General features: G+C 38.1%; 8 protein-coding genes and 1 pseudogene across 23 annotated transcripts; 3 read left to right on the top strand and 6 right to left on the bottom strand.

The window, feature by feature from the left end:
* Positions 1 to 31,909: 31,909 nt before the first annotated feature.
* LOC104440994 (protein yippee-like At5g53940) lies at positions 31,910 to 35,825 on the bottom strand. 2 transcript variants are annotated; one of them, XM_039311127.1, is made up of 5 exons: positions 34,617 to 35,825; positions 34,272 to 34,306; positions 32,992 to 33,097; positions 32,480 to 32,535; positions 31,910 to 32,399 (listed from the first exon to the last, which is right to left on the bottom strand). In XM_039311127.1, the coding sequence occupies exons 1-5, from the start codon at positions 34,659 to 34,661 to the stop codon at positions 32,207 to 32,209; spliced, it is 435 nt and encodes a 144-aa protein (XP_039167061.1). In that variant the 5' UTR covers positions 34,662 to 35,825; the 3' UTR covers positions 31,910 to 32,206. The 2 variants fall into 2 exon arrangements, with proteins under 2 accessions (XP_039167061.1, XP_010052286.2); XM_010053984.3 differs by having other exon boundaries at positions 35,525 to 35,821.
* A 1,971-nt stretch (positions 35,826 to 37,796) lies between these two features.
* On the bottom strand, positions 37,797 to 54,883 carry LOC104440992 (protein NUCLEAR FUSION DEFECTIVE 6, mitochondrial). 8 transcript variants are annotated; one of them, XR_005550613.1, is made up of 5 exons: positions 54,626 to 54,883; positions 54,365 to 54,486; positions 53,408 to 53,449; positions 52,858 to 52,908; positions 51,737 to 52,150 (listed from the first exon to the last, which is right to left on the bottom strand). XR_005550613.1 is itself a non-coding variant. In XM_010053979.3 (4 exons), exons 1-3 carry the CDS (start codon positions 54,793 to 54,795, stop codon positions 53,430 to 53,432), a joined length of 312 nt encoding a protein of 103 aa, XP_010052281.2. In that variant the 5' UTR covers positions 54,796 to 54,883; the 3' UTR covers positions 51,737 to 52,150; positions 53,408 to 53,429. The 8 variants fall into 8 exon arrangements, 6 of the variants coding, with proteins under 6 accessions (XP_039167592.1, XP_010052281.2, XP_010052280.2 ...); XR_724830.3 differs by lacking the exon at positions 53,408 to 53,449 and having other exon boundaries at positions 52,808 to 52,908; XM_010053979.3 differs by lacking the exon at positions 52,858 to 52,908.
* On the bottom strand, positions 38,826 to 42,167 carry LOC104440993 (protein yippee-like At5g53940). The gene is made up of 5 exons (XM_039311659.1): positions 41,779 to 42,167; positions 40,443 to 40,551; positions 39,929 to 39,984; positions 39,714 to 39,847; positions 38,826 to 39,221 (listed from the first exon to the last, which is right to left on the bottom strand). The coding sequence occupies exons 2-5, from the start codon at positions 40,500 to 40,502 to the stop codon at positions 39,202 to 39,204; spliced, it is 270 nt and encodes an 89-aa protein (XP_039167593.1). The 5' UTR covers positions 40,503 to 40,551; positions 41,779 to 42,167; the 3' UTR covers positions 38,826 to 39,201.
* On the bottom strand, positions 46,197 to 49,398 carry LOC108958334 (annotated as a pseudogene).
* Positions 54,884 to 75,476: 20,593 nt separating the features above from the next.
* LOC104440991 lies at positions 75,477 to 76,294 on the bottom strand. The gene has a single exon (XM_010053973.3). It carries the CDS (start codon positions 76,215 to 76,217, stop codon positions 75,747 to 75,749), a length of 471 nt encoding a protein of 156 aa, XP_010052275.2. The 5' UTR covers positions 76,218 to 76,294; the 3' UTR covers positions 75,477 to 75,746.
* Positions 76,295 to 77,684: 1,390 nt separating this feature from the next.
* Positions 77,685 to 80,119, top strand: LOC104440990 (dnaJ homolog subfamily B member 1). The gene is made up of 3 exons (XM_010053972.3): positions 77,685 to 78,126; positions 78,475 to 78,896; positions 79,489 to 80,119. Exons 1-3 carry the CDS (start codon positions 77,962 to 77,964, stop codon positions 79,925 to 79,927), a joined length of 1,026 nt encoding a protein of 341 aa, XP_010052274.2. The 5' UTR covers positions 77,685 to 77,961; the 3' UTR covers positions 79,928 to 80,119.
* A 1,582-nt stretch (positions 80,120 to 81,701) lies between these two features.
* LOC104440989 (homeobox-DDT domain protein RLT1) lies at positions 81,702 to 95,607 on the bottom strand. 8 transcript variants are annotated; one of them, XM_039311683.1, is made up of 19 exons: positions 94,834 to 95,604; positions 94,277 to 94,732; positions 93,394 to 93,473; positions 91,953 to 92,360; positions 91,783 to 91,872; positions 91,535 to 91,699; positions 91,189 to 91,411; positions 89,608 to 89,708; positions 88,994 to 89,080; positions 88,746 to 88,898; positions 88,528 to 88,683; positions 87,237 to 87,446; positions 86,936 to 87,160; positions 86,474 to 86,596; positions 85,831 to 86,388; positions 84,617 to 85,240; positions 84,316 to 84,426; positions 83,053 to 83,307; positions 81,702 to 82,719 (listed from the first exon to the last, which is right to left on the bottom strand). In XM_039311683.1, the coding sequence occupies exons 1-19, from the start codon at positions 94,970 to 94,972 to the stop codon at positions 82,000 to 82,002; spliced, it is 4,884 nt and encodes a 1,627-aa protein (XP_039167617.1). In that variant the 5' UTR covers positions 94,973 to 95,604; the 3' UTR covers positions 81,702 to 81,999. The 8 variants fall into 8 exon arrangements, with proteins under 8 accessions (XP_039167617.1, XP_010052270.2, XP_039167616.1 ...); XM_010053968.3 differs by having other exon boundaries at positions 81,702 to 82,716; positions 86,474 to 87,160; positions 94,834 to 95,607; XM_039311682.1 differs by having other exon boundaries at positions 86,095 to 86,388; positions 86,474 to 87,160; positions 94,834 to 95,605.
* A 32,004-nt stretch (positions 95,608 to 127,611) lies between these two features.
* Positions 127,612 to 131,267, top strand: LOC104440988 (NAC domain-containing protein 73). The gene is made up of 3 exons (XM_010053965.3): positions 127,612 to 127,847; positions 128,166 to 128,358; positions 130,678 to 131,267. The coding sequence occupies exons 1-3, from the start codon at positions 127,707 to 127,709 to the stop codon at positions 131,244 to 131,246; spliced, it is 903 nt and encodes a 300-aa protein (XP_010052267.2). The 5' UTR covers positions 127,612 to 127,706; the 3' UTR covers positions 131,247 to 131,267.
* An 8,801-nt stretch (positions 131,268 to 140,068) lies between these two features.
* Positions 140,069 to 143,108, top strand: LOC104442637 (NAC domain-containing protein 73). Its single transcript, XM_010056042.3, has 3 exons — positions 140,069 to 140,328; positions 140,460 to 140,652; positions 142,223 to 143,108. Exons 1-3 carry the CDS (start codon positions 140,200 to 140,202, stop codon positions 142,696 to 142,698), a joined length of 798 nt encoding a protein of 265 aa, XP_010054344.2. The 5' UTR covers positions 140,069 to 140,199; the 3' UTR covers positions 142,699 to 143,108.
* The last annotated feature ends 1,071 nt before the right edge of the window (positions 143,109 to 144,179 follow it).

The following is a 144,179-nucleotide window of genomic DNA, read 5'->3' as shown; positions in this document are numbered from 1 at the left end:
TGCTTCAGATGTGGCCAGCAAGGCCACATAATAAGAAATTGCCCACAACAATAGCAAATGATGCCGTTACAGCAGTTGCAAGTAGTGCCATCGAATGGAACCTTGTAGTGCAAAAACTTCCAACATCTACCGGCCAAAGGAAGAATCTACGTGATCACTTTGGAGGAGGCTGAAAATTCCAAGACGGTGATGTCAAGTATCATCTCTGTATGCAACCATAATGCTTTGCATTGTTTTACACATGCGCCACACATTCATTTATGTGTGCGTAGTTCATAATATTAGTTGGATTAGAACCTAGTCTACTCAAGACATTGCTTAGTGTCTTTACCTCATTGAAGGATGAAATACTAACCACTTTAGTATGCAAGGGGGTGTAGAATCACTCTATGAGGGCAAGAGCAAGCTATGGACTTGATTGTGTTGGCTATGTATGAATGTGACGACCCAGACCCTAAGGGTGGGTAGCGTGGCTGGGATGGTAGGGGAGGTTGTGTTCGTGGGCCATTGTGAACCAAAAGTAGGTGAGGCTAATCACTTGTCTTCTATCCACATTGCCAAGGGAGGGAGTCCCGAGCTAGTTGATAATGCTGAGGTTCTTTACTCTATATAACGCATTTGAAAGCCATGAGGGTTAAAGGCCTAAAGCGGACAATATTACATAGTGACAACCCACGGGTCCATATTGGTGGTATCAAAGTTGACTTTGGACAATATATGGAGCCACAATGGGGGTGCTGTACCGTAAGGGGTGGAGAATGTGACGACTTAGACCTTGGGGTTAGGTAGTGTGGTCGGGATGTCAAGTGAGGCTACGTTGGTGGGCGACTGTAACCCAAAAGTGAGCGAGGTTAAGCGCATGTCTTCTGTCCAACATCGCCAAAGGAGGGAGTTTTGGGCTAGTTGATAAGGCAGGTCATCTCTTCGGTGTAATGCGTTTCAAAGCCATGAGGGTTAGGAGCCTAAAGCGAACAATATTATATAGTGATAATCCCCAGATCCTTATAACTTCGATGTTATCATTGGAATTGATTGGCTTCATAAGTAGCAAGCTAACATGGATTTCTATTAGAAAGTAATTCAACTCAACCCACTTGACCACCCTAGTTATGAATTTTTAGGGAATGGGGGAGATCCCTCAATACTCATGATTTTTGTACTTGAAGCACATCAGCTTGTTAGTGATGGTTGTTAAGGATATTTAGCGATGGTAGAAGATAAGTCAAAAGAAGAATTGATGTTAGAAGATGTCCCTGTAGTGTAGGAATTTTTGGATGTCTTTCCAAAAGAGCTACTAGGGTTACCTCCGAAGAAGGAAATAAAATTTGTCTTTGAACTAGCTCCTAGAACAGAGCCTATCTCTAAAGGCCCCCATAGGATGGCTCTGACGGAGCTTAAAGAATTAAAAGTGTAACCATAAGAGTTACTTGACAAAGGCTTCATCTAACCCAGCGCATCACCATGAGGTGTGCCAATCCTATTTGTGAAGAAGAAGGATGGATCGTTATGTCTTTGTATTGACTATAAGCAGTTGAATCGGGTCACCATTAAAAACAAGTACTTATTGCCTAGGATTGGTGATTTGTTCGATCAACTTCATGGAGCATTGGTATTTTCTAAGATAGACTTGAGATCGAGATATCACCAATTGAGGATCAAGAAGCAGGATGTTCCCAAAATGGCTTTCAGAACTCGGTACAATCATTACAAGTTCATGGTGATACCGTTTGGCCTGACCAATGCACCGGCAACCTTTATGAATGTGATGAATATGGCGTTTAAGCCGTTCGTAGACCATTTCGTGATTGTATTCATTGATGATGTCCTAGTATACTTGAAGAAACCAAAAGAGCATGAACAATGCTTGAGACTGGTGCTATAGACACTTCGAGACCACAAGTTGTATGCCAAATTTAGCACGTGTGAATTTTGGTTGAGCAGCGTGGTGTTTCTAGGTCACATAGTGACCAGCAAAGGAATATCTTAGACCTAGCCAAAGTAGAAGTAGTAATAAATTGGCCATGATCGATGACGGTAACCAAAGTCCGAAGTTTCTTGGGTTTAGCCTGATATCATAGAAGGTTCGTAGAGTGATTCGCAAGCATAGCTGCTCCCTTAACCCATATGATAAAGAAGGATGTAAAGTTTGAATGAACGAACAAATGCGAACGGAATTTCTAAGAACTTAAATAGAGATTGACGACAACCCCCATGTCGCGACCAAACCTCGGGTGCATCACCTAGGGTTTGGCTAATGGATTACTAATCCTAAACTTAGCTTGAGCTTTCCCAAGCTCATACTAATTGTCGACTTAGGTTCAAGTATTTAGCATGCAAAAGATTATTAGTTAGGAGTCACCACTAATCTAATTTTGATGGGTCAATTAGAAACTTAAGTAAAGTAACGGGATATTTACTTTACTTGTGAGTTCGGGGACTTGATTACGTTAGATTTCTCTAACACCTTTCGGTATCTTTCTCTTTTTATTTTGAAAAAATATTTTGCAAACAGCTCGAATTAATTTTAATTCACTTCCCTAATATGTGAGGTGATCATGCGGGTGCGCAAATCATTAATTTAACACCTAAGAAAGCAATGAATAAATTGCAAAACTTATCTCATAGCAATGAAAGTATCTACAATGTTAAATCAAAATTCACATCAACAGTCTTAGATATGATTTGTAATTAACACGCAATTTTTTTTTTCACTTATTCAATGAGAATCATGCTTTATGCAATGCATGCTACTAATCTAACATGAAATGATATGACATGGCAATATGACCTAAACTATATGACATAAATAAGCATGTAGCCTATCCTGAAGCAGGAAATTGATTTATTCTAATTTTTTTTGTATTTTCCATGAAATTCGAAATTAAAATTATCCAATGATTGAATGTGTAATCTAAATTAACCAAATAACTTAATTCTAATGACGAGTAATTTCTAACTAAATGAACCTAGCAACAATCACTAGATGACGGGCATTTCATGAACCTAATCCTACATGATATGCGCATGATTTTTTTTTATTTATTTATGAAAATTCTTAATTAAAATCACTAAAAATAAAAATCTAACTAAAGTGGGATATTATCTATTCAAGATACCTTCTAAACATGCATTTTTTTTTTTTTAAATCTGGCTAACATATCATGCAATCAATTCAAAAGAATAAAAATAAAAAATAAAAGATCTAACTAACCTATCATGCAATCAATTCTAATCTGCATGGAATGCAAATGCAATTTTTTTTTTTTGAATTTTCAGGATAAATAAAATAATTAAAAGATAAACACCAAATCATCCATGGTCATCAAAAATGTTATCCATCATTCGAATTTAAATTCAAACTTGATTAGTTCGCTGTTAAAATTGATAAATTGATCTTAAGCCTTAAAGATTAAGATATCAATTTTATTCCCGCATGAATAATTATTCCATCTAAAGCCTTATAGATGGAATAAAAATTCGTGTGTTGTTGCAAATCAGGCAATACATCAGGAATTTCAACCATGCATTGAGAAATATTTCAAACAAAGAGACAAAATATCAAAAACTAAACTAAGATAAGATAAAATAAATCTACCTAATAAAATAAAATCTCTACCTAAATTTGAATTTTTTCCAAAATCCGCACGGCTCAAGTGAACCACGATGGAGGCTCGGCGCGGCACGGCTCAAGGACGGTGGCTGTGGTGGTGACTTGGCGTGGCTTGACAAGGCTGCAATAAGTTCAATGGGTTGTCGTACGAGACTCCGGGAAGGCTGCAAAACTATCGAAAGCTTATGGTATGTTTGGTAACGTTTACTGTTCAAAAATTGTTCCAGAAAACAGAAATAGAAAAACTATTTATATTATGGGGAACAATTTTTGAACAAAGAACGCGTTTGATAAATTTATTCCTGGAATAGAAAAAAAACAGAAACACGTTTGGTAAACTTGTATTATTTTTTTTTTTCTTTTAAATTTTTAATATTTTTATTTTATTTTTACTTTTACTTTTTTCTTCCTTTTGGCTGGTCACGACCTTGGCCATGGTCTGGCGATTGGCCGACGAGGGCCGGTGGCCTCGCCGGTGGTTAGGCGAGTTCAGCCTTGCCGGTGGTTGGGCGAGCTCGGCCTTGCCGGATCTGGGTGAGCTTGAGCTCGCCTAGCCAAGGCGAGGTCGAGCCTTGCTAGGGGCCGGTGACGCTTCAGCAAAGTCGCCGGCCCTCGACGGTCGGTCGCCGGCCATGGCTGAGGCCGGCGACTGGCCAAAGAAAAAAGAAGAAGAAAAAATAGGGGAGAGAAAAATTATTTCTCGAAAGTGTTCCAAAACAATAAACAAGTTTTTCTTGTTTCTTGTTTTTGTTCTAAATTTGTTCCCGAGAACAAAAAAATAGACTTGAAACAAAAATACAAACAAACACATTTATGTTCTTTTTTTATTCCCTGGAACAAAAAAAGAGAAATTGTATTCTTGACTAGAAAATAAGAACACAAACAAACAGGGCCTTGTAATTCTTCGGGAGGCTTGCTAGTGTCATCGAGTGATCGTTGGTACCGAGAACTAGTCATGATATTGAGGCTAGAATGGTGAGGCTGGGAAGGAGGAAGCAATTCGCGGCGTCGGGTTGAACATAGAGCAAAAACGTTGACGCAGCAAGACTAGTGAGCTTCACTAGTGTTGGGTTGGGCTAAGCTGGGCACAATTCAGGGCTGAGAACCTGCAGTCGCGTTTGCACACTGCTCAGGCCATCTTGAGGCACACCGGGATTGCTGGCGGAAGCAGGGTTGTAGTAAGACGACAGCGAAGCACCTGGCGTGGCAGAGCAACTTGAACAACAGACTAGTTGGTGTTGGGCGCCCTTCACATATATGACACCAGCATTAGAAAAGAGTTGTAGGCACGAGTGGAGATCACTGACATCAATGGAGCCCCATTGATCTACCGAAGGTAAAAGGGCAGAGCTTTGTTCGTTATCAATTTTCTTCACGATCCGCCTTTTCTCTCGATTCTCACGTGTGTTTTCTCAATTTTTTCGTATACTCAATTGTGTGGCGACCCTCCGAAACCTTACGCGAATCACTTATTTATAGGCCACGGATTGGGGTTTTAATTTTTTCCAAATCAACATTCACGAAGATTTCTTTTCCAAACGCAATATTTGTTTTTGATACGATTCAAGATTGTAAAAGAATTTTTCTAAAATTTGAAATCTCACAAGGATGAATCCGTAAAATCTCTTCGAGGATATGGGCTTGGGCCAATTTGCTCTTTTTGTGGGCTTAGTCCGGCCTATCAATTTAAAGCTCAGAACCACCGATTCGAATTCATTTGTCACCAGTCTAATAAATAAATGCAAAAAATGCGAATAAAATGCACCTAAAGTTATATACCATGCAATTAATTAATTAATTAATTAATTTTTGTAGGGGTTAAAATTAATTCTTGATTTTTTAATGCGATAAATGACTAAACGGGTCGCCAAAATTTAAGTGTCAACAGCTGCCCCTCTTTGAAGGTGAGCTCGTAGAGGTTGCCTTCAAAAACAAATTGAGATCTAAATTTTGACCATGTACATGCATTGAATAATAATTTTTTTGTCGGAAAATGAATCCCATTTTAAAATGCAATTTATATGATGCATGGAAATGCTAATGCAAATGCATAATGCGAAAGGAAAGAACATACCTGTAGTTACTTACCAATCAGTGTGGTAGAGCATCTTGAGGTACATGATAAATCCTAATTTACTCCATAAGTACCTAGTTTTTACTTAGGTTCCTTAAAGAGTCTAATGTTTATTGTAATACCCAGATTCGAACTAAGGTATAACGAAAAAAGATAGAAAAACATTCACATCTAGAGTGAAATGTTTAGATGAAAAGAATTAAGACATCCAGATCTAGACTGAGATGTCAAGATTTTGGAACTCGAAATACCTAGATTTAGACGAAGGTATAACGAGAAAGATCGAAAAACATTCACATCCAGAGTGAAATGTTTAGATGAAAAGAGTTAAGACATCCAGATCCAGATTGAGATGTCAAGATTTTTGAACTCGAAATACCTAGATCCAGACTAAGGTATAATGAGAAAGATCGAAAAACATTCACATCCAGAGTGAAATGTTCAACGAAAAGAATTAAGACATCTAGATCCAGATTGAGATGTCAAGATTTTTGTACTCGAAATACCTAGATCTAGACTAAGGTATAACAGAAAGATCGAAGAACATTCACATCCAGAGTGAAATGTTCAACGAAAAGAATTAAGACATCCAGATCTAGATTGAGATGTCAAGATTTTTGTACTCAAAATACCTAGATCCAGACTAATGTATAACAAGAAAGATCGAAAAACATTCACATCTAGAGTGAAATGTTTGACGAAAGAATTAAGACATCCAGATCCAGATTGAGATGTTAAGATTTTGGTACTCGAAATACCTAGATCCAGATTAAGGTATAATGAGAAAGATCTAAAACATTCAAATCCAGAGTGGAATGTTTAGATGAAAATAATTAAGACATTCAGATCCGGACCGAAATGTCAAAATTTTGGAACTTGAAATACTTAGATCTAGATTAAGGTATAATGAGAAAGATTGAAAAACATTCACATCCAAAGTGAAATGTTTAATTGAAAATAATTTTATGACATTCAGATCCAAACTGAGAAGTCAACAACATATTGAAAGATTTTGGTGAAATTCACAGATTCTCAATTTTTGCAAATTGGAGGAAATACTAAGATTTTTCCTTAAGCACTTTGATTAGAAGATGAGCTACCTGAACTTTACCTCAAGTACTTTGACAAATTTGATACTTACCTAGGGTACCCTCCCTCAAGGCTTGATTGGGTTACCGGATGTTTTGGACAAATCCTAATGCTCCAAGGTCAATTGCTGCTTGACTTTCATGAGAACTTCACTTGAATATTATCTAAGACCCCTATCATTCTACGGTTGCCTAGCATTACAGCATGGATCATCTGACCAAGACCCGAACCTTTCTTCGATTGCCTTAGTCAGACTAAATCTTGGAGAAAAATCTTTGGGGGACAGCTTGACTGAATCGAGTGTTGGTGTACTTGAAGAGGAATATCTGTGTAATGACAAGTATTTAAGATATGGATAGAGATATACTTACCTGGTAACATTTTTGATCCTCGGGATATGTCTCCTGCAAAACATGGTCATAGGAGAGACAACATGTATTTGTAATCATAAACATGCATTAATTCAAAGGAGGTTTATGTGTGATGATTTCTATCAATCTGGCATCATCTAATTTCTATTGGGAAAGATTTCAAAAAATAATTCCAATTTGAACACATGAGTGTCATGGATGTGTCAAATGAGGGATCTTTTAGCCTGAAAGGACTTTTCATTCATTCTCATTAAAAGAGCTATTTCATCCTGACATTTGATGCAGGATTTTGACAATCACTCTATCTCACCATTGTAATGCCAAACAAGGATTTGAGCAATCTCACAAGTGGTATGACCTTACCAATTTGGGAGGTCTTTAACAAGGACTGTGATGTGGGCTTGGTTAACGGCTTAACAAGGGAGACTCTTTGAGTCGAGGCTATTGAAAAATGACATTTCGCAATTGTCTTGGGGTTTATAAGCCAAGAAATTATCTTACTCACACTTCTTCGAGTGCCATAATTTGAAGAGACTTTGCAAGGGACGTAATGCAGGCTTGGTTCATGGGTTGAGAAACGAAATGATCATTAGGCTCAAAAAGTTCTTAAGAGGTCAAAGTTGGAAATCATCTTGACATTTCCACCAATTTTCTTCTCCACCATCGAAGATTTTCTTCAAATCACAACCCCATTGATTACAACATCATTTGAGTTTTTTTTTAGTACCGCATTGTTGGGGATACGATTCACTACATCAAGTGTTTGATTTTTCTCTTTTTTTGGGCACTGGCTTTACTTTTACTAGGCACACTACTTTTTCATGCCCTTCTTTTGCACTTATTTTCTTTGGATTCACATAGACTCCATCTTTTATCATTCTAGACCATGTTACTTGATTTTTTTTTGCCTTGCCCTAGTGTGGGGGATGATCACCAATTGAGTTTAATGTGAAACAAATTTATAGGTTAAAGTGGGCTATGGAATGGATAAAAGTGTATAGGATAAAGAAAGAACGCACTTCAAATTATTGTACAAGTTACATTGCGAAAGCAATTCTCAAAGATTGATGCAAGTGTGAGTTCCATTCATTTTAAATTTTGTCCCAGTATGGGATAATCCTTGACAGGAATAATTTAAAAAGCTCTTCATGTGTGTGGGCTCAAAGGGCTAAATGATGGGTATACCTGTAGTGTTTCGGGTAGAGGAAGAAATTACCTCTCATCACCTTGGTTGACGTATTCTTTGCGAGATCATCCTTGTGAGCATCGAATTTTTCCACACAACTCACTGGGGATTAGTGTATGAAATAGTGTATGGAATAAGGCTTGCTTTTCGTTATTCCAAAGTATCCCATTTGATACATTCAATTTATCTCATGCAATTCATCAATGAAGAAAAATGCAAGATTAGCAACAAATTTGAACAATTCAATTCACTGAGGCAATTTATTTATCATAGAAATGCTTGCAAATCAAAACATGACATGGCAAATTCTATTATGGGTAATACTTTTTGACAGCATCGGAATTGATTAGAATGGAAAACTCATGACCATCCATTTTTGCCATGATCAAGGCACTTCTAGGAAGTACATTCTTCACCACATATGGGCTGCTGTAATTTGGAGCAAACTTGTTCCCAGGATCTTCCACTGAAGAATGATAGTCCTCTTTTACTTGCCCCAAATCTGTTTTTTCATTGCAAGTGTGCTTTAAGCTTGTTGATCATGAGTCAAGTTTATGATCATTGAATCTTGATACGCCACTTTCAGATGTCCCTTCTCATAACAAGTTATAGAATTATACTATGAGACAAAAAGAAAATGAGTCAGACAAACAAACGGGTTTAATCTCGCTACAAGTTTTGGAATTTTTTTTTTTTTACAATGAAATGCTTTTTGTTTTCGAAAAAGTTTTTGGGATGAAGCATGAGAAAGTCCAGCCCTCAAGATTTCTCCGTGGATGATTTTTCATTGTTGGATATCGTCATTGGATTGTTTTGGTGTACCCCATCATGCCCTCAAAATTGGAAATAAAATTTTAATTTCATTGAATGGAATCAAATGAATTACATTATTGCCATGGAAAATGCAAACAAACAAACCCTAGAATCGAAAGCAATAATTGAAATCTCAGAAAGCAGGAAACCCTAGAAAAAACTTGAAATCCTAGAGAGCATAAAAAAAGAATCATTCGTAGAGGAGTGTGAAGATAAGAACTTATTCACTCAGTGACAGCATTTGCGCCTCCATCATGGTTGGGCAGAAGATTTTTCTGATTACTACTGAAAGAGAATGCCTTTGTATCCAAGAGGTTTTGGATCCGGTCCTTGAGGGCGAAACATTTATAAGTTGAATGTCTCAATTCACCACTGTGGTAATCACACTTCTTTGCCAAGTCATAACCACGAATGTGTTTGCGATTAGGCCGCTTCAGCTCGCTAGTAAGCGAGCCTTTCTTTCGAAGGATTTCCAACACTTAGGATGGAGATCCAGGGAAAGGAGTGAACCGCCTTCTATTATTTGCTTGAGCAAACAATTGACAGCCAGTAGTTTATTGTTGCCTTGCATTCATCTGGATAGCCAGATTACGATTGGCATTTTCTTGGCTATAGGCCACTTTCACATCTACAACAAACTCTTTCTCATTCCTGATAGAGAACTTTTTGTTGGATGGCTTAGTAAACCATCTTTCCCTTATCCCCATCTCGATTTGTTCTCCCACAGGAATAAGTTGATAGAAGTTCTCGACGTACGTGCTGGCCATTCGATTGTGGAACTCAAACGGGAGAGTCTTGATGAACAACTTCATCAACTTCTTATTAGTAGGCTCAGGAGTGATTTGAGCTACCGATTTCCCCATCTCACGGTATACTTTTTGAACGACTTGCTCCTCTTTTTCTCCATCCTCTTAAGATCTTCGTAGGAAGGTGCAATGTCCATATTGAACTTATATTGCTTGAGGAACACGTCAGCCACTTCATTCCAAGTGTTGAGAAGGTTCACATTATTCATCACATACCGGCTTAGTGCGGGCCCGGTCAAACTTACATGAAATGATTGGATCATGAGGGGCTCATTCTTGACGTATTGGGCCATGCGTATGTGGTACATCTACAAATGTGCTTTTGGGTAGGAAGTACCATCGTATTTCTTGAACTTTGGCATTTAAACTTCTTTGGCATTTTGACATTCTCATACATGGACAAGTTGAACGGGAAAATGAACTCTGCGACTCTTGCAATTGCTTCACTTTCTTCTCGAGTTTTGCAAAGCGTTTATCTTGCTTTGTCTTAGGGACATTGTTAGATTTTGTCTTTTTGGCAGTGACCAACAATGGGTCATATTTGAGCTCAGGCATGTTGTCATCACCCATTTGAGCCTTACTATCTTGGGAAGAGCGGGTGCATGAGTCGGATTCGCTCGGAGGGATTAGATTTGAGTTGTTAGAAGCTGCATAGAGGTGACTAACTGTTGGAGTTGGTCTTCCATAATGGAGATACGATTACGCATTTCAACTTGATCGGCCATTCTAGCTCTTGATCGTGTAATAATGGGCTAACGTGGAGGATCCGTTATCACTAATTCAAATGAATGAAAATATGTAAGCATGAGGTGTAAATAGAGAGCCAATCCATGACAACAATATATATATATATATATTTTTTATAGTCATTTTTTTAGTCATGAAAAGGTCCACACATGAAGGGAATTTCCTAAAAATGGATTAGGAAAATAAAGACCTGGGACGCCCTAGCAAGGACGGAGTTTCCTAAACATGAACTAGGAAATGGCAAAATTTGAATTTCCTTAATAATAACAATAAAGACATAAGTTGAAAACAAATTGTCCAAAGTTTTTCTTTCCAAATAATTCATTGCATGGCAATTTCCTCATTCCAAAACTAATTGACAAATGATTTAAATCAATGATTGACCTAGATTGTTATCGATGGACCAGAAGTACAACAAAATAAATTGCATGGTATAGGGATAGAAGACTTACTTCACCAAGGAAAATCAATGGCAATCACATAGACATGCACATAAAATGTGGGATTCGATTTCTACTCTAGATAGGCTTAACAAAGTGAAGTTAGCAGGGTGGGATGACTAGTTGCAGTCTCGCATACTAAGTCAAGTCCTCCTAACTCCAGCTTAGTCAAGAATGATACCCCAATATGACGTAGTCTCGCGGGTAGAGGTAAGCATTCTTGACATCAAGACAGAAGCTTTCGGGATTGAGTTGGGTAACCTCTACTATGCGGCCTTGCGGTTGAAGTCGTATCAAACTCAATACCATCCTAAATATTCTAGTGCGGCCTAGGTCCGACGGCAGATTGTGTGTGCGAAAATGTAGTTGTAAATGCAAGGCATGCACAATAGTTTATGTCAAGCAACACTCTATACACGGAAATAAACTATACATTTCCACACCTCCCTACAAAACAAAGGTCAGCAAACATTTTCCCTTAAACCTCCCATCCCGCAAGAACATTTAACACCTTAAATGTTAGGGACATACCTGAAATTCTCGCTGCCAAACAAAAATGTTTTTGCAAAATAGAAGAGAAAATTGGCGTAAGTCCACTAAGAGCTTTAACTCAAGTCCCCAGTGGAGTCACCAAACTGTCGCAACCAAACCTCGGGTGCATCACCTAGGATTTAGCTAATGGATTACTAAGCCGAAACTAAGCTTGAGCTCTTTCAAGCTCATACTAATTCACGACTTAGGTTCAAGTATTTAGCATGCCAAAGATTATTAGCTAGGAGTCGCCACTATCTATTTTTGGTGGGTCGATTAGAAACCCAAGTAAAGTAACGAGAGATTTACTTTACTTCCGCGAACTAGAAATTGTGAGTTCGGAGACTTGATTACGTTAGATTTCTCTAATGCCATTTCGGTATATTTCTCTTTTTATTTCGAAAAAATGTTTTGCAGGCAACTTGAATTAATTTTAATTCACTTCCCTAAACATGTGAGGTGATCATGCGGGTGCGCAAACCACCTATTTAACATCCAAGAAAGCAATGAATAAAATACAAAATTTACCTCATAGTAACGAAAGCATCTATAATGTTAAATTAGAATTCACATCGACGGTCCTAGATATGATTTCTAATTAACACTCAATTTTTTTTTTTCACTTATTCAATGAGAATCATGCTTTATGCAATGCATGCTACTAATTTGACATAAAATGATATGACAAGGCAATATGACCTAAACTATATGATATAAATAAGCATGCAACCTATCTTGAAGCATGAAATTGATTTTTTTTTTTATTTTCCATGAAATTCGAAATTAAAATTATCCAATGATTGAATGTGCAATCTAAATTAACCAAATGACCTAATTCTAATGATGAACAATTTCTAACTAAAGGAACCTAGCAACAATCACTAGATGACAGGCATTTCATGAACTTAATCCTACATGACATGCGCATGATTTTATTTATTTATTTATTTAATGAAAATTCGTAATTAAAATCGCTAGAAATAAAAATCTAACTAAAGTGAGATATTATTTATTCTAGATACCTTCTAAACATGCATTTAAAAAAAAAAATCTAGCTAACATATCATGCAATCAATTAAAAAAAAATCTAACTAACCTATCATGCAATCAATTCTAATATGCATGAAATGCAAATGCATTTTTTTTTTTGTATTTTTGGGATAAAAAAACAATTAAAAGATAAACACCAAATCATCCATGGTCATAAAAAATGTTATCCATCATTCGAATTTAAATTCAAACTTGATTAGTTCGCTGTTAAAATCGATAAATTGATCTTAAGCCTTAAAGATCAATATATCAATTTTATTCCTGCATGAATAATTATTTTATCTAAAGCCTTATAGATAGAATAAAAATTCGTGTGTGGTTATGAATCGAGGAGATATTGGGAATTTCAACCATGTATCGAAAAATATTTCAAACAAAGAGACAATATCAAAAACTAAAATAAGATAAGATAAAATAAATCTACCTAATAAAATAAAATCTCAACCTAACTTTGAATTTTTTTCAAAGTCCGCATGGCTCAAGTGAACCATGATGGAGGCTTAGCACAGCACGGCTCAAGGACAGTGGCTATGGTGGTGACTTGGCGTGGCTCGACAAGGCCGTGATAAGTTCGATGGGTTGTCGTATGGGACACATAAAACAGCTTCTACATCACTAGTGCTCCCCTTGGCAATGTTTGCCACACTGCTTGTGGCATTCTGACTATCACCTTTATTCCTCCGCTTCGGACAATCTTTTCTAATGTGCCCCTCCTCGTGACACTTAAAGCACTTCACGTGTCTCTTGGACTTTTTATGACGTGATTTCGATTTTCTTTTACCTTTACTACCATTAGGCCTACAATATTGTTCTCTATCTCGAATTGTCGATGCTTACACTACTCCTTGCACTAGACTGTCATCTCGCAACTTTCTCTGCTACTCCTTGGAGAACAAGGCAGGCTTTACCTCTTTTGAGGTAATTGTAGTATGCCCCAATGAATTAGTAAAGTGCTTCCATGACTTTGGTAAAGAAGCTAATAACACCATGCTCCATTCTTCATCATTAAGTATTTTACTGACATTCTTCAAATCTATCATGAGTTTATTGAATTCATTCAGGTGAGTTCTGATAGATGTACCTTAAGTATATCTAAATTGAAACATCCTCTTCAACATGTACACGTGATTGTTCAAACATTTCTTTACATGGAGTACTTGAAGTTTTACATATAATGCCGAGGCATCCTTCTTCTCGACCACCTCTATTAAAACCTCATTCGACAAGTTCAATAGAATTGTGCTATTTACTCTTTTTATTAGCTATATCCTCTCAAGGGCTTTCATTATAAGTGGCAACTCATCTTCACCATTTAGTGCCTTGTCCAAACTCTGGGTTGTCAATAATACCCGCATCCTGATGCTCCATAACCCAAAGTTGTTCCTCCCGTTAAACTTTTCAATTTCAGATTTTGCCTTAAACATAATTGTAATGACAGAATAAATAATAATCAGACAAGCAAAAGCCCCAAATCACAATCAAGAAAATTGATCCTAAGCTTTGATATCAATTGTTGAAATATAATACGTGGAAACAACATGATTTTGTAATTTACGTCAATGCGAAATTACCAGAGAAATAAATGAGAAATAATAAGGACGCTAGAGATTTATGTGATTCGATTTGAGTATTGGTGCCTACGTTCACGGGGAGAGCCAGTAGTAAATAATTCATTATAATCGGAGGATTAGAGTTTACAATCTCTCACGGGTTCAAGTGTTTTCCATATCTAGATTTAATCCCAAACTCAAAGTGTTTATAAATAAACAATTCACTTGGATGTAAACTCATGGCATAAAATTACCGTGCATTCAAGCTCAAAGTAAAACGCTCTATGTACGCCAAAACAAGAAATTGGGCGTCCATCTTTTCTCCACGTACGTATAGCTTCGCATTCTCCTTTCAAGGCTTATGCGACGTCTTTTGGATGTGAGGCTTCTTTGCTTTTTCTGGGCGGCGCTCTCTTATGCTTTTGTAGCTCCACTCCTAAAAGGAAACCCCAAAGTTCCGCCTTTATATGTGTGTGGCCAGAGTCAACAATTTGACTTGGGCCCACTTGTGCTCTTCGAAAAGAATTTGGCTTCATATGCACGAAAAGTGAAACCCTTACTTTATCTTGTATATTATTTCCTCTTTTGTCTTGTCGTGGCATATTAACTTCTTTCTTTTGTACGTCCAAAACAAAGTCTAATAAGAGAAAAAAAAAATTCTTCATCCGATTTGTAATCCGCTTATGAAAATCTTTCTCAACAAATTTGGCTAACAAATTATTATTTGAATTTAAACTCGAGATATTAATTTAACAATCTAGATGTTCATTTCTACCTCGTACTGAAACTTTGGAAAATTGTAAGTCTCGTAATCCAAGGTTCAAGTAAATGCATGGAGGGAGAATTGGAAAAGAGGAATGTTCCCACTGAACCTGATTCTAATCACAAATCACTCTTAGATAAGAATCGGACAAGCTGGAGTAAGTTGATCTCACCATAAAAGCTAGCAATGCTAGACGTTGGGAGTGGGATGATGGGAGTTAAATCATTTAAAGTAGGAATCAGCATATCTTTTCCATCTCACTAGAGCACCCAAACAAGTTTATTGCCCATCCATTGAGATAACTGCTTTCTAGAGTGCCACTTTTCACTGCAAGTTCAAGAAGTGCCAATCGCTTCAGCAACGTTCTCTACCGGCGTATCTTCAATTCCTTTTAGTGCAACTCGATATTCTTTCCAAAGACCAAAACCTCCACATGTAAGAGCAGTCGTGCACTGGTGATGGCGAAGCCAAAAGAACAACTAAGAGCAAGAAGAAAAGTACAGTGCGTGAATGGACCAATAATCAAATTCTCTCTGCAAGTTGAAAAGTAAAATCCTGGCACAATCCATGAACAAGACCGAGATTCCTCAAGCAGGTCTAACAACGTTTATTGAGTAGATGGGGGTGAGCATTTCTTCAACCAACAACAAACAATCATTCATCTACAAACCAAAAACCACAAGTGCTTAACTGATGGCACTCTAAAATTTCAGCTATTCATAATAAAGGAACTAGAGAAATTCCAAAGGCAAGACATCAGAAAAGCTTGCAGAACAATCATCACCGGAACAAATAAAAAAAGCAAAAGAAAAATCGCAGGACATGAACATATTTCAATAGACAAAAGAGCCTAATGAGAAAGATGGGCAACATGTCGAGCAGCTTAGGTTGGGCTGCGAATGAAAAGTGCAGTGGATCACTTCACAGCCCAAAAGGGTGGATACAGTATTGACCATGGTAAGAACTGAACTTAACACTAGTAGTTTAAGTGCATTACTTTCTGAACTCTCTCATAAGTTATAAACCAAACGATGGCTCACTCAACAGAATCCAGCAAATGTGGCCAGAACAAAAACCTATATCCAATAATAGGCATCCCCAGAAAAAAAAAATGAAATTGAAGGATAGAGCACTGACATGTCCACTTTAAGCAGAATATTACCTTAGATGATTCCAATCATTAAGATGCCACTATTTGGAAAAGAAAGCACCCTGTGCCATCACCAGATAAGGGAAACCAATCGATGACGAAAAGCTCGAGGCATCAATCACAAACTCTTAGAAATGCACTCTTATGTTGGAAGTTATGATTTTGTAATTTGTATTTATAGGAATATAAATGTATTTTAGGATAGAAAAAGATAGGCAAATATTCTTTTTCCTTTATTATTTTCTTCCTCGTAATTAAATACACGAGAGATGTACAGAATTACAATCAATGAAGAAGAAAACAATTTGCTTCTTCGTTCTTCTTTAGCCTTCGTCATCTTCATCCTCCTTTTTTGACATGGTATCAGAGCCAATCCGGTTCTGATTTTTGCTTCCGCTTCGATTACCTCATAAACCTACTTTGAAATCCCAGAAGAGTGTTGCCAAAGGAATCAAAATTCTTGATTGCCTGAAGGAACCTTATCTGCAAAGGAGGTTAATAGAGGAATCAAACTTCTTATTTACAATGTCAACACCACAAGATCTTACCTCTCCTCCAGTTGATCAATCCGTGACAGAAGCTTCGATACAAGCCTTGGGAGATCAAGATTCGTCCGTCGTAGTCCCTGCACCAGAACAGCACAGACAAATCCAGGGCCAACATCCGCACGTGCAGTGGCAACAACAGGCTCAGGGAATTGCAGGGCAACCATTCACAGGTCACCCCTACCAATGGATGCCGTATCCATGGTATCCTGGACCTATCCCCAACTCATCATCGCCTGGCTACCACAGCAGCGCGAGGGTCGAAGAGGGTCCACCAACCAGTGATGGGGCAAACCCTAGCATCGACCTGGAGCAGACGGGCGGATCAAATATATCGGGTCAGAGAACCACCCCATTCAGGGTTTCAAAATGCGGATTACGGATTCGGCTTTGGCGGTTCGGGTCAGGGAACGAATCCTTACCCGACTCTTGCACCAGGTTTCTTCCCATATCAGATTCTCGCTAACAGTGGGCGGCCGGAACCCGGGGACCCGTTGTATACAACAAATAGCGACGGACCAGAATTGAAAATCATAAGTCAGCAATTGACAGGTGCATACAATTATTCAAGCTGGTCACGCGAATTTCGGCGGGCCCTTATAACGAAAGATAAAGAGGTTTTCATCGACGGATCTTTCCCGATTCCGTCCGACGAGAGAAGGGCACGGCTCTGGAGGAGATGCAGCCAACTGGTGAGAACCTGGATTGAAATCGCATCGCGCCCGAGGTCGCGCCGGACTTCCCGACGGAGGATCCGAAGAAGATGTGGGAAAACATAAGAGAGATGTACGGAAAACTCGACCAAGTTAAAATTTTTTATCTCACACAACAAATTTCCGATCCAAACAGGGAACATGAGCATCGCGACAATATACAACAAGCTTTCCGGTCTATGGAATGAGTTGGAGGCAGCCAAGAAAAATTCGACCGGCTCCGATAATATCCAACAGCAATACAAGCAAATGCGAGAGAGGGAAAAGGCGACAAGATTCCTCCTCATTCTCAACGAGGCATACCTGTCGTTCCGATCTCACATACTCACCATGGAGCCCCTGCCGAGTCTCGGCCGTATCTATCAACTCGCCGTCCAGGAGGAGAGCCAACAAAGATCGGCGGACCACGGCAAGGGAGGAGATGGCATCGCTCTCGCAGCCAAGACCCATTTTCGCTCATCACAGAGAAGCTCGGGGAGGAGAGAGGCGGATCTAGGGTTGTTCTTTGACAACGAAAACCCTAAATCCCTTTTAAGGAGAAGCATGGATGGTGGAGATTACTCCCACCCTCAATCGGACGGTTCGCGGCCACTCCAGGGGACGATAGGATCGGACGGCTCCCGTACTATTTCCTTCAATCCATCCGACGGCTCACGAGGAAGCTACTTGATCGGATCGGACGGCCCGCGATCAATCAACGCGAGTGGGCTGGAAGGCTCGCGAGGCCCATTTCCAGGAGGGTTCGACGGCTCATATGGGCCGATTTCGGCACAGGCTTTCAGGCCTAATTCAAATACAAAAATTAATGGGCCACGAGGAAAAGGTAAATTATACTGTGATTATTGTAAACGCCCACATCATACTATTGAGAATTGCTGGAAACTGCATGGAAAGCCAGGAGAAAAAGAAAAAGGGAAATTTTCCTCAGTTTTTCAGGTCTCGGGTCAGCAAATGGGAAAATCAATTACCCATGAACAATATCACGAGCTGATGGACACTTTGAAGAAATTGGATCCTTCTGATAAAGGAGGCAGCTTCACAGGTACATCTTATTGTTTGATGAACTCAATTTCCAAGGATGCATGGATTATTGATTCTGGTGCAAGTGATCACATAGTCTCGTGATAGGAATTTACTTTCAGACATTACAAAATTATCTTTTCCTATATCGCACAACTTCCAAATGGAAATAACACCAAAGTTATAATGACTGGACCGTAAAGCTTAGTTCTCTTGTTACTCTTAAAGACGTGCTCTACGTACCCAACTTCCATTTCAATTTAATCTCAGTTGCTCGAGTCTGTGAAGAAAATTCATGTCACATCCTTTTCCATTCTGATAAATGTTTCTTTCAGGCCCTTTCGACTGGGAAACTGATGGGCTTGGGTAGAGTCAACCAGGGTCTATATTTTTGGTTGGATTCTCCGCATCTATCTAAATTATCTCCTGTTGCATTCAATAAGTCTCTTTGTAATGCTACTATCAATGACATCAATTTTCTTAATCATAAACGATTGGGCCACAGTGCATCTTTTCCTTGCCCTAAATGCCCTATTTGTCCCATGGCTAAACAAACTCGTGCTCCTTTCCAGAATAGCACTTCCCGAGCAGATGATATATTTTCTCTTATTCATGCTGATGTTTGGGGGCCCTATCATACTTTAAATCATGATGGGTCTAGGTTCTTTCTTACAATTGTGGATGACTACTCTCGTGCCACATGGATTTTTCTGCTGCAGACCAAAAGTCAGGTCTTTTCTCATTTAAAGACATTCATTTCCTTGTCTAAGACTCAATTTCAGAAATCCATTCGTAGGATACGTACTGATAATGGAAAAGAATTTTTTAAATGCTGAATGTGCTTCCTTGTTCACTGTAAATGGGATATTGCATGAGAGTTCTTGTACCTATACACCTCAGCAAAATGGCATCGTTGAAAGAAAACATCGCCATCTTTTAGAAGTGGCTCGTGCGCTTAAATTCCAAGCTTCTGTCCCTGAAAAATTTTGGGGAGATTGTGTGATTACTGCAGCATATTTGATCAACCGCATGCCATCACGCATTTTAAAGGGAAAGGCGCCTTTTGAGTTATTGTATGGAAAAAAACCGAATTTGAGCCATCTCGAGTCTTTGGATGTATGTGCTATGTCACTACAGTGGGCCATAGAGATAAGATGGCGCCACGAGCTTCTCAATGCATTTTTATGGGGTATCCAACTTTGCAAAAAGGATATCGGCTTTATGCACCGTCTACAGGAAATTTCTTTATCAGTAGGGATGTTGTGTTTCATGAAGATGTTTTTCCTTTTTCCTTAACGACTTTATCTGAAGAAGGAAAGACAAATCGGCAATTCTTGTTGGAAGAAGATTCATCATGTGGAGAAGCACTCATTATTCCTACTCTTCCACAAACAATTGATATCTTACCTCCAACACCTCTTATAAATACGGCTGAAGATTCTATTGCGCATCCTCATGAAGATCGATCGTTGCATGACGAACCAGCACAGTTGTCGGATACTTCAGAAGCCACTACTACTGAAGAATTATCCACCACACCACAAGTGCCACAGCGGCGTTCTCATTGAATCTCTCGACCACCAACTTGGACGAAAGATTATATATGTGGCTCTTCAAGATCATCAGGTACTCGTTACCCTATCTCCTCTTATGTGTCATTTGATAGATTGACACCAAACATCTATGTTGCATAAGTCGTATTTCCAAGATCAAGAACCTGCTAGTTATAATGAAGCCAAAGATGATCCTCGTTGGCGAAAGGCCATGGAATCAGAATTACATGCATTGATAGACAATCATACCTGGGATGTTGTTTCAATGCCTGATCATTGCAAACCCATTGGATGTAAGTGGGTATATAAGATAAAATATAAGGCAGATGGTTCTGTGGAAAGATACAAAGCTCGGTTGGTGGCAAAAGGCTTCACCCAGCGAGAAGGTTTCGACTATCATGAAACCTTTTCTCCTGTAGCAAAAGATGTCACGGTTCGTACTTTTCTGTCTATTGTTGCTTTTCGTGACTAGCCATTACATCAAATGGATGTCCATAATGCCTTCTTGCATGGCGATCTGGATGAAGAAATATATATGGAGCTTCCACCCGGATTACGGAGACAGGGGGAGTCGAAGGTATGTCGTCTACGCAAATCTCTTTATGGATTGAAACAAGCTTCCAGACAATGGTATGCTAAGTTCACCAGCGCACTCTTGGCTGCTGGATTCAATCAATCCAAGTATGACTATGCCTTATTCACTTGGACAAAAGGTATGTCATTTATTTGCTTGATGATCTATGTTGATGACATTCTCATCATGGGAAATGATGATTCTGTAAAGAAACTTAAAGAGCATCCGCATTTGACTTTTCATATTAAAGACTTAGGGTCACCTAAGTATTTTCTTGGAATTGAAATAGCTCGCTCAGATCAAGGCATATCATTGAGCCAACGGAAATTTGTGATGGAAATAATATCGGAAGCAGGATTATCAGGCTGTAGACCGTCAGTCATCCCTATTGAGCAAAATGCTAAATTGACTTCTGTTGGCTATGACACTGGTATATCCTCCTCTTCGGATGATCCGTTGTTGCAAGATCCCTCAGGATACCAGAGACTCGTGGGTAAACTGATATATCTCACCATGACTAGGCCGACATTTGCTATGCTCTTCGACTCTTAGTCGGTTTATGCACAAATTAAAGCAGTCTCACATGAACGCAGCCTTGAAGATTGTGAGATACTTAAAGACTTGTCCAGGTTTGGGAATACTCCTTTCTCGAAAGTGTAACATGGAGATGACGGCCCTCTCGCGATGCAGATTATGCCACATGCCCTATGAGTAGGAGGTCTATTACTGGTTTCTGCATCAAATTTGGGGAATCACTTCTTTCATGGAAGACAAAGAAACAAATCTACCGTATCTTTATCATCGGCTGAAGCTGAATATCGATCTATGGCTAAGACTGTTTGTGAAATAGTCTGGTTAAAGGGCTTACTTCTGGATCTCGGAGCTCCGGTTAAAGGACCAACTTTACTCTTCTGTGACAATGATTCGGCACTCAAGCTTGCAGCAAATCCAGTGCTACATGAGAGGACAAAGCATATAGAAGTTGATTGTCACTTTACTCGAGAAAAGATTCAAGAAGGAATTGTTGAGACGAGAGGAATCAAGACTTCGGAACAGCCTGCTGATATATTTACTAAACCTCTTTGTCAAAGACAACATACATATCTTCTAAACAAGCTAGGCGTCTTGGACATATACAGACCACCAGCTTGAGGGGGAGTGTTGGAAGATATGATTTTGTAATTTGTATTTATAGGAATATAAATGTATTTTAGGATAGAAAAAGATAGGCAAATATTATTTTTCCTTTATTATTTTCTTCCTTGTAATTAAATACACGAGAGATGTACAGAATTACAATCAATGAAGAAGAAAACAATTTGCTTCTTCGTTCTTCTTTAGCCTTCGTCATCTTCATCCTCCTTTTCTGACATCTTACAATTCATTGTTAATGTCATACAAACAGTAAGGAAATTGTCTGTAGCTCTAGATCAAACTCCAGTTCTCCACCTGAACCATGCACGAACTCTCCCAATAGTCATCACAAATCATCATTGCAATCTGAGTCAATGACGAGTACTTTTTATAATATATTCGCAAAAACAATCGGAGGAAGTGAAAAAAGAGGTTTACGAGAAACAATATAAAGATAGCATTGCATAATTTATATGTCAGCTCAAAGGTGACGCAGAGCAGACGTAACTCTGATCCAAGAGAGGCACTATGGTCAATATGAAGACAAAACTATATTAACTGTGTGGAATTTGATTAAAACGGCCCTCTCAAATGACAATATAAAGCGAGAGTTGGTTCTAACCACTAACCATTACATCTGAAATTGGTGTGCACTAAGCAATCAGAAGCAATACAAGTGTAATGGCTTAAGTATGCATAGTAAGTTCCCCAAATTAAAAGTTGCGTCACTGTCGTCAGAGAGAGAGAGAGAGAGAGAGAGAGAGAGAGAGAGAGGATCCATGAAAACATTGACATTAACCCCTAGTGACTTCTCCAAAATCATGGATAGTTATTTAACTTTTGAAGCTCCAAAATAACCTTTTAGATGCTTTGCTCGGAAAGAACACCTGGAGTGCCAAAATTTGGCACGGAAGACACTTAAGTGTCAAAAGTTTGGAAATGTACATTTAAGCGCCAAAATCGGAGTAAAATGAATCACTTAAATGCCACTTTGGCTAAAATCCGACCAAATTGCTAAGATGGCAATTTTTCGGCGAGGTGAGTGCAAAACGGTGTTGTTTTGCACACTAATGTGGCGAGAAAATGTAAAACCGACGTCGTTTTGTCTTTGAATTGGTAAATAATTAATAGAAATTAATTAAATTAAATTTAAAACTAAAATTATTTAAAATATTCTAAAAAAAAAAAAAAATTAAAATTTAAAAATTTAAAAGGGGGGCTGAAGGAAACCGGGGGAGTGTCGACGAGGGCCCACGAGCCTCGCCTAGATCTGGGGCGAGGGTCGTGGCCCTTGTCCGTCGGTTGGCCGGGGGCCGCGACCCCACTGACCCTCCCCCGTCGCCGGCCCTTTTTGGCAGCGGCGGCGAAGGCTCACCGTCGCCACCTCCCTTTGCCCCCCTTTTTAAATTTTAATTTTTTTATTTTTAGAATATTTTAAATAAATTTAGTTTTTAATTTAATTTAATTAATTTTTATATTAATTATTTATCACGTCAGAGACAAAACATCGTTTTTGCATTTTTTCACCACGTCAACGTGCAAAATGACGCCATTTTGCACTCACCTCGTCGGAAAATTGCCACGTTAGCAATTTGGCCGGAGTGGCATTTAAGTGATATATTTTGCTCCGATTTTGGCACTTAAGTGTATCTTTCCAAACTTTTGGCACTTAAGTGTCTTTCTGTGCCAAGTTTTGGCACTTGGGGTGTATTTCTGTCTGCTTTGATCACAGTATTTTATCTCTTAAAAAGCATATCGAAGGATATTAGTTGTTGGAATGTGTCACTATTAATTTGTGTTAGTTGTCATTACAATTAATTAGTGATAGTTGTCTCTATTAGCTACCAACTACCTATTAAATAGGTTTCATTTCCAACTGAGTTCCTGATGTATATAAATAGAGACTTATTGTATCTATAGTGAACAACTAATATACACGTTAGTATTTTCAACTTGGTATTAGAGCCCGAAGGTCCTTCACGTCCAGTGATTTTTTTGATTTTTTCCTTTGATTGTTTGGTCACTATGTCTGAAGAATCATCAACCACCCAGTCTAACCCCTATCACTTCTCACAAAGTCCATCGAACCTCATCCTATTCAGATCACTTCCATAAAGCTGAATGGGGATAACTTTCTTTGGTGGTCTCAATCCGTTCGAATGTATATATGGAGCAGTAGGGGTGTGCAACCGGACCGGGTTTACCTAGTTCCCAGTCCGGCCCACCCGGAAAACAGGGTCGGGAACTGGTTTCGGTTGAAACTGGTCCAGGAACCGGTTCCCAAAATTCAAACCCTGTTTGAACCAGTCCGAGAATCGGTTCCAAGGGATTACCCACTCGGGAACCGGATCGACTAAACTGGTTCGGGAACCGATTTTTAAGGCAGCCCGAAAGTCCAAAAGGACCAAAACCCTAATTTGTTCTTAGCGTTTTCCTTTGACGAGCTCCCCCCGACTATTTCTTTCTTTACCCCACACCCACAGACTTCACAGTTCACAACGTTTTCTTTTGTCGCACCATCGCTAGATCTAGCTCCCCGTCACACTACTTCCTAATCTGCGTTCATCTGCTTCCTCGTCGTGCCATCACCAGCTCCCCGTTGCTCTATTTCATCCATTGCTGGCTTCCTCATCCTCTCTCCCACCTCTGCCTGATCTCAATTCGTGGTCTAAGGGTCATGGGTGCGGCGGGGTCCAAGCTCGAGAAGGCCCTTGGCGACTAGTTCCCCGAGGGCAGCACTACTTTAGCCTCGAGAACTTTGGCAACACCTGCTATTATAACAACATCTTGCAAGTCTGGATGTTGTTTTCCCTCCCTCTCTGTCTTTGTTCTCCCTCAATCTGATGATGGCCGTTGCCACCGTCACCTCGGCAGATGATGATGATGATGATGATGATGATGTCGGAATCAAGTTGTTTCAGGTCGATTATGAAATGGGTTTTGTTTGGTTTTTGTTGATTTGGGTTTGGTTTGACTTTTTTGTTTGCAAAGTCGATTGCTTGTGGGGAGGTTCTTTTTACGTTGCAGAGATGTGAAGGGTGGTCATAGAGTTGATTGCTGACGCGCGGACCCTTGGAGTGTATTAACTTTGGCTAAAGGGACACTTAAGTGCTATAACTTACGAAATGTATACTTAAGTGTCAAAATCGGAGTAAAATGGATCACTTGAGTGCCAATCAAGCCAAAATCCGGCCAAAATATCGACGTGGCACTTCTCCGGCAACCGAGCCCAAAACGACACCATTTTGCACGCCGACGTGGCCAAAACGGTGTCGTTTTGGGCCGACGTGGCAAAAAAATAAAATAAAATAATTAAATAATTAAATTTATTTAAAATATTTAAAAATAATAATTTTAAAATTAAATTTAGTTAAAATATTTAAATTAATAATTTTAAAATTAAATTCAATTAAATATTAAAAAATTAATAATTAATTATTTTTTTAAAAAAAAAAAGGAAATGGGGAGGCGGGCGAGGGATTAGCCCTCGGTCCGCCCTCGCCGCCGGGAAGGGCTCGCCCTAGATCGGCGCGAGGGTCGGCGACCCTCGCCAGGGAAGGGCTCGCGAGCCCTCGCCATTGGTCGGCCGGGGTGCTGTGCCCCGACGACCGAGGGCCGGCGACCTTGGTCGACCCTCCCCTCGCCGTCGCTTGCCCCTTCCGGCGGCGGCGGGCGCCTCCCCTCTTTCCTTTTTTTTTTAAATTTTTTTTTAAATTTTTAAATTTTTAATTATTAAATTTTTAATATTTTAACTAAATTTAATTTTAAAATTATTAATTTTAAATATTTTAACTAAATTTAATTTTTAAATTTAATTTAAATTTTTAATTTTTAATTTTTTTTTTTACCATGTCACCCAAAACGACGTTGTTTTGGCCACGTCGAGTGCAAAACGACGTCGTTTTGGGCACGCCGCCAAAAACGCCACGTTGGCGTTTTGGCCGAACTTTGGCTGGAGTGGCACTCAAGTGATCCATTTTTCTTCGAATGCGGCACTTAAGTGTACCTTTCATAAGTTATGGCACTTAAGTGTTCATTTGGCCAAAGTTATGGCACTTGAAGCGTTCTTTTGCCATTGATTGCTAGTTATGATAGATTTTGAAAGCTGTGCTTGTGGTGGTATTACATAATCCAGCTAATCATTTGGCTCTTTTGATGGTTGGATGATCACCCTATTAGAAATTTTTCAGGAGACAGCTGCGTGTTGTTCTATTTGGTCATTTGATGTGCATTCTACAAGTTATCTATTGTGGGGAAGTAGATTTTTAGGGGGGGGGGGGATGTTCAGTAGATTACGACAGACTTTTGTTGTGGAGTTTGATCATTAGATTTTCTAAATTTTTGTTCACGGTGATTTTGCTTATGTTGTTTGCCGATTCCTGGGCAGGCCCTCTATTTTTGCGTGCCCTTTCGAGACCAACTGCTTGATTACTATGCAAATAACAAAAGCGTTGGAGATGAAGATAACCTGTTAGTGTGCCTTGTAGACCTATTTACGCAGGTGTGAAATTCTCCTAGCTTTATTTTCTTACCTGCTACGTTGCTATAGTTTTATTAGGGCAATTGTCTGTTATGCTATTGGGGTACATTTGAAACTTCTATGTTGCTATTGGTGCTCAAACAGTCATCGATTGTGTATGTGCTATGCTAATCACTTATGGATATAGTTTTACTTTGTGGCATGTGTTTTTATGCAAAACAGGTTCCACTATAAACAGGGTTAACCTAGTTCCCGGACCAGAAAAACATGGTGGGTCGGGTACAGGGTCCAATGCAAACAAGGTCGAGTACATGGTCCAAAAAAATGGAACTGGTTATAACAGGGTCGGATATAGGGTCCAGGTTTGGACCCTACCCACCCTGGACCCGATCACCCTATAGAGCAGAGGAAAAATTGGCTATCTCATTGGAGATATTGCAGAACCAACAACAAAAGACCCCACTTGGGTTGTCTGGGATGTAGAGAATTCGATGATTATGATGTGGCTGACCAACTCCATGGAAGAAGATAATGGTGCAAACTATCTAGGGGTATCATTCTGCCAAGGAACTCTAGGATGTTGTGTGTGAGATGTATTCATATTTGGGTAATCAATCTCAAATCTACAGGTTAACCTTGAAACTGGGGAAGATGCGGCAATGAGAGGAAACTGTCACAAAATACTTTCACTCTTTGAAACATTTGTGGTAGAAGCTGGATTTATTCAATGATCATGAGTGGATGTGCATTGAAGATGGTAATCTATATAGGAAGATTGTAGAAGTAGAACGTATCTATGCTTTCCTAGTAGGGCTTTGAGATGAGTTTGATGAGGTTCGTGGCAGAATACTTCGGAAGCAGCCTCTTCCACCTATTGGAGAGGTCTTTTCAAAGGTTCGGAGAGAAGAAAGCAGATGGGGAATAATGTTGGGCAAGGTAGCTACTGGTGGAAAGGATGGACCACTGGAAGGTTCAATATTGGGTACCTTCGGAGACAAGAAGAGCTGTGTTCCTGCAACAACAGTTTCTGAGGCAAATGTAAGCAAAATCCCCTCTAACTTGCGAAGATTAGATGAGACCCTGTGTTTGGTGTGATGTTTGCAACAAACCCCATCATACATAGGAGACCTGTTGGAGGATTCATGGTTGACTAGCTTTGTTCAGCAGTGATAGTAAGTCATCTCAATGTGTCTCTTATAGCTAATGAGGCAATTGCATTCCCTTTCAACAAAGAGCAACTAGACCATCTTCTACAACTATTTTCTCGGGTAATCCTACTGCTTCGATTGCTCACCAAGGTAGAAATCTAAAAGCCTTCTCCTGTTGTTCACAACTTGTACCTTGGATCATTGATTCGAGGGCATTGGACCATATGACTAATATTCCATATTTGTTCACATCCTATGTTCCTTTGGCAACCGAAAAATTTGGACTGTTGATGGGAGTTTTTCATCTATTGCAGGCAAAGGATCATTTCTACTTTCTAATTCCATTACACTTTATAATGTAGTACATGTTCCTAAGTTAGCTTGTAACTTATTGTATGTTAGTAAACTTTCTAAAGAGTCTAACCATCGTGTTATCTTTTTTGCTTCCCATTGTGAGTTCTCGAGGAAGACAATTAGCAGTGCTAGGATGAGGGATGGTCTCTACTACTTTGAAGAGTTTGTCCTTGATAAAAAAAAGCTCAGGCATATGGAACTTTTAGTCCTTCCCCTTTTCAAGAAAAAATAATGATTTGGCACCATTTGTTAGGTCATCCTAGTTTTGGATACTTGAAACATTTTTTTCCTCAGTTGTTCGAAGGTGTGGATGTTTCTTCACTTCATTGGGACAATTGTCTTTTCTCTAAAAGTCATCGTACTCATTATAGTTCAAATTAGTATCGTGCATCATCACCATTTTATTTAATTCATAGCGATGTTTGGGGTCCTTACCTTTGCCAACAAAAATCGGGAAACGATGGTTTGTCACCCTTATAGATGATCATACCCGTTCATGTTGGACATACTTGACGAGTGCCAAGTCTGAAGTTGAGTCATTGTTCAAATTTTTTTATCAAATGGTCGTGACCCAGTTCCGCACTACTATTAATATTCTTTGTATTGATAATGATACTGAGTATTATAACTAGTATATAGGGAGTTTTTTGCGAGAAAAAGGCATCCTTCACTAATCAACTTGCAGAATGATACCCTAATAGAATGGCATTGCCAAGGCATCTCCTTGAAGGTTCCCGTGCCCTCGGTTTTTCAATGCATGTACCTAATACTTATGGGGGGAAGCTGTATTAACAACATCTTATTTAATTAATAGGTTGCATACTCGGGTGTTAAACTACACTACTTCCTTAGATTGTTTCAAACAAGTGCACCCCATAGCTCATATTTTTTCTAATGTTCCTCTGAGGATGTTTGGTTGCATTGCATTTATCCACTTTCCAAGTCAATGTTGATCCAAATTAGATCCTCAGGCTAAAAAGTGTGTTTTTATGGGGTATGCACTGAACCAAAGATGTTACAAGTCTTATAATCCACATATTGGCAAAACTCATATCACTATGGATGTCTCCTTCATAGAGTCTTACCTGTTTTTTTTTTTTTTTCCAACAAATCTCTTCAGGGGGAGAATGACGAAGTTAGCGAAGAGATTTTGTGGCACTCAAACTCTCTTGTCCTTCCCACTCTTTTGTTTGAGTCCTGGGAAACACCTTTGCCGAATCTTGATATGTCAAAAATAGAAGGAGAACAAGTTCAAGATCACTATGTGATCAACAAGGCCGAGTTTTAGGTTTATACTAGAAGAAAGACTCTTCAAAAGGTTGCAAATTAGAACCTTATCTTAGAGCCTCATTTGTCTGCAGCCTCGGGAGATGATTCCTTGCCTTCATCATCAAGTGATCTGAGTAGTACCTTTTCCCCCATTCTAGTCTCAAATTATGATTCCGATACTTCTAATCTTGATATGCCTATATCTTTTAGAAAAATGGGTTAGATCATGTACTCAGCATCCTATATCAAAACATGTGTCATATCAAAAGCTGTCTCATCATCACAAAGCATTTGCGTCAAACTTGTCTCACATATCTATTCCTACAAATATCCAAGAAGCTTTGAAAGATCTAAAGTGGAAGATGGCAGCTGAGGATGAAATGAGAGCACTTATGGAGAATGTCACCTGGGAATTGGTTGATGGGGCTGTTTGGTTGGGCATTCTCAAGGGGCTTTGGGGGCCCAAAGCCCCTTAGGGAAAAATTTTAGTGTTTGGCAAATTTTTTGGAAGCTCCTTTGCCCAAATATGAGCATTTGGAATGCTCAATGCTCAAAGCTGGGAGGGGCAGCATTGGGCATTCGGCATTTGGGAAATGCCATGGTTACTATTCATCATTTTTCTTCCCCATTGTCTTCTTCTTCTTCTTCTTGGCCACCGGGCTTCTCCGATAGCCACCGCCTGAGGGTCGCGCGTCGCCGGACCACCGCAGCGGCACGGACCTCGTGACGCGCGACCCGGTTCGGCCGGACCTTCGGCGGTGTCGACCGACGCCGCCAGGTCCGCGCGACCCGGCGACGCCACCCGAGGTCCGCATCGCTTGAGGTCGCCCGAGGTCGCGCGGACCCGGGCGGCGTCGCCTGGTTCCGCGCGAACCAGGCGATGCCGCCTAAGGTCCGCGCGACCTCAGCCACAAGATCTGGCCTCTACGACCTCGGGCGCCCGAGGTCACGCCGCCTGGGTCCGCGCGACCTCAGGTCGCTAGATTTGGCGGTCCAGAGCTGGCCTCTGCGCCTCCAGGCGCCTGAGGTCGCGGTGACGTCGTCGCCCGTGGTCGCGACCTCGGGGCCGGATGGCCGATCTGGCCGTCCGGCACCGCCGGCCGCCGGATTCGATTTTCATATTTAAAAAAAAAAATTAAAAGCAAAAAGCCCATTTGGAATAAGTTTTGCCAAATGGTATTTTTGCACAAGTAACTTTCTAATGCGTAATTTGCCAAACGGCCGAGCATTCTCGAAAATCCCTTTATCCTAAAAATATTTGCATTTGGCCAAAGACATTTCCCCAAAATCGAACCAAACGGGCCCGATGTACCAAAAGGAAAAAAAGATTGTTGACTGTAAATGGGTATTTACTATAAAATGTAAACCCAATGGGAGTGTTGAACAGTATAAAGCAAGATTAGTGGTAAAATGGTTCACTCAGACTTATGAAATTGACTATCAAGAGACTTTTGCCCTAGTTGCCAAGATAAATTTTGTTTGGATTTTACTATCTTTGGCTACTATTCTTAATTGGCCCTTACTCCAATTAGACGTGAAGAATGCATTCTTGAATGGTGACTTGGAGGAGGAAGTGTTTATGAATTTGCCATTAGGTTTTGCAGAAAATGAAGGCAAAGTCTACAGATTAAAAAAGTTGTTGTACGGACTTAAACAATCTCCAAGAGCGTGGTTTGAATAGTTTGAGAAGGTGGTTTAAAGGTTCGGCTATCATCAAAGTCAAGGGGATCTCGCACTATTCTATAAACACTCAAAGGAAGGTAAGTGTGCCATTTTAATTGTCTATGTTGATGATATAATACTAATTGGTGATGAGTTGAGTTGGAAAACTTGCGAAAGAAGTTGGCTGAGGAGTTTGGGGTTAAAGATTTGGGTGTCTTGAAATATTTCCTTAGAATAGAATGTGTGAGATTCAAGAAGGGCATATTTGTAAACCAACGCAAATATGTGCTTAATTTGCTTAAAGAAACAAGTTTATTAGGATGTAAAGCGGCAGAGACACCCGTGAAGCCAAATCTGAAACTTGAACTAGTTAAGGCTGAAGAAGTGATAGACTGAGAAATGTATCAAAGGCTTGTTGGTTGACTTATTTACTTATCTCACACTCGACCTAACATAGCTTTTGCTATAAGTATGGTGAGCCAGTTCATGCACTCATTAGGGCTAAGGCATTTTGAAGCAGTATATAAGATTCTACGCTACTTGAAGGGACATTTTGGTAAGGGTCTAATGTTTGAGAAATGTGGATGCCTGGAAATTGAGGTGTTCATCGATGCAGATTGGGCTGGAAGCATTATGGATAGGAGATTTATTTCAGGCTATTGCATATTTGTTAGTGGAAATTTATTTATTTGGAAGAGTAAAAAGTAGAATGTGACGGCAAGAAGCAGTGTTGAAGCAGAGTTTCGATCACTTGCACATGGTGTCTGCGAAGTTATGTGGATTAAAAGTATCTTGGATGAATTACAGATCTAGAGTTCCACACCAATGAAAGTGTATTACGATAATAAGGCTGCAATTGCAATTGCTCATAATCCCATGTTACATGAACAGACTTGATCGCGGACTGATTTGTATACTGTATATTCCAGTGACGAATGGGCAATTGACATTTTGACCAAGGGATTGCATATAAGGCAATTTGACCGTCTAGTGAGCAAGTTGTTTATGGAAGATATTCTCAAGCCACCTTAAGGGGGAGTGTTGGAATGTGTCGCTATTAATTTGTGTTAACTGTCATTGCAGTTAATTAGTGATAGTTGTATTTATTAGCTACCAACTATCTAAATAGGTTCTATTTCCAACTGAATTCCTGATGTATATAAATAGAGACATGCTGTATCTACAATGAACAACTAATACACACGTCAGTATTTTCAACTTTAGTTCCTATAGAAGATTTTATAACTTTTCTAACGAAGGGCATTCACATTATCTTGCACCAAATCACACACTATAATCTATAATTTAGAAACCACGACAGGCATATGTCAAATTCCAAATAACTTCTCCTAGAAACGTAATTTACCCCGTTCATATCGCCAATTCTAATTTGATCTGCGCCATAAGAAAACCATATTTACTCGCGAAAGGCGCTCACGCTACGATGACTACATATTTGCACTCTTGGAAAATATCCGTCTCTAACCCAAATATACCATAGGCTTCAAGTTGCTCTTGAGCAATTTTCTGGGCAGCATTCAACTACCTAATGAATGCGAAAATGCGATGACTTGCTATGCGTTCTCTCCGTCACTTGAACTGGGGTGGACTTCCAAACTGATATCATCCGTCAACTCCTCGTTCTCTCCGTTGCTCGAACTGGGGCGGAGCTCCGAACTGATATCATCCTCCTCGTTCTCTCTGTCGCTCAAACTGGGGTGGACTTCCAAACTGATATCATCTGCGACCCCCACCATGATCTTGCATCTGTGGATAGAGGCCTTGAGTGCAAATTAAAGATTTCACCGTTAATATGTGAACCTGCGAAAATCTGAACTGGAAGATACCTCTCGAGCATGAATTTCCCTTCCTTATACTCTTCTTTCTTGTCAAGTGCAGTAACCTGCAAAACATCACAAAAAGCCCTTCAACAATGATAGCGCAATATGAAATCACAGATGAATATGTTCCTAGCATAATGAGTCAGCTGATGTAGCTCATTCAGAATATTAAGCATGATAAGCAAACAACCTTTATACTATCGACCAATGACCGAACCGCTACATTCACACTTAGCTCTATCTGAAGAACTATGAGCAACAAATGGACAGAGATAAGGAACAACTATAAGATTGATAATAACCAGATTACACAGTGCTAACAAAAGGAGGGCAAAGATGCAATGAGAAAGCTTTTCCTCTAGAGACGCCTATTGGCAAGGATGCCAAATGTACGCACAGATGCGCCTGCAATAATATTAGCCAATAGCTATTGGGAATATTGACAGAGATCGATCAAGTCGTCTTATTTGATATGATTCTCCCGATGGGATGATCAAAGAGAAAGAAATGGTACTTACATACTTCCAACCGAGGCATTGCCCACACCAGTGACAGAAAATATCTTTAACAATGATCCCTTCACGAGCCATCAATCTTTCCTCACCTCCAACTGTTATATTCACCCTGAATTTCCATGGGACACAGATAAGTAAACTTGAGATGTCATACAGAAACTAGCCAAAGAACCAATGGACAATTATACCCAACACAGATAGCAGTAAGCTCTCAAGTCAACTGGGCACAATAATTTTCACAAAACAGCAAGAGAAATCTCCATCTAACATTTTTGTGAAAACTCACGATGCTCAACCAGAGATATTTCTAGACACCACTGATGCATGAGAGCGCACATGCGCACGCATGCACACGCACACATGCAAACATGTATATATGCAGTTAATCTTATCTGTGGTGTTCTTATTAATGTGATTCTGGGTGATCATTGTAATTCAGTATTCACGCTACCTGCGGGAGTGCCCAAAGACATCTTGTCCAGAAAATTCAGACATGCATACATGCCCACATGCACATAGCACATATCCACAACTCCATACGTCATCTCTTATAAAAGAAGAAAAACAACCACCCATAAACTTTAAAGGGTTTCGAAATTTTGGCAGTCTTCCTTTTCATCTAACACATAAAGCGCTGACATTGTCCACAGGTCGGACAGCAGTCTTTCTAAAGCAGCCTTTTTATTTCATGAGTTAAAAAGGCTGTCATGGAATGTGGCCCTAACAGTTGGAAGTAACAACTTTCAGTTCGTCCAATGGTCAAGAGTCTAATTAGAAAAAGAGAGGGCGAGAAAAGATAACCTTCACTGTCCAAGAATGACTTATCAACAGCTCCACTTTCTTTGTTTGTCCCTTTGTTTGCATGTTCTCAATACATGCTTTAGATTCTCTATCCTCACATGGATATAGGTACCGTTTCTTCATTCCCCAAGGTGAGACATGTGAGATGTTAAGGTCTTAGAGACTCTTTCTAAGTGGGGCCTCTTGTTAATCTACATCACTTCAGTGCCTTTAAATCAGCACTCCACATCTACTTAAGAGTTTGACCTTTCAATTACAAAATCATCACTGTGAATTAGCTTTATCATAAAGTTAAAGCCTCTCCTGCCATAAACATGACATACAAAAAGAACCGAAAATTTGAAAAATTCTCAGTAGAACTTTTGGTTGGTAAACCAATACGTGGGGTTATATGAACAGAGCACAAGACACTGCTTATGGACGAAGGAGTAACAAAATCACGGACACAATGAAGTCAATGCAGAATATTGCAATGAACTTACACATTAATGAAAAGGAATGGCCTTCCCTGGTGGCACTGTAGATACCAATGGAGCAAAGTTAGGGACAAAATACTGAAGAGAATCACAGATAAGGTACACCAAAGCTAAATTATATAACAGAATATAAAAAATGGGATTTCTCTTAGTTGTGGAAGTCAACCAAAAATATAATCTCATGTATCTTAGGTTTCAAGAGAATCAAGCATGCATTTTTTCAGGGCAGGATCTTCTTTATACCGATGGCAAGAATGGACTACGAACTGAAAGAAAATCATAAAAGCATGTTGTGCCATTTTAATTTTTGTAAATATCTTTCTGCAAAAAGATTGTTTTAGATGCACAAACATGGATCTTGAGGGGTAACTGCTTGAAGTAGGCATGTCCTTCCATTCAGCAATACCCATACAGGATTGGCATCCCCCTTAAAACTTCTGCATCAACCAAATACAAGTGCCAGATATTTGTCCACATGACCATGCCATTTTCCTATCGACCCTGTGTTAATTTGAAGATTACTACTGTTGTTCTCTCACTTTAAAGGCCTTCACCAAAAAGTGACGTGAAAAACTCGCCCAAGTGTTTTTTGCATGAATAATAACTTCATGCACTTAGACATCTCCTCACTGTTTAACAGTGAACATTGTTATCATTATATTCTATCTTCATATATATGCTTCATTGTCCAGATCACACAGCCCAATTTTTCGACTTCATAGGCTGCAAATCAAATCCTAGTTTCATCCTCAACAAAGGGTTTAACCAAGGATCCTTCACTACAAGTGAGAAGTTGACTGGTGATAAATTAGAGAGAGAACACAAATAGTATATAAAGTTAAGAAGCATCTTCACTCTCGACCCGCCATGTCTACTACAGCATTGGCCGGCTAACCACCATGCCACTAGCTTCCGGATTAAAATAGAACCAATTGGCAAAGAAACTGGACCTAAAGTACCCCAGTTCGCCTGCCAGCCCACCACTCGAGCACAACCGACCGATCCAACAGACCAAAGAAACCAACAATCCACGACAAACCATCAGGCATTTCCCCCAAATTCCATCTATTTGGGTACCTTTAGCAACCCCTCCTCTTCATTTAGTTCAAGAACTTCCACAAATGGTGAGTACCCATTGCGTTTGAAGCAAACTCACGCCGAACCCTCCATCGGAACCAATCAGATCATGACCAAGCTACCTTAAAAGCTCCCCCTTTTTCTTCACCCTATCCGACTGGAGAATCAAAGAAATCATGCACCTCGGCGACCCAATCGTCAGCAAGAACAAGAGGCCTGTTGCAGGAACTGCATCCGTAGGCTCTGCCTTTCAATTTGACTAGAAACGGTCTCCCCATTGCACTCTGCCTCCGCCCGCTGCTGCCGCTTCTCCTTCTTCTGGCCTTTCGTGCTTGGACAGGAACCCCGCGATGGCAGGCATAATCCCGCCGCCGCCTCAACGCCTACATTCTTGGGGGAAGAAACGGTGGTCGTGTGGAGCGCCGGTTTTTGTCAAGCAGTTGTCCTGAAATCGCCAGCCTGTGGCAGCCGGATCTTAGTAATTTTGGGAATTTTTTTTTTTTGGGACCAAATTTTGTGAAAGTTAAGGAACGGAAAATTTGTTATAAATATATCACTTTAAGAATTTTTCTGATGTTAAAATTAATTTGAGATAAATATCTCATTAATGTATTAATTTGAATTTTTTGGAAATTTGAAAATTAATTTGGATATATACATTATGAGTGTATGGAGTTTTTGATGGTGTTATCACTAAAGAAAAAAAAAAAATCCAATTTGGCTTTTGATGTGATAACATGAAATTAGTCCTCACGGTTTTCTTTTCATGTTTGCACGATTTCTCATGATTTTCTTTTCATGTTTGCACAATTCGAAATGATGGAGTTGGGTCAATTGAAAGTGGAGAATAAACATAACCAACTGATGAAAAATTAGTGTCATCATTTGATCATAAAATCAATATCTAATTTTGTTAATGTGAAAAGGGCAGTTTTCTTTTGATACTTCTGTAATAACTCCAAGAATCTAAATTCCACTTATACTGACGTCATTGTATTTGCCAAATCAAAATTAAGATAATCATGAAAGTAAATGTTTTCCTTGCTTATTATATAATTATACCCTCATGCATCTCCAATTCTAAAGTGACTTGTTCATTTTATTCCGTAATAAGCAGAAGATAAGATTCATCATTCATAAATGCTATGTAATCGGAAAGCGCTTTTTATTGGACATAATTGAGAAATAAAAGGTCTTATAGGAAAAAAAAACAAATGAAAAAAAATGGTATCGTAACATCTTTTCATGAAATGCACTTCTGTAAAATGGCCTTCTCTCTCCTCTTTCTCTTCCATGTATCGTAACATCTTTTCATTTATTTTATCTTATGAAATGGCCAGCAATGCTAAACGTTGGGAGTGGGATGATGAAAGATAAACCATTTAGAGTAGGAATCAGCATATATTTTCTATCTCACTTGAGCACCCAAACAAGTGTATTGCCCATCCATTGAGATGACTGCCATCTAGAGAGCCACTTTTTACTGCAAGTTCAAAAAGTACCAATCGCTTCCGCAACGTTCTCTACCGTCGTATCTTCAATTCCTTTTAGTGCAACTCAACTTTCTTTCAACAAAAACCAAAACCTCCATAGATAACGACAGTCATGCACCGGTGATGGTGAAGCCAAAAGAACAACTAAGAGCAAGTAGAAAAGGTACAGTCCATGGATGGACCAATAATCGAATTCTATCTGCAAGTTGAAAAGGAAAATCTGGTACAATCTAGGGGTGTGCATGGTCTGGGCGGGCGGTTCCCGACCTAGAACCTAAATCGCCCGCTAAGGACCGGTTAGAAAAATTGGAACCGAGATCCACCGTTTGTGTGGGATCCACCCGGAACCGGACTGCCGGTCCGGTCCGGTTCCGAGGTGGATCCATGGAACCGATCTTGACGTGAAATTTTTTAGTTTTCAACGTAAAACGGTCGCGAAACAATTTTGGTTTCCCGGACCACCGGTCCAGTCCGGTTCCCAAGTTTTGAGCTCTAAAATTCCAAGTTCCAATCTCCAAAAACTAAAACAATAATTAATAGATGAATGCTCAACATTAAATAACAGTCAACTACACGTGAATGAGGAAGAGGAGGAGGAGCGGTGGCGGCATGGATGCTCGGCGAGGAATCGAAGACGAAGAGAAGAGATTGAGAAAGAAACAGAGAGAGAATTGAAGATTGAGGAAGAAACCGGAAGAGATGAGACACGAATTAGGGCTTTGTAACTTTCATTTAGTATTTTTTTTATTATTATAAATAGGTACCGGTCCGGTCCGGGTGGGCGGGCGTGATTCCGCCCACGGAACCGGGAACCGGACCGGTTCCCTCAAGAACCGCCGGTTCCGGGCGGTTCCGGTCCGGTTCCGGGCGGTCCGGGCAGTTCCTGGGTATTTTGCACACCCCTAGTACAATCCATGAACAAGGCCAACATGCCTCAAGCAGGTCTAACAACGTCCATTGAATAGGTGGTGGCGAGCATTTCTTGGACCAACAACAAACAATCATCCATCTACAAGCCAAAAACCACAGGTGCTTAATTGATGGCACTCTGGAATTTCAGCTATTCATAATAAAACGAACTTGAGAAAATGCGAAAGCAAGGCATTAGAACAACTTGCAGAATAAGCATCCCGGGAAAAAAGCAAAAGAAAAATTGCAGGACATCAACATATTGCAATAGACAGAAGAGCCTAATGAGAAAGACAGGCAACATCTCGAGCTGCTTAAGTTGGGCTGCAAATGAAAAGTGCAGAGACTCACTTCACAGCCCAAAAGGGTAGACACGGTATTGACCACGGTAAGAACTGAACTTAGACGGGCAACATCTCGAGCTGCTTAGGTTGGGCTGGAAATGAAAAGTGCAGAGGCTCACTTCGCAGCCCAAAAGGGTAGACACGGTATTGACCACGGTAAGAACTGAACTTAAACACCAGTACTTTAAGTGCATTACTTTCTGAACTTTCTCAAAAGTTATAAACCAAACAATGGCTCACTCAAAGGAATCCAGCAAATGTGGCCAGAACAAAACCTGAATCCAATAATAGGCATTCCCAGAAAAAATAAAAAAAAATTAAAGGATACAGCGCTGACATGTCCACCGTAAGCAGAAAATGTTACTTTAGATAATTCCAAACATTAAGATGCCACTATTTGGAAAAGAAAGCACCCAATGCCATCGCCAGATATAAGAAACCAATCAATGACAAAAAGCTTGAGCCATCAATCACAAACTCTTAGAAATGTACTCTCGCAATTCATTGTTAATGGACTCTTCATGTCTTACAAACAGTGAGAAAATTGTCTAAAGCTCTAGGTCAAACTCCAGTTCTCCACCTAACCCACGCACAAACCCTCCCATAGTCAAAGATGAGCACTTTTTATCATATATTCGCAAAAACAATCTAAGGAAGTGAAATAAGAGCTTTACGAGAAACAATATAAAGATAGCATTGCATAATTTGTATATCAGCTTAAAAGGTAATGCAGAACAGACGTAACTCCGATCCAATAGAAGCGTTCTGGTCAATATGAAGACAAAACTCACATTAACTGTAGAAAATGATTAAAACAGCCCTCTCAGATGATGATATAGAGTGAGAGTTGGTTCTAAACATTACATCTGAAACAGGTGTGCTCTAGGTAATGAAAAGCAATACAAGTGTGACGGCTCCAAGGATGCATATTAAGTTTCCCAAATTAAAAGTTGTGCCACTTTCATCAATGGTCAACATCTGACGGCTTTCTACATGGATCTTGGCAATCCAATTCTATCCAGTAGACAAAGTAACACAGAACTTAAAATACTAACATCAAATGAATGCTCTTAAAGAACGGTCCAAATTACTTGAAAATTGTTCGCCCCATCTTCATCTAGTCTTCTCTTGCCCTACAAAAGGAGAAAATAGAATGCATTCCCTTACTCAGAGAGAGAGAGAGAGTGGATCCATGAAAACATTGACATTAACCCCTAGTGACTTCTCCAAAATCAAGGATAGTTATTTAACTTTTGAAGCTTCAAAATAACCTTTCAGATGCTTGGCTCACAGTATTTTATCTCTGAAAAAGCATATCAAAGGACATTAGCTCCTATAGAAGATTTTATAACTTTTCTAAGGGCATTCACATTATCTTGCACCATATCCCACACTATAGTCTACATCTTAGAGACACGATAAGGATATGTCAAATTCCAATTAAAACTAATTTCCCATTCATACTGCCAATTCTAATTCGAAACGTTATTTAATTTACCCTACATATCTGCACTCTTGGAAAATATCCGTCTCTAACCCGATATGGCATAAGCTTCAAACTGCTCTCGAACAAATTTCTGGGCAGCATTCAACTACTTAATGAATGAGAAAATGAGACAACTTGCCATGCATTCTCTCCATCGTTTGAACTGAGGTGGACTTCCAAACTGCTATTATCTGCAACCTCCTCGCTCTCTCCATTGCTTGAAATGGCGTGGGCTTCCAAAAATCCTGTTCGCCCTCCTCCATGATTTTTGATCTGCAGATAGAGGCAGTGAGCGCAAATTAGAAAATTTCATGGTTAGCATGTGAAACTCCAATAATCTGAACCACAAGATACCTTATGAGAATGAATTTCCCTTCCTTGTACTTTTGGTTTTTGTTATGTGCAGCAACCTGCAACAGGTCACAAACAGCCCTTCAACAATGATAGTGCAATATGCAATCACGGATGAATACTCCCTTAGGACAATGAGTCAGCTTGTATGGTTCATTCAGAATATTAAGCACAACAAGCAAACAACCTTTATACTATTGACCAACCACTGAAGCGCTACATTTGCACTTAGCTCTATCTGAAGAACTATGAGCAACAAATGGACAGCTATAAGGAACAACTATGAAATTGATAAAAACCAGATTACACATTGCTAACAAAATGAGGGCAAAGATGCAATGAGACAGCTTTTCCTCTACAAGACGCCCTTTTGGCAAGAAAGCCAAATATACGCCCAGATGCGCCTGCAATAATATTATCCGATAGCTATTGGGTATATTGACAGGGATCGATCAAGTCGCCTTATATGATATGATTCTCCTGATGGGATGATCAAAGAGAAAGAAATGGTACTTACATACTTCCAACCAAGGCTTTGCACACAGCAGGAACAGCAAATATCTTGAACAGTGTGCATACCAGTAGTCAACAGTCTTTCCTCTTCAGCTTCAAATGTTATATTCACCCTGAATTTCCATGGGACACAGATAAGTAAACTTGAGATGTCATACAGAAACTAGCCAAAGAACCAATGGACAATTATGCCCAACACAGATAGCAATAAGCTCTCAAGTCAACTGAGCACAATAATTTTCACAAAACAGCAAGAAAAATCTCGGTCTAACATTTTCGTAAAAGCTCACAGTGATCAACTGGAGATATTTCTGGACACCACAGATGCATGAGAGCGTGCACAAGCATGCGCGCATGCGCACACATGCAAACATGCATATATGCAGTTAATCTTGTCCGTGGCATTATTATTAATGTGATTCTGGGTGATCATTGTAATTACAGCTGTAGACCAAGAAAGCTGAAAGTTTTCACTTTACCTGTGGAAGTGCCCACAGTCATCTTGTCTGGAAAATTCAGACATGCATACATGCCCACATAGCACATATCCACAGCTCCATACATGATCACTTAAAGATGAAAAAAAAAACAACCAACCGTAAACTTTAAAGGGTTTTGAAATTTTGGCAGTCTTCCCTTTCATCTAATACATGGAGCGCTGACACTCTCCACAGGTTGGACAGCAGTCTTTCTAAAACAGCCTTTTTATTTCATGAGTCAAATTCACATGCAATCCCACACTCCTGTAGACAAGAGGAGCTGTCATGGAATATGGTTCTTGACAGTTGGAAGTAACAACTTCAAGTTTGTCCAATAGTCAAGAGTCTAATAAGAAAAAGACAGGGTGAGAAAAGATAACCCTCACTGTGCAAGAACACCTTATCAACAGCTCCACTTTCTTTTTCGTCCCTCTATTTGCATGTTCTCAATACATGTTTTAGATTCTCGATCCGCACATGAATATAGGTACCGTTTCTTCATTCCCCAAGGTGAGACATGTGAGATGTTAAGGTCTTAGAGACTCTTTCTAAGTGGGGCCTCTTGTTAATCTATGTCACTTTAGTGCCTTTAAATCAGCACTCTACATCTACTTAAGAGTATGACCTTTCAATTACAAAATCATCACTGTAAATTAGCTTTATCATAGAGTCAAAGCCTCTCCCGCCATAAACATGATATACATTGCAAGGAAAAAAGAACCAAAAATATGAAAAATTCTCAGTAGAACTTTGGGATGGTGAAAAGTATGTGGGGTTATATGAACAGAGCACATTAAGGACGAAGGAGTAACAAAATCATCGACACAATGAAGTCAAAGTTGAATATTGCAATGAACTTACACATTTCTGAAAAAGAATGCCTTTCCCTCATGGCAAAGCAAAGGACTATAGATACCAATGGAGCAAAGTTAGGGACAAATATTGAAGAGAATCACAGATAAGGTACATCAAAGCTAAATTATATAACAGAAAATGAAAAACGGGATTTCTCTCAGTCGTAGTAGAAGACATCCAAAAATATAATCCCATGTATCTTAGGTTTGAAGAGAATCATGCATGCATATTTTCAGTGCAGACTGATGGCAAGAATGGACTATGAACTGAAAGAAAATCTTAAAAACATGTTGTGCCATTTTCATTTTTGTAAATATCTTTCTGCAAACAGATTGTTTTAGATGCACAAATATGGATCTTGAGTGGTAACTATTTGAGGCAGGCATGTCTTTCTATTCAGCAATACCCATACAGGATTGGCATTCCTGCTAGAACTTCTGCATCAACCAATACAAGCACCTATAGCATATGAACAGATATTTGTCCAGATGATCATGCCATTTTCCTGTCAACCCAATGTTAATTTGAAATTTACTACTGTTGTTCTCTTAGTTTAAAGGCCTTCACCAAAAAGTGACATGAGAAACTTGCCAGAGCGTTTTTTGCGTGAATAATAATTTCATGCGCTTAGACATCTATTCATTGTTTAACAGTGAACATTGTTATCATTATGTTCTATCTTCATATATATGCGTCATTGTCCAGATCACACAGCCCAATTTTTTCGACTTCCTAGGCTGCAAATCAAATCCTAGTTTCATCCTCAACCAAGGTTTTAAACCAAGGATCCTTCACTACAAGTGAGATGTTGAACACTGATAAATAAGAGAAGGAACAGAAATAGTATATAAAGTTAAGAAGCATCTTCATTCTCGACCTGCCATGTCTAGTACAGCATTGGCTGGCTAAGATCCATACCACTGGCTTCCGGATTAAAACAGAATCAATTGGCATGGAAACTGGACCTAAAGTATCCTGGTTTGGCCTGCCAGCCACCACAGTGGAATTTTACATTGGAGATGACTCTACCTCCGGCACTCCCATCATAATTAGAATATCCGGAGCACAACCCACCAATCCAACAGCCCAAAGAAACCAACAATCCACAACAAACCATCAGGCCTTTCCCCTAAATTCCATCTATTTGGGTAACTTTAGCGACCCCTCCTCTCCATTCAGTTCAAGAACTTCCACAAAATCGCAAGAACCCATTGCGTTTGAAGCAAACTTACACCGAACCCTCCATCGGAATCGATCAGATCATGACCAGACTACCTCAAAGACTCCCCCTTTTCCTCACCCACTTCGACTAGAGAATCAAAGAAATCACGCACCTTATAGAGCAGATCGTCAGTAAGAGCAACAGGGTTTTGCAGAACCCGCATAGGTAAGCTTTGCCTGCCAATTCAACCACGAACAATCTCCCCATTGCGCTCTGGCCTCCGCCCGCCGCCGCCGCTTCTTCTACGTCTTCTTCCGGCCTTGCGTGCTTCGACCGGAAGCCCTCGACGACAGGGCTAATTCCGCCGCCGCGTAACCATTCGTCTGGGAAGAAACGTGATCGTGTGGCGCTGGTTTTACCGTTTTAGTAAGCAATTGTAATTTATAATTATGGATTATATTTTGTTAATTCATTAAAAATAGCAAATTAATAGGACCAAAGGAATAATATCATTAAATATGCCAAACTGATACATGCATAATATATCTATTCCACCGGCCCAAAATATGAAAAATACATTTATTCTGAACCAATTATGACATTATAAAAAATTTCAAATTATATCCCATGACATATTTACAGTAGAATTAATATCACAAAAGATCTAAAATCGATATCACTCTTTCACAAATCTATCATCTTCATTAAATTATTGATGTAGATAAATACGTGACAAGCAACTTGATGTGAAAATACAGCATAAATGGAACAATGTCATTGTGATCCAAATAAAATGAGCTGATGTCGATGAAATTAGGGTGAAATTGAATATGCTTCTCTCCACCGAATCACTGAAATCTTATGGCAAAATGGGGACGAATTAGGGATTTTAGCAAGTTTCGGAAATGTTAGGAAGCTCTTCTCTGGAAGGGTGCAGGAGATGGAAGGAATGGAGAGGAGCTGTTTTCTGTGGGCATCAAGAGGGTGCTCGACGGAGAGAACGTGGGGGATAATCTGCGAGGCTTCATAGGTTCTTTGCGAATGAACAAGTGTCTTTTAGAACTCGGCATTTTCCATGGTAGACTTTCTGAAGAGATGTGTTGCCAACCATCTGAATGTTCGCCCAGACATGGTTAAGTTCATCAATCTTTCCAAAAATATCTTTTTATTGTAGGATTGAGATGCATCAAACAAGCTTGAATTTGTAAAATGAAGGCATTTCTAAGAGCCATTTATGTTGAACTTTTAAGTCGAATCCATGTCAGATGAGTCACTTGTTGTGTGTATTCATGCTAGCAATTTGACCGAATGTTGGATAAAAGCTACTGGAAAGTTACCCAAAAATCCTAAATTTATAGTAGTTTTGTTAATTTATTCTTATTTTTTTAATTTGATTAATTTAGTCTGAATAAACCTTTTGTCAATTTACCAATTGAGTCATTCAAACTAATTTTAATTGAAAATCACTAATTTGGATACCAGTAGTCTTAAGCAGTATAATTGGCACTAACATTGATAATTTTTGTATTTCTATAATTTTTTTTTTTTCAATTGTATTGATGAGGGTCATTAGAGACCCTTATTGGCTGCAAAGGCCTTGCTCATGGTTGGTGAGGGCCACAAGGCCCTCGTCAAGTCTAGGGCCCTCACTCGCGGTCAACAAAGTCACAATGACCTTGCCCAAGGTCACCAACAACCCTTATTGGCTACAAAGAAAATAAAAACTGAAAATTAAGAAATTAAAAAAAAAAATTGTTCACATTAGCACCGCCAGTGTTACATGGGACGATTAACATCTACATTAGTGGCTAGAAAAGACTTAATTGATAGATTGTCAAAATGTATATGATTAAATTTGCTAAAATAAAAAGATTTATGATTGAACTGATATAAATGCAATATATCTAAGACTTTTTCAATAATTTTCTCCAAAGCTAATGAATGGTAAATTTGTCATGTTCGTATCACTTTAGGAATTTTTTTTGACATAAAAATTAGTTCGAGATAGATGTTTCTAATGTACCAATTTAGAAATTTTTTATAACATGAAAATTAGTTTGGGCAAATGCATCATGAGTTTATGAGATTTTTGGTGGTGTCACAAAAAAGAAAATATATATATATACCCAACTCGGCCTTTGATTTAGTAGCATGAAATCAGTTCTCATGATTTTCTTTTCATGTTAGCATGATTCGCAGTGATGGAGCTGGGTCAAGTGAAAGTAGAAAATAAACATAACCAAGTAATAAAAAATTAGTGTCGTAATATGATCATAAAATCAACATCACATTTGTAAATGTAAAAAGGGGCAGTTTTCTTTTGATATTTTTCCTGTAGTAACTCCAAGAATCCAAATTCCACTTAGATGAATACTGACGTAATTGTGTTTGCTAAACCAAAATTAAGACAAATCATGGAAGTAAATGCTTTTCCTTGCTTATTAATATGATTATAACCTCATGCATCTCCAATTCTAAAGTCAGTAACTTGTTCATTTCATTCCGTAAGCACGAGATATTCATCATTCATAATTGCTATGTAATCAAGATGTGCTTTTTATGGGATAGAATTGAGAAATAAAAGGTCTATCGAAAAACAAAAACATGGACGGCAGGAAATTTCCTTCTGTATCGTAATACTTTTTTCATGAAATGCATTCATCTAAGGGCGTGCATGTTTTATTTACTGTTCCCTAACAGAAAATAAAAAAAAAAATGTTTATGTTCCTAAATAATTTTTAATAAAAAACGCGTTTGCAAACTTGTTTGTTTCGGAAATAAAAAATGAACAGAAACACGTTTGGTAAGTGCGCATGGAAAAACACTTCTTTTTTGTTCACTGGAACGAAACAAAAAAAAGTGTTTACATTAAACAGGTTTCGAACAAAAGAACGCGTTTGGTAAGTGTAAAAAAACTGTTCTTGGAATAAAAAAACAGAAACATGTTTGGTAATCGAAAAATCAATTTCTGTTCCTAAAATAGAAAAAAACAGAAACACGTTTGGTAAAACGACAAAAAATTTCTGTTTTATTTTTTATTTTTTATTTTTAAAATTTTTTAATAAAGTTTAAAATTGATATTGAATTCTAATTCTTATGAAATGCTCATTAATTTTATTTTGTTCATGGTTAGTGAAGACAAACATTTTTAGCATGATCATATAGCATATTTCGTAGAATACGGATGAACTGTGCTCTAAGACTGCAAACTCAATGAAGTTCACTGCTTGCAATCAAAATAATCGAACCTTTACAATTTTTATTTTCATAACATGCTTGTTTTCTACATAATTATTTCAACCTTAAAGGGAATACAGAACAGAAAGCAGTCCAGTACATGAAAAATTCAACTGCCTGCTCTTTCAACACTAAGAGAGGAAACACTACAGAACCTATTTACAGCAATTCAAAAGGTAAATTTTGCCTAAAGACTTTTCACAGCCAAAACTTTCCCCACCCTCCTTTTTACAGTTTTGAGATATTCCTACAGCGTCAAGAAGTTAATACTTCTTCAGCGTGTTCCTCAGCCGAATGAAGCACCAAGTTTTAGCCAGGGTCCTGTACTTCCTCCAGCCGCCAAAGTATCTTCCTATCACTTTTTTGTAGGAAGGCCTTTGCTGAACCAAACTCCAGTATTTGGCCATGTTTGGCCTGCTGTTTATATACTCGTCTTCCAAATTCAAGAGTGCCAAACGAGCTAGCACCGGAATGAACATTACGTCTGCCATGCTGAACTCTTCCCCTGCAATGTAAGCCGTCTTGCTCAACCTGTCTGCCATGCTGAACTCTTCCCCTGCAATATAAGTCTTGCTCAAACTGTCCTCAATTTCATCGAGAAGTCTGATTAGATGTTCCTTGCTCCGCCTTACAACCTCTGGGTCTCTCAGCTTCTCTTCGGTGTGATATGCCTCTTTTAGCTTGCGGTGGTAGGAACTTGCCAGGTCAGGTGACTCGGCCATCCGAGCAATCAAGACTCTCCTAAAAAACTTGGACACTGCTTGCCGATACTTCTCAGGGACGTGGGATAATGTGAAAACTTTGGATTCCACTCCTGTATTTTATGCATCCATTGAATGACCTCATCACTGCTGAAGGCGATGCTATCATTATTAACAGAGACAACTGCAATTCTCTCTATATACCTGTAAATTTCTAAAGCATTATAAACTTCCACAAAAGAAGAGAATGAAGACAGACAGACAGAATAAATCTGCAAAGAATATGGTACATAATAGAGCACAATACCCCATCCTGTCAACAGATACATTCAGTTACTCAGAAATCCAGAAATACTTTTATTTGGCATACTTAGCTAGAGAAGCTGATATTTCTCATTATCACATGCCAAAACAGTTGAAAATTAGATCAAACAAACATCCGTCATAACCATATCAAAAGAAGAACAAGTATGCTGTAAGAATAGGATGAGACTTACCGAATGATTTCAATAGTATTAAAGATGACATGCGAACCATTCTGGAAAACGGGGAGTTTTGCAGTCGGGTTCATTTTGAAGAAGGAAGGCCTCAAATTTTTTCCTGTTATCGGATTCATATGGAAGGATGTGTAATCAATGCCCTTCTCTTCCAAAGCCAGCCTTACCTTTTGGCTGTCCAATGAATATGGGTGATGATACAGTTGCATGATTCTAATTGCTTTCCTTTATTGACTTCAATTATGAAGCACAAGCTTCACACAAAATCAAGAGGCCTGCTGCAAGTCAAATTGAAACAATTACATAGCCAAAGAGGAGGTTTAATTAGCAGTTAGCATGATTCAAAAGTACAACTTTTCTACCAATATTAACACACGTCACTCGTTTGAGATTGCAAGTTTGACAACCATCACCCTCTCGAGATAAGACTAAGGTTTTGCTAATCTAAAAGGTCCACTCTATACTGTGATGAAACATAGTCAAAATCAAAAGAGAAACTAGAGGCTTCAAAAAACTTCTTGGCATCCCCAACGAATTAATACACAAGCATTGAAGAACATTTATTGACATACCCATTTTGAGTAAAAGAAGAATCTCTAGCATATCTTAGTCTGTGGCCATCAGCAATTACCTCCCCAAGGAAACAAACCAGACAGCAGTTCAGACAAACGTCAACAGTGAAACCCATTCAACAATCCTCCTTTCAGCACCCAATCTCCAATATAGTCACTTAGTCAGGTTAGGCCTCACACGATGTACGGTTCCACAAAAACCCAAAAAAAGCGCTGAACTGAGACGCCATCTTATGTAAAAGCTCCAAAACCAAAGGTTCATTTTCCAGCAGGAAAGCATTTAAATTTTGCAGACAGTAAGATTAGAATAAAGGAAGTATTCCCGATTCAGTTAACAAATACACACAACGAACTCACACCACCTCCTGTCGTGCTTAGAACAGTATTGACGGTTCAAGAAAGGGGCAAAACGGGTCCTGCCACTTCTAATTCGGCCATCAATACAGCAAGGAATTCCAACGAAGAACTTCACGAGGCGATCAAGAACGATCTAGACCACACGGTCGAAAGAGGTTCGACTGACCGGATGACATGCAGAACCAGAACCGCCACGCCCCCCACTCCAACACTCCAACCCCAACTCAAGACCCGCTGAAGTCAACGCGCGCAAGCACGATCAAGTTCACAACAAGAGCCCGCAGTGCAGCGACCAAATTGACCAGGGAATCAAACTAAAACGGAAACAGCACGCAGCAACGACGAGAGAACCAAACGAAGAAGGACGGCCAAGTGTCGAGCGCGATCGAGACAGATGGGGTGGTCGGACGGAACCTTACCCAGAAAGCGTCGACACTTCTAGAGATAACTTCGACTTTTGCTTCCCACAACAGACAACAGAAAACTACAAGAACCAAGACGAATACTAGTAAACTCCAGGAGTTGTTATAAGGACAACACTTTTAAGCCTTCGTTACCGTTCAAAGTCACCTGTTACGGCACAACCCACCTAAATTTTTCAATGGACAATCTTCTGCAGGCACGCGAGGTTTTGCTACACGAACCAAGATGAAGAATTCCATCACTTACCGAGAGGGTATCCACCCAGAGCTGAGAGACGAACCCCAAGCCAAGAGCAGATTCGATGCTGATCACTTGCTTCGCCACCATGCTCGATCGCCTCATCACCTGTCGCCCACCCCTCGCCCTCAATTTACTCTCCGATTCCTCTTCGCTCCTCAACGCGACGCCGGCATCGCCGCCGTCGCCGCTTAGGAGCACCTCCTCCTCTTCCACACCGGACCGCGCCGGCTTTTCGGCGCCCAAGTTTCCGCCTTCCGCCGCATCACTCCCGCCGCTCCCACTTCCCTCCCTCGATCCCGCGCCGCCGCCTCGGTCCGTCTCCGAGCTGCGCCGCCGCATCACTGGAGCTGCTGCTCGAGCGAAGGGGGTGCTCGAGCAGCTGCAAATCGAGCTGCAGCTCGAGCTCGCTCTCGAGCGAGCGTTGCTCCCCCTTCGGCGCGGCAGATCTGGGCGAGCAACGCTCGCTCGAGGCTCGAGCGAGCCGTCCCAGATCTGTCGCGCCGAAGGGGGAGCAACGCTGACCGGAGAAGGAGCGCCGAAGGGGGAGCAACGCTGACCGGAGGAGGAGCGCCGAAGGGGGAGCAACGCTTACCGGAGAAGGAGGAGCACCGGAAACGTACCTGGAGTCGCCGGAGTGAGGAGTCGCCGGAGAGTCAGCCGAGTGGGAGCCGCCGGAGAGATGGGAGAGACGCCGGAAAAGGAAGAACGAAGCTTCAGCCGACGAGAGGAGCGACGAGCACGCACGAAGGAGAAGAGTTCGTCGCCTTTGTTCCGATTTTGTTCTTTTGTTTCTTTGGTTTTTGTTCTTTTGTTCCGTCGAAGAAGTGTTTCTTTTCAAAAGAAACAACTTTTTTGTTTCTTTTTTCTGTTTCTATTTCGTTCCAGAAACAAAAAATAAAAAAGAAAAAAACGCAACCAAACGCGTTTCTGTTCCTTTTTTGTTAAGGGAACACTTTCCGTACAGAAGTGTGCCGGAAACACTTCTTTGGAGTGTTTCCATGCACGCCCTAAATTTTATTCTTTTTTTTTTTGTTTCTTTTAATTTTTAATAATTTTATTTTATTTTTAATTTTTCCTTTCTTTTTATTTTTTTTAGCGGCCTCGCCCGACCACGGCGACGCTCACCGCCCCCGGCGAGCTCGGGCTCGCCCGGTCGGCGAGGTCGAGTGTCGCCGGCCCGGCGAGGCCGGGCCTCACCCACGCACAGGCCGAGCCTCGCCATGGTGAAGCGAGCTCGGGCTCGCCCGTTCGACGAGGTCGAGTGTCGCGGCCCCGGCGAGGCTTGGCCTCACCCACGCACAGCGAGGCCGAGCCTCGCCTTGGCATGGGCCGGGCGAGCTCGCCCGGCCAAGGCGAGGCTCGGCCTCGCCGGGGGCGGCGAGGTCACCGGCCCTCGGCAATGGTCGCCCAGGCCATGGCCGAGGCCGGCGATCGGCGAAAGAAAAAAAGAAAAAAAAAGAAGAAAAAAGAAGAAGAGAGAAAAAAAGAAACGTTTCTTCAAAATTGTTTAACACAAGAAGTAAGTTTTTTTTTTTCTTTTATTTGTTCTTTTTGTGTTCCGGAATAAAAGAACAAAAAAACAAAAAGTGTTCCCAGAAACACTTTTAGGAACGTTTCCGTATAGCCCCTAATTCTCTCTCTGTTTTTTTTTTTTTTTTTTTCGATACTTCTTGTATAGACTTACTCCCTCTCCTTTGTCTTCCATGGCTGGCTGGCTGGCTCCCTCACTCTCTAATTTTTATTTTATTTTAGGGTTAATACCTTGAAAAACCTCAAACTGGTACAACTGTGACAAATTTACCCAAAACTATTTTTTTAACCACCCAAAACCCCAAACTGATATACATTTGACAAATTTACCCTAAACTGGTACACTTGTGACAAATTTATCCTCTGTCGCTTTTAGTTAAATTTTCTTGTTAAATTATAAAGTTAAATAACACGTGACAATTGACCGATATATCAATTTGGGATTTTACACTCTGTTTGTCATAGTTTATAATTTTTGTGATTTTTGTAGTATTAATATAATTTTTCTGAGGGTATATTAGTCACAAATTTACCGGTTTGGGGTTTTTTTGGTCGAATAAATTAGTTTGAGATAAATTTGTCATAAATGTATCAATTTAGGGTTTTTTATAATTAGTCGGGGTAAATTTGTCATATGTATACCAGTTTGGGGTTTTTCATGATCAAAAAAATAATTTGGGGTAAATTTATCACAAGTGTACCAGTTTGGGGTTTTTTAAAGTATTAACCCTTTATTTTATTTGATGGCCTAATACCCTAAAAGACACCACTATTGACCATAATTTTGTTTTATCTTCTGGAAAAACACCTATTTTCGGTCAGTACTAACATGCGGAAAATTCAATGATGCCCTTAAAGTTACGACATGTCATTTTGCATGTACACCACTCTCTTTCTCTGTCGATAGAAAATATATTCCAAAAACACTCCTAAAGAGGTTGCCCTATATGTTCATTTCTATCTCGTACACGATCGAAACTCTGGAAAATTGTTAGTCTCGTGGTCCGATGTTCAAGTAAGTGCATGGAGACCGACCAAAAAAAAAAAGTATATGCATGGAGGGAGAACTCGAAAGAGGAATGTTCCCACGGAACCTGATTCTTATCGCAAATCCTCTTAGATAAGAATTGGACAAGCTGCAGTAAGTTGATCTCACTATAAAAGCTAGCAATGCTAAACCTAGGGAGTGGGATGACGAGAGATAAACTATTTAAAGTAGGAATCAGCATATCTTTTCCTTCTCACTAGATCACCCAAAGAAGTTTTACTGCCCATCCATCGAGATGAATGCTATTTAGAGGGCCAACACTTTTCACTGCAAGGTCAAGAAGTACCAGCCGCTTCAGCAACGTTATCTATCGTTGGCATCTTAGATTCCCTTTAATGCAACTCAACATTCTTACAAAAAAAAAAAAAAAAAAGCCTTCATAGATGCCAGCGGTCGTGCACTGGTGATGGTGAAGCCAAAAGAACAACTAAGAGCCAGTAAAAAAGGTACAGTCCATGGATGGACCAATAATCGAATTCTATCTGCAAGTTGAAAAGGAAAATCCTGGCACAATCCATGAACAAGACCGAGATGCCTCAAGCAGGTCTAACAATGTCCATTGAGTAGATGGGGGCAAGCATTTCTTCGACCAACAAGAAACAATCATCCATCTACAAGCCAAAAACCAAAAGTGCTTAATTGATGGCACTCTGAAATTTCAGCTATTCAAAAAGAAAGGAACTAGAGAATTTCCAAAGGCAAGACATCCAAAAAGCTTGCAGAACAGTCATCCCTGGGAAAATGCAAAAGAAAAACCATAGGACATCGACACATTCACTAGACAAAAGGGCCTAAGGAGAAAGATGGGCAACTTCCTAGTCGCATAAGTTGGGCTGCAAATGAAAAGTGCGGAGGCTCACCTTCACAGCCCAGAAGGGTAAATACAGTATCGACCGTCACAAGTACTGAACTGAACACCAGTACTTTAAGTGCATTACTTTCTGAACGCTCTCAAAAGTTTTAAACAAACAATGGCTCAGTCAACAAAATCCAGGAGATCTGGCCAGAACAAAATCCTGAATCCAATATTAGGCATTCCCAAAGGGGAAAAAAAAACAAAATTAAGGGCAAAGCACTGACATGTCCACTATAAACAGAAAATGTTGCTTTAGATGATTCCAATTATTAAAACGCCACCATTTGGAAAAAGAAAGCACCCCATGCCATCACCAGAAATATCAAACCAATCGATGACGAAAAGCATGAGCCATTAATCACAAAGAATTGTACTCAAACAAATCATTGTTAATGGACTCTTCATGTCTTACAAACAGTGAGAAAATTGTCTATAGCTCTAGATCAATCTCCAGTTCTCCACCTGAACCACGCACGAACCCTCCCAATAGTCATCACAAATCATCATTGCAATCTGAGTCAAAGATGAGTACTTTTTATCATTACTTTCACAAAAACAATCTAAGGAAGTGAAAAAAAAGGTTCATGAGAAACAATATAAAGATAGCGTTGCATAATTTGTATATCAGCTTAAAAAGTGATGCAGAGCAGACATTACTCAGATCCAGTAGGGACACTAGGGTCAATATGAAGGTAAAACTCAGATTAACTGTGTGGAAAATGACTAAAACGGCCCTCTTAAATGATAATATAGAGAGCGAGTTGGTTCTAACCATTACATCTAAACAGGTGTGTACTAAGCAAACAAAAGCAATACAAGTGTAATGGCTTCAACGATGCATGGTAAGTTCCCCAAATTAAAAGATGCGCCCATTGTCATCAATGGTTAACATCTAACAGCTTTCTACATGGACATTGGCAAAGTTAGCCAATTCTATCCAGTAGACAAACTAACACAGAACTTAAAAAATACTAACATCAAATGAATGCTCTTAAAGAATGGTCCAAATTACTTGATAATAGTTCACCCCATCTTCATCTAGTCTTCTCTTGCCCTACAAAAGGAGAAAACATGAATGCAATTCCCTTACTCAGAGAGAAAGAGAGAGAGGATCCATGAAAACATTGACATTAACCCCTAGTGACTTGTCCAAAATCACGAATAGTTATTTAACTTTTGAAGCTCCAAACTAACCTTTCAGATGCTTTGCTCACGGTATTTTATCTCTTAAAAAGCATATTGAAGGACATCAGTTCCTATAGAAGATTTTATATCTTTCTAATGAAGGGCATTCACATTATCTTGCACCAAATCATACACTATACCTTAGAGACCATGATAAGCAAGTGTCAAATTCCAGATACCTTTTCCTGCCACAACTGCTTCCTTGTGCAAATTAGACACAAGAGATTGTGGCAAATATTAACCCCAATGGTTACTGACCATTTCGCATCAATTCTTATAAACCCATTTTGCGTGAATTCTTTGTAATTTGCTATAATTACTCATATTTAGGTTTTGCAAACTTCATTGCTCAAGACTCAAGTAAACTATGGCAGCATTATCTCCAGCTCCCTCATCTGAATCAACATTAGATTTTTATTTGTGGGAAAGAAAAATAAGAGAAACACAAAACCAGCACTTAGCCACAACATCTTCTACTTTATTGCAATCAACAAGCTAATAGGCATTCAAATCAATGGATGTTTGCGGTGCTTCCAAGAAGACGGGTCGTCTCCCAGAAAGCCAGAGTTCTAATGTAGCATTCAGTAACCCTCAAAGGCAGAACCTAGTTGGATCTAAAACTTGAAAATTTGAAAAGCTCATTTTCAACGACAGCCCATTTATATATTTAAGATATACAAACCTACCAAGCAACTAAACTTACATCTTGCGCGGTGAACAACGAATTTATGCACACAAGAAATTCCAGAACAGACGAACAAGAAGCAACTATTGTAGCAATTACCTTCAGGAGTCCAGCCGGATGCGTGGCGCGAGACGGAGAGCATGGAAGTGAGCAACGCGGAAGCAGTGGCGGTGTGATAAGGGAGCACCGATTCCAAGCAGCTGCTCATCTCCACCGGGGACCTTCACATAGGACGAGCTCATCGACAGTCAGTCAACACAAGGAAAAAGAAAAAAAAGCAAGAATCGCGAACAAGAGTGCATAAGTAATCGAAGGGATCAGTAAGACACGCGTTCGTTAACTGCTTCTCCCATTTTCGACCTGAAGATGCGATGCGACATGGGCTTCTGCGCCGGGATGCGGAACGGCGACCGCGCCGGCCTGGGTTTTAGGCCGGCGGCGGCAGACCTCGCGGCGGAGGCGGAGGCGGAGGTCCGGAGGGACGGGGAACGGAGGACGGACCGCGCGGCGGCGGCGGCGGCGGCGGACATGGCTATCGAGCGGTGGCGGAAGGAGAAGGGAGGGGGTTTTTGGAGCCTTCGCTCTTCCGGGGTTTTAGGTGTTGAGCTTGGGGGGATTTCGGCTGAGCTAGTTCTTTTTCTCTTTTTTAATTTTGAAATAATGCCGATGCATTTTTTCCCCAGAAAGTAAAATCCCTTCCTCTAATATTTTTTTTTTTCCTTCAAAATGGTCCGATAATTTTTTAAGGGGATATGTTCACTAGCCTAAGGATGCGTTCGTAACAGGAAAAACATTTTTGAAGAAAATATTTTTCTCATTGTTCAAAGCATTTGATTCACTTAGAGTAATGAGTCAACGGAAAATATTTTTCTAATAAATGAAAATATTATCCTACCAAAACTTAAATTAAGAAAAACGATTTTCCCTTTCAAAGAACTAAAATATATTTTGTAAAATGTTTTTCTAACCTTAGGTTATTCTTGGTTAATGAAAAGTTTACTCTTATAACATAATTTTCCTTAAAAAAATTGAATTTCTAAAATTTTTGAATTATTATTATTATTTCTTTTCTTTTCTCCTTCTTCCCCCTTCCTCCATTGATCGTGAGCCTCGGCAACTACTAGCAACTTGACAAATGGCCAAGACACAAGCCAACAAGCTCGAGGCTTGGTCAATCCAGGCAAGCTCGAGCTCACTAACCTGAGCTCTGTCGAGGCCAGCAAGCTTATGACTTAGTCAATGCTAGAGAGCTTGTCAAATCCAAGTGAGCTCAAAGCTTCGCTAAGACTGGCAAGCTTGAGCTCGCGGCTTGCCCAACCTTGATGAGGCAAAGTTTGCCTGTGCCATCGTCGATCGATAGAGGCGAGAGAAGGGAGAAAAGAAAATGAAAGAAAAGGAAAAGAGAGAAAAAGAACATTAAGAAATAATAAAAATTCGATTTTTGAAAATATAATATAAAAATACTTAAAAATTCAAACTTTTTAAGAAATAAAAAATTCGAACTTTTTTTGTTTGAAATAAAGTCATGAAATTGAAATTATTTTCCAATAATATCTAAACATTAGAATACATTTTCGGTTATATATTATCGAACAAAGGAAAACTAACCGAAAAATGTTCTATAAGAAATCATTTTCCTAGATCATTGAGTTTTTCATGAAATAAATGTATCATACACTTGTCACGAAAGTACAATTGAGTCCTAAAACTTGCAAAAATTCAATTGAATACTAAATCTTATTAAATTGGTGCAATTGAACCCTCGTGTTAACTCCATCAAACTTAGCCGGTAGAAAATGCCGACGTGGCCTTTTCAAAAAAAAAAAAATTTCTCTCTCCTACATGGCTAAAATGATGTCATTTTGATATAAATATGATATTTAATACTATATCTATTTAAATTAAATAAAAAATAAGTCATATGCGTGTATGTAACATATGCATGATATTTACAATGCTATGCGACTCGAATTGTGCATGAAGTGGCTCCTCGGCCTTGATTTCATTCATTAAAAAATACTTCTTGACTGCATCAGCGTTTACAGGTTTAGGCAATTCATTGCCATCCATTTTAACCAAAATCATAACACCTCCAGGAAGAATCTTCTTAATGACCTATGGCCCTTTGTAGTTCAGGGTGAATTTGCCACGAGGGTTTGGTATGATCGGAGGCACTTTCCTCAACACTAGGTCGTTGACTTTGAAGTGTCTAGGACGCACTCTTCGATTGAAGGCTTTTGCGACTCATCTTTGATAGCATTGACCATGACACACAGCTTGCAATCTCTTCTCATCAATCATGTTTAGCTGCTCATGCCTCTGTTGCATCCACTTAGTCTCATCGAGCTTAGACTGGGAAAGGACCTTTAAAGAAGGAACTTCAACTTCAACAAATAAGACTGCCTCCATCATGTACACAAGTGAAAAAGGAGTTGCCCCGGTAGAGGTGTGGATAGAAGTTCGGTATGCCATTAGTGCATAAGGAAGCCTCTTGTGCCAATCACGATAATTTTCGGCAGTCTTTGATAGGATTTTCTTTATGTTCTTGTTTACCGCCTCCACCGCTCCATTCATCTGAGGGCAATACGGTGACGAGTTTAAATGCTTAATTCAAAACTCACTAAGAAAGCCATCCACGACTTTATTGTTCAAATTAATGCCGTTGTTAGTAATGATCGCCTCCGGCACCTCGTAACGGGAACAATGTCGCGATGAATGAACCTGGCCACATTCTTAGTGGTGACATTAACATAAGAGTTGGCCTCAATCCACTTGGTAAAATAGTCCATCGCTACTAAGATAAATCGATGCCCATTTGAAGCTTTGGAGTTAATGGGCCTGATCACATCAATTCCCCACATTTAAAAGGGTCAAGACTAGACATTTGGTGAAGCTCATTTGGAGGGGCATTTATCTTGTCTCCATAAATCTGGCATTGGTGACATCGTCGTACGTGCTGAATGCAGTCGGACTCTATGGTCAGTCAATAATAACGGAGTTGTATGATCTTTCTCACCAAGAAGTGTCCATTCATATGGGGGCCGCACTCCCCTTCATGCATCTATTTCATCAAACGGTTGGCTTCTTTAGCGTCGACACACCTTAGTAATGTGAATCGAATGACTTTTTGTAGAGGACATCTCCACTAGCGAAGAATTTTGACACTAACTTTGTCAAATGCTTTACGTATGTTGCTTCGCTTCCTTCAAGGAATTCACCCTTTTGTAGGTACTTCAAGATGTTGTGATACCAAGGCTGTCTATCCGATTCCTCTTCGACCGTCATGCAATTAGCCGGGCGCCTAAGGATCTCAATTCTCAACGGTTCAATGTCCATGCCTCCAACTACTTATAACATTGAAGACAGGGTAGCCAGGGCATCGACGAACTGATTTTAAGATCTTGATAAGTATTCGAATGATATTTATTGGAATTCCTCCATCAACTCCCTCAAGAACTCATGATGCATAATCAATTTAGAATAATTTCGTGTTTGCCATTCGCCTTTGGTCTGTAAGATGATAAGGGCCGAATCACCATAAACTTGCAGCTTTTGGATTTTCATATCGATGGAGTCTGGAGGCCAGAATGCATGCTTCATACTCAACGATATTATTCGTGGAAGGGAATGTCAATTTAGTGGCGATGGGGTAATGTTGTTCATTTGGGGAGATAAGAATTGCCCTAGTACCTGACCCGACTAAGTTAATTGCACCATCAAAGTACATTGTTCATTTGTCGCTTGATACAAGTAAAATTCCCTCATCTACATCACTATCCTCGTTAGATGCTTTGGATCTCTCGGAATTTTCTACCAACATGTCTGCTATGGCGCGACCCTTAACGGACTTTTGTCCCAGGCTCTAAACGTCAAACTCTGAAATTTAGGTTTGCCACTTGCTAACCAATGCCGGTTTCTCTAGGAGATACATGATGGGATCATTTTCGGTCACCAACAAGATTCGGTGATGAAGCGTGTATTGTCGCAGCTTGTACAAGACCCAAATCAAAGTCACGCAGGTTCTCTCAACTTTTGTATAGTTCATCTTAGAAACGGTGAACTTCTTGCTCAAGTAGTATATTGCGTGTTCTCTCCCGTCATTTGGTTTTTTCTAGGCTAACATGGCTCCCAGTGACTCATTATATATGGTCAAGTAAAGAATCAGGGGAATTTTAAGGAGAGGGGGCACTAAGACTGGTGCGTGAGTGAGATAGTGTTTTATCTTCTCGAAGGTGCCTTGGCACTCGGCATCTCACTCAATCTTTGCATTCTTTTTTAGGAGCTTGAATGGCGTTGCTGTTTCAAACAATCGACAAATGAACCTCGCCACATAATTAAGTCGTCCCATTAGGCTGCGAACTTCCTTGGCAGTAGTCGAGGGTCGTAAATCACAAATGGCCTTAACTTTTGATGGATCAATCTCTATGCCCCTGCTATTGACCATGAACCCTAACAGCTTCCCATATCTCGCTCCAAAAACGCGTTGAGACGTAGCTTGAGCTTCCGAACAGTTTTTGTAAGACTTCAACATGGTCCTCACCTCGTCTTGATTTTGCGATCATATCATCCACATGTACTTCGATCTCCTTGTGCATCATGTTGTGAAACAACGTGACCATGGCTATTTGATACGTTGTCCCAGCATTCTTTAGACCGAAAGGCATCATGTTGTAGCAGAAAGTTTCCCAATGAGTTATGAATGATGTTTTGCTCCTATCTTCCTTCTTCATACGGATTTTGTTGTATCTAGAAAAACCGTCCATGAAGGAAAATAACTCAAATCCTGCCGTACTGTCAACTAAGACATCGATATGCGGGAACGGAAAGTCATCCTTGGGACTTGCTCAATTCAGGTTGCAATAGTTAACACGCACCCCGATTCGCCTATCTTTTTTCATTACAGGCACGATATTTGCTACCAAATCAGGATAACGTGTCACTTCGATAAAATTTACTTTCAGTAGTTTCATCACTTCTTCTTCAATCTTCTTAGACAACTCTGGTTTAGTTCTCCTAGGTCTTTGCTTCTTGGGTGGCACATTAGGATCCGTCGGCAAAGCGTGTTCCACAATTTCGAGGTCCAATCCTAGCATGTCGGCATATGTCTAAGCGAACACATCTTGATATTCTTTCAGGAGTTTAGTCATCCTTTCTGTATCTAACTCCGAGACCCTGATCTTTACTTTCCTGACATTCTCTGCATCTCCCAAGTTTATGGTGACTGTTCGTTCTTCTGTCAACGGGTTCGATTCTTCATATCGATTTCATTCACACTCGATTCCCTTATGGTCATCGTCGGTGTCATCGGAACTTGAGAGACTTTCTTCATGCATATCAGGGTCATGTGAGTCCTTATCATAATTATGCATAATGAAATGCCTGAGATGCAATAAGATAAGTTAGAGCATGTCAACAATAAAGATTATGCATGTCGTTTTCAAAGAATTTTTGAAGTATTTTTTGTAAAAAGTTTCAAGAACTCATCCTCATATTCTTGGATTTCCTCGTCTTTGCAAAACAATTAAAACTCGGGAGCATGTGGAGGCCTAGGCCTCAACGATCATCATAGGACTAGTTTGATATGCTTCCATATGTTCTTAATAAAACATGCGTCTATTTTATTGAATGAGGAAATATAATGCCATATTTTAACACACACCGCCCTCGACTAACGGCTCAAGATCGGGGCTGATCATAATTCATGTTACAAACGACATAAACAAGAAAGAAAAAACTAGGAGATCTCACGCAGGGGAGAAGACATAAAACATAAGACTAAGCTAAACGAGAACTGCCCTACTTTGGAGGGACAATGATGATTTTGGGTGACTCAGCTTCCTCGCACACTAGGATGGTGCATATGACGTCCTCCTCGAATAGCTTGGTCAAACCATTGATTGCCCTCTCTTCCTCGGACATCATTTTTGGAGGTCTCGAAAATGTCTCTTCTAACAACAGGGGAAAAGGCTTATGATTGCCTCCATTTTCCTCACTTTAGGCCATGCGTCCGCCTTAGTCTCTATACTCACTTTGGCCTCCTCGGGTACTTCGGCCTCTTTGCTTTCCATGGCTTCCTTGGTTGCCACAGTCACCTCGCCCGTTACGACTTTCTCGCCTCTCGACATATCCTAAGCTTCTTCTCTTCAAGCTTTTATGAACTTCGATGGGTTTTCGCACACCTAGACCATGCGATCTAAGACCCTCTCTAGGGTTATACCCACTCGCAAACATGATTTTTTCCGCCGCCATGGTCGGCTTAGACAATTCAAAGGTTTTTATAAAAGAACCCGCGGGCACATGAATCATGGATACCGGCTCAAAGGTTTGAAAGCTGGATTCCTCGGTACACTCAGGCTCTACATAAAGGATAGTCGTCTCGTGGTAAATCTTGAAATCAGATTCTTCATGCACCGTGATAAACCTGTTGCCAACCATAAATCGCACCTTCTGATGAAGGCTGGACGGAACAACACCCACCATGTGGATCAATGGCCTCCCTAGTAGAAAGTTGAAAGTGTTCGGTATGTTTAACACTTGGAACAAGACTTGGAAAAGTATAGTCTTCGCGGGACCCGCAGAAGACGAACGAGGAAGTCAAAGAAGGATCTACAAAGGATCGGTAATCGCGATTTCAGAAAAATGGAAGCAATGAAAGCTTGATTGCAGCGTGGCAGCGCCGCAGTTGATGAAGCCCAAGAAAACCTGTAGCCGTCGTAGCTGAAAATAGACCGAACTCGGTCCCAAGGAGAAGATCGGCTGTAGGCATACATAGAGGCAAGGAGGCTGGATTGACCGAGAAAAATTAGAGCTGAAGATGGAAAAGAAAGAGAGCTGGCTTCGTGGACTAGCAAAAGGCATTTCGGACAGAGGCAAAGGGAAAGGTACCAACGACGGTTTTAAAAGAAAACAAGAGAAGAACAAAGGGAAGGGGCTGGGAGGAGAAGCAACACAGAAAATACCAGCACAAAACAGAGCGAGGGAGAGAACCGAGAGGTGAGCGGGAGCGAGACTGGAGTTTTTCTTGGAGATACAGAGAAAGACATAAAGAGAGGGAGCTCGAAGGAAAGTCTCGCCGTCGTCAGTCGTTCGCCCAAGAGCTGTGTCCACCGCGATCCTTTCCCATTTAGCCAGGTAGGAGTACCCCTCCCGTTGGAACTCGCTTGACCATTAGAACTTTTTGACCAAAATCTCGACAAGACGAAGCAAGTTTAGGGCAATTAGTGATGTTTTGAGGTTAATGCATCGTGCTTACATTGAGGAGTGTTTCCCGTTTGAACCTAGAACTCGAGTTCATGAACGCATACCAACTGCTCGACTTTTTGCTCGAACGAAGCGTGAAACATGTAAGAACACCGAACTTGAGTATGGAATTTTTAAGTGAATTGTTGTAAAATAAGACAGCTCCAGTATGAAACACATCTATTTAAGCTTGTATGCATCATCCGTGGCTCGAAGGTTGCAATAAATCTCGCTTTGGAACATGTTGGTTAAATCGCATACTAACCGTTTGATAGAATGTCTGAGAGAAGGCTGCAATATCCGTGCATGTCAAAGTGCAAGATCAATTCGCGTTTTATCCTGTATTGGTTGGATTTGGTTTAATATTAGTATTTTATGTGTCTCTATGAACCCTTGCGGCTCAGCCACATTTTGATCCAATCGGAAGTCGAGGCTTGTTCTTTTTGTTAGTCCACACGCATGTCGGGTTTGAGTGAACTAATGTCACTGATTTCGGATGCTTTTTGACGATTTCTTTGAGTCTGGCGATGAGTTCGAGTCTTGAAAATTGTTAATATTATTCCCCCAGTCCATGCTCACCACACGTTTGACAATGTGTCTAATCCAGCCTAGGTGTTTGCATTACTGATTCCCGGTTGTTCTTGAACACGTATAGGCTGGTTTCACGTGTTATAAACCTCTTGTTGTTCGTTGGTCTTCATTTGCATCATTAGACAAAATCTAGGCATTCACCTTTTTCTTTTCTTTTTGTTTCATTTTGTGTTCCTACTATCTGTTTTGCAAATTTTTAACGTGTCTTGGTGGTCCTTGCTAATGAGGAAGTACTCGGAGTCTAAGATATTCTGTTGGGTTGTCTCTCCTGTTCGCACACTGTACATTCACTGTTTTGTGGTCATAAATGGGGGGTGTCAGCTGCCAACGGTGGTTGAGATGGGCGGTTTGCACTCCTTCAGAAAATACGTGATCTGCAATGAGTTTCTTTGACATTCGCTGCGTTATATTCATTTTCCGTTGGACCCTTGGATACTTTGGCCGCAAATAATGAATGGCTTTGGATGGGCGATGGTGAAGGTAAACGACGAGCTCAACCGTTGTTTTGCTCATAGTGCTCGCGTGAGAGAATGGGTTGGGCGTTCGGCGATGGAAGCTTCGGAAGGAACGGTCGGTTTCAAGCGTGGGAGGAAATTATCGAAGAAGAAAAAGATAAAAAATGGCTGTTAAAAGTGAAAAAGACAAAAGGAAGAAGATGACGCCCGAAGAAGAGAACGTGTAGCGGGGTAGACTAAAGGGAGGAGAAAATAAAAGTAAAAGAAAAGAAAAGAAATAAAAAAAAAAAAAAGAGAAAGTGGCTTCGGGAATAGGAGTCGCTGAAAAAGGGGAAGTGCAGCAAGGAAACGACAGAGTAGTGATACGATAATTTTTAAAAATAAAATAAAATAAAATAAAATATTATTAAAAAAAATCAAAAAAATCGAAAAGTAATAAAAATTCAAAAATATTTCCGAAAATTCAAACTCAGGAAGCATTCAAAACATTCGACCTTCTTCTTAATTAAAAAAATTAAAAAATTAAAAATTTAAAACTTCGAAAATTGAAAAAGCATAGGGTTTGGTTAGGAATTGTTGTGTCTTGCCTTGTTAGGGTAATTATGCCATTCTTTTCTTGTACTTTGATTTTATTGCGTGTTTAATTCACATATTTGATTATGTTCGTGGATGTTTAATCGCACGCACTTAATCTTACTGCAATTAGGCTCTTGGTAGTTATGATTGCTACTTAATGATTGTGCACTAGCATGATCACCTCATATGTTAGTGGATAGGCATGAAATTAACTCAAACTGCTTGCCAAAAATCATTTTGCTAAAATGAACAAGATTAGGTACCGAAAGGGCACTAATTGGTCAATTAGTGTAATCAAGTCCCCGACTTTAGATTCTCTGGTTGCGTAGGAAGTGTGGCGCTCTCCCGCACCTCACCTGGTTTCTAGCTGACCCCAATAGGCTAGTGACGACTTTTTTTGTGCAAAAATTCCTAAAGTATATCTCAATGTCACGAGGGGTATGGGTTTGGGAGAGCTCACGCCTAATCATGGGCCTTAGGCTCGTCTTTAGGCAATACCCCTAAACCTGTTCCCTCCCCCTGAGAGTAGGTCGCGACAGCGGTGAAGCGTAGTCAACAGATATATATTGAGTGCAGAATCATTATCGATCAACACTCTATAGACAAGACTGCGCTCATACTTTACTAAGATGAGCAGTGCCTTGGGTATGATTAAGACCATTGGGGGGAAGATCCTCATCAGTGAATGAAATTTGATCTTTCAATAGAATGGCCCCAACAAATTCTTCCAGTTAGACTTCATCGATTGTTTCTGGGACGTGTACCTCATTAAGAACCTTCAACAAGATGTTCCTATGCTTCTTGGAAGATTTGAACAACTTTATGAGAGAGATTTGAGCTGGCAACTTCTGTAGTTGGTCTATCACATTGAACTCACCAAATTTTATCATAGCCAAGAATTGCTTTGCCTCCTCTTCGGTTACGGCTTTCTTTTCGACTCCTTTATCGGGTGCATAATAGCAGCTCGATCATGTGACTGTGTCCACCTCATTCATTCCATAATTCCAAGGTATTGCTTTGAGATTGAATTTGGGAGGGTGCTCCAACACTATCATTCCATCTTTCTTCTAGGGTGGCAATTCAATTGTGACCAGTGTCATGCTCCCTTTCGTGACTTCAATCGCCGACAACTCCTCGACCATGAGATCGATCACCATGGGCTCGGTGATTTCAATCTCAATATCGCCAGCGGGCTCCTCATCAAATAATTCAATCACCATCGAGGTTATCATAGTTATCATCCCTTCCTCGTACAATGCTGGTGTCTTCGAAACATTAGGCACAATCTTCTTCACTCGGAGGATACAAGCAATATCGTAAAAGGACGAACGATATGATGATGACACTATCATGGACACAAACCTCTCTTCCACTTCTTCACGTCGGATTACCCCAATGGCTACCATCTTATAGACATGGTTTAGTTTCTCGTTTGAGGTCACATTTTCTTCACCTCCATAGTATCCTACCAGCACTGGGGACTCATACAATTTGGAAGCATCCACCGCTAGAGGGCGTTAACCTGCCAATGTCTTCTTGAAAATTGAGTTTACTCCCTCTCCATGATTTGGTAAGGGATTCTGCTGCACGTTAGATTGAGCTTTCCTAAAAGTCAAGATGCTCTTATCTAGTAGCTGTTATCCACGTCATGCCTCCTTTCTCCCATGTGGTACTCGTAGGTCTAGGTCACATCGAACCCAACAAACTTCGCGGGATTGTCTCTAGGTACCTTCTTCGCGACCATCCTCTTTTTGAGAAGCATGGGTAATAACTTTGACAATAGGCATGGTAGCGAATAGCGAAGAAAATTCCTTTCAGATTGGCCTCTTGCCCTTGTCATATGCCCTGGATGGGTTCCCCTGAACGACTACATGCTTATGTGCGGGTGTTGAAGGTGGCCTCGAGAGAAGCGGCTCCTACACAAGCGCTACTTCAACCGCGATTTCCTTATCTTTCCTCGCTGGGAATTTCTTAAAGCTTCCAATGGATGTCCTTCCCTCGATAATTGTCCACTCGACTCCTTCACCTACATTTACCAATTGTGAAAACGTCTGGTATCCCGAGTGCACTAATCCTTGGAAGTATTCAGGGAGCAATGTCTTGAGGAATAGTTGCTTCATCTCCCTCTCATTCAAGGTCGGTTTCACCTATGAGGTCATGGTTCTCTACCTTTACTCGAAGGCCTTAAATAATTCATTCCTCTTCTTCTCAACGCCGGTCAACTCTTCTCTTGTGAAGGCGATTTCGGTATTAAACCTACCGGGTAGCCTTTAGAAATTTTCATGCATTTGACCTGTGGTTGATCATCTCAAGCCACAATGTACATCTTTGAAACATTGGCGACTTTCGGTTGTCGGGGTAATCTCAAGATTTCAAATGCGAACACAGGGTACCCAGTCGACAAAAAAGTCGATCCAGTGCCGATCAACCAGAATTGTGCGATCTGGTGGAATCACCCACACTTGATCACATGCCTCTGTCGAGTCGACTTATCTCCAATCTCTAATAGATTTTTAATTGTGCCGTAATGACCCTTGTAGATTACCTCGAAAGATCGCTTCCTGGTCAAATTCTCGAGTCTGATGCATTATAATTTCTTAACGGCTTCACCTGATAGACTAGTTTTCACATGAGTGGCCGACTCAAGGAAAGGAACTATGTTCGTGCGAACGAAATGCCCGTCTCAATTTATTGAAAATAGAATTGGAAAATCGGGATGTCACAAGCCCCGTGCTTTTCCAAGTCTTATTCCAAGTGTTAGACATACCGAGCGCTTTCAACTTTCTATTAGGGAGGCCATGGATCCACACGGCACGTGCTGTTCCTTCCAACCTTCATCAGAAAGTACAATTTGTGATTGGTAACAGGCTTATCATTGTACATGAATAATATAATTTCAAGATTTACCACGAGACGACCATCCCCTATGTGGAGTCTGAGTGTACCGATAAATTCAGCCTTTAAACCTTTGAGCTGGTATTCATGATTCATGTCCCCGTGGATTCTTTTATAAAAACCCTTGAATTGTCTAAGCCAACCAAAGCAATAGGAAAAATCATATTGGCGAGCAAGTATAACCTTGGAGAGGGTCTTGGATCGCATGGTTAAGGTGTGCAAAATCCATCGAAGTTTATAAAAGCTTGAAGAGAAGAGGCTTAGGATACGTCGAGAGGCGAGGAGGCTGTAACGAGCGAGGTGGCCACGGCAACTGAGGAAGTCATGGAAGGTAAAGAGGTCGAAGTACCCGAAGAGGCCAAAGTAAGTATGGAGACCGAGGTGGACGAATTGCTCGAAGCGAGGACGACGAGGGCAATCAAAAGCCTTTTCCCCCGTTGCTGGAAGAGACATTTCCAGGACCTCCAAAGATGTTGTCCGAGGAAAATGGGGCAATCAATGGTGTGACCAAGCTGTTCAAGGAGGACATCATATGCACTATTTTGGTGTGCGAGGAAGCTAAGTCCCCTGAAATTGTAGCTGTCCCTCTAGAGTAGAGTGGTTCTCGTTTAGCTTAGTCTTTTGTTTTATGTCTTCTCCCTTGCGTGAGATCTCGTAGTTTTTTTTTTTTTGGATAAGTGTTTGTAAAGTGCTTTGTTTGTCATTTAAAATGCATTTAGTCTAAAACTTGCAAAAGTGCATTTAAGTCCTAAAAACTTGTCAAATTGTTTTAAACGAGTCCTAAGATCAACGCCGTTAGCCTTTTCCGTTAAAAATGCTGACGCGGCATTTAAATAATTTTTTATTTTCCACGTGAATTTTTTTTATTATTTTTTAATTATTTAAAAAAAATTAGATTTAAAAACTAAAAATCAAATTTATTCATTTTATCTTATTTTCACCAAAAACTTTAAAAAAAGTTAAAATATTTATTAAAAAAATTAATTAAAAATAATTTTTTTAGTTAAAATATTTATAAAAAAACATATTTAAAAAGTTAACATTATTTTTTTAATTTATTTTTAAAAATTTTAAAAATAAAATTTTTAACTTTTCTTTTTAGTTTTTGTTGAAAATAAGATAAGAATAAATTTAATTTTTTAGTTTTTAAATCTAATTTTTTTAAAAATGGATAAAAATTAATTAAAAAAATAAACCTGGAAAATAAAAAATTATTTAAAATGTCACGTCAGCATTTTTAACGGAAAATGCTAATTGCGATGATCTTAGGTTTCGTTTGAAATAATTTGACAAGTTTTAGGACTTAAATGCATTTTTGCAAGTTTTAGACCGAATGCATTTTCGACAAATCGTAGGATTTCTAGAACACTTATCCTTTTTTTTTTCTTGTTTATGTCGTTTGTAACATGAAAAGATGATTAGTTAAGGGACTTTTGAAAGATTGAGCGACATGATCACGATTGGCATGATGATCACCAGCTCTTAAAAACCCTCTTGAAATTTTAAGTCTTTCCAACCTCTCCCGATCCAACATTACAATCATCTTCCAAAGTCTCTTATGATTGGGATGATTCGAGTGGAAATGAGAATGCCACAAAGAAACTACTGCTTGAAGGAGTGGGAGTAATTCTAGTTTGTCTTATCTTCCAAGTTCTTGACTTGTAAACCCGATGAAAATAGTAACAAATTTCATTGATTGACCTCAAAGCAATAATCCCTTTGTGTAAGCTCATGACCAAACCTATATTACGGTCCTTTCAACAAACATTTTTTATCGATCAGATTGTGCTCATTGCGAATGTTTCTGGAAGCCTTCAACATAGGTTATGTGAGATACCCTCAGTAACCAGTTATCTCCTACATGAATGGATGGTCATCAAACAACCATTTTATTGAGAGTATGTAAGAAACCCTTTTTGACTAAGAAGCTCTAGTTTGGCATGCTTAATAAGCATTTTTTCACGAGTAAAAATCGTTTTGATAAGAACTTGACTTCCAGAGAGCAATATGACAATTATGTGCTACATGATGCTAATTGACATGTTTCTCAAGGCAATCGGAATTAGCTTGATTAGTTTGTTCAATTAATACTGCAATATTGCCAATACATCTCTTGATGTTGTCCCTAATGAAATTTGCTCAAGTTGAGTTGGACATGATTCCTCAGTGAAGCCATGTAGTTTTCAAGGGGTTACGGATGTTTTCCTAAAGACTACAAGGTTCATGGTCAGCCTTAAACAATATCATCTACAAGGTTCATGGTCAGCTATAAATCATGTCATTTACAAAGGTTCATGGGTTTTCCTCAAACCATGTATTTTCAACGCAGTGGAAACCCGTTGTTATACGGTGAAACTTCATTTCTTTCTTTCTATGACACAATATGTTTCCGTAACCCTAGGTCTCTCTTTCTTCCTATGACAAGATGTGCTTCCGTAGTCCGGGGTCTTTTATTTTTCTTATGACATGGCGTGCTTCTATAACCCAAAGTCTCTTTCTTCCTATGAAACCGTGTGCTTATGTAGCTTGGGGTCTTTCATTGTTCTTCCGGGATCTCTCTTTCTTCTTATAGCACAGCGTGCTTCTATAACCCAGGGTTTTTCCTTCTTCCTATGACACGGTGTCTTTCTGTAACCCAAGGTCTCTCTTTCTTCTTATGACATAACGTGCTTTTGTAGCCCGGGGTATTTTTTTCTTCCTATGACACGACGTTCTTCTGTAGCTTGAGGTCTATCTTTCATCCTATGACACGGTGTGCTTCTGTAACTTGGGGTCTCTCTTTCCTCTATTCTATGACACGGTGTGCTTCTGTAGCTTGGGAACTCTTTTTCTTCCTATGACATGATGTGCTTCTATAGCTTGGAGTATCTCTTTCTTCTTATGATACGGTGTGCTTCTGTAGCCTGAATTTTTCGTTCTTCCTATGACACGGCGTGCTTCTATAGCCCGTGATCTCTTTGTCTTCCTATGACACGGTGTACTTTTGTAGCCCGGGGTCTCTCTGTCTTCCTATAACATGGCGTGCTTCTATAGCCCAGGGGTCTTTCCTTCTTCCTATAACATGGTGTGCTTCTATAACTCGGGGTCTCTCTTTCTTCCCATGACATAACATGCTCCCCCTAAGGAAGGGAATAGGTTTAAGGGTATTGCTTAAAAGACGGACCTAAAATCTATGATTAGGCACGGATTCTCCCAAGCCCATATCTCGCGCGACATTGGGTTGTTCTTAAGAATTTTGCAATAATGAGTCGCCACTAACCTATTGGGGTCGGCTAGAAACCAAGTGAGGCATGTGAGTGTACCTCGTTTCCTACGCAACTAGAGAATCAAGGGTCCGGGACTTGATTACACTAATTAATCAATTAGTGCCATTTCAGGACCTAATCTTGTTCATTTTAGAAAAAAAAAATTTGTCGAGCAGTTTGGATTAACTTTAAACCAATCCGCTAACATTTGAGGTAATCATGTGGATGTGCAATCATTAAAATAATAATTAGCAACCAAGGAAAGCGTTTAAATGAATTGCATAGGAGTGCAAAAATTTAACATCAAAGAAAAGATAAATACTAATCCTAACTAGACTAAATGGAAGCCAAAATCAACGTACCTAAAATTGCATAATCAAATGTATTCATCTTTAAGGACAACTAAAACCACTTGAGCAGGATTGAAAGAATTTCATATTTTAGGAGAAAATAACCAAGAGATTAATTTTAATCTTTTGAAGATTTTTAAAATTTTTTAGAATTTTTTGGATTTTTCAAAAATTTGAATTTTTGAATTTTCCCAAAAACTGGATTTTGTAATTTTGTAATTTTTTTTTAAAATTTTGAAAACATTTTAAAGAATTCGAATTTTTTAATGCTTCCTGAGTTTTTGAATTTTTTTATTATTTTATCGAAATTTTTTATTTTGATTTTATTTTGAATTTTATTATTTAATACTATATTATATTCAGGGCCCGTTGATCCGATCCGAACTAGGTTCGACTCACGTCGGATAAAAAAAGATTTTTTTAGTTTAGTTTTCTTTAAGAAATATAGATTTTTTTTTTTGTCTTATCCCTGTTTTGTCTTTTTCTACTGCACCATTTTCTCTGCACTTTCTCTTCCTGAAGCAAACTTTTGTTTTTTCCATATTTTGTTTTCGTTTTTACTTTTTCTGTACTTTCCTTTTTCTTTTGTTTTGTCTTTTATTATTATTTATTTAATTATCTTCCCTCTACTTGGTCTTCTCCCTCACCAAAACTCTTCTTCAGGCCAGCTACGTCTTCAGGCGACACCTTCCTTCTCTGCAACTTCATCTTATTCTTTTTTTTTATTATAAAAAAACCCACATAACCAGACACTAAACCATCCTTTACGGACACCGTACAACTCCACCATCGCTCCGGCCAACAGCACCCAACTTCGGCCAACAACACCCAACCTCGGCAACCACAACAGCCAAAGGAAATAACCATGCCAAAACTGACATTTTTTATCCCAGGTTTTCACCAAATAAATAGGGTGCACTAAAATGGGAAGAAGTGCCGACTAGGACGGCCTTAAATCACAGGACTCGCCGGAGAGGGAAGGTGGTTCCGATGGAGGTCCTTCCCGCTATAGCTCAAAAAGATGGAAGACATGCCACGGAATCACAAGAAAATATATCCAAAAAAAAAAAAAGTCACGGCAGACATAGTTCAACAATACAAAGGCAACAATCGTCAAACTGGACTGTTGAACATCAAGGACTTCGGACATTCACTCAGCATTTTATCGAACAACTAAAACTCGATCAAGACTCAAACACATAGCAAAGCATAACCCTAACACACAGTAAAGTCAACGGAGGATCAACGGGACTGAAACTCGTGCGAACTCATCATCGTGAGCTCTAGCCTGACAACTCTCAAAACGGAGCACCCATGGTTCGAAGGACTTACCAGTTCGGATAGCCATGAGCATGTTACGAAATCGTATGTCCATTCTAGAAAATAACATTCGCAAATAATTTACCAAGCAAAATATAATAATAAAATAACGTAATCGATTTAACACGCTGAAAATTTGTTATCAAAGTTAACCCAAACCCGGTTACATCTCCGCAGGCACTCGCGAATTCACTAGATTTCAAAAAAAGTTGGAATACAACGATGATATTTTCTCAAAATTAGAATACAAAGAGTTTAAGAACCCATCAAGAAAAAACTCACTTTTTTTTCTTTTTTCTTTTTCTTGCCTCTCTATTTCTTTTTCTTTTTTTTGGCGTCTTGACGGCTAGAGTCTTACCAACGCTAATATAAAGATACTACTTTTTTAACCTAAAAGAAAATCTAATAAAAAAGACAAAACAAAAGCCCCTAAAAATAAATATTTTGCTTCATCTATATCAGAGCGGTCCTCAAGCGACAGGGACACTCTCTCGATTTCCCTCGCACTTGCTCAGAAACCCTCTCAAGCTCATCCACCCCGTCCAGCTCTCTCTCTCTCACTCCCTCGCCCACGCCCGAGACTCCGCCAAGCCTCACCGACGTCCGCCCATCACCAGACGAGATCACGCAGATGCGTACATCCCCAGATCCCCATCACAAGACACCAGTTATCGGACCGCTGCCCTTCAACAACAATCTCCATCATCATTCGTTTAAAACTCACCCTCATGGCCACGCCACCACTGCAAAGAGCCGGATATGTGGGTATCGGGAAGCAAAGTCGGGACGACAAGGACAGCGGCCGGGGTCATCGAACGGGACTCCGGCGTGGCCAAGCGACCGGAGAACTCCTTCTCCCTTTCAGTCGTTCTCTCAGTTTCTTTCCCCTGGACTCTCTTTTCCCTCTCTGTCCACTCTCCAGACGAGCGCTCTCCCTGCGTCCTCTGCCTCTGCTGCGTTCTCCCCTTTTTCTATTCGTTCCCCCTCCTTTTCTTCTGCTCGGCTGGTACGCGAGCCGGCCTGCCCCCCGACCGAACGTCTCACGCGACGCTCGCCCTGTCCTCTCTCTGACCTGTTCTTTCCCTGCTCGACCTGCTGTCTTCCTTTTTCTTTTTGCAGGTCGCAAGCGGAGGACGGCCGAAGGAGGAAGACTGGCTGGGGAGTGGCCGGGCTGAAGGCGGAGAGGCTTGGGCCGGGCTGCGCGCGAGAGGGAGGAAAAGAGGAGGGGCGGGTTGGGCCAAGGTCAGATTCGGCTCGACCCGACCCCTCTCACTTTTTTATTATTTTTTTAATATGTGTTTGAAAGAAATAAATTACGTGTCAACAAAGTTGATAGCTCATCCTTCAATATTCCTTTAACAAACATCCATCCAACCCTATTGAAGGTCTATAATCTTTGAGAAATCCCTTTTTCACAAAATCAATTATTTTAGTGTTCATTATGGCGATTCTCTTATAAATTTTACATTCACAGTAGCATAGAAATGCCAATGAATAATTTGTTCATAATAATTTCAGAGCCTATTGAACTGATAGGAGTATATCATATTTAATTTTTTGATTACCCTTAGCTTAGTCCTTCTTCACTAACTTATAGTAACATCTAAACCCATATGCTCTCGCATATTCTTTCTTGAATAGCCTCAACTTCATTGAAGTAAGCCACCCTCCACAAGTTTAGATAATGTTTTACCCATTACGAAGATGTAACTCTTCTTACTTGAAAATGTCAAGTGCATGTGTGCTCATCCTTGAAGGTTTTCACTATAAACAAGCCTTTGTTGTCATCTCTAGCCGCATAAATAAGTCGGTCATAATTTTTAGCCTTACATTTTGTCCTTAATCATGCTGCCAATCTTGATAAAATAAATATTAACTCTTTTGATGGCTGCGTATTTGTTAATAACTGCCATAAATTGCTCAAGGCCATCAAATATCATATTTAGTGCAAATTGACGTCTCTCAATGGTTTCATCATACTACATACACGTGTTCTTCCTTCTACCCGCCACTTGTATGGTTCTTTTTCGTCACTTGTGACGAAGCTCCAAATAAGATCACTTGAGTTAAAGTATTATGTCTTAAGCAAGTTCTACATTTTCACCCGAGGTGGTTGTTGTGATCTCCTTCCTCTTCCCCTTTCATTCTACTTCATTAAGAACCTCAACATTTATTTCACTAGATATCTTCACCCACCTAGCAACTGCATGTGCATTGTCTTGCTTAAAAGTTTGAAACTTGCCTGTAGCCACTTGAAGTTCTTCTTCTTCACTATCGGATCATCATCCTCTTCATTTTCTTGATTTTGCCCTTTTTTAAGGATCTCAACGTGCCTCATTTAATTCTATGTTTATCAATCCCTCAATTAACCCATCACCAATATCAACACATAATTTAAGACCCCATTGAACCCATCAATATACTTTGATATGATTCCTCAAGGAAAAAGAACAACTTAAGTGTCAAAACTTGACACAAACAGATTCTTAAATGCCAAAAGTTAGAAAAGTGATATTTAAGTGTAACTTTAAAAAAAAAAAAAAAGGACACCCGAGTGTTAAGTTCCGCAAATCCCGTTGGAAATCCTTTGTGTCAATTTTTTTATTAATATTACTAGCCTATGTGGCTCATCAGAGAACTAACTCAGCAAAAACACCAAAACAACGTTATTTTGGTGCTAATTTAAATTTTAATATAAATATTAATTAAATTAAATTTAAAACCAAATTCTTTAAAAAAGTGCCCCCACCATCGTCAGCCCTTGGCGGTGACAACAGGGAGGAGGTGGCGTGGGCTTAGCCCTCAACTGTTTGCAACCGTTCATCTTCTTCCCTTTTTAAATTTTAAATTTTTATTTTTTATTTTTGAATTTTATTTATTTATTTTTATAAATAAATAAATTTAGTTTTAAATTTAATGTAATTATCATTTATATTAATTATCCAGCCACGTCAACAAAACAATGTTGTTTTTGCACTTGTTTAGCCATATCAATGTATAAAACGACGTCGTTTTACACTTCTTTCCACAAAAAGCCACGTATATATTTTGGCCAGATTTTATTGTTGTTGGCATTTAATTAATCTATTTTGCTTTAATTTTGACACTTAAGTATTACATTTAAGTGTCACTTTTCTAACTTTTAATACTTAAGTGTCCTACTGTGCTAAGTTATGATATTTTAGGTGTCGGGACTCAATTCCTCAATGACTTTAATATTTGCAGCTGCACCCATACCTATAGCCTACCTATAGCCTTATCCTTTTCTCTCTAGTGCACAATTTAAAATAGCTCAATTTGCCTAGATCATAAGGCCACTCATTATCGTGGTCATCAAAATATTCTACTATCCTATTGCGAACAAACCTAGCCCATCCCATAGAGTAAATCAGAATGTTTCACTAACCGTGTAAATTAGCAAAAAAGTTTCACATAATAATCAGCTATTTTTTTTTTAAATAAAATAAAGTGAAACGGACACCAACCGATATGTTTCCATAGTTTTATGGTAGGAACAAAAGAACATGATGCATAATCTTAAAGCCAAGAAGAACAAAGACAAATGGGGGCCACGTTTGGAAACCAAGAAAAACTAACATCTAGAGTTACGACAAATTGAAACCACAATAAAATAAAAGATAAGTGCACTAAGAGTTCTAAAATTTGTTAATAAAGTGCAATTAAGTCATAAAGTTCATAAAATAGTGCAATCAAATCCTACAATTTATCAAGTTGTTGTAATTAATCTCTTTGTTAACTCCATTCACTTTGATTAACTAAAAAAATGCTAGTGTGATTTATTTTAATAATTTCTCTTTCCAATATGGCAAATACCTTAAGTGAATAGGTCCATGTTATCAAAATGACGTGATTTTGGATCTTTAACTAATCCAAAAATGACATCTACCCCTCATCCCCAAATGCAAACCCTCGTTGTTTTCCTTGTTGCCCGATTGTTTCTCTGGCCCCAAATTGAAGTCTGAGCCCTAAATCAAAGTACCTAAAGTTCGTTTTGTCACTGATCGCGAGTACGTGCTGGTGTTTGTGCCTTGACGACAGATCAAGTAGCATCATTCTCTTCTTCAAAGGCTCAAAAGTGTCTTCTTCATCCTCTTCCTGATCCTGATCGTTTTAAATTACATTTTCATGAGAAGTTTTAAGATCTTTAGTGCATTTATCTCATAATAATTTAACAAAACTTACAATGCATTTGATATCGTCTTCATACCCTTTATAGGGCTTTGATCACACAACTTGCCTTAACAAACTATTTCCACCCGACGATATAATTGCGTTATCATTTCCCAAAAAAGCTCTTAACGTGGAACCCTAACTGCGCCTCTATGCCTCGAAACGTGAAACCTCTGGCACTTACTGCTAGCAAAGGTTCTCAGGCTTTTAACTTCTTGTACTTAGACAGCTTTTCGACGGATGATCGCAATTTAGAATACGAGAGTTGAGAGCATGTGAAAACGAAGGAAAGAAAAAAAAAAACAGAGATCGACCGCCGTAGAATGCCCAAGTTTGAGTCCTTTTGTAATAATATCTCGCGTAAATTTTTTTCCTTTTCGTCATTTTAAGATATACATATTTTACATGAAAAATCAACCTTAAACCTTCTCTTATCCACCATAACACTGAATTTGGTGTATAATCCGGAACTAGATTGAATATTTTAACAATATTTCAAAGATCAAAATTGGGGAAAAAATACAAATCTAAGACATTACACGTTGAGAAAATTCAATTCCGATGTGATCAAATCGATCGATCGGCCCGATCCACGAAACAAACGAAGAAACCTCGAATCCTACGACAAACCTCGATCTTCTTCGTGGAACGGATCCCACAGCAGGAGCGAGAAGAGGAGCAGGTTCGGCACCAGGATCGGGACGAGCGGGTTCACCTCCCTCCCGAGCCTCCCCCGCCGCAGCCGCCGCCGGAAGTACTCCCGCCGCTCGGCGTCCCCCCACCGCGCCTCCCCCACGCCCGCCGCCAGGACCGGCGGCGGCGGCTGCTGGTACGGGCACTTGCAGCGCCACGACGTCTCCGGGAGGCCGAGCCGCGGGAGCCGCCTGAGGAAGAGGGAGAGGCTCCACCGGAGGAGGAGGAGGTCGGGGCTAGGGGCTCGGGAGCAGAGGAGGGGAGGGTAGTCCCAGCGGAGGTAGCAGGGGACGAGGGAGGAGACGAGGAATTGGGAGTGGAGGGAGGGGGCGGTGGTTCGGGTGGTGAGGAGGTGGGTCAGGGTGTGGAGCTTCTGCTCCCATGTCGTCTCCTCCATCGTCGCGGTGCCTGTGAAATCGCTGTGTGGTTTTGCGGAGAAGATGAAGGGGATGGAAGGATGGGATGGCGTTTTCAGTCGTGACAATAAAATTAAAAGGGTAAAAGCTAAAAAATCCCAAATTTGACCAACAACGACCCATTTATCTTAAATAACTCCAAATTTATATCATGTGTCGTATTTATCCCAAAATTTATACTATAGAATTTATTTTTTTTACACCAAAAATCTTATATTTATATCAAAAAAAAGTTTTTTTTTGATATTAATGTTTGGAGTAAATATGTCATATACAAATTTTAAGATTTTTATAAAAAAAAGTTTGAAATAAATTGTTATAATAAGTAAAATTTGGGATTTTTGATATCACAAAAATTTTTAAACTAATATATTCAAAAATTTACTCAAAATTTTTGACATTTTTAAATTTGTTGGTGTATTACATTTACATGATATGGCCATGTGGAGTTATAAAATGAATATCAAAAAATAAAGGATAAATTTGTTGATAACAATACTTACATAATTTAAGGTACATAGTGATAAATTTGAGATTTTTCGAATATTAACATATTGATTTTCATGTGAATTTGTTATGTGGTCATAAATATCACCAAAAACATCCACGTTAATATTTAATAGAAAATTTAATGAAAATTAGTAGATAAATTTAATAGTATACTTGAGATTTTTGAATTAATTTGAGATAAATTTATCGTAATATCAATTTTAGGTTTTCAATTAAAAAATAGTTTAAAATAAATTCATCATCAGTATAAAATTAGTTTGGGATAATTAGTATGGAGTTTTTCAAGGCATTATCCTTTATCTCCATTTAAAGTTTAATAAAATTTTCAAACTTATTAATTTCTAATAATTTTTAAATTATTTATAGGTTTTATTTGTTTCATAAAAATTTTGAGTATCTTAAAAAAAATGAATAAAACAATATCCTATCATAATCAGATAAATTTTTAAAAAAAAAAAAATTAGTTGGGGAAACCGCCTATATTAGTTTGATGATTTTTGGGGAAAAAGAAGCAGTTAAAAAAAAAATTAATAAGAAATAAAAAATAAAATATTATTTAAAATTGTTTACATCGGTGCATCAATTTACAAAAGATTTAGTACTAAAGTGGCAAAAAAATTCTTAGAATTGAATTAACATAATTATAATGGATGGAACTTTTTTAGTCATTTTCCCAATATCAAACACAAGAAATCAACTTTCATAACAAAATATAACTAAATCAGACCATATTCCCGGAAAAATGTTATTTTCGAAAACACATTCCACCGCAGTCCGTTATTCGTTAAATAAGTGGAAAATCACTGATCGCAAAAAATGGGGGAAGAAAAAACTAACAATAACGAAAAAGTAAAAAAAAAAAAAAAAAAAAGAAGCTTGCACTTAGCCAACGTGAAGAAAATAGTAGTATTCATCATCCGCGTAATGATGGCCCAAAGGAGGCTGGAATGGAGGAGGAGAGTCTCTGCATCTCTCTGGAAACTTCGACACCCTTCTCGTCCTCCTTCCCCTTCCTTCTACACAAATCTCCTCTCTCTCTCTCTCTCTCCTCCTTCCCTCTCCTCAAATACCCTCCCACCGCCACCACCGCTTTATCTAACTCCATCACACGACCCAACACCAGACCATACCAACGCCAGACAGAGCTCTGAAAGAGCTTGGAAGATCATTGAGATACCGCAAAAGAAGTAGCAAGAAAGAGAGAAGTGGCAAGAGATGGGTGTGGATTACTACAAGGTGCTGCAGGTGGACAAGGGCGCCAGCGACGATGACCTGAAGAAGGCCTACCGGAAGCTCGCCATGAAGTGGCACCCCGACAAGAACCCCAACAACAAGAAGGACGCCGAGGCCAAGTTCAAGCAGATCTCCGAAGCGTACGAGGTACTTGTCGCCGCCAGCTTTTTTTTCTTCTTTCGTCTTTCGTTGCGTGCTTCCTGAGACGTCGCTCTCCGATCGGCAAGTTCTGGTATTGACCGTTTCCGGTGCTGAAAGATCGGTTTTTGCTTCGTGGGTATCCTCTTAATCTCATCTTCTTTGGCTAGCGATTGCGTTGACCTCACTGAACATTCGTCGCTCGTTTGTGCCGTACGAGGAAAATTTGGCATTTGTGAGGAGAATTCAGGAGGCGAATTTCTTGTGGAATTTGGACATTGGGGTTTTTGATGTTGTATTGATGAGAATTCATGGAGAATGTCGGTCTAACCATTACTACGTTCATGTGATGTTTAGGTTCTGAGTGACTCTCAGAAGAGAGCAATTTACGATCAGTACGGTGAAGAAGGACTTAAAGGCCAAGTCCCGCCGCCCGGTGCCGGCGGTCCAGGAGGAGCGACCTTCTTCCAAACAGGGGAAGGCCCGAACGTCTTTAGGTTCAACCCGAGGGATGCGAACGACATATTCGCGGAGTTCTTTGGGCACTCGAGCCCGTTTGGAGGAGGTATGGGTGGGGGCGGAATGAGGGGCGGGGCAAGGTCGTTTGGAGGAATGTTTGGAGATGATATATTCAGCTCGTTCGGAGAAGGTAGGCCGATGAGCCAGGCTCCTCGTAAGGCTCCGTCGATTGAGAATAAATTGCCCTGCAGCCTCGAGGATCTCTACAAAGGGACTACTAAGAAGATGAAGATCTCTAGGGAGATTGCGGATGCTAGCGGGTATGTTGATCTTGTCCTTCTCTCCAATGTTGCCTGTTCACAGATTCTTGAAGAGCTTGCTAATGCGATGGCTTTCGATACTCCTGTTTTTGGCAGTTGTGATCCGAAAGTAGTTTCCTTATGTTGATTCCTATAAGTTACCTGTGCCTGTTGTTTGCAAATGGAGATATATGCATGTTTCACTAGATGCAATGATGACAAAGCATGTATATTAGGCATGTTCTAGTGTTTATCCTTTTCATTAGATGCAATCTTTAGCTATTGCTTATATGCACTCTTGGAATTGATGTCATTGACTTATTTCTACTCTGTTTCTGGATTATTTGCGAATTAGCTTAATTTCAGGGGAGGTGGTAAATTCACCACTAAGTGTGAACGGCATCATTTCCGAACTATTTCTGCAAATTGTGCATTCTATTCTGATGGTTCAGCAACTAGATTTAGTGCTTTATTGAGCTTGTGAGCAAAACAATGGTCAAGCAGGTGTTTTCACATTCTAGTTGAGGCTATGCTTTCTGGAGCCCTTCCATCTGTTTCTTCTTTTTGTTAGGTTGAAGTGCATGTCCTAAGCTGTCATGTCTTTCTTGCACAGAAAAACTTTGCCCGTGGAGGAAATCCTAATCATTGAAATAAAGCCTGGGTGGAAGAAGGGCACAAAGATTACATTTCCAGAAAAGGGAAATGAACAACCTGGTATGCTTCCTGCGGATCTCGTCTTTGTGATCGACGAGAAGCCTCACGGCACCTTCACAAGGGATGGCAATGACTTAGTTGTTACGCAGAAGATATCGCTTGCGGAGGCACTTACAGGGTACACGGTCCGCCTCACCACGTTAGATGGAAGAAACCTGACCATACCCATCAACAGTGTGATCCATCCGACCTACGAGGAGGTTGTTCCTAGAGAAGGAATGCCCATACCGAAGGAACCGTCGAAAAGAGGGAACTTGCGAATCAAGTTCAACATCAAATTCCCGACAAGGTTAACTGCCGAGCAGAAGGCCGGGATCAAAAAACTTCTGGGTCCGTGAGAGGTTTGATTTTTTTTATGAGTTTGAAATGATGTGCATATATCCGTTTTGATGGAACCATTCATATGATATAGAGTGAGTTGGAACTGTAATGTAACTCGGGGTTAAGGCCAAATGAATAAGGGGTACAATGAGAAGCTTAGTCTTGAAGAAAGACAGTAGCAGGATCCAGCACCATTTATGTCGTTCCAACTTTCTCGCTTGTTAATATAGTCTAGCACTGTTCAACGATTTTGACGAGAGATTGATCCTTTATATCTAGCTCGAATTGGTTAAGGGTTCCCTGCGCTGACCGTTGTGTCCAAGCAATAACTTGCGTGAGTTGTTTCCCTGTTATCTAGGAGCAAAATAGAAGCTGTATTATAGAATATGCATCTCGTGGATGCACCAGACGAGTTGGAACAAGAGGCACATTGCAAAAACTTAGATATTACTGCTTGAACCATTAGAACGATCACGCATTGGGTTAAAACTACGGGGGAATGAAAAGCAATTTTCCTAAGTACCTTTGAATGACGAAGGAGAGCAAGTGTTTTAAGTAGCTCATTTTTATGTATATTTTGTAACAGTACTTAGAAATGAAAAAGAAAAAAAAAAAAAAAAAGAGAAAAAAGAAGGGCAGACATGGGCGAGCATTGACAGAGAAGACTAGGCAAGCTTCGTCGTTGGCGGCCATACTCGAGCATCAGTGGCGAGGAGAGGTGTTCGTCGGCCAGGCAAGGGCCATGTGACCTTAGGAGACGTGGCCTAAGGTCATGCGATCCAAACAATATCAGGCGGCCATTGCCTGGATTGCATAACCTCCTCGGCCCTTTGCAGCCAAATCTTGCCCTCATTGGCTCCTTGCCGGCCGCCTTTACTCAAATAAGATAAACAGTAACAGCAATGGCAAATTTGAAAAGCGAAAAAGTTGACAATGATTGTTTGGGAAGGGAAAAAAATTACTTTAATCTTGAAAATAGTCTCTCACAAATGTTGAAAGTTCCAGGCAAGTCCCTTGAACTTTAAGTTTTATCACGGCCAGCATTTGGCCAAACGGGCCTCGAAACAATTATAGCTGAACATTTTATTTTTGTCTCGAGACTCGTATGATATATCCTTTTGTTTTTATCATTCTGCAATTGCCCTTATTTGTGGATCTGTATTTTAATGCATAAATTGCTATTTCCGGCATCTACAGTGTTTGCCTTGAACTTCCAATTTTATTATGGCCAGCATTTGGCCAAACGAGCCTCAAAATAGTTAGCTGCACATCTCATTTCTGTCTTGAGACCTAGTAAGATATATCCCTTTACTTTTACAACTCTGCAATTGCCCTACTTTGTGGATTTGTATCATGTTGAAAGAGAGGGAAAAATCCTGTTCAAACCCTAAAGTTGGATGCTTAATTGCTGATTATTGATATGAATGTAGAGGTTTTAGGGAAAATTTTAATGTATAAATTGCTATTTCCGACATCTCCAGTGTGTAAGCGCCTTAGAGAGAGGGAGGGGGAATGCGAAACCAATCTACTAAACATCTAGCACAATTTTGAATGAATTTCTAACTTAAATAGCTCATTCATAGGGAAGCAAATGTGAACAATCACTCTCTCTCCATTGAACCTAATACAAAAATACAACTATATATACCTCATTTCATTCAATTGGACTACAAATTATTTTCCCAGATGAATCTGCTGGGAAACTCATTGAATTGTTCTCGGCAGGAGTTAGCCGCTACACACATCGCACCATCCCAGATGAATCTGCTGGGAAACTCAATGTACTAAACATTTAGCACAATTTTGAATGAATTTCTAATATAAATAGCTCATTTGTAGGGAAGCAATGTGAACAATCACTATCTCTCCATCGAACCTAATACAAAAATACAACTATATATACCTCATTTCATTCAATTGGACTACAAATTATTTTCCCAGATGAATCTGCTGGGAAACTCATTGAATTGTTCTGGGCAGGAGTTAGCAGGAGTTAGCTGCTACACACATCGCACCATCAAAATTTTGATCCGACTAATGAATAGCCCCTAATTCTGGTACTGCTATGAAACCTGACCTCGAAATCACTTCACTCGCTGTAATCTTCTGATACAGCCGAGTCCAAACTCTCACCGTTTGGAATTGTGTCTAAAGCCATATTGTCAGCATCGCCTAAATCTGCATCACCCTCAGAGTCCTCATCGACGACATCTTCTATGCCTTTGTTATTGTCATAAAAATCAACATCCTCATCGCTGAGGTCCATTTTTCCCCACCCATTTGAAGTGCCATCTAACCCTACTTCCCAATTTCCCCTATCAAATTCGTAAGCCACCACTTCATTTTCATCAGATTCTGCCTCTTCCATGCTGTTACTGTTATCAGCTGTCACCAAGCGCACTGGACTTTTCTGTTCAGCGGCCCATTCCTCAACTGCCGTAGAGTCCTTAATTATATTTGGCCTCGCTGTCTCCACCATGTTGCCCAACAACCTCCCCTGAACAGCCTTACCTTCCGTTCTCCTCCTCCTCAATGTTCGGCGGCCCCGCCCATAACCTTGCCCCTGTTGAGTAAACCCCCGATTTAAACTCTCAATGTTTAGAGAAGTCTGTTTACCAGCAAAAGGTTTTGCACCAGGTCTCCTCTGATGCATTCTAGCATTGCTTCGATCACGGCTCCCAAGTCCACGTTTTTTACAGTTGCGACCTTTAATGACATCAGCAGAAAGGTCTTTCATCTGTAGTTCTTGATCTCCCTCTGATGGTTCGGTCTCGTTGAGCTTAATCGACGGGGTATTCACAGGAAGCTTCTGTAATATAAAGAAATAAGGAGGCAACTAACAAAATTACATGTAAATTTTAACAAAGTCACCCTACTAAATACCCATGAAACCACCATACAAATTTTAATTTATAATGCATTTATATAATTCAAGCATCCACCGTGCATCTACCTAGCCCCACCAATTCACACAAGTGGAAGCCAGTTAGATGCTTAGCACCCTAAAAGCAGTCTCGCTGATTTAGTAACAACTGTACTGAAATTGTTCTACATCCTCTAAGATTTCTATCCCTACTCTGTATCCATTCAGATTTCTCATTCATCTTGAGCACCTTTAGTGTGCAGGCAATAGAATACTTACCATGTAATCCTCGAGTGCCATATCAACACCAGGCTCAGATTTTTCCTGTTTTACGTAAGTTATAGAAGAATCCAGCTCAAAAAGCCTCAAAGCCACGGCAGCTGTAGTCTGTGGAATCCATGGAAGGACAGAAACAGCTTCAGAGCTCTTTGATTCATCCCCAGTATTTCTCACCAAGCCCAGCAATTCCTTCGACAGCTCAAAGTCTGCTGATAAATACTCCCGCTTAATAGCACCCTCAAGTAGAGTTACCATCTACAACAAAAATGTTAACAAGCAATATGCAAGTCAGATGAGCAGCTCACAAGTTAGGCTGGCCACATTGCTAAACAATAAAAGAATATGAGACAAAAGAAAATAAAGAAAAAGATGACATACAATCATATGAATAAATAAAATAGTGAGTCAGCGTAGCAGCCCACATACAGTTACAAAGGAATGGGCTAATAGTGCAGAGAGATGCCAACCAGTGATCTATATAAACGGCAGTAAGGCAAAGTTGCAGCACATGGAATATCATACCTAGAAGCCATTATCAGCATGAGACGTGCAATTGCTTAGTCTCTGATTCACACATCACACATGCAGACAATTGCCTAGTGATCTATCTTTAACCTCAACTGGGTAAATTAATTGTAAGACTTCCAACTTTCACTACGTCTCTTGATGTGTTCATGGATAATTAGTCAAGTCTGAAGGGCCTGGCTCAGATAATTCTTGTTGTGGCATGAAGAGATGGTAAGCAAGAACATTGCATAGATAGTAGATTGGACTCAAGTGCACTTCCATGCCTCGTGTTTGCCAATCATGTGGAGTCTGATTAAGTGCATAATAAAAGAAAAAATTACATCACTTACAGTAGATGAGTAGCAGAACTAACTTATTTTTGCAACAAATTCTCAAAAAGTGAGGACATGAGGACAAAGTGAGGTTGGTTTTGTTTCAGAACAGAAAAAGAAGAGGCCAAACAAAATGAGGCTCCAACAAGGATGGGCATCAAGGTGATCTATTTAAAAGAAACACATCTATGACAAAGAGAACTGAAGAAAGGGCCATCTCACAACAGGGGATCTATCTTGGCAGCTTTCAACACAGCAGTTACCATAAAGTAGCATTTAGAGTACTGATATTACAGAACTTGTTCAACGTACAATTTCTTTGAAGCAATCACATACTAATGAAAACTCATGGTTTACAGGCTATATTTACACTATGATGTAAATAAATCACAACTATAAGTTGCAGAATGTATATTGCACAGACCTGCAGAAGTTCCTCAGTGGATGATGATGCATTCAACTTCATACCCCAAGTCTTTCGGCAGTCCATGTCTTCCAGCCAGAACGAATGAATAGCTTCTGATGGAATATGAACCTGAAAGCAGAAATGGTTAATAACATGGAAAAATGGAGAAGCACGTATGAGGCGGTGCATGAGTTTAACGAAGAGAGAGAGAGAGAGAGAGAGAAAGAGAGAGAGAACATGACATGACAAAGTTATTACTAAGACAAAGCAAATTTAACAGTGAGTAGCCCTCAAGAAATTCCAATGCCCTTGGCCTTACCTCTAAATATGCTAACAGCGCTTTGATTAATCTGATTCCAAGGGGAAGAGAATAATCCAAAATATGAAAGTACCCATGTTCCAACTTCCTTTTGTCTTCACATCCCACATGATTAAGTGAAAAGTCGAACTCACTGCCAAAAGTCTTGTGGCAAGATTGGCAATGGATGGCCTCAAAGAAGTAGGTGCTGAGGCAGCTATCACAGATGCCTAACAGCTGGTCACACCTCTTCTTCCTGACTTTTACGCTGGAAAGTGAGGATGAGATGCAGCACTCTTTCCACATCCACTTCTGGAGATCTTGATATCTCTTCAATGCAGCCTTCTTCTCAAATTCATTTCGGCCAAGCTCAATTTTGATTGATGATGATGTCTCAAATGAATCGGAGTTTGAAGCACAGACAGTACTGTTAGGACTGTCAAAATCATTAAAACAATCAGGACTAGAATCCATTTCTGCTGGTTCGTTTTTGACAGGGAGTCCACCCCTTGAGAAGACTTTCGCAGACTGCAAGTTCCTTCTAACATTCTCCTTGAATAGGGGATCCACTTCCAGCAGCATTAGACGCAAATGGGATTCCCTTATCCCACGTGTATCTAAGGACATCAAAAGAGCATCAAAAGCCTGCAAAAAAAAAAAAAAAGGACAGAACAACAATATTAAATACACAACCTGAAAAACCTAACAAACACCTTATTCACAGAATAAGGTAACGATAATGTTAACCAAAAGTCAGATATGATGGACAAAATGTTCCTTAATCACTACTTTCAAAATCATATGGCCGCATTTTTGAAATAGTGAAGGTGACATGATTACCCTCAGTAGCATACCTTCAGCTACATTACTGCAGTGTTCTTTATTTGGAAAAAAGAACACTCGCATACATACTAAAATGATCTTGGTTTTATGGTACACTCCTAATGTGGCTTTCGGAGCTTTTGGCTCTAAATAATTCTGTTTTATGACTTACAAAAGCATTAATAATCAGTTTAACTTGCTAAAAAATCAAAAACATGATTTTGTCCAGTTTGGATAACATAACCAATGGTCAGTTGAGCCAACCATTAACCAGGCCACCCTGAGCTTGTGTTTACCTTTTCCTCTTCCTCTCATTTCATATGCAAAATGCCATTTTCACCACATGGTGTCATAATTAAGGACGTAAATGTTCTTAGAGATGAGTGATAAAATATCTAATTGCATACACTTACCTCTTCCGTATCTATAAGCCTCCAAGAATTATCATGTAGCTCGACAAATATCCTGCCTGAACCAGGATCATTTTTTGAGGCGGATGCAACAAACCACCAATACCGATTTCTCCTGCGATCCTGACCAAGAGGCAAGGACCTGTATACATATATCTCTTCAGCTCTATGAGCAATGTAAGACTTCAATTGAGTGCGTGACCTTTTTGAACCATGTCCATATTGCATAGAGAAGTTATCAGGACCTCCAGGTCCTCCAGCAGAATCCTGAACAGCTGAGAATCTTTCAGTTGGGACACTGCTCAAGTCATTCTGGGGACCTTGGGGACCATGCAATGAATTTTGGTTCTCTGCGGAAACATCATTGTTTTTATTATCAGCTAGAAGCCAGGAGCTGTGGCTGCCATCCACCACAGAATTGGGAAGCTGAAATTCAGTTTTGCTCCCTAATAAGGACAAGAAATCCACTTTAGCAGTAAACTCATCCTTCAGGCGAGACTTATCCAACTGTGCCTCTACCCACATTTGCTTTTTCAGAGCACTTGCTGCTTCCAGCCGGTCCTGCAAAAAATTAGACAGAATTTTAGGAGAGAATTCCTTTTTTTTCAAAGCAAAACTCTTCAGTAAAATGCAGAAGGCCGACTACCTCAAGAACAGCACGAATTGAGTTCCCCTCATTCGCAATACCAATTAAAGCAACAAGAGCATTCAGACGCTCCTCAACACTGAGATGAGAATATTCCCCTTCAGTAAGTCCACGAACCCACGACTCACCTGACTTACTTTCATCAATCTCCACACTTTCCTGATCATCTTTACCACCACAAAAATCCTCAGCATCCTTATGGTGCTCAGTGGCAGTGCTTGGATGACACACATCCACGGAACTGGCAACAGTGCAAGATTCTACATCTCCTTCAATCTCATTTTGCAAATTTGTATCATCAGAAACATTCTCCTTTCCAATTTCTGGACAAGCATTCACTTGACCACATTGGTCCACATCATTGTTAGCACTCAATGTGGTGGCTAAATCATCTACTTCAAGATCCTCATCAACATCACCTTCAAATTCTTCATCTCTTTCCCCTTCATCCTCTCTTTCCACTTCATCAGCATCTTCTCCAGATAAAATTCCATTCTCGAATATTCTTATTTTCTTTCTGGCTTCTGCCAAAATTGACTCAGCATCAGCTGGATCCTTCCTATAAGCAGATCTGACACGATAGGTTGAGGGAGCTATTCTTTCAAAAAGTTTAGTATCCCTTGTCAAAGCAACAGAAATGGAAGCTTCTGGTGTCTTGCTTGTGGTGAGATCCCGCAGTCCAGATTTCTATAAATAATGGGCTAAATCAGATTAACAGTGAAGAACCAATCACCACCCTGACCAGAATCTATTAAATACTAACCTGAATCTTGTCTGCCAGTTCTAATACAGTCAACCCCTTGCTTCCTTCGAGGGAGAGGACATGAAATGCGGCAAATTTGACAGTTCCAGGTGTCAATCGGTGCCTAGATCTCCTAGGAAGTAACAAACCTTTATCTCGCATGATGGTGAGCGCTTTCTCTGCAGCTGAACCACTGCGTAAAGTAGAAATGACTTCTTCACAACCTTTAACCTGAAATTACAAGTTCCTCCATTGAAATTCATCAAAGCAAAAAATAACAAATAGAGAATGTCATTCTAGAATCCATTCGGTATAGATGCATGACAACTCCATCTAGGTATAAGATGGACTACCAGAGAATGCATTCAAAGTGCATTTTATTGTCATTCTTAGCAAATATAAACACAAGTTACAAATAACAACCAAATCCACATCCTTAATGAATGAAGTATGACCAAAACAAATCGGATTTTCTTTGAATACCCAAAAAGATACCAGCAACAAGGTGAAGCCTGTTGCCTAAAAGGTTTTGAAGTAATTGTTGGCCTATATTCCAAAGGTGCTGTAAATTCAGCAAATAGTAGTACATCAAATGTGTTTGTTACATAAGTGATTGAAATGTCAGGCAACACATGGTAGAGGTTGATGTCGCATTTCATCCACATGCTGTATTACGTGCCACGTCTGCTTTCTATTTGTTTCTTATGGATAGTAGATGGAGTGACCCAATAGAAATGTCATTATTGGAACTTTGATTACACTATGCTGGCATGCTTTACACATTGTGATAAGGTAGCTGTAGGGATTGAAAGTTTACAATATACAGTGATAGGACTATGAGTATCCCCAACCTTAAATGAACCTTGAGTAATTCATCCTGTGTCTTTTCTTAAACACAACTTGTAGGGTCGGAGAAAAGTGAATCCAATAACAGATACTCACTAGCCAGAGTCAATGTTAAATTCCATCAGAAGGAAAGCAGGATCCAGAGCTCTATCTTAGCAGAAAAAATGGAAGAGCCCTCCATAGAATATGAATCCCCAATCAGGTCGAATTATGTGATATTCATAATTGTAGGCCAATTGGCACTTTTGCTTCTTTTATGTCTGAGGATATTAGGTAAGCACCCATACATCGGCTCTTATAAAGAGGAATTCTGTATAAATTTCCTCTTCAATTTTGATGAGCACAAAAAGAATCCTCCCCCCCCCCCCTCCCCCACAGGGCGGGGCTCCCTTCCCCTCCTCATGGTTAAGACGATAAAAAGTAATTTTCTCATGTTTGAGGTAAAAGCTAAGTTCAAATAAAGAACCTCATCAATATCTTGCCGGCAAGGTCGCGCAACAGCTCTCTTCTTCAATTGTGGACCAAATCCAGCAGATAATGCCAATTGCCTAAGTATTTCCGGCCATGTCAATGGATACAAATGCTTCTGCCACTTGCGTATATCGAAACCCCAAGCATATGCCTATGAAAAAAATTTAAAAGTTCATTTATTCTTTAAACAAAGTCTACAAAAGCATAGTTTACCCCTTCAACAATCTGTGGATGTCCACCTTCAGGATTGGCAGCATTATTTTGATTTATACCCAAACCAGTAGCAGGTGTCCTTGCAACATCTTCGATGTCTCTAATTATTGACTTCAAAAGAGCAACATGTAGTTCACCCAACAATCTTGAATCCTGCCATGAAGTAAAATGTACAGATGGGCATAAAAATTAATAAAAGGAAATCTTATGAGAAACAAAGATATCCAATTAGAGGGAACATTGCTTACATAGTCGTGAAAAGCTTGAACAAACTCATCAAGAGTAAAAGGCCATAGACCAAGTACATCCGCAAAAGTAAGAAAAAATCGCCAGGCCTGCATGGGATCACCCAGAAGTAAGCCACTAAGCTCTTCATATAAGTAAAGATCAGTCATAAAGCAAAAGAGAACACCCTCAATAACTCAATGGGATGAGTTTACTCTTACATTTGGAAAAACATACAGATTAAGAAAATATATTTGTCCACAAGGCCATACAAGCCAAAAAATCACATCCGATAATCATGAATTCAATGTCACCCTTGTAGCAATTACAATATCAAGAGATAAAAGTCATAGGAAACCATCCAAACTTCCATCTTCCACTGGACAATGAACTATCCTTCCTGTTAAAAATCTATTCTATTAAGTCTGAGGGAAAGAATGATGGGGTAAGTGAACTCAAGAACATGGGGAGTCCATGACACTTCGGCACTAAATATTACTGTTAAAATAATACATTCGCAGCCTCAAGGACAATGGTACAACTCCACAATAAAGATGCAACATTTTCAGATAGTAATCTTATCATGGAAGTGCAAGCTATTATGAAATTATGTATATCTTTCAACAGTCAAACATACCATGAGAAGCTTCCCAATGTTCTCCTCTGAATTGGTCCATGGTTGAACTGCAAATGGTCTCTTTAATCGCACAGACAGAGGAGGAAAGGCACTCAACGAATCTAAAGCATAAAACTCACATTATAGTTGCATGGACAATAGAAAAAAAACTGTAGCATCTAGAGTTGGAATGCCCAAAGAAAGGCAGGCAGACAGGAACACACATGTCTAGGGTGCGAACCTTTTCTTTGAATTTATTTAAACTAGAATGACATAATATCCTAGGCCAAAGCGACGTTGGAAATGAAATGAAAGCATGCATGCATACACACGGAGGCATGCGCCTGCTTATGTACATACGCATGTATACTCAATTACCAGAATAGCACCATACAACAAACCAGAAACTTTTTTTTTCCCCGTGTAACTACAGAAACAAGAAACAGTAATCAAGAGATACATATCTCTGCATCTATTGGCTATAATTTCAAGATGTCAAAATCAGCTCCTTTACTACAAATTGACAGCATGAAGCAAATTCAAGTGCAAGGAAATATAAACCAGATCCTCACTTCTAAACGTTTCACTAGAAACAAATCCCTCATTCTGTAGGCCAATTCAGTTAACTCGTCTGATCCTATAAATAAGTCACAAAAATTCACAGCAAAATACATCACTTATGATGTTAGATTATGTAAAGGATACCATTGTAGAAACATTCTAGAAATACGATTCAGAGTAATTGGAGAAAGCTCTACCAGATACAGGCCTGAGTTGAAAAATTGCTGGGAGCAGGTAGGAAGTTTTCAACCTAACAGAGCAATGTTCACTTTACAATCAATTGAGTTGGCTAAGCGAAAAAAAAATTGTTCAACTTTATTTGCGGGAGTACCCGGTACATTTTCTTAAGAGCAAATATCTAGGGTTATTTTAAGAGAGCTTATGATAAGTATTTATATTTCTTTCCCTCCAAATTTTTGCTTTCCTGCTAAAAGAAAATAATTATTGTGAACTTAGAATTATAAGAACATTTTTAAAAACACCATATGGCAATATTTACACCTTTTTTTTAAGGTTTTAAGAAATGAGTAGAGCAAAAAGGGGAGAAAAAGTCACCCCAAACACACCTAAGACTTACATCACGCAGAATGCCCCCACAGAATGAAGTGAGAACTAAGTTAAAGCAAAGCTTACTTTGACATAAATTAGTAGATGACTAATGTAGGTATACCAAGAATGTGTCAAAATGGGTACACTAAATTATGTGACATGAATTAAATTGGTGATGACAGGAGTAGATTCAAATCACAAGATGGTGACTTATTCATATATCCAATGTTAACATCATTTAGTATGATGGTAATTGTATAACTTTAGTATATCTAGAATTATTCTTGACAACAATGGAACACCAGTGAATTTTCTAGAAAGGATCGGGCCCTATTTCCTTTCTACTGAATTTAAGGTACACAATAAAAACAGAGCATAGGAATTTAAAAGCTTGTCTTAGCTACCATAGAATCCTAGTTGAAACAACATCACACAATCAATAAATCAATGGAGTGAAACTGGTCTTAACAGTAATCACTATAAAAAAGCTACCTCTGAACAACTCAAGGTTCTGCATAGTGGCATGATCGAGGTTAACAATTGAAGGTAACCCCTTGCTTGCAGCGGCCAATTCCATCAGCTCCAGCTGTTCATCCTCCATAAGCTCCATGGATTCCTTGGCAATTCTGCGAGCAGTGGCCTTCTCCACTGCAGCTTTTCGTCTCTCTGCTTCTTTTTCTCGACGAAGCTCTTCTTTTTGTCTCTTTTTCTCCGCCTTCCAAACAAAAAACCAGAGCAGTTGGTAAAGAAAAGAGAAAAGAAGAGATGCTGCTTAACCAATCAAATAAAGCAAAAGAAACTAACTAGTGAAAATGCAATATCAAGCTCAAATACTTACCTTAATAGATTCTTTCTGTAAATACTTCTCCCGTCGCTCTAATTCTCGCCTTTGCTCACGTAGCAATCTCTCCTCCTCTCTCTGCTGTTCACGCATCAACCTTTCTTCTTCCTTCCTTCTTTCACGATCAAATCTTTCCATCTCTTTCCTCATTCGTTCCTCAGCCTGCAATAGAAAAATACAGGATATCAGCACATGCCAAAGTTTTGTCCACAAAGCTCACATATCCTTAAGTGATAAATGTAAACCTTTCTCCTCATAATATTTTCTTTCTCTAGTGCTTTGCGATTTCGGTGTTCATTAGCTTCAACTTCCCTAGTGATCTGGGCTTCTTCAATCTGCAACAAAATGACATTTTTGGTCACCCTAAAGCTATATCAAAAAGTGATGACAATGCTCTCAGAAGCATCAGAATTACCTTGCGTTTTCTCTTGACATGCAGGTCAGAAGTATCATGCAAAATTGTCCTGTCAGGCAGGGTAGAAGAATCTTCTTGACCGATAAATGGATGGCTTCCTTGGTGAGCATCCATTTGAATGTTAACAAAAGACTCTCTCGGCTGAAGGGAATGATCATCTCTCAGAGGGGATAAAACACGGTTTCCCTCTCTATCTTCTTGCGAGACACGGCATACTCGCAGTCGGTGACCTCGAACACCATCAACACTAGGCAGCTTCTCACTTCCATGAATAGATGACACTCTGGTAGTTGGCCCATCCAGCGGGTCATCAAGATAGTGAGTTTGGGCAATCCGTCCAGGGGTATGGTATCTTACAGGCTGGTCATGCAGCAACTGATACTCATGGTGGAGAAGTCTTGAAGCAGCCTGGATAATCACACATAACACAAATATTGGCAATCCACATATGACTTCGAAAATTGAATGTTAACAAGCAAAACTATCATCAGAATTTTATTAGATTCTTCAAAGAGCAGTAAAAGTTTTTAAAATTAAAAAAGACAATTCCAGTTTTCATACAGAAAGACAAGAAGAACAAACTTGTAAAAGTATCGAGAAAGGACATGTAGGGTGTAAGTATACAGGCAACTGCCTACATCAACCTCTCAAAAGAAAATTTGCATGAAAAGGAAAGTTTGAATTGAGAATTAAATCCCCTCCAATTTTCAACAAAGTATTAGTACCAAACAGTTCTTGATAACTGCACTAAAAGGGACTGAAACTATTCAATATTTTTTCCAAGCAGAACACTCATGTTATCATAAAAATATTTGTGACGTCATTTCACAAACATATTCTTAATTCACAAGCACGAAGAAGTATGATCCTTGTAAACTTCCATTAACCCATGCAAGTGTAATCACAACAGAATATTTGTAATAGTTAACCACAAAACAAGGGGAAAAAAAACATCACACAGGCAGAGCAGCAGGTAATACAAAATACACAGTAAAAGCCAGCCAAGATCACTAGGACTCATTTTATAGAGATATTGATGCATAAGTACCTTTCCTCTAAGTAAAGTATGCACCTGTCTCAGCTAGCCTAGATCCATGTCATGGAACTAACATTTATCGTAATGAGTACCTTAAGAGTCTTAATGGATTATAGCCCTATAACAGTCAGCACAACTCTTCAAAAAGATTGAAATCTTTGGAGGATGACTACATCAAGGAAATAGCAGCAAATAACAAATTAAACGTCACACAATCTCTATATGACAAGTAATGACCAACAAACTAGAAGGGGTTCCTCTTCTGTACAAAATTGCATATGTGTGGCTTTTCTTTTGCAGCCGTTTTGTATAGGGGCAGTACCCCCTTGGTACCTTCCTAATGGAATTTTGTTTATTGTTCAAACAACAACAAAGACATCTCAACAGGGAAAAGAAGGCACTGACTTTATTTGATACGGCATCCCGTCGAACATACACTTTGCCATCATAAGGATTCACGGGTCCTTTCTGCTCCTCATCTGCAACTACACAGATAACATGTTAAAGTCAGTTAAGTGATGGAGTAAACATGAAATGAGAACTAAGGAGAGGAAGAACTCAGATAGATAGATGTGGCTGTCCAAATAAAATACTCCAAAGTTTGCACTCATATCCCGTTCTATCCATGGAAGTGCCAGTACTTACTATGATGATCTTGATCCATTTAGCACTTGCTATATTACCCAAGCAAAAAAAGCATATGACTTCTCAAAAAAACCAGAAAGAGTGGTGTTTTTACATAAAAAGACAAGATTCTCAAGATCAAACAGCTAATCTTTACTAACCCATTACAAATAATGTAGGGCACCTTCACATTATACATGGGATCTTACTAGTATACCATAGTAAAACAGGAGCTCCTCCCTCCACATCAGTAAGCAATAATACTGTCAGAACAGACACGGACGATAAGTGGCGAGCCTACTTCCCAGGACACAGCTTACAAGTATCCCCAATCATAAATTGTAGTTGCCATTCTTAACCTCCATCAACCAGGATAGTGCATCAAAGGAAAAAAAAAATTCACGTGTCATGATCTATATATAACAGAGATCTATCATTACAAAACTAATGCAAAACTAGCTTAAAGCACTCCTGCAGCTTCACATTGCAAACAATCTGCCACATTAACCATAGTATAACTTGGCATATGAGCATTTCACTTGTCCATGAATTTGAACACAACATCACAAGCAAGGTATGCTTATATGGACCGCTATCCACAACTGCATATGAACTCCAATTTAACATAACAAACATAATTTTAATGACAACACCGAACCGATACCTATAGGAGCACCAAATGCATCAGGAGGCAAGGGATCAAACTCCATGCCAAGAATAGGTCCATCCTCTCTCAGAGGCTCCCCTAACTGTGCCTCCACACAAGCTATCGCTCTAAGCTCCATTATTGTCCTTGGTGACTCATAACACCTCCTACCAATAGCTGAATCATCTCCATCTCTCCTCGGAACCATCCCCTGCAACTCCCTACTCGCGTATGGGCTTGAACCAGAGCCCGAACCCGACCCATAATCACTTCCTGGATCAGCAACAGCCATTAGACCATCTTTAATGCCTTCTTTCATCCCCACAGCAGCTGCAGATTTCTGCGATTTCTTCTCCGACGAGTTGTTCTTGTCCTTTAGCCTCCTGTGGCAGAACCACATCTGCAACTGCCGATCGGTAAGCCCCAATTTCACTGACAATTCGGCCCGAATCGCCTCCGACGGATACATCTCGACTGCACAACCACCAACCATTAAAAAAAGAAGAAGAAAAAACCTTATAGCAAGACTCGGAGAAAACACAAAGCTCGAGACAAAGCCAATCAAACCAACGCACTCGAATAAGCTTTCTCCAGGGTTTCGAGCTGGAACGGCGTCTTCATCTGGCGCTTGGGCTTGCTCGGCCCCTCCCCAGAATTCCCCGCCTTCCCGGGGCTCCTGCCCTGTTTCTCTCCCTCCGATCCGCCCTCCTCCATCGCCGGAACAGCACAAACCGAGGCCTACCCACGAACCCTAGCGACCGATCAAGCAAAACCCACCCAGCAAAACCGTGCCTTTCCGCTAGGGTTCCCCCACAGAACACCGCCCCCAAAAGAGACCCAGGACCCAAAATCCGCTCTTATCTAAACGCTCCCACCCGAACCGCAGCAATCGCGACGCCAAAGGAAGATGCCCATCACCACCATCACCATCATCATCCTCATCCTCATCCTCCTCCTCGAAGAGAAGGAATCGAGCGTATATATTGAGGAGGAGTTTCCTCTCTCGATTCGATAACGATGCACACGAACAAACGGAAAATAGGGAAAAAAGGGGGAGGCCAAAATCAGGATCAAACCAACAACAACAGTCGTCTTCCCTTCCTTCGCTCGTCCTAATAATTCCAACAAATTCCATCGTAATTGGAAAAGAAAAAAAAAAGGAGAAGAAAAATCCCAACTTTCTTTTCTTCTTTTTTTTTTTATAAATTCCTTTTTTAAATCGTTCCTTATAATTCTGGTTTTGGCTTTATTGATTCGCCGAATGTTTCCGCGGAGTTCATTGCCGATTGGACACAGAACTTTCGATTCGCTCGGTGGATTTGGTCGGGTCGTGCGCGCGGTTCGATCCTTTCTCGGCTGTTCTTCGTTTATTCCACATGCTCGTGTTCTTTTTTTTTTTTTTTTGCCTTCTTTTTCTCTTTTCCCGGATGGGGCTAAGCCCAGAAATAGTAGCCTTGAGCGATTTTCTTAATTTTGATTTTAATTTGGAACGTTAATCATGACCCACATGTTTGATTTTCCCTGGAATGCAGTAATGAGCGCGATATCATTCCATTAGGGAAATAAGAGAAAATTACTAAGTACATGTAATCGATTTGTCTATTGTTCGTTATCATCCTAGATTTTGCCAACGAGTCCATGCCGAACGCTTTCAAAGTTAGTTCTTGTAATTTTTGGGAAATGTACAGTGGCAAAGTATGTGCATCTAGATGCCTCGCCATGTATTGACTTATAGTGCTTACCCCATTTTGATGTGTGAATGACCCTGTTTAATTGAGCATGCAAAAGACGCAAGATAAACAAAATCTTCTTACCAATTGTTCATAAGTTGTATTGCCTAAACAAACTAACATGATTTTTTTTCTTTTCCAAACGACTTTAATAATCATGTGATGTGTTAATTGTAGAAAGAGATGATAAACATGACCGGTAAACTAATAGGCAGAGCCTAACACTATAATCTATACATAAATATACAATATCGAAGTCTTTCCAAAGAATTGTTTATCGTAATGAGACATAAGATTCTAAATGGTCAAGAAACCCTCGTTCTTATTGCAAAGATAGGTTTTCTCACATACTTGAAAAGAGAGAAATGTTTTAACTTTTTGCAAATTCAATAATATAAGAGATATATGCCCTGTTTGTTAACGTTCTTTATTTCGTTTATGAACAAAATTTCTATTTTTTTGTTCCAAGAAAAAAAAAAGAAACAGAATCGTGTTTGTTTGCGTTTTTGTTGCTCCAAATCTATTTTTTTTTTCCTGGAACACATTTGGAATGTAAACAAAAAAACAAGAAAAACGTGTTTCTTGTTTCTGAAACAGAATTTAAGAACAAATTTTCTCTCTCCTCTCTTTTTCTTCTCTTTTTTTTCTTCGTTTTTTTTTTCTTTTTTCTTTGGCTGGTCGCCGGCCTCGACCATGGTCGGTGACGCCGTTGAGGGCCGGCGACCTCGCCGGAGCGTCGTCGGCCCCTAGGTGAGGTTGAGCGTCCCGGCCCTAGCGAGGCTTGCCGGCTGGCGGTGGCGGCGAGGCCGAGCCTCGCCGATGGCCGGGCGAGCTCGAGCTCGTCGGATCGGGCGAGCTCGAGCTCGTCGGATCTAGGTGAGCTCGGCCAAGGCAAGGCCGAGCCTCACCCGAGCCTCGCCCACCACGGCGAGGCTCGGCCTCGTTGGGGCCGGCAAGCCTCGCCATGGTTGGGCGAGGCCGCCGCCCTCGTCGGTTGGTCGTCGGCCATGGCCGAGGCCGGCGATCGGCAAAAGAAAAAAAAAAAAAAGAAAAAAAAAGAAAGAAAAATAAAAAAAAAATATTAAAAAATTAAAAGAAAAAAAAAAAAGAACACAAATTTACTAAACGTGTTTTTGTTCATTTTTTATTCTTGGAACAAGTTTACCAAACGCATTTTTTATTCAAAAATTGTTCCCCAAAAACAAAACACTTTTTTCTATTTTTATTCCCTAAACAATTTTTAAACAAAAGTATTACCAAACGCGCCCATATAATCTAAATAAAATTATTTCATGAGAGAGATGAGATAAAAGTGGATAAGATTTTTATTATCCATAATATAAAATTATTTTTCTTGAATAACAAATTTCTTAAGTTGATAAAATTAAAATAATATTTGAATTATAATATAAAATTCAAAAAAAAAAAAATTTCGTTTTTATTTATTCATATTTTTATTTATAAATTAGACCTTCTTTCTATCTTATAATGTAAATTCAATAAATATATAAGTATATATTTATTATTTATATTTATTTCATATTTTAGATATATTACTATAGTTTACTATTTAATAAAGTTTTATTAGGGAATGATGGAAGAGGAAAAAAGAAATAAAAGAAGAGATGAAAAATAATAATAAAATAATCAATTAAAAATGAAATAAGCAAGAGTGTCATACGAGATTCTTACTATCTCCGTCTATGTAATTTTTAGGTTGATTTACATTGATATGTCATTCATACAAACCAATGGACATCATAAAATGTGAAAATATCAGGTTTTATTATTGCAAACCACCAAATAGTGGATATTAATGAGCTAATGCGCATTGAGTAGAGGGAGAATATTTCTAGAATATATATATGAAATTGGAATTACCTTTTAAAAAGTGCCCTTTGATGTAATAATAATGTTTAGCCTTGAAATTCCAATGTTAAGCATGGATAGGTGGGAGCATTATCAAATGGGTAACCTCTTGGGATGTGCCTACTTGTAAGTCAAAAGAAAAGAGGGAAAATCATCTAAAAAGTCCTAAACTAATGCATTTTTGCCAATTAAGTTCTAAATCATTCAATTTTGTTAATTAAGTCATAAATATTTTCATCTTTTGCTAATTGAGTCCATCCAACCAAAATTGATTGGAATTCATTGACGTAGATATTGACCATCTTATGTAATATGATTGACACTATCGTGGATATTTTTAATAATATTTTTAATTTTTTATGATTTTTTCCTTTTTTCCCTTTTATTTTTTTTTCTTTTAGGTTTTTATAGAGAGGGTTGAGTAGGGTTGCTAGCCGACCCCTGTCGGCCAAAGCAAGGGCACTTGAGCCCTCAGAGGGCAGTGACGCCCCCACCGAATTTGACCATATGGAGTCAACTAGCAAAAAGTGAAAAAGTTTATAACTCAATTAACAAAATTGAAAGATGAAATAGGTTTAAGATTTTTGGGACAATTTTTTCAAAAAAAAAAAAGGGTTTTTTTGATGACCCAGGAACCCCGTGCGCCGCTTCGCGACCGGAATAAACCCCGGGAGCAAAAAAAAAAAGGGTTAATACTCTAAAAAACCAAAATTGGTACACCTGTGACAAATTTACAAAAAACTATCTTTTGACCATGAAAAACCCCAAACTGGTACATCTGTGACAAGTTTACCCCGATTGATCATAAAAAACCTTAAATTGGTACACCTCAAACTAATTTATTCGATCGCAAAAAATCCAAAATTGGTAAATTTGTGACAAATATACCCTCTCCTAAATTGGATTAATACCACAAAAAAATCACAAAAATTGTAAATTGTGACAAATGGAGCATAAAATCTCAAATTGGTATACCAATCAATTGTCACGTGTCATTTAATTTAATAATTTGATAGTAAAATTTAACGAAAACTAACATAGGGTAAATTTGTCATAAGTGTACCAGTTTGGGGTAAATATGTCAAAGGTATACCAGTTTGGGGTTTTTGGTGGTAAAAAAATAGTTTGGATAAATTTGTCACAAGTGTACCAGTTTGGGGTAAATTTATCAAAGATATAGCAGTTTGTGATTTTTGATGGTAAAAAAATGGTTTTGGTAAATTTGTCACAAGTGTACCAGTTTGGGGTTTTTCAGGGTATTAACTCAAAACAAAACCATGAGCCTCAATTTGTAACAAACCAAAGTGGTCAGTAACTCCAATGAGTTAATTTAGCGGTGTCCTAATTTCTATTTTATGATGTATTGTGTCATTCAAATGTAGCCTAATTTCAGTTATACAGCAAATTGTATTGCATGCGATAAATTCTATTTTATCCCTTTTTGGTATATATTATATATGTATGCATAGATCCAGGGGTGTTAAAAATACTCGATCAGCTCGACCTGCATTGAGTCGTCCCGAATCGTACTGATGCACAAAAAATCAAGTAAACGCTATTGTTCCTTAGATCATGGAGTCCTCGAACTTATCATCTTCTTTTGCAAGATCGTCTCCAAATCCTCGCAACCAAGAACACCTTTGCGATCTTAACTCTATCCTTTTCGTCTGCATCTCGATCGCCATCTTGGTCTCTCCATTGTCGTCGTTGTCGACTTCGCCTCTGCCTTTGTCATCACTCCCGAGGAAGCCCTGGTTCGAGGAGCTCGCCACAATGTGCCTCTTCCAAGAGAACACTCCCCCCATTGTCTCCATCATCACTATCACCGCCAAGTACGAGCTCTTACCATCTATCGAGCCAGTTTCTATCTCAATTCAGATTGCAGAGAGACGATAGGGAACAAAAATACCTTGAAGCGAGGTCATGACTTTTACTCCTTACATTTGTGAAAACTCCAATTCACAAATTTCTCGAAAATGGCACTCCATAGTACATAATGAAAAGAATAAAAGGAGGTAAGTGCAATTAGTTTCTGAACATGGGTGAAAGGAAAGGGACAAATGACGTGTGTTCAGTCGAGGAATACCATCTCACATACCTAAAGAATCTTAACTATTAGGGAAAAATGCAAAAAGAAGCATCAATCGAAGCACAAGTAGTTAATGATGAAAGTAAATTTGAAATCACATGAGAGGTAAAATATGCGTAGAAATCCAAAATGGAAAAAAAAAAAAAAAAACACGGAGAGTAAGAGGGGTTTTACTATATTCAACAAAGATTGTGAGAGTATAATCCAAAAGCTCAAGAAACCACTTGATAATTCACAAGATTTAAAGATCTAATAAGAAGGATAAGAAAAGAATAAAAAGGGAATTTTTTTTTTTTTTTGTGGAGGCTAGAGTTGGAGACGTATTGTCAAACACATTCCTATTATAAACTCATTTAAAAAAAAAATCCTAAGACAAAAGTGCATGGTCCAAAAGACCCTTATATCTAATTTGAAAGTAAAAACTCAACAAATCTCCATATTGACTTCAAATCTTCATAAGAGTGCTATGCCAAATGCCACAAGACCCTTCTCCCTCACCACCAAAAGTACCAACACAAAGCCACCCCAAAGCGGTGAAATTGACGATGCACACCCTAAGCTTATATGAGCGTACTCGGTGTAGGAAATAAAGAATGAAACACTACCGATTTGCCTAGACAACTCAAATGGTGGAAAGGCCAATCAAATCCAAGCAATCCTTTAACTTAGTCAAAGGAATTGGTTTGGTTAGCATATCTAATGGATTATTTGCCGTGGATACTTTCTGCATCGTAACCGTATCCTTAGCAACCTCATCATATACAAAGTGATAATGGATGTCAATATATTTTGTCATCTCGTGACACATTACGTTCTTGATCAACTGGATCGCACTTTGGTTATCGCAAAAATAATAGAGGCTCCCTTTTGCTTCACCCCAAGTTCTGTAACCAAATGCCTCAACCAAAGAGCTTCATTTACCATTTCCACTACTACCATGTACCATGCTTTGGTGGTAGACAAGTAGACAAAGCAATTATGTCCTGTAAAATTGCTTTCTTACTAACCGTGGAACCACCAAACATAAAAATGTAACTTATCAAATATCTCCTTTTGTCAAGATCGTCTATATAGTCAGAATCAATGAAGTCAACAAGTGAATGCCTTATATCACAACCTCTATTACAGACCAAACCCACATTTGAGATACCCCGAATGTACCCAAAAATCCTTTTCACGGCTTACTAGTAAGTTTTAATCAGATGTGCCATATGCATGCTAAGAATGCTAATAGCTTGGGAAATATCTGGGCAAGTGCAAATTATAGCATACATGAGATTACTCACAACACTAGAAAATGGAACTCAAGACATCTCATCTTCCTCTTCTTTAGTTTTAGGATATAAAGAAGCCAAAAGCCTAAAATGGGGCACCAAAGGAGTACTTATTGATTTGGCATTCTTCATACAAAAGCGCTCAAGCATTTTCTTAATTTTTTTTTTTTTTCGAGAGGTATAACTTCCCTACTTTTTTGTCTTTACGAATCTCCATACCTAGAATTTTCTTGATAGCTCCAAGATCTTTCATCTCAAATTGCCTACTAAGTTGCCTCTTCAAATTTTGTATCTTTAATATATAATAACAAATAAATAAAAGAACCATCATGCAATCCCTTGTTGTACACACAACTGACATATGCACTTCACAGGTGGCCATGACTCAACATAAATCTATCAAACCTCTTGTACCATTGCCGCTAAGATTGCTTGAGACCATACAAATAACATTTTAATCTGCAAAAGTGATCTTCTTTACCCTCAATAATGAATTCCTCGGGTTGAGAAATATAGATTGTCTTCTCAAACTCGCCATGTAGAAAAGCGATGTTGATATCAAGTTGCTCAAGTTCTAGATCATAAAAAGCCATTGATGCGAGCAACACATGAGTGGAACTATGTTTCACAATTGGCGAGAACACTTCATTGAAATCGATCCCCTCCTTTTGACTAAAACTATTTTCTATTAGACGTGGCTTCAATCTTTCATCTTCAACTCTTGGAATTTCCTCTTTTTTTTTTTGAAGACCCACTTACACCCACCAGCTCTTTTGCCTTTAGATAATTTCAAAAGGTCTCAAGTTTGGTTCTTATGAAGACACTTCATCTTTTCATTCATCAACAAGTCATTTCTTAGATTTAGAACAAATAGTAACTTCATGAAATGTAGAAAGTTCTTTAGTATTAAGCTCTTCAACAATTGTAAGAGTATATACTACCAAATTAGCGAAATCATACTTTTGGGGAGGCTTAATTTGTCATTTAACCCTTCCAGTAGCCGAACTTTTAGGATGCTCAATTTCTTCTACTTCGTCTTTGATAGAATCTAAGTCTTGTTGCTCATGACTTTCTAGCTAAATAAGAACATCTTCAAATGTTTTCTATGGATGCTTCACATGAAGCTACACGTCTTTTCTGACATTCTCCTCCTAGATACTTGTAAATTCAGCAACAACCTTACTCTTTTCAAGTATGGAATTTTCATCAAAAGTAACATCCTTACTAATTATAAACTTTGACGACTAAGAGTCTGAACATCATAACCTATATCTTTTGAACCCTGTCTGTATGATCAACAAAAATACATTTCTTGACCCTAGATTCAAGCACACCTTCTTTTTCATGATAATAAGCCGGGCATCCTAATATTTTTAAACTAGAATAATCAGAAGGTTGATCTGACCATACCTCAGTAGGGGTCTTAGATTCAATTGCGGTTGAAGGAGAACAATCCACTAAATAACATGCTATGTTCACGACTTCAACCCAGAAATCTTTCCTAATCCAACATTAGAGAGCATATACCTAGCTCTCTCCAAAAAAATGTTCGGTTCATATGCTATGCCACTCCATTTTGTTGAGGTGTCGTGGTTGAATAATTCTCAAATCTTCCTAATAGTTGTTGAAATTACCTCCACAAAATTTAAGACTATTGTCCGTTCTGAGACACTTTTTCTTCTTCCTAGTTTGATTTTCTATCAACATCTTCCACTTCTTGAACATATCAAAAACATCATTTTTATGCTTCAAAAAATAAACCCAGACTTTCCTAGAAAAATCATCAATAAATGTTAGAAGATAAACTGCACTACCCTTATATGTTACCCATGCTAATCCCCATAAATCAGAGTGAATATAGTCAACCATGCCCTTCATCGAGTGCATCCCTGTACTAAAACTAACTCTATGCTGCTTCCCGAAAACACAATATTTGCAAAAGTCAAGTGAGATTGTATGATCCTCATAAAGTAAATCACATTTACTCAAGATATTCATTCCTCTTTCGCTTATGTGGCCTAACCGCATATGCCACAACATTGATTTTTAAAAATCCAAAAATGATGATATATTTAAAGAACCCACAATGATACTTCTTTGTAGAATGTAAAGATTTTTCTTTATGTTACCTCTAATCACAATTAAAGAGCCTTTTTAAAATTTTGAAACTCTACCTCCATTTGTGTACATGCACCTAATGGAATCTAAATGCTCAAAGAAATAAGGTTTTTCTTTAAATCTAGGATATGTCTAATGTTTGTCAAAGTTCTTGTTACATTGTCATGGCATTTGATTTACACAATACCAATACCCATAATCCTACAAACCACATTAACTAATCTTTATAGGGACACATATGGTATGAACATGCCGAATCTAAATCCATTCGTCATTGACACAAGAAGACAAAATAGTAAGAATATTGTCTACATTAGCCGACTTGTTATTTTTCACTAGACTAGTCGAATTGGAATTCTCCGTTGATCACTTCCCCTTAGTTTCGAGCATAGGACACTCATTTTTGTAGAGTCCGAATTTGTGACAATAATAATATTCCACCTTACTCTTATTTTGGCCCAATTGAGACTTCGAACGCCTTTTATTATTACTGTGTCTATCATGATAATTCGATCTTCCCTTGACAATTAAGTCATTGGCTTTTTCATCATTACTACACGCATTCAAATTTGTATTCATCTCTGCGAAATTCAACGAAGCCTCCACATCCTCAAGAGGAATGGATTCTCTTCCATATAGCATAAAATTTACAAAATTTTCATACAAGCTCAGTAGCGAGCTTAGCATAATTAGAGCTTGATCTTCATCATCTAAATTCAAATCTAGATTTTTCATATCCACAATGATCTTATTGAATTCATCTAGATGCTATTGGATAGGAGTCCATTTTGCATCTTTAGCATGTAAAGACGTTGCTTCAAAAATAATCTTGTCGTAAGAGAATTTTTCATGTAGAGGCTCTCAAGCTTATTTCGTAATCCTGAAGTCGTTTCTTCATCTATGACTTTGCAAAGCACATTATCAGATAATGACAATTGGATGGTGTCGCGACCAAAATTTCGGGTGAACCACCTAGGATTTGGCTAATGAATTACTAAGCCTAAACTTAGCTCGGGCTCTCCCAAGCTCATATCAATTCATGACTTAGGTTCAAGTTCTTAACATGCAATTGATTTTCAATTATGAGTCACCACTAATTTATTTTCGGTGGGTCGATTAAAAACTCAAGTAAAGTAACAGAAAATTTACTTTACTTCTACGAACTAGACATTTTTTAGTTCGGGTTCTTGATTATGCTAGATTTTCCTAACGCCATTTCGGTACCTTTCTCTTCTATTTTGAAAAAATGTTTTACAGGTAGCTTGAATTGATTTTAATTTATCTTCCTAACATGTGACGTGATCATGTGGATGCGCAAACCACTAATTTAACACCTAGATAAAGCAGTGAATAAATTGTAGGACTTATCTCATAGCAACAAAAGCATCTGCAATGTTAAATCAGAATTCATATTAACAGTTCTAGATATGATTTTTAATTAACACACAATTTCTTTTTTTGTTTGTTTTCACTTATTTAATGAGAATCATGTAATGCATGCTACTAATCTAACATGAAATAATATGACATGGCAATATGACCTACCTATATGACATAAATTACATGACATAAATAAAATGTAGTCTATCCTAAAGAATGAAATTGATTTATTCTAAGACAATTATTTTTTTTGGTATTTTCCATGAAATTCGAAATTAGAAAATGCAAAAATTATCTATGTAGATTAAGATATCATCCAATTTGTATTAGGAATTAGGTTAGGCTAAACCCTAATTTAAACTAGAACATTATCTTAACCAAGAAATCCTAAAATGCAACCTATCTACGAGAAATTACCTAAACCTATAATTAATTAGAAAATTAAAGATGCAATCTTATCCTAACATGTGATAACATGCAAAGAATGTCCTAATTCTGCATGACATATGCATGATAATTTTTATGTTTTTTTTTTATAAATTTCGAAATTAAAATTGCAACCTAAGTTAAAAAAAAAAAAAAAAAAAAAAATTAGCATCCTAAGTTAATTGATTTTCTTTTTATTTTTTTATTTCTAGAATTTGAAATAAAATTCCTATTCTAAATAGGCAAGATAACCCCAAGGCAATAAACCTAATCTAACTCAATTTTTTTGGATTTTCTTTTATGAAAACAAAATCGATCAAACGACATGACGGCAAATCAGGCAAGATAAGATCAATATCCATAAATTGATGAATCATATCCCGTGCATGGGATCAGATTGGTCAATTTTAAATAAAATTGTAAATTGAATCTTGAGCGTGAGATCGGATTGACGATTTTTCATGTGATTGCGAGTCAGATTTCGGGTGCGAAAATCGGACCGTGAAATTAGGAATTAATCTCTAATTTCATATGCTATATGAACTTGATCATGTGCATCGAGATATTTTAAATAAGGAAACGGAATATTCAGAAATCAAATTAGACAAAAAGTTTACATTGACTTCCAAAATTTGGACTTATCAGCTTAGTCATGAAAGAGCAACGGCAACGTCATAGCAGCAGGCCTGAACCGCTACAAAATTGTCGCAGGGGACTCTACCGATGTTGGACCACGACTGGCTTTGAATGTGGACCGAAGTTCGCTGAACTGTGGCAAGATTTTTTGAAGAAACCTCAAGATTTGGTCAAAGAAAACTGGTTTGGGCTGCCTTCAACAGATCATGCACGAGAGAGACAAATTCTTGTGCTTTTTATCATAAACTTGTGTTTAGCCTATAAGGGTTCCCTTTTGTGCACGTCCACTCCTCTCCCTCCAGGTGGAAGTGCTGGACTTTCTGGACAAAAATTGCAGAGATTGAGAGAAATTTCCCCTTTTAATCTATGACCGTCTCATGGCTTAACAGCGAAGCTCCGTGGCTTTGGATGAAACTCGCCACAAAAATTTCGGTCTTGTCGAGCTGTGATTGGATCGGTCAGTGCGAGCAGCAAAACAAACCAGGCTCGAGCGACAAGTCGCCGTGGAGTATATTACCAATGCCTGACAGCGGCTAGGCAAAGAGTGGGCTAGGCTCACGTCGGGGACAGCGACCTGCAAATGCGTTTCGTCGCGTCGAGGCAGCGAGCGCCGGCGTTGCGAGTTCACGAACGGTGCTGCAGCAAGCAACGTCGGGGGTCAGCAGCACTGTCGTCAGCTCGGGACGACGACACGAATCGCTACAGAGGATGGTGCTTCGCTGAAACCGAGCTTGCTAAATTTTATTGGTCAACGAGACAAGGTGGAGCGTGAGTGACCTGCAAAGAAGAAGAGAGAAATCCTTCTATTTATATATTTATTTTTTGGCTCCCATGTGGCCCCCTCCCTCTACGCTGGTGGACTTCAGGAAGATAGAGATTTGCTGCAAAAGTCAACCGAGATCTTGAAGGCTTGCGGTTGATTATCAGGAAAGGCCGCTGAGTCGGCGGGGTTGGAGATGACGCCGGTGCTGGACTGGAATGCGCCGGGATTGCTGAGTTCTTCGGTGGGCTGAGAAATTAAGTGGCGCACAAGCATGAGAAGCCGCTGAGGACAGATATGAAGCGTCGAAGTGCCGCCGGGACTGCTGAACGTTGCTCGTTGGACGTCGGCGTTACTGGGCATTCGCTGAGCAAGTTCTCGTGAATCAGCGTCGAGAAAAAACACACAACGGACAGTGATGTTGCTGGTATGGGAATTTGGGCACGGCTATTGAAAGTGACCAGCCTTGACCATTAAAAGACGAAATCTCTGCTCTCTTGTGGTCCTCTACATTCTGGCCGTATATTTAACGTGTGGCCTCCTCTAAAACCCTACGCATTTTAACCTATTTATAGGCCACGATTAGGGTTTTAATTTTTCCAAATTGATATTCACGAATATTTCTTTTCCAAATGTAATATTTGCTTTTCCAAACGCAATATTTATTTTTGAATTGAAATCTCACAAAAATAAATCCATAAAATCTCCCCTCCGAGAATACGGGCTTGGGCCGATTTACTCTATTCATGGGCTTAGCCCAACTCATCAAATTAAAGTTCTGAACCATCTATTCGAACCCATTTGTCACCGGCTCACCGTAAATGCAAATTGAAAATAAATGTACCTAAAACTACATGCTATGCAACTAATTTTCTTTAGGGTTTAAAATCAATCATTGATTTTTTAATGCGATAAATGACTAAACGGGTTGCCAAAATTTAGGTGCTATGTGCCCTCTCTTCCATCTCCTCAATCTCAACCATAGTCATATTGTCGAAATACTTTCCATCCAAAGCTTTAACCAGCTAACCAAACCTTCCTGACACAACAACACTTTCATATTGATCCTTTATAGCCCAAAATTGTTTTGGCCATCAAAGGGTGCCACTTTGAACATGATAGATGTTTTTCAAGCAAAAAGACCAAAATTCCACCATTCAAATACCAATTTGTTGTGAAAAAACGCCAAAAGATGCATCAATCGAAGCACAAACAGTAAATAATGAAAGCAAAATTGAAATAACACGAGATGCAAGTTATATGTGGAAACCCAAAATGGGAAAAAACCATGGGGAGAGAGAGGAATTTCACTATCTTCAACAAAGGGTATGAGAATACAATCCAAAAGCTCAAAAGCACTTATTGAGCCATAAGATCTAAAGATCTAACAAAAAGATAGGAAAAACAAAAAATGGAATTTTTTTTGTGGAGTTTAAGGTTAGAGATGTGTTGTTAAACACATTCTTTTTATAGTTTCCTTTAAAAAAAAAAAAACTAAAACAAAAGTGCATGGTCTAAAATATCTTTATCTCTAATTTGAAAGTCAAAACTCAACATTAACTCCCACCAACAAGAAAAATCTAAATTGAGAAGCATCACTTATCACAAAAATGCAAAGTCTGAGTCTCAAACCTAAGGATAATTAGGGTTTGATGTGCCATCCATTGCATTGTGACAATGGAGAAAAAAAGAAGGGTAAAAAGAAGAAAACCTAAAAACTTAAACAGAACTGTCTTTCAGCTCGGACTCTATTAGGATCAAATTTTAGGTAAGGTATTAGTGCCTGACCTGAACCGAATCGCTAAGATAGATACATGTACTTTAATTTTCTCTTTTCCACATAGTATGATGTGCATAGCAGATTCGATTCTAATCTTGAACCATGAATACCTTCCCATTACCAAAGAATATTGCGTGTATGATCTCACTTAAACCTTTTTTTTTTTTTTTTTTAACTAGAGTAAATTATATTAGAAATTTTATGAATAATGCCATAACTAAGTAATAGAGGTCAACAGAGTAACTTTAGACAAAATATGGACATATTTAAATATCAGTTTTCTTAATATAGTTATTTATTAAATACTATGTACAAAGAGGGAACATGAACATGAAAAGAGAAAAACTATAATAGCCTCATCTATACTCAATAATTCAATTAAAAGAAAATTTAAATTAATAATATATTTACATTAAAGCTATTTTCCTCATTTTTTACATTAGGAAAATGAGTCAAATAGAAAATATTTTTCTACTAAAGCTTGGAAATGATTTCCTCTTTCAAAAATCGAAAATCATTTTTCAAAATATAACTAAGTATCAATGATTGGACCAACAATTTTGCACTTTTTAGTGTTTGGTGCTTAGGCCTAGTTCAAAGAAAATGAGTCAACAAAAAATATTTTCCTACCAAAGCTAAAATTCAGGAAAATGATTTTCTCTTTCAAAAATTGAAAATCATTTTCCAAAATATAACTAAGTATTGATGCTTGGATCGTAATTTTGTGCTTAGTCACAAGAACCCAACCCTTATTCTCAAGTTCGAATCCCGACGCTTGAGTTTGGTTCGCTTAGGTAAAATGAGTCAACGGAAAATATTCTCCTACCAAAGCTTAAATTTAGGAAAATGATTTCCTCTTTCAAAAATTGAAAATCATTTTCTAGAATATGACCAAGTATCGATATTTGGATAAGCAATTTTGCACTTGGGCATGAGAACCCCAACACTTATTCTCGAGCCCTTGGCAGTAGGGTTGAGTTGCCAGCGCTTGGGCTTGGTCCATCAAGGTCAGGCCCAGGATGATAAGTTTGGAAATTGCTAAAATGAATGTCGGTCGTCTTGCGTGAACAATTAAAAAAATCAAAATTTTTATAATTTTTATTTTATTTTTTCTTCTTTTCTTTCTTTTTCTTTTTCTTTCTTCCTTTGAGGTCGCTAAGCCTTGATGACTAGCCACAAAAAAAGGTTGACCTCACTCGAGGTTGACCCTCGCTTGATCCTGGCAAGCTTGTCACCTCGCTGACCTCATTGGGATCCAGCAAGTTGGAGCCTCGCTTGAGTTTGACAACACTTGAGCTCGCCAAGATCGGGTGAGCTCAACCTTATCGAGGCCCGGAACTAGTTGCGGAAGAAATAAAAAGAAAAGAAAAGAAACGAATAAAATAAAATAAAGAATAATTAAGATTTTATTTTTAAAAAATGATATATATGTTTATATCAACAATGGTCGTACTAGGTAAGATAGCTGACTTCCATGTCAACGATTTTATTAATTTTCCTGCCCAAATAATGTATGCTTATTTTGACTTATCGAACTGCAAAATATATTTTCCAGTTAATTTTTTAGAACTCAGCTAAACAATAGAAAATATTATTATTTTCCAAGAAAATAATTTCTCAAAAATCATTTTTCTAGAAAAAAAGTTATATTTTTTCACGAAATAACTAGACCCATAAATATTTGTGAAGTTGCCAAAGGTGGTTTTGGTACGATAGATAATTATATTAGCTAGATCAGGTATTAGCATGCTCTTTTCAAATTGATCTTTTACTCTCATAATCAGATTTGAAACACGACACTTAAACAAAAGGCTTTGTCCTAAGTTGTTGATTCCTGACCAGTCACCATCATTATCTGCTGAAATAAAATGTTCACACTTTTTCAACGTAATTCTGTTGATTTGTAACCCAAGCACAATCTATTGTTGTCAACATCTAAATTAAACGTAAAGAAAATTTTCCTTAAAATCCGCCTAGACCTTTATGGGTTTTAAGATAAATTCTCAAATTTAACTCACTAAAAATAGTCAGATACTCGTCGACAGTGGTGGAGCTTAAAGCTTCCGTAGATGGTGCAATAAATCAAGCAAAACAAGCCATTTGGATTCAAATATGCTACTGTTACACTATGGATGAGCATGATCCTGCATAAAAGAAGTAAGGAAAACAAACCAACAAAAGTCCAAAGCACAACAAACAAAAAAAGTTAATACCATAAAAAAAAAAAAAACTCCAAACGAGTAAATCCATGCTACATTTACCTCAAACTAATTTTTATGTCTAAAAAAGAAAAATCTCAAACGAATATAATGTGTCACATTTACCCTCAAATTGATATACATGTGCCACATTTACCAAATCTTGGATTTTTTGATGTAAATGTGGCGTGGACACACAGTTTGAGGTAAATGTGATATGGGTCATCTAGTTTGAGAGTTTTGTAACATAAAAATTAATTTGTGACAAATTTAACATGGACGTATCAGTTTGAATTTTTTTTATGATATTAATCTTAAATGAAAACTTGATAAGCAAAAATCCATATCTTTTAGCGAGTAAAATGGGTTCATCAAGGGGAAAAGTGTCAAAAAGTCCTAAACCTCTTTTATTTGTGCCAATTTAGTCCTAAAACTTTTATTGGTGACAATTTAGTCCAAAATCTTTCCACTTGGTGCCAATTTAGTTCTAAATCTTTTCACTTGGTGCCAATTTAGTTCTAAATCTTTTCACTTGATTCTAATTCAATCTTTTTTCGACTAATTTTGACCGAATTTTGTTAATTGTGCTTCGATTGGCTAACATGGCACAATCGATACTGACATGAATAACTTTTAATAATAATTTTTAATTTTAATCTTTATTTTTTATTTTATTTTATTTTTTCATTTTCCTTTTCATTCTCTATTTCTTTTTTTCTTATCCTCCTCATTTCTCTAGTCGATCCCTAAACCTCGGCCACCAGCTAAAGGCTTAGAGCCTTAGAGGCTGCAAGGGATGCTCACACTGGGCGGCGAGGCTTGCTCTCAATGGATCTAGTGAGGGTTAAGCCTTGTCGAACATGGGTGAGGCCCGACCTTGCCAGCTTTGACATGGTTGAGCCTCGCCTAGCCTCTAGCAAGGTTGACTCGAGGTCACCTAGGTCGCGAGGGCGGCCTCACGTTGGGCTAGCTTCACTAGCTATGGGTGAGGCCCGACTACACCAAATTCTGCAAGGTTAAGTCTCACTTGACCATTGGTGAGGGCTTGAGCCTTCGTGTTGTGACCTCACAGCCTCAAGCAAGAGCTCAAGCCTTGCTAGAGTCCGGCAAGGTCAAGCTTGACCTTGCCAATTGTTGCTTTTGGCTGGTCATTTGAGGTCTAACAACTACCTAAAGGAAGAAGGAGGAGAAGGAAAAAAAGAAAACACCGATCGTTAAAATAAAATAAAATAAAATAGAATAAAAAATTCAAAAAAATATTAAAATATCATTAAAAGTTGCTCATGTCAACACCAATCGTACCATGTTAGCCAACCAGCGTCCAGTTAGCAAAATCTAGCTAAAAAATTAACTAGAATGACTAAATTGGTATCAAATCAAAATGTTTATGGTTAAATTGACACCAATAAAAGGTCTAGGACTAAATTGGCATAAATATAAAATGTTTATGACTTTTTTGATACTTTTCCCATTCATTTACTGAATGTCTAAGGTACCATGTTGTATCATACCTCAAAAACATAGACCGTTATATTCAGATGAAGATCCTAACAGTTGAAGTCGAGTCATTTGCAACCAGTTTGTCAATTTTTGTACAAGGTTGGACATCCAATCTATTGGAATATGGACGTTCGACAAACTACGAGTGAAATCTATGTTGTTTTACACTTTAGCAAATGGCATCCAACACAACAAAAATCAAATTTAATGACATTTTTGTTGTAAAATATTACGTTATAAATATATAATAGAGAGAATAGAGAGAGATTAAGTAAAGAAAGAAAATAAACACCATAGATAGTAGAGAAAGCCAAAAGAGAAATTTTTATTTTCACTATTTTATATTCCTTTTCTTCACTCTATCACCACTATCACAAAACTAAACTCCTATATATGAAAAGAATGACGCAATTATCATTAATGTCAATGTATTGAATAATACATATATTGGATAAGGAGATGGACATTCATTGGATATGAAGATGTACTTATAATGTATAATACAATTGTACCATAATAAGTACATTAGATAAGATGAATATAATGAATATTTATTCATGTATTTAATTCATTCATGTATTTCATAAACTCCCCCTTAAATATTCATTGTATTCATTATATTACGAATGTGTATTAAATGATACTACCTCATTAAAAACCTTAAGCTGGAAAAACCCAATGGAACAAAAACTAGACAAAAGGGAAAAAGAGTATAAAGCACAAATTTTATGATCTCTCACTTTTATGGATGCATTAATGTCTCATTAAAAACTTTAAGCCGGAAAAACCCCGTGGGAAAAAATTGGATAGAAAGAAAAAAGTGTGCAATGCATATCTCCCTCTCAATTAAGCCATATAATCACTACCGAGCTTTGTCAATATTGCATCTTGTGAATTCACCACATACCAATGTCATATACTAATTTCTCAAAAGTCGATGCCGGCAATAATTTGGTAAAAAGATATGCAAGATTATTATGAACTGAATTTGTTTAACATTAATTTGTTGACTTTCTTAGAGTTGGTGAGTATAGAAAAATTTCGGTGAGATATGCTTGGTCCTATCACTTTTGATATATTCTCCCTTAACTTGTACAACATAAGCAACATTATTTTCATAAGTTATAGTTGGATAATTTGTAACCAGTATTAAACAACATGAATTGTGAATATGTGTTATAACGGATCTTAACGAAACCTACTCTATTCGAGCTTCATATAAAGCAATAATCGCATAATGGTTAGAAGATGTAGCTATTAGTGATTCCTTCATAGAACTCCAAGAAATAACAGTGCTGTTATAACAAAATAAATAACTGGTTTGAGAGTAAGCCTTATGTGGATTAGATTTATATCCAACATTAGCATATCCAACTAAACCAAAGGTAGTGAAATCCTTGAAAGAATATAATCCCAAACCTATGGGTCCTCGGAGATAACAAAAAATATGTTTAACTCCATTTCAGTATCTCCGAATTGGCTCAGAACTAAAACGTGTCAATAATTTACGGCAAAAGCGATATCTGGTTTCGTACATTATGCCAATTATGTTAAAGCCCCAATTGTATTGAGATATGGTACTTCAAGACCAAATATCTCTCTAGGATGAAATAGATCCTTCTAGGGATTTAGTACAAGCTCTAAATCGGTACAAAGTTTGATTTTACCCAAATCTTTAACTTCAAACTCCCTTTTCAATTACTCAACAATTTTAGCTAACTCATTTGGAGTTATAATTAAATTTTTATCATCGACATAAACTGCTACAATAGCAAATCTAGTTTTTGATTTCTTAATAAATATGCATGGACAGATAGGATCATTCTTGTACATTTCCTTAATTATTTACTCACTTAGGCGTTGATACCACATGTGACCGGATTGCTTTAATCTGTACAAAGATCTTTGCAATTTTTTTGAGAATAAGTTGTGGGGAGTGCATGCATCAAGTATTTTGAATTTCTCAGGAATTTTCATAAAAATATTAGAGTCAATGAGCCATATAGATATGCTGTCACAACGTTCATAAGACGCATTTCTAATCTTTCAGAGGGTACCGGGCTAATGAGAAAATGAAATGTAATCATATCTATCACAGGTGAATATGTTTTATCATAATTAATCCCAAGCCTTTCAAAGAATCCTTGGACAATGAGTCGGGCTTTATATCTAACAACTTGGTTTTTCTCATTTCATTCCCGGACAAATATCCATTTATATTCAACGGGTTTTACATTATTGGGGATTCCGGTTACGGGTCCAAAAACTTTTCGTTTAGCTAGGGAAGCTAACTTAGCCTTAATTGCTTTCTCCCACTTAAACTAATATTGCCTGTGATGTCATTCAATAATAGATTGCGATTTACAATCATCATCTATAATTTTTAAAGCAATTGAGAATGCAAAACATCATCAATATTGATTTCATTTAGATCCCATATCTCATTAAAATATGTAATGAAATTCTCAGTATTCCTAGGGTTGGTGTTCTTTTCATGAGTTTGCGCCTCTTCAATGGAAGCATGCACAATACCAGGTTCTTCTGGAGTGGATTTCTAATTATTTTCTCTTTGTTTTTAAGGAATAGTATATTTTGATCCTATTGATATACTACACTTTAAGTGTAGGGGATTTTGATTCATTTTAGCTAGTCCTTCGAGATAGCTATCATAACTGGAGCATTTGCAGTTGGAATATGAGACTTTGTTACCTTCGCAGTATCATTAAATGCATTGTGAAGTCTATTGGCCATAGTTTGTAAATGGATTATGTGCCGTACCTCGTTTTTGCACTCATGAGTTCTTGGGTTTAATTGAGATAAATTTTTCTTATTTCAAGAGAAAATCTTAATTGGTTTCTACTTTGCATTCATGGAAGTTGTAGGTGTCCCAATAGATGTAAACATAATCTCATCGAAATGACAATATGCGAATTTGGTAGTAAAAAATTCATCAGTAGTTGGTTCTAAGAACCTAATGATGAGTGGTGAATTAAATCCAACATAAATGCTCAAACAACGTTGGGGACCCATTTTCGTCCTTTTTGGCGGTGCTACAGGCACTTATACTACATAACCAAATGGGTGTAAATGTGAAATATCATGTTCATAACAAGGAACCATTGGGAGGGGAGATTATAAAAGACTAGCAGTGGGCGCAATTTTATTAAGGTTGCCGCATGCAAAACTGCATAACCTCATGCTATATTGTTGAGATTCGTTCTCAATAATAGAGTACATGTAATGATTTGGATATGTTTAATCATAGATTCTGCCAATCCATTTTGAGTATGAACATATGCGACTGGGTACTCAACTTTGATTCCGAGTGAGGCACAATATGTATAAAAAAATTTTTGATGTAAATTTACTAGCATTAACCATCTTTATGCAAGGAATTGTGCCAGAACTTTATAATTTGCACAAGTAAACATGTAAATGTGACATTGTGCGTAGATAATAAGCAAACATGGAACCATCTACAGTATGCGTCCACTAATACCATAAAATATCGAAACAGTCCACTTTGCCACTAATATTTTTTTGCAGGAATAGAGTGGATTCAAGATTAACTTTTGTTATAAAACATTTGGTAATGAGTTTTCCTTGTGAACAAGTTTCACAATTATAATTTTTGGATAACAATATCGTTGTATCCTTTAGATTGTATCATTTTGTATTTTAAATTATTCTACGTATCATTAAAGTACTAGGGTGATCAAGGCAATCGCACCACAGTCCAAACTGATCAGGGTTTACGAATCTCTAGGATATTGTGGCATAAGTTTCAACGGCCTTAATCATGACACAATACAAACCAATAGAAGAAGCTTCTAACTTCTCATGGATGGCCTATCTTATAAGAGGTAATACCAATATATTCCTTATCTTGCTCATAAATAGTCTGACTATGGTACCCATTACGGCGTATATCTTTGAAGCTGAGCATATTCTTTTTTGATCTACTGCTTAGAAGCGTATCCTCAATATATAGGATGGTAACATTTGGTAAAACAATTGTGGTATTCCCGAAACCATCAATAATCGGAACAAGACCTTATATTGTATAGACGTGTGTCTTATGCAATGTCATACTTGAGAAAAAAATGTTTACTAGGAAATATGGTATATGTTGATGCATTATTAAGTAAACAAACATCTTCATTTTTTTTTTTTTTTTTTGGTATTTTCCATTTGCATTTATGTTGACAACTTCAGATGTTAAGTATCATAAAATTTGCATATTAGTTATAGAGTTAAAAAAAATTTAAAATAATAAATATTATATAAGGTTCATAAGCATTTCATTACATAACCATATTAGAGAACAATAAAAGATAATACATTTAAAGAAAAAGCAACTAGAAATGAAATTGTTAAAATAATAAAATTCAAAGTCTAAGTTGTCATCTACCAGTTTGATGCCTCATCAAAATAATCAAAGGTCCTCAAAGAAATCAAAGACATCTAGGGATACTTTGCTACTTTGGAAGTAAGAGGAGTCCCACCAATAAAGATATCGTTGGCCTCAACAATGGTTATGAAAGTAGGATTAATTTCAATGGTGTGATATTCACCACGCTTGCTCGTATTTTTTTAAAGATGCCTAGTATAAAATAACAAAGTGCTTTGGCATAAGACAAGTACGTGACCGATGCTTAGTCATGCCACAGCGATTGGAAAATACTTTCATTAGTCACATTCTTTGACTTCTTTCTTTTGTCATGATTTGGGCCAAAGTTAGATTTCTTGCCATCCCTTCTAGGATTGTGTTATTGCTTGCGTTTATAGCCTTTAAATGACCGGTATTTTTCTCAAAGTTAGCATGTGCTTTAAGTAATGCTTTTGAGTTAGCAGGTCTAAAATCATGATTTTTGAGTAACAATTTATTAGTTTGCTTAGCAGTAAGGAGCATAGAAATTAATTTAGAGTATGTGGCAAATTGACATTGCTAGTATTGTTGTTGTTATAAAATTTTAATTTTTTTAAATAATAAATATTATATAAGGTTCATAAGCATTTCATTACATAACCATATTAGAGAACAATAAAAGATAATACATTTAAAGAAAAAGCAACTAGAAATGAAATTGTTAAAATAATAAAGTTCAAAGTCTAAGTTGTCATCTACCAGTTTGATGCCTCATCAAGATAATCAAAGGTCCTCAAAGAAATCAAAGACATCTAGGGATGCTTTGCTACTTTGGAAGTAAGAGGAGTCCCACCAATAAAGATATTGTTGGCCTCAACAATGGTTATGAAAGTAGGATTAATTTCAATGGTGTGATATTCACCACGCTTGCTCGTATTTTTTTAAAGATGTCTAGTATAGAATAACAAAGTGCTTTGGCATAGGACAAGTACGTGACCGATGCTTAGTCATGCCACAGCGATGGAAAATACTTTCATTAGTCACATTCTTTGGCCTCTTTCTTTTGTCATGATTTGGGCCAAAGTTAGATTTTATGCCATCCCTTCTAGGATTATGTTATTGCTTGCGTTTATAGCCCTTAAATGACCAGTATTTTTCTCAAAGTTAGCATGTGCTTTAAGTAATGCTTTTGAGTTAGCAGGTCTAAAATCATGATTTTTGAGTAACAATTTATTAGTTTACTTAGCAGTAAGGAGCATAGAAATTAATTCAGAGTATGTGGCAAATCGACATTGCTAGTATTGTTGTTGTTATACAATATTCGAAGTATGGAAGGTGGAGAAAGTTTTCTCTATCAATTCCACATCAGTGAAGTTGATACCACATAACTCAAGCTGAGAAACAATATTAAATAAAGCGAAGTTATAGTCAGACACTAATTTAAAATCTTGCAATATGAGATTTTACTAGTCATATTGTGCATTAGGGAGAATAATATTCTTAGTATGACCATACCTATTCTTTAACCTCTTCCATAGGGTCTGAGGGTTTCGAACGGATATATATTGAGTCTGTAGGCTCTCATGCAAATGACAACAAATAAAAATCAATACGTTTGCTTTATCTTTTGAATTTGAGGTTCCGTCTTCAATAATTACATTAGCGAGATCTTGCCCTTGGAGGTACATTTTCATGTCAAGGCACCGGGATAGATAATTATTTTCACTCACTTCCAAGATGTGAAATTTGGGCTTTTCAATATTTGCCATAATTCTTGCAAAAATGAATCCTTAAATTAATTATAAGAATTTCCAAATATCCACCACCTCTTTAGGAGCAGAAGGATATTTTTAGATTCGAAATTGGTTTCAGGCCAAGAAAAAGAAGAATGAAGAATTGATAGGAGAAGATGGAGTATAAGTTGATTAAAGAAAACAAAGAGAACACTTACCTTGCAAAAATTATTTATTCAGTTGGTAGATTTTCGTACTGATAATGTGTTGTAAAATATCGCATTACAAATAAATAATAGAGAGAATAGAGAGAGAGATTAAGTAGTAGAGAAATCCAGAGGATAAATTTTTATTTTCACTATTTTATTTTCCTTTTCTTCACTCTATCACCACTATGACAAAACTAAACTCCTATTTATAAGAAAACAATGATACACTTATCATTAATGTCGATGTATTGAATAATACATATATTGAATATGGAGATGTGCTTAAAATGTATGACACAAATGTACCATAATAGGTACATTATATAAGATGAATATAATGAATTTTCATTTATGTATTTCATAACAATTGTACAGTTTTATGCTCTTGATCATGACAAATCGTCACTACTCTTTGTAAAAATCATATTTTAAAATAATGAATATTTATGACCTTAAATTTTTGGTTACGATGGAACGTTGTACATTTGGAAATTGTCGTAATTGAAAAACTCAACCCTTACAATATTCTATTCTACATCACAATTGATCATCGTAAATCTTCAGGAAGCGTCATAATTGAAACAAAATAGAAAGTTACAAAGTTTTTCCTCATTTACAATGAACCGTCGTAACCCACTGTGAGTCCTTTAATCTTGATTACGACTAAATATCGTGATATCTTATAAATCATTGTGATTGAAAGATATCCGTATTTACATAGTTTCTTTTGTTTTAGAGGAATCATGGCAACGTTTTGTAAATCATCGTAATATAAGAAAATCCAAATTTACTATATTTTGCACTTTGTTAAGACTGAAATATTTTGTAACACCTTGTAAATCTTCGTAATTAAATAAAAATAAATAATTAAGTTGTTTTGCTCTTAGTCATTACATATTGTCATTAATCTTTGTAAATCGTTGTTTATACATATCGATAAAGTTGTTCCAAGTATAAAAAACCAAAAGCCCCTTTACCTAACATTAGCCTGACTGGGACGTCCTTGACCGTTGATTAAGGAGCTTCACAGCCCCTCTAACTTTGCAGTCAAATAGACAATTACGGGGCAACTTTCTTTCTATGGAGGAGAAAAGATTGAACTTTGGATCTCAAAGTGTAGAAATTCATGTTCGCTTTTAGGACAATCTGTTTCATTACATTTCGTCCATACCATACTTCAAAGTAATGGCGGAATCAAAGAGATTTCAAGTTCGATTAATCATAATCCATTCACACACTTATGAACTCAAATGCTTTCACTCACACACTTCAAATATAAATTATGACATTGGTTGTTCTCCGACCAATTCAACTTTCACTAAAAATGATTTTGCACTAAAGTTTAAGTATATCATTAGAGATAATTAGGACATTCCTATATAAGAAATAATTAGAACATTTTTATTGTTTTTTTGTATCTCTCAAAATTGTACAAAAATCTAAGTTAATTGTATATATCTTGATTGATATATGTTCCCTTAATAGTTTCTCATAAAGCCTATAAATAGGCCAATATAATTTATTATGATATATATCAAATTATACAAAGAATTCTCAAATTCTCTTTTCTAATTTATATATAAGTTATAACAACATGTTGGGGAAAAAGAATGATATTTGCGGAGAAGGCCTAGATAATTTTCCCACTACTATTTCTGTGAAAATTAAACATAATAAAATATTGCATGAAAGTGGTAAAGATGAATAGTAAATAACACCGGAATTTGAATGTGGAAAAACCCTCCAAGGTGAAGGGAAAAACCATGGCACAATAGTCCACTTGAAACTTCTACAATGACAAATATTGGGATACAACTTCACCTTAAGGTGGATCTCTTATTATCTTCAATTTGTGGATCTGAACCTCTCACAAAATAAATGGCTCACTCAAAGATAACTCTCTTGGAAGAAGAAAACAGTTTCTTTCGCTATGCTACGCTGCTACGTTTTTTTTTATTTTTTTATAATGCTCTTCTCCTTTGAGGAGGACTCCTATTTATAGGAGCAAATGCAATAACAATTGGAATTGTACGATATGAAAATCACGTAGATTTATCTTCTAATCTCTCATGATTTTTTGGATGTGAGAAGATCACTTTGATTTGTTTCCCAATCTCTCTCGATTTTCTAGATGTGGAAGATCTTGCTCTCTTGATCTCTTTTGTTTTTTTGGATGTGGAAGATCGTGTTGATTTATCTCCTGATCTCTCTTGATTCTTTTTTTTTTCTTTTTACTTTTACATAATCACTAGTACACATATTCTACTACATATATATATATAACTGCATTGGCCTCTCCAATTGGGAGTGACCTACTCAAAAATCTCCTCCTCACGAGCAATTCGGAGAGGGTTTTAAACCTGCAAAAGTTCAACAAGCTTGCATATTCATTGTAAATAGAAATTTTATCATCATATTTGAGTCGTTGTTGTCAGTGTGTATTTTCTTTAGCTGTAGGGCTTTTTCTTCTGACATATCACGTATCCAATGATATCTGATGTCAATGTGTTTGGACTTGGAGTTGAAAGTTGCATTTTTGCTAAAGTGTATTGCGCTTTGACTATTTAAGATATACTTCTCTTGGTTGTGGCCCACTTCTTGTAGGAACTTCTTCATCCATAAGAGTTCTTTACATGCTTCCATTATCACAGTATTCTCTGCTTTGGCAGTAAATAGGGCATCACATTTTTGTAGTCGAGGTTGCCATGAAACTGCTCCCCCTACAAAAGTCATTAGGTATCATAATCTAGACTTTCTCGAGTCCACATCCCCTGCCTTGTCTGAATCCGAAAAAACCTTTTAACAAAGTTTTACCATCACTAAAGCATATATAGTAATTAGAAGTACCTCGAAGATACATAAATATCCATTTGACTGTTGCCTAATGTTCTTTATCAGGATTGTATAAGAATCTACTTACCACACCAACTGCATAGGTGATATTAGGCCTCGTGCATACCATTGCGTACATTAGACTACCAACCACCGATGCATAAGGAACTTTTTCCATTTCCTTCTTTTCTGTCTCACTTTTTGGGCAATGCTCCAAGCTAAGTTTGAAGTGATTTGCAAGTGGAGAACAAACTACTTTGGATTCTTTTCATGTTAAATCTTTCAAGAACTTTATTAACATACCGTTCTTGAGATAACCAAAGTTTACAATTCTGCTCATCTCAAAAGATTTCTATCCCAAGAATTTGATTTGCGAGTCCCAAATCCTTCATCACAAAGGACTTGCTTAATTCCTTCTTTAAGTAGTTGATCTTGCTTTTATCCTAGCCAACAATTAGCATGTCATTAACATAAAGCAAAAGAATGAGAAAATTACCATTAGTAAATTTCTTGATGAACACGTTGTGATTAGCGGTGGTTTTGTTGAACCCATTTTCTTCCATGAACGAATTGAATTTTCTATACCACAGTCTAGGTGCTTGCTTAAGCTTCTAAAGACTCTTCCTCAATCTACACACAAGGTTCTCTTTGCCTTTGATTTTGAAACCTTCCAGCTGATCCATGTAGATCTCCTCATTTAGATCTCCATGTAAAAACACAATATTCACGTCAAGTTGCTCGACCCCCAAGTTCAAGCTTGCTGCCAAGCCGAGGACAACTCAGATAGATAGATGACATTTTAACTACATGAGAAAATATCTCGTCGAAGTCGATATCTTTCTTCTGAGCAAATCCCTTCACAACCAACCTTGCTTTGTATCTTGGTTGTGAGTTACCTTCTTTAGTCTTTAGTCTGAATACCCACATGTTTTTGAGAGCTTTTCTTCCTTGTGGCAACTTAACTAAATCATAAGTATGATTTTCATCTAAGGATTTCATCTCCTCTTGCATAGTTTTTAACCACGCCTCTTTACGCTCGTGGAATATAGCTTCTTGGTAGTTCTCTAGTTCTCCCCTGTCAATGAGCATCACGTACTCATTGGGAGAATATCTATGACTAGATTGTCGTTTATGAGTTGATCTCCTCAATTGAGGTTCTAATGGGATATGTTCAACAATTGGTTCAAGTCTAGTTCAAGTAGTCTTACCTTTAATGCTAGATTCAGCTTACTTGTTACTTGAATCGATAGGAGGATTGATTGGGCCAAGATCAACTAGGTGTTCATTTGTTGATGGAGAGTTCTCTTGCTTCTCGAAGTCCTCGATTGTCCAATCTTCAAGAAATACCACGTCCCTGCTTTTGACTATTTTTCGGTTAACGGGATCCCAAAGTCTATAGACGAAGTCCTCATGAGTGTACCCAAAAAGAAATACGTTACTTTGATTCCCCCATCAAGCTTTGATCTCTCATAATTGGAATGTGAACAAATGCTTTACAGCCAAACGCTTTCAAGTGGCCATTAGAAGCATCTTTACCAGTCCAAACACTTTGTGTTACATTACCGTCAAGTGGAGCTAAATGTGATAGCTTGATTAAATCAACTTCCATCCTCATTGCCTCATCTTAAAAGTGGTTTGACAACTTTGCGTTGGAGAGCATGCATTTGATTTTGTTTATTTGCTCCCAACACCGTTGCGTTGAGGTGTTTTTGGTTCAGATCTTTCTAGTTTGATCTCGAGATTTTTGCAATAATCTTCAAAAAATTCTTGGTATTCTCCACCATTGTCTAAGCGTATGCACTTCAATCGCCTGCCCGTTTCTCTTTCAACCTTCATATGAAATTGCTTGAAGATTTCTTGCACTTGATCTTTTGTTTTCAAGGCAAATGCCCACACCTTTCTAGAGTGGTCATCAATAAATGTTACAAAATAAAGCGCACATCCGAGTTTCCTAGTTTGCATTGTGCATACATTAGTATGTATCAAATCTAAAATTTCAGCTTTCTACATGGTGGGGAATTGCAAAATGCTACTCCATGTTGTTTAATGCAATCAACACAAGTATTCAACGGTGTACCTTTCATTCCAGATAGGAGTTTCTCTCTAGTGAAAATCTTAAGTCCTTTCTCACTCATGTGTCTAAGTTGTTTATGCCTAACTCGGTGGTGACTCATTTTCACGTTACATTCACCCTTCTCTACATAACTTGAATTGTGTGATGTAGAGAGAGCTAGTCTTTTCTCCTTTGACTGCCACCAAATTACCTTTAGTGAGCTTCCATTTCCCATCACTAAAGAAATTGTTATAGCCTTCGTCATCAAGCTTGCCGGTAGATATAAGATTGAGGCGAATGTCTGAAACATGTCTCACATTTGTGAGTAGTAGCCTACATCCAACATTAGTCTCTAAATAAATATTACCCATACTAATAATTTTGAACATACCATTGTTTCCCATCTTTACAATGCCAAAATTGCTAGTGGTGTAAGATGTGAAAAGATCTCGACGAGCCGAGAAATGGTAGGATGCACCAGTGTCAACTACCCATGTCGAATCTTGGGATGCAAGATTAATAGAATCATCACTTTGAATAATGATCACCTCGTCTACAATATTTGCAGTGTCATTTGTCTGGTTCTCATCAACTTTGTTGATGTTATGACTCTTTGATTTTTATGCCTTTAGCTTTCTACATTCTCGGATGAAGTGTCTCAATTTACCATAATGATGGCACTTCTTGTCTCATTTGAAGTTGCATTGGGACCTTCCTCGTTGCTGATTCTGGAAGTTTTGACTTTTGTTTCTCCCTCTCCGTTCTTGATTTTCTTATCGGTTATTGACAAGAGCCTTAGACTTAGGCTTACCATGTCCATGGTAAGCTTGCCGTCAAGAGCCAAGTTGCTGACCGACACAACAAGTGTGCCCCAACTATTCAACAAAGAGCTAAGTAGCAGTAATGCCTACAATCACAATCTAATGTCATCTTCATAGAGTTGAGTTGGTCTACTATACCTTGGAACTCGCTCATGTCTTCCGAGACACCGCTCCTGTCTTTATATTTAAGATTCACGAGCCATCGCATGTGATTTGCTTTATTTTGCGCCGTTGTTCTTGCGTACATTTTCTCTAAATTTTGCCAAAGAGCACCATCATCATGTTCATTAGCAAAATTTTGAAAATGCTCTTATTGATCCATTGTCGGATTTCAGAAGCACACTTTTGATTGAGTACCATCCACTCGCTTTTGGATATGGTTGTTGGTTTGCCACTAGAAGACGATGCCAATTTGCCTTTTATTGCAAGATTTGACTATTTTTGTTTGGCTTCCTACGAAATGAGATGCCTTGGACATTGATACTAGTACCTCCATCAATATCACAATTGGCCTCCAAAGGTCTTTAATGTATAGTAGATCCTCCATCTTTGGTTTCAATATTGCATAATTGAATGCGGTCAATTTTATCATGTTGCCAGAATTTTCCTCAATTTAATTTTGCACAGAAAAATAATATATAGAGCAACCTTGCTCCAATACCACTTGTTGGGAAAAAGAACGCTGTGTGTGGAGAAGGCTCAGATAGTTTTCCCACTACTATTTCTGTGAAAATTAAATAGGATAAAATATTGAATGAAAATAGTAAAGATGAATAGTAAATAATACCGGAATTTGAATGTGGAAAAACCCTCCAAGGTGAAGCGAAAAACCACGGCACAATAGTCTACTTCAAACTTCCACTATGACAAATATTGGGATACAACTTCACCCTAAGGTGGATCTCTCGTTGTCTTCAATTTATGGATCTAAATCTCTTACATATTGGATAATTCACTCAAATATAACTCTCTTGGAAGCAAAAAAAAAAAAAAAAAAAAAAACTATTTCTTCTGCTACGTTGCGCTGCTATGATATTCTTGTTTTTTTTTTTTTTTTGTATGTTTTTCTCCATTGAGGATGACTCCTATTTATAAGACCAAATACAATCCCAATTGGAATTGTATGATATGAAAATCACGTAAATTTATCTTGTAATCTATCGTGATTTTCCTGATGTGAGAAGATCACTTTGATTTGTTTCCCAATCTCTCTTAATTTTTTGGATGTGGAAGATCATATTGATTTATCTTCCGATCTCTCTTAATTTTTTTTTTCCTTTTTACTTTTACACATTCACTATTACACTTATTCTACTATAGATATACATAATTTAGTTGGCCTCTCCAATTGGGAGTGACCCACTCAACACGACATGCATTATTCATTAAATAGTAATATTTTCCTTTCGTTATTATATAAATGAGAAGTACGTAGGATGATAATATCTCCTTGTGTATTAGGTAACTCTCCTAGAGAAAAATGCATTATCCAAGCTCAAGTCCTTTCATCTTCGATGAATTGTTGTTTCATAGAATCGGGAAAATTACTTAATCAATTATAATATTTTTTTACGGATGCCAATCTAGTCTAAAATTTTCAAATTTTGCCAATTTAATTCCGACCTTTATATAAATTTTCAATGTAATAATTCTGATCAATTTTTGGCTGAAAATGCCAATGTGGCGGTCCATGTATCGCCAATGTCCTGCATGGCATGCCACCATGTCGACAATTTTCGATGAAAATCGATTGGAATGATTATATTGAAATTTCACGCAAAGATTTTGAATTACATTGGAAATTTTTATTTTGATCGAAAAACTGAAAACTTCATTAACTTAAAACGCGTTCGTTAACAGTATAAATTGAAACATCCATTATTGATTGAGGAGGAAAAGACAGCCAATTGGTGGGGAGTTCTTTTTTCCGTTGTGCCTTAGCCCCCAATCTACTAACTTATTCACCTTTTTTGGATAGATTAGAAAGTTTAGAACTGAACTTTAGACTAAGTCAAAATCAAATTGACTTTGTGAGCAGAAATTGATGTGTGTGAACGGGGGAGCCTGCCCGAGAAACTTCGGAGCAAGGAGACAAAGTCGACAAGAAATAAAAAAAAAAATTAATATATATAAACGGAACCGTAGTCCCTACGCTAACGTCGCTGTCCTGGAGAAAGCTTAATGGCTAAGAGTTGCCTCATGGGCGTGTGCCTTCCATAGGAAGCTGAAGACTCCCCCACGACCAGGACCGACGCTCCCCTCCACACGCAGGCGGTAAGTCGGCGGGCGGATCAAGGGGCGGCGGTTCACCGCAACCGCCCTCGTTCTTTTTTTTTTGTCTCGGTTGGGCGAATTTCTGACTTTAACAAAGAGAAAGACAGGTGTTGTGAAGGGAGCTTTATGGGGGGAATTTAACGGGTGCTTTCGTGGTGAGAAAACGACCGTAACTTTCTTGCGATACTCATTTAATAATGTGAAAGAAATTCAGAAACCACCGGTGTATGTATACTGTTGTTAATCTAATCGTCATCGCTATCGCCTATCTCCAACCACCAATGCCGACATTAAAGCTGTAGCTAAACCACGTCGTGTCTATTGTACCATCGAATCTCTCTCTCTTTGGAGGCACAAGTAACGGAAAGAATAGTAAAAAGGAGTTTCTCAATCAACTAAATCTCTTTAGGGGTGAATGAAAACTATTCTATTTCTGAAATTAATTTATGACCAGAAAATTGCTTTTTTTAATTTTTATTTCTGAGATGAGTTTCTCAATAAAAATACATAGTTGATAATAATATAAAATTCCTATTCCCGAAAAAAAAAAATTTGTTTGATAATAATATAAAATTTCTCCCTTCGAATCGTGTACGGGCAGCAGAGGATGGTGGAGGACAGCGAGTGGTAGTGGGAGGTGGCCAATGGTGGATGGTGGGCAATGATGGACAGTGGAGGACGGTGGGCGGCGGGTGGTGGATGGCAAATGGCAAATGGCGACGAGGAGTGAGTGGCTAGCTAGTAGCGAGAACGAGTAACTAGAAAAGTTTTTATTTCCCATTTTTGTTCTACAAATAAAGAAGTATAAAATTTTTACTTCTCATTTTTATTCTAAACTTATTTCTAGACTAGAAATTTATTACAGAAATTAAAAAATGAATGATTTCTATTTCAAACTTATTCTCGAGGACATAAGAATAGAACAACAGAGAAATGCAATAGTTATCTTGCCCATCCTTGTTTTTTTATGGTTAGCTTTCTTGCACCTCTTTTGGCTTATGGTTAGCTTTCTTGCACCTCTTTTGGCTTCATCTAGCTTTTCCACGAGTATGTCCTAAAGCATACCAATCAACAAAGAGGAACAAAAACAAATTACAGACCAAAAAACAAAGGGGAACAAAAGCATCCAACGTTCATATTGAACAGATTCAATGGACAGTATTTAATTCTTCGGTACGCTCGTGTGTACGCGATCTAAACTCAAACTTGTCGTGCAAGCTATTCTTTCCTTATGTATTAAATTTTCCCTCTCCCACCCCCATTTCCCTCCCTTATAAAGTGCTGGTCTCCAAAGCACTCACTTCTGTAGGGTTCTTGCATAAACTTGACTTTGGAGCCTAGAATATCGATGAACTTTTGGCGAGGGATGTGCAAGAGACCCAAAGAACAGAACAGAAATGATGTGGCAAAAGCAAGATGCAAAAACTATAATCCCATCACCTTACAACCCTAGAGATGATGATGAGGATGATGACAACAGTCTTCTTCCCACCATAACGTGCCCTTCCTGTGGCCACAGCTTCCCAATGTTCGATCAGGTGTTTACCACTTTCTTTTCTTTTTTTTTCTTTTTGTCTTGATTTTGTTTTGTATGTTTATTTTCCTTCTGAGGATTTTATTTTGAGAAATTAATGGGTGACGATATTTAATCTACCGTGAGATAAGATTACAAAAAATCAAATAAAGAATAATTTTAAATTGTTGCAAGATCCATTCCTTCAAGAATTTATAACTCACGATAAGTTAATATTTTCACAATAGTTCAAAGATTATTGTGTTGGTAAATCCCTTTATTTTGTTTTTCATATTAAGGATGTAAAAGTTTAATGTGTGATTATGACATAATTGTGGTGCAGAGGGGGATTGTTCATGATTTGGGGGGGCTACCAGCGGGAGTGAAGTTTGATCCGACGGACCAAGAAATTCTGGAGCATTTGGAAGCGAAAATAATGGGGGATGTCAGGAAGATTCATTTTCTCATTGATCAATTTATTCCCACGTTGGAAGGCGACGATGGTATTTGTTGTACACACCCAGAGAGACTTCCAGGTAATTCTGGAATAGTTTTACTCTTTGAATGATTTCACGATAGTTAATGAGTTAGCCTAAATGTTATCCATATTTTATTTTAAAAAATGAAAATTTCCCTTTATAGAAAGAAATTTTTGCCTTTTAGTTTGTCATTTCTTTTTGCGTTTTTGGATATTTGGGCTGTGTAGTGGGAGTATTTCCTCTGCTAAGCTTTTTTAATTTAGAGGAAAAGATGCACATCTTTTCGACCCAAATTCTCTTTCATATGCAAATCTAAGAGGTTCTATCTATTACTAAGATTCGGACATAAATACAAATGCACACGATATCAGCACATAGTTATGGCACGCATAGAGAAATCCGTGCCTTCAATATCATTTGATTCAAGAATGTATAATCTTCTTTAGTATCCGTGCCTTCAATATCAGCACATAGTTATTGCCTTCGATAATCAAACACCTGAATCGTCTGCAAAACAGATACAACTTATGGTTTAGAATTTGTCAGTTTAGTGTCATGATAGTGTAGTTCCAAAAATACTTTGTATGATTGATGCTATTCATAATATATTGGAAAATATATCTCTTTGTTGGCAGTTTGTATGATGATGTTCGAACTTGTTTTTGGGGAAAACTGGACATTATGAGATTTGTCAATTTTGTTCAAAACCTTTAAATTATGTCAATTTTGTTAAAAAGTTCATAACAAAATTGACAAATTATCAAAAAATTTAAGACTAAATTGGCACAATCGAAATATTGAGAACTAAATTAGCAATCATCAAAAGGTTTAAGATTAAATTAGTATAATTAAAATGTTTATAACTGAATTGGCTTATATGCAATAGATTTAAGACTTTTTGAAGAATTTTCCCTATGGAAATTAGTCAAATTATTGTCCTCTCTTCATGATAGGGACAATGCTATGCATGTGCCATCAGTTTAGCCGAACCTTTCACAGAACAAAAGTGTATAATTTTTATGGGTGTGATCTCTCTTTAATGAACTCTTTGAAGATTGCCATGCATATTGCTCGATCCCAAATTACCTTTGTTAGAAAGTCTTATCCCTCATCAACTTATAATCTTTGAATCTATCAAACGAAAGTCTTGTAGATCCAGATATTAAACTTTTGGTTTTGTGATCATAGGGAGTCACTTTCACATCTATTAAATTCTTTCCAGCTTGTGTAAGTTTAATTTAGAAGACTATCGTAAATGCACATCATGTATGAATTTGAATTTGTAATATACATCGACCTTGCTTTCAAAATAGATAATGAGAACGTACATGATGATTCACATTCAAGACAATTTGTGTAAACCAAACTTGACATGTTCATAGAAAAGAAATCCATTTTGACTTAGCCATGCATCAAGTAATACTTTGAAGGAGCCTTTCAAATTGATATCATGGGTGAGGTTTTTACCCATACTTATCAACCACCAGCTCCTCCACAATTAATGTGGGACAATTTAAACAATCTTCCCCTCACACATCGGGCCTAAGTTGGAGCCACACTAACCCGTAATTCTTCCATGTGACTGTTGGGTCCGAATTTATAGGTAACACAAGCTCTAATATCATATGGGATTTTATGATTCTGGCCACCTGTTCTAAAAGTTTAAACTATTAAATTAAAGTGTGGTTTATTATTTAAATATTTGACGGATGTCATCATTCCTCTGAGATCTAAAGTTATGATTCATTTCGTCAACATTATGAATTCTAATTCAAAGCTCATCTCCCGTGTTTGCCTATCAGATTGCTCCGAAACTCTTCTGCCATCGTTTGCTTCAATTTGTTATGCAATTTACAATAAACGCTAGCTTAATTTGTTCAGCATGTCCCAAAAAAGTTCTTCTGATTCGCATCTGTTGCATTGAGTAATTAGTTTACGTTAGGAAAAAACATATAACAAATCTATGGGGAACATATATTTCGAATTTCAGCTTTAGTTTTCCCGCTTCTATATAATCAATTGCTTTTTGGATGTTCTCATGCTCATGTTGATAGTCGAGTTATATCATGCCATGCCAAGCACCGCAGACTCTACATGGAGATAAGTTTTGTGTGCATACGAACTATAACGATATGTGGATGCAACAACTACTTCCATATGTGGATGCAACAACAAAATCGACAACTGCATGGTGTTGAAACTGAATAGGAAACCGATTGATAAGTTCAGAATCTTAGGTTTATAGAAAATGGGATTATGGAAATATGTCTGCAATTCAGCTCATCTTTAGCAGTTAAATGAGCTAGTCGGGTTAGGACACTCCGATTTCCATATTCTACAAATCTCATTTGAGCGTCTTTAATGCGCATCGTGCAGGAGTAAGCAAAGATGGACAAGTCCGCCTCTTCTTCCACCGGCCTTCGAAGGCATATGCCACTGGGACTAGGAAACGGCGCAGAGTGCAGAAGAATGCTGATGAGAGTGAGACGAGGTGGCACAAGACAGGCAAGACAAGGTCGGTCCTCGCAGGCAGCGTGGTGAAAGGGTTCAAGAAGATACTTGTGCTCTACAACAATTATGGGAGGCAAAGGAAGCCTGAGAAGACCAACTGGGTGATGCACCAATACCACTTCGGCAATAGCGAAGAGGAGAGAGATGGAGAGCTAGTCGTGTCCAAGGTGTTCTACCAAACGCAGCCCAGACAACCCAGTTCGACGAACCTCAAAGATCCAAAGGACAAAATGCCGAAGAGTGCTCAAAGCTTGAATGAGGATGGCCATGTTTTACGGAGCTCTAGTAACGTGATTGGGTATTATAGTCACCCGCCTTGTAGGGTGTCTTCCGACCAGCTAATTATTCCTAACTTTGCCGTTCATGGCGAGGCTGCTTCTTTGGTTCCGCTAATAGAAGATTCGAACAAGGGGAAGCTTGTAAAATATTCATAAATGAAGAGATCCTGATTCTCTCCCTCCGATCCGCCCTCCTTCATTGCCGGAACAGAACAAACCGAAGCTACCCACGAACCCAAGTGACTGATCAAGCAAAACCCGCCCGGAAAAACAGCGCCTTATCGCTAAGGTTCCCCACAGAACAACACCCCACAAGATAACATGACCCAAATCTGCTCTTATCCAAACGCTACCACCCGAACCGCAGCAATCGCGACGCCAAAGGAAAAGACCCATCATCATCATCACTGCCACCATCATCCTCGTCGTCGAAGGAAAGGAATCGAGCGAATATATTGAGGAGTTTCCTCGATTCGATAACGACGCATAAGAACAAACGGAAAATAGGGAAAAAGGGGGAGGCAAAATTCAGGATCAAACCAAGAACAATAGTCCTCCCCTCCTTCGCTCGCCCTAAAAATTCCAACAAATTCCATCGGAATTGGAGAAGGAAAAAGGAGGAAAGAAAATCCCAACTCTCTTTTCCTTTCTTTTTATAATTTTTTTTTTTTTAAGTTGCCCCTTATAATTCTGATTTTGGTTTTACCGATTCGCCGTATGTTTTCACGAAGTTCATTGCCAATTGGACACGGAACTTTCGATTCGCTCGGTAATTTGGTCGGGTCGTGCGCGCGGATCGATCTTTTCTTGGCTGTTTTTCGTTAATTCCACGTGCTAGTGTTCTTTTTTTTTTTTTTAATTCTTTTTTTCCGGGATTGGGCTAAGCCAGAAATAGTAGTAGCCTTGAGCGATCATCTTAATTTTGATTTTTAATTAATAACCTTAATCATGATCCACAAGTTTAATTTTTTCTGGAGTGCAGTAATTAAACCGAGATCGTTCATTAAGGAAATTAAAGAAAATTACGAAGCACGTGGCGATTCATTTGTCTATCATTCATTACCATCCTAGATTTTGTGGATGAGCATATTTTTTTTTTTTCTCAAACAGAACCTATTATATATAAGGACCAAACCGATTACAAGCAGCAGCTATCGCATCAGCGTAAATAAGATCTAAAAGAGGGGGAGGGGGAAAAACAGCCCAGTTACTTCGCTTGGAATTAACCCTATGGGCCTTCGCAGCCCAGTCAGCAGCAACATTTGCCTCACGACGACAAAAGGCTAGGGAAATGTTGGGAAAAAACGAAAGCAGAAAGGCAGCTTCGGAGAAGAGGCTTCGTTCTGTGGATGAGCATATTGAAGACGCTTATAATGGTAATTCCCATGTTTCTGGAAAATGTAAAGCGGCGAAGTTTATGCATCTCGATGCCCCGCGACATGTTGACTCATCATGGGTCCTCTAGTTCGATGCGCAGATGGCCCAGTTAAATGGTTATGCAAAAGACATGAGATATAGGAGATCTTCTTACCAATGCATCGTTTTTATTAAGGAATATCACCTAAACAAACATGTTGACAAAGAAAAATTACTGACTTAAATAACCACGTGACGTGTTAATTTTAAAAAGAGATGATAAACACAACTAAAGGCAAAACCTAACACTATAAATCTATAAATAAATATACAATATCAAAGTTTTTCATGAAGAATTGCTTTTCGTGATGAGGCGTAAGATTTTGGTCAAGAAACCCTCTTTCTTATTGTGAAGATTGGTTTTCCTGCATCCTCAAAAAGAGAAATCTGTTATAACATTTTGCAAATTCTTGCCTCTTACATCAAAACTGACATCATTGAAATGCAGAATGTTAGGGGTTTTAATAATATAAAAGGGATATAGTCCAAATAAAATTATCATATGGGGAAGAGATAGAATAAAGGTGGGTAGAATTTCTATTGTCTATAATATAAAGTTATTTTTAGAATGACAAACTTTTTAAATTAATAAAATTACAATAATATTGGAATATAAATAATAATTAAATTCTAATTTAAAAAATTAAAATTACAGAAAAATAATAATATTTCATTTTTATTTAAATGTATTTTATTTAAATATTCAGATTTCTTTATCTTAGAATATAAATTCAATATATATGTATATTTAGTATTTGTATTTATTATATATTTTAGGCATTTTAGTACTTTAGGTATATTAGTATAGTTTACTATCTAATAAAATTATGAGAGAATCATAGAAGAGAAAAAGAAAGGGAAAATAATAAAAAATAAGCAAATAAAAATTAAGTACATAAATTGTCATGATAGATTATTACCATCTTCGTTTATGCAATTTTTAGGTTTATTTACATAGATGTGTCATTCGTATCAACTCACCTACCTAAAGAATCTCAACTCCCACTAGCAAGAAAAATCTAAATGGAGAGGCAACACTTCATGCACAGATGCAAAGTCTGAGAGTCTCAAACCAAAGGATAATTTGGGTTTGATATGCCTTCCATTGCACTGTGACGATGGAGACAAAGAAGAAGGGGGAAAAAAACTCTGAAAACCTGAATTGAACCGTCCTTTTTTATTTAGATTTTATTAGGGTCAAATCTCAGGTTAGGTATCAACGAGACCCGACCCATTAGGGTAGGTACTTGTACTTCAATTTTCTCTTTACCACAGAGTAAGACGTGCATAGTAGATTCAATTCTACATTTTAACCATGAATTTCTTCCCATAACCAAAGATTATTGCGTGTAGAAATTCACTGATTTTTTTTTAAACCAGAGTAAATTATGTTAGAAATTTATGAATAATACCATCCTTAGGTAATTAAATTATGTCTTATGGAAGAACTTTAGACAAAATTATGGACATATTTAAACATCAGTTCCTTTAATATAGTTATCTAGTAATACTATGTACAAAGAGGGAACATGAACTTGAAAAGAGAGAAACTACAATAACCTTCATCTGTACTCAATAATTCAATTAAAAGAAAATTTACATATGTAGAGGGAGCATGAACATGAAAAGAGAAAACCACGATAATCTTCATCTGTACTCAATAATTCAATTAAAACAAAATTTACAGAAATAATGTACTTACATTGAGGTTCCGTTTGTTTTGCAAAAGACATTTTCCTCATTTTTTGACATTTAGCTAGCTTAGGAAAATAATATGGAAATGGTTTCCTAGTTAATGGAAAATGTTTTCTGAAAATATTTTCCTACCAAACTTAAATTTAGAAAATTGATTTCTTTTTTAAAAATCAGAAATCATTTTCAAAATATGATGAGGTATTGATGTTTAGACCATAAACCTTGCACTTGGGCACGGGAACCCCAATGCTTGTTCTTAGGCCCTTGGCAATTGAGTTGGATCCTCGGTGCCTAGGCTTGGGTCCATTGAGGTCAAGTCTCGAGATGCTAGGCCCATAAATGGTCAATATTGAAATCAGAAGTCTTATGTGGCATGATTAGTACTGATGTAGATAATTTTTTTTAAAATTCAAATTTGTTAATATTTATTGTATTTTTCTTTTCTTTCCTTTTTCTTTCTTCCTCTACTGGTCTCCAAGCCATAGAAGGGGGCTGTTGAGCTTGCCCGAGGCTAACAAGGCTTGACCTCACCACCTTGTCGACCTTGCCAGATTTAGCTAGGTGGAGCCTCCCTCAAGGCCATTGATGCTCAAACTCACTGAGATTAGGCGAGCTCAACCTCGCTAGGATCTAGTGAGATCAAGCCTCACCCGAGGTCAACTCTCGCTGGTCCTCTCTTGTGTTCAACCATCACCAAGACCTTGCAATCAACGGAGGAAGAAAGAAAGGAACCCAAAAAAAAAAAATTTAAAAATTATGTTTTTTTTTAAATTGTGAAAATTATCCATATTAGTATTGGTCGTCACATAGAACAATCAACATCTATTTCAACAATTTGGTAATTGTCAATTAGAATAGTGTATGTCTATTTTGATTTGCCAATTGATAGAAAATAATTTCTAGTTCATTTCAGAAAATATTTGAAAAATATTGTCATTTTCTTAAAAAAAAATTCCACATTTTTCGCTAAACAAATGGAGCAAAGATATTTGTGAGGTTGCAAAAGTCGGTCTTAGTATGATAAGTTATTGTATTAGCTAGACGAGATGTTAGCTTACTCTTTTCAAATCGACCTTTCGCTCTTAGAATCAGATTCAAAACGTAACACATTTTCAAAAAGCTTTAGTCTAAGTCGTTGATTCCCGAACAATCACCATCATTGTCCACTAAAGTAAACTGTTCACACTTTTTCAACGTAATTTCTGCTGATTTGTAACCCAGCCACATTCTATGTATGTCAACATCTAAATTGAACGTGAAGAATATTCTCCTTAAAATCCGCCTAGACCTTTATGGTCTTAAAATGAAGTCTAAAATTTAACTCACTGAAATAGTCGGATAATCGTCGACAGTGGTGGAGCTTAAAACTTCTGTAGCCGGTGCAATAAATGAAGCAAAACAAGCCATTTGGATTCATATTTGTCATTGTTTCACTATAAACGAGTAAGATCATAAATAAAAGGAGTAAGGAAAACAAACCAACAGAAGTTCAAAGAACAAAAAATAAAAATGGTTAATATTACAAAAAACTCCAAATTTGTACGTTCATATCACATTTTTTGTTTCAAAAAAATCTCAAACTAGTATATAAAGTCACATTTACCCCAAAACTGATATACACATATCACATTGGTGAATTTAAGATTTTTTTTTAGGTAAATATTGCGCAAACATCCCAGTTTGAGGTAAATGTGGTGTGGGTATTCTAGTTTGAGAGTTTTGTATCATAAAAATTAATTTGAGATAGATATGACACGAGTGTACTAGTTTGAATTTTTGTGTGGCGTTAATCCTAAATGAAAACTTGAGTGAAAATTTGTAAGTAAAATGGGTTCGTCTAACCGTCTTTGAAGGTACAGTGTTGTACTGTACCACCAAATTCTGACCGTTACATAGAGATGAAAAGATCCTAACCGTTGAATTTGAGTCATTTGCAATTGGGTTGTCAATTTTTGCACAAGGTTGGACATCCGATCCATTAGAATATGGACGTTCGACAAACTACAAGTGAAATCTACATTGTTTTACACTTTAGCAAATGGCATCAGACACAACAAAAGTCAAATTTAATGACATTTTATAATTTTATTTTCCTGATTACGACAAACCATCACTAATCTTTGTAAAAATCATATTTTAAAATAATGCATATTTACGACCTAAAATTCTTCATTACGGTGGAAAGTTGTGCATCTGGAAATTGTCCTAATTAAAAAAACTTAACCCTTACAATATTTTATTCTCGGTTATGATTGATCGTTGTAAATCTTTTGGAATCCTTGTAATTGAAACAAAATATGAAGTTACAAATTTTTTTCCTTGTTTACAATGAATCATTGTAGCCCTTTGTAAGTTACTGTAATAGAAAATAAGTCAAGGTTACATCCTTTAATCTTGATTATGATGAAATATTGTAATTAGTTACAAATTCTCATGATTGAAAAATATCCTTCTTTATAATGTTTCCTTTTGTTTTAGAGCAATTGCGGTAATGTTTTGTAAACTGTCATAATTTAAGAAAATAAAAATTTACTATATTGTGCACTTTATTACGACGAAATATTGTAAGACTTTGTAAACCATCGTAGTTGAATTTTTAAAAAAATGTATGATGTTTTGTTTAGTCATTATATATTGTCATTAATCTTTATAAAAAATCGTTATTTATTTATATTTATCGGGTTTCGATGGTAGGTTTGTCAAGTTTGAAAAACCAAAAGCTACTTTTCCTAACATTAGCCTGACTTGCTCGACCTAAGGAGCTTTTCAATCCCCCTTTATTTTGCGGTCAAATAGACAATTGCCGGGTGGCCCACTTTCTTTCGGGAGGAGAAAGAGACAGTACTTCGGATATCAATGCGTGGAAATTCATCTTCACTTTTAGTTCTATCTGTTCCATACCCTTTGTATTTACCATTTATGAAGCACTAATATTTTCTAAGAGCTTTCGTGTCATGTTGGACATTTCAATACGTGTTGGACACTCTCGAATACTTTCGGTCAATACTTGTTGGAAAATCCAACACCTGGACACTCTCGACTTTTTAATTATTTATTTATTCATTTATTCATTTGATTCAAATTAATTTGATTGAAATAATCATAAAAATGATAACTTATTATGTATATATAAAAATATATAATATATAATGTGTCACAACGTGTCGGAATTCTCTATTTTTTTAAAAATGACGTGTCGGTGTGTTGCATCGTCTTGCATCGCGTGTTGTGTTTAAGTATCAGTGCTACTTAGCTTACCATACAACATAAAAGCCATTCTTGAGTTAAGGCTCTATTTGACAACATTTCTATTTATTCACATTTTTATTATTTTATTTTAAAAAAATCAGTTTGATAATGTCAGTTAATTTTTCATTTTCCAAATAGAAAATTAGTCGGAAAATAGATTTGGAACAAAAATAAAAAATAGAAAAATGTTATTTCTTATTCTAGAGAACAATTTTTTGAATAAGTCATTTTTTTTCTTTTCTTCTTCTTTCTCTTCTAACCAGACGCTTCTCGTTGCCCACTCTCTCGCTATTGCCTCTTGCCGGTCGTTGCTAGTCGCTGCCTCCGACCACCAATCCCAGCTACCTCTATTGGCACCGCCTTCTACCATTGATCATTGACGACAAGAGGAAGAAGATGAGAGAAAAAAAAGTCTAAAAAATTATTACAAAATCAAAAGAAATTTTACATCACAAAAAATTGGATCACACTAGACACATTCTAGTTCTTTTTCTATTTTGAAAATAAAAATTTTGTATAATTATCATATACGTTCTTTTTATTTCGAAACTGTTCCAGGGAATATAAGTAAAAAAAATATATTTTTTGAAAATAAATTATTCCTTGAAACGGAAATGTTAATAAACAAGCCCTTTCTCACACATTTCAGATGTAAATTATGATGCTCGTCATCCTCCAACTGGTTCAATTTCAACAAAAATGTTTTTGCACTAAAGTTTCAGTACAACCAACGTGCGTTATTGATTGAATAGTGATATTCTCCTTTGCCAATATCTATGAGAGGAACGCGTGATGGTGATATCTCCTTGTATATTAGGTAACTCTTCCATAGAAAAACTCATTATTCAAGCTTATCCTATATATGGTGCTTCATCTTGGATGAATCATTGTTTCATAGAATTGGGAAGATTAGCCAATCAATTTTAAACTTGTTATGCAGATGCTGAACAAGTCCAAAATTTTCTACTTTTGCCAATTTAATTTTAAAATTTTAATATTCCATTCGTTTAACGGAACATGTGGAGTTTCTAGAAAATGTTTTTAAAAAAAGCTAAAATTTTCTGGTGTTAAGCTAAAATATAAAAATGAATTAGAAAATAATTTATGTTGTTTAGTATGGAAAATTTGATTTAATTTTCCTCTATGCACTCCTTTTTATTTTTATTTTCTTGTTCATTTTTCTTTTATTTTCTTTTTAAAAAATCAAATTCTTAATTCTTAATTTTATTTCTTTCTTTTTCTTTTCCTTGGTTGGTTCCTTGCCACGACGACTAGCCATTCGTGACACTTGAGCATCACGAATTTGTGAGGCCGGAGCCTTGTCGCCTTCTAGCGACACTTGAGCTTGCTTGTGGTTAGCCGGCTAGCAATCAATTGAAGAAGAAGAGAAAGGAAAAAAAATTGAATGTTAAAAAATAAAATAAAAATAAAAAAATGATTAAAATGAGTGGTTAAAGAAAGAGGAGGGAAAATGATTTCCTCTTTTTCAAGTATTTTTTTATATTAATGAAAAATATTTTCTTTGACTAGTTTATTTTCCGTAAATCAAACACTAGAAAAATCGAAAAGAAATTCTCTTGGTAGTTGTTTTTCACAAAATGAACATAGCCTAAAATTGAAGTGGTCATCAGCGCAACGGATTCAGACGGATTGAGAACTGACAGATCAATTTCCCCATAAAAGTCCATACGCGGAGGCACAAGTCAAAATGAATTTGATTTGCATGAGCAGGGGAGCCTGCTAGAGAAACTTCAGAGCCAGGAGACAATAAGTACACGAGAAAAGTAAACAAAACCCCGGCCCCTTCGTTAACGTCGCTGTCGTCGGAATCTTAACGGCTAAGGGTTCCCAGGTCGTGCGCCTTCAACAGGAAGCTGAGAGTCTCCAACGACCAACGCTCCTGTCCACACGCAATAAGTCGGCGGACCCAGAAAGGACATGCCTCGTCATTTTATTGTCTCGGTCGGGTGAACTTTCTTGCGTTCCAGAGGGAGAGACGCGTGTTGCATGAGCGCCTCAAAACTTAATAAGCATGTAAATTTCACCAGCGAAGCGAGCTTCATGGGAGAAATTCAGAAGATGTTTCTATGGTGGGAAAACGGTCGTAACTTCACCCGTCGTCCTCTTATTTATGTCCTGTTCTCCATCCAGTCGTCCTCTCTCTCTCTCTCTCTCTCTCTTATTTAGATCCAAAACGGAATTGCTTGGCTTATGGATCAAATCCAAAAATATCACTCTCTCTCTCTCTCTCTCTCTCTCTCTGGGGGGAGAAGTAACGGAGAGAACAGCAAGAGAGAGTTTCTCAATCTGCAAGATCTTATTAAACAGGCTTTGCAGTTTACTTTCTTGCTTAAAAAAGATAACTTCCTGCTTTCATCTGGCTTTTCCACGAATATGTTCTAAAGCTCTTACAAATCAACGAAAAGGAACAAAAGGGTCCAACGTCCCTGTCTGAACAGAAGAAAACGCAATTCATTGGACCAAACTTTGTCGTGCAAGTTACTCTTTCTTTAAAAAATTTCCCCGAAAATATTATCACGTTCTCCCGGCCCCACTTCCTTCATCGTACAAAGCTCTCACACAGAGGATAGTCTCTAGAAGAACTCACTTTTCAAATTGTTCGTAAGATTAAAACCCTCTTTATATGTACGCACTAATTTGTAGAGGTTCTGCATAAACTTGAGTTTGGAGCCTAGAAGATCGATGAGGTGTGGGATGTGCAAGAGAGCCAAAGAAGAACAGAAAAGAAATGATGTGGCAAAAGGAAGACGCACGAGCCATAATCCCATCAACTTATAACCCCAGAGATGATGACAACAGTCTTCTACCCACCATGACGTGCCCTTCATGTGGCCACAGCGTCCCAATGTTCTATCAGGTGTTTATCACCTTTTTCTTTCTTTTTGTTTTGGTTTTGTATTGTACGTTTAGTTTCCTCTTGAGGGTTTTATTTTTTTGTTGTTAAGGATCTAAAAGATTAATGTGTAATTATGAAATAATTGGGTGTAGAGAGGGATTGTTCATGCTTTGGTGGGACTACCACCGGGAGTCAAGTTTGATCCGACGGACCTAGAAATTCTGGAGCATTTGGAAGCGAAAATAATGGGGGATGTCAGGAAGATTCATTTTCTCATTGATCAATTTATTCCCACGTTGGAAGGAGATGATGGCATTTGTTGTACACACCCAGAGAGACTTCCTGGTAATTCTGAAATAGTTTTACTCTTTGAATGATTTCACGATAGTTAATGAGTTACCTAAATGTTATCAATCTATTTTTTTTGAAAAAATGAAAATTACCCTTTATAGAAAGAACTTTCTGCATTTTAATTTCTCAGTTTTTGGCCTTTTTGAATGTTTAGGCTGAGTAATGTGGACTAATATCTTTTCGAGCCAAATTCTTTTTCACATGCAAGTCTAAGAGGTTTGATCAGTTATTAAGCTAAATATCTTCAAACATAAATACAAACGCACATGATATTTGCACATAGTGATGGCATGCATAAAGGAAATCGTGCCTTCAATACCATTTGATTCAAGAAAGTATAATCTTTTTTAGTGACCCATTGTCATAATCAAATACCCGAATAGTCCACAAAACATCTACAACTTTTTAGAATTCGTCAGTTTAGGGTTGAATAGTTACGAAAATACTTCGTATGATTAATGGTATTTATAATATACTGGAAAATATATCTCTCTATTGGCAGTTCGTACTATGATGCTCAAGCTTGTTATAGGTAAACTGGACATCTTTGGTTTCGGATTTTACACTAATTGAAGAAGTAGTAGCACTTTCAAAATATTGTTGTGTATATTATGGTCTTTATGAGATTGGAACATCCGGGTGTCTGCTCTTTTTCAGTTTTAAATTAGGATTTGTCCAAAAAGTCCTAAACTTATTATACAATAGGTAAAACATCAAGGCTTTGTGACATCAAACTATGAGATTTGACATCATATGAGATTTTGCGGAACCACTACTAACTATTTTAATAGATCAAACTATTATATGAATATATGGTTTATTACTTACATATTTTGGTAGGTCTCATAACTCCTCTAAGATCTAATGTCATGATTCATTGCATCAACAAATTGAATTATAATTTAAAGCTCATCTCTCGTGTTTGCCTATCAAATTGCTCCGAAACTCTTCTGCCATCATTTGCTTCAATTTCTAATGCAATTTGCAATAAAAGCTAGCTGAATTTGTTTAGCATGTCCCAAAAAAGTGCTTCTGATTTGCATCTATTGCATTGAATAATTAGTTTACGTTAGAAAAATACATGTAACAAATTTATGGGGAGTATACACTTCGAATTTCAGCTTTAGTTTTTCCGCTTCTAAATAATCAATTGCTCTTTGGATGTTCTCTTGCTCACGTTGATAGTCGAGATATATCATGCCATGCCAAACACTGCACTCTACATGGAGGTAAGTTCCGTTTGCATACAAACTATAACGACCAGCTCAAAGTTAAAGTTTTCCATATGTGGATGCAACAACAAAATCGAGAACTGCAAATATCCACTGAAGGGTGCAGCAATCTACACTTTATATGTGTTGAAACTGAATAGGCAACCGATCGATAAGTTCAGAATTTTAAGTTTATAGAAAATGGGAATCTTAACTTCATAGAAAATGGGAATAGCGGAAATATAATTGCCAATCAGCTCATTTTAGCAGTTAAATGAGTTACTCGAGTTAGGACACTCAGATTTCCATTTTCTACAAATCTCATTTGAGTGTCTTCAATGCGCATCGTGCAGGAATAAGCAAAGATGGACAAATCCGCCACTTCTTCCACCGGCCTTCGAAGGCATATGCTACCGGGACTAGGAAACGGCGCAGAGTGCACAAAAACGCTGATGAGAGTGAGACGAGGTGGCACAAGACGGGCAAGACAAGGTCGGTCCTCGCAGGCAGAGTGGTGATAGGATTCAAGAAGATACTTGTGCTTTACAACAATTATGGGAGGCAAAGGAAGCCTGAGAAGACCAACTGGGTGATGCACCAGTACCACCTCGGCAAAAGCGAAGAGGAGAGAGATGGAGAGCTGGTCGTGTCCAAAGTGTTCTACCAAACGCAGCCTAGACAACCCAGTTCGACGAACTTCAAATATCCAAAGGACACGATGCCGAAGAGTGCTCAAAGCTGGAATGAGAATGATCATGTATCAAGGAGCTCTATTAACTTGATTGGGTATTATAGTAACCCCTTTGTGGTGGGTCTTACGACCAGCTAGATATTCCTAGCTTCGCCGTTCATGGCGAGGCTGCTTCTTTGGTTCCGCTAACAGAAGATTTGAACAAGGGGAGGCTTGTAAAATCTTAATAGATGAATTGGGGTGATAGTTTTTTTATGTGGGGCACCAAAATCCGTAGCATTATTAGTTGGGGGAGTGTTGTTGTGTAGCTTAGCAATGAGTGTTTAGGTGTTTTTCCTTTTTTCGGTCGAAGAGTGATTAGGTGTTTGATTGAGGATAATATGAACAGTGGGAAATTATAGCTCCGTTTTCCAGGAAGTTGGAAAATTTTCGATTTTTAGAAGGATGGAAACCAAGGCAAGGAAGATTTCAGGCCTATTTGTTTGAGCTAACATACAATCAATGAGGTATTTTGTTGGTTTGTTTACGGGGACTTCTAAGGCACCATGTTGTATGGTACCCACTGTTAGACAAAAAAAAAAATGTTCCAAGTGTCGTACTCGACCACTTTGTCGATAGTGGGTTGCTAGAATGATGATGAAAGGAAAAAATGGCCGAGTGTTAGGCGATAATCAGTCTGTAAAGTGCAGTTGGTCGACAAGAAGACTCAATTCTTATTAACAAAAATGTCAACATGCAGAGGCTAAGTATTGGAACGAATGAGTCAATATAATTATCAAGTTAATGGAGTAGATATAACTATCAAATATAACACCGATCAATCAATGAACATTAGTTGTTTATTTTCATCTTCTGGTTCATCTTTGCATGTTTAGTATCTTTACAAAACTTACCGTGATTGCATCAAGTCTTTGTGCTTGTAAGTATCTCATCAAAGTTACATTTCTTATCCGAAAACAAAGTACCCCTCATATCCTTTGTCGATTGGTTCATCATTCCAAACTTTGCAAGGTGCTTTGTCGATACTTTTTGACGAAATATCTTTCTGACACTCTTGGTTGGACCTATTTGTTAATCTGAGGAAGCTATCATGGCAAAAACTAGACAACGACATGAGCCAGACAATGCCCTTGGTAATAACAACCAAAATCTGATGGTCAGCATCTTTTCATCTCAATCTAACGGCTAATATTTGTTGGTATTTTGTGAAAAAGTGTCAATAAAGCACATTACAAAGGATGGATTGATGAACCAATTGACAAAGGGCATAAGGGGTCATTTGCTGATTCTCGGATAGGAAACGCAATTTGACGAGAAATTGAAATTACAAAGACTAGAGGCAATTGTGGATATTGGAACGTAAAAATAAACTAGAAGATAAAAGTGAGCAACTGGCATTCATTAATTGATCAATGGATACTTAATGGTTATATTGACTCATCTACCTTTTCGGTTACCAACGGTTACATCTACTCCTTTGTTCCAAAACTTAGCGGCTGCATATTGACATTTTTGTAGATAAGAATTGGGCCTTTTTGTAAAACCAAATGCACTTTACGGACTGATTATTCCCAACAGTTTGAACTTTTTCGGCAAACCGTGCGGGGTTTAATTAAAGA

Source organism: Eucalyptus grandis, chromosome 4, assembly GCF_016545825.1.
Source record: "Eucalyptus grandis isolate ANBG69807.140 chromosome 4, ASM1654582v1, whole genome shotgun sequence".
NCBI lineage: Eukaryota > Viridiplantae > Streptophyta > Magnoliopsida > Myrtales > Myrtaceae > Eucalyptus > Eucalyptus grandis.
Note: the sequence above shows the minus strand (reverse complement) of the source record. Positions and strands in the feature narration are given on the sequence as shown.

Bases quoted from the DNA above. Each gene is read 5' to 3' on its own strand.
- LOC104440994 (XM_010053984.3), bottom strand. From the start codon at position 35,620: ATGGGGAGACCGTTTCTAGTCAAATTGAAAGGCAGAGCCTACGGATGC. The intron at 34,307-35,524 runs GTGCATGATTTC...TGGTATCTACAG, and splicing joins CTGACGATTGGGTCGCCGAG to TGCCACCAGGGAAGGCCATT. The intron at 33,098-34,271 runs GTAAGTTCATTG...ATGGAAATTCAG, and splicing joins CCATTCCTTTTCATTAATGT to GGTGAATATAACAGTTGGAG.
- LOC104440993 (XM_039311659.1), bottom strand. From the start codon at position 40,502: ATGCACACTGTTCAAGATATTTGCTGTTCCTGCTGTGTGCAAAGCCTT. The intron at 39,985-40,442 runs GTAAGTACCATT...GACCTGTTGCAG, and splicing joins AAAGCCTTGGTTGGAAGTAT to GTTGCTGCACATAACAAAAA. The intron at 39,222-39,713 runs GCAAGTTGTCTC...CTCCTTTTGTAG, and splicing joins AACGATGGAGAGAATGCATG to GGCAAGAGAAGACTAGATGA.
- LOC104440992 (XM_010053979.3), bottom strand. From the start codon at position 54,795: ATGTCCGCCGCCGCCGCCGCCGCCGCGCGGTCCGTCCTCCGTTCCCCG. The intron at 54,487-54,625 runs GTCGAAAATGGG...TCCTATGTGAAG, and splicing joins ATGTCGCATCGCATCTTCAG to GTCCCCGGTGGAGATGAGCA. The intron at 53,450-54,364 runs GTAATTGCTACA...CTCCTTTTGTAG, and splicing joins ATCCGGCTGGACTCCTGAAG to GGCAAGAGAAGACTAGATGA.
- LOC104440991 (XM_010053973.3), bottom strand. From the start codon at position 76,217: ATGGAGGAGACGACATGGGAGCAGAAGCTCCACACCCTGACCCACCTC.
- LOC104440990 (XM_010053972.3), top strand. From the start codon at position 77,962: ATGGGTGTGGATTACTACAAGGTGCTGCAGGTGGACAAGGGCGCCAGC. The intron at 78,127-78,474 runs GTACTTGTCGCC...TGTGATGTTTAG, and splicing joins AGATCTCCGAAGCGTACGAG to GTTCTGAGTGACTCTCAGAA. The intron at 78,897-79,488 runs GTATGTTGATCT...TTTCTTGCACAG, and splicing joins GAGATTGCGGATGCTAGCGG to AAAAACTTTGCCCGTGGAGG.
- LOC104440989 (XM_010053967.3), bottom strand. From the start codon at position 94,972: ATGGAGGAGGGCGGATCGGAGGGAGAGAAACAGGGCAGGAGCCCCGGG. The intron at 91,412-91,534 runs GTAAGTATTTGA...TTTGTTTGGAAG, and splicing joins TACAGAAAGAATCTATTAAG to GCGGAGAAAAAGAGACAAAA. The intron at 83,308-84,315 runs GTCTGTGCAATA...TTTTTGTTGTAG, and splicing joins CCACTGAGGAACTTCTGCAG to ATGGTAACTCTACTTGAGGG.
- LOC104440988 (XM_010053965.3), top strand. From the start codon at position 127,707: ATGATGTGGCAAAAGCAAGATGCAAAAACTATAATCCCATCACCTTAC. The intron at 127,848-128,165 runs GTGTTTACCACT...ATTGTGGTGCAG, and splicing joins GCTTCCCAATGTTCGATCAG to AGGGGGATTGTTCATGATTT. The intron at 128,359-130,677 runs GTAATTCTGGAA...CGCATCGTGCAG, and splicing joins ACACCCAGAGAGACTTCCAG to GAGTAAGCAAAGATGGACAA.
- LOC104442637 (XM_010056042.3), top strand. From the start codon at position 140,200: ATGATGTGGCAAAAGGAAGACGCACGAGCCATAATCCCATCAACTTAT. The intron at 140,329-140,459 runs GTGTTTATCACC...AATTGGGTGTAG, and splicing joins GCGTCCCAATGTTCTATCAG to AGAGGGATTGTTCATGCTTT. The intron at 140,653-142,222 runs GTAATTCTGAAA...CGCATCGTGCAG, and splicing joins ACACCCAGAGAGACTTCCTG to GAATAAGCAAAGATGGACAA.